Raw genomic sequence first — 144179 nt, 5'->3', positions numbered from 1 at the left:
CAAGTTTGACACTCATCAAATATTTTTCTGTTTTCTACCGCAGGGACATGTTGTTGCACACTACTGCATGGTTACCGCCTGGGTAGCATGTGAATCCGTACCGCTATCAATGGTTGGCAGTAAGGGCTTAGGCTGTAAATAGGCACGCGTTAGTTTTAATTTTTGTGTATGCCCATTTCCTGGCCCATTAAAAAATGGCCTTTTTCCCAGCTGCAGTAAAAAGTGGCCCAGCACATGAGCAAAACACGCGCCCTCATTACTGCAGGTCACATTTTACGCGGCTTTGCAAAAGGTCCCCGAAATTTGCAGATGACACAAAACTATTCAAAGTTGTTTAAATGTATGCAGACTACGAAAAATTGCAGGAAGACCTTAGGAAATTAAAAGGTTCTTAGGGATCAGTGCTATAGAAGTTTGCTGACTCCTAGTGAAGGGTCTCTTGTTAGCACCATGGTATCTTTAGCATTGAAAGTAATTTTCTCGCATTGGAAATCCTTGCACCAAGCCACCTACCAGGAATGGTGGAACTTAGTGCTCCAAATCTACAAATACGAATCACACCTTGTAAAGACATCTTCTCACTTTGCTGCATATAGGGAGAAATGGCTACCACTTGAATCATATTTTGGCATTGTACAGCGATAAGCACTCAATTAGATGTATTGTATGGCCTATGCATGTTTTATACTTTGATCTGTACCCTCCAGCCCCCCCCCTTCCCTCCTTTTTCTCTTTTCTGCCTATCTCTTTTCTTAACTTTATTTTAACCCTAGATATGGTATTGCCTTACTTTGTAAAATGTTACTTGTTGTTATGTTGTGAGCTCTTGATTGTATTTGTCTCGAAAACCAATAAAAGAAATTAAATTGAGAAGACTGGGCATCTAAATGGCAGCTGAAATTTAATGTGGACAAATGCAAAGTGATGCACATTGGGAAAAATAATCCAAGTCATAGTTACCTGATGTAGGTTCCACCTTGGGAACAGTGTTGTACAGTCACTAAGTAAATGTCACTGGTTACTGTACTTAAGTAAAAGTTTTGTTACTTCTGCTTGTAATGCAATACAGGATAACGTGTTATTTTTACTGAAGTAATAATTTTGCCACTTTTTACTACTTTTACTCAGTTACATCTCAGGAACAGGAAAGAACCTGTTTGGAGAAAAGGTAGTAGTCCTGAGCGGTACACCTTCTGCAGGAGTACACACAGACAGGGAGGTCTGATCCAAAGTGAAGATCCACTTGCTGCAAAAGTGCTGTGGGTATGGACAGGAGGAACCATAAATATGTACATACTGTAGGATTCATAAATTGAATGAGAGAAGATACACCATATCCACGAGTTTAGCTCTGGACTTATAATTTGCATCTGATATCAAGTTGGATTACAAATTGATCTGATTTATGTCAAAAAAGGATTTGGATTACCTGTTGCAAAAGTTCAGTAAAGTTCCTGTCTGTTGCATATAAATCCTGGACTGGAGTTTTCTTTGAATGAGATTGAAACCTACATTGCTCCTGAATGAACTAAGAGAAGTGGGCGGTGTGAGTAAAGAGTAAAAACTCTGGTTCAAAACCTTATGGGCTTCTGGATCTTTATCTGGCCCTGGCCTGCGCCCAAGCTTGAGTGAGAATAATCAAGCTGACTGAGTGAGTTTTGTGACCTGAGTCGGGATGCCTGACCCCGAGAGATAGTCTGTGTCCCAGGATGCAGGGAGTGAGACACAGATTACAGAGGGACCAATTAAGATTGCTATCCTGAACACTGAGATCATCGCTATGTCACAAGGACCAACCACTTGCCCACCAAGCCAGCTGCCTATGTGGTTATATGCTTATCTTGCTAAAAGACTGGGAACATCTGGGGTTGAAGGAACTGACTTTGACAGCAGGGAGAGTATGTGTTAGTCATAGACCATCATGTATTATTGTATCTCTTGGAAGTGAAATGTATAAACTGGACTGTACAGTCTGTGTCCTGCCAATTTCACTGGAAAGTATGGGACCCCTGATGTAGGCATTTCTGCCAAAATATCTAGTTGAGTTGGGTCATATCTACAATAAAGACTACTTAACGACATCTTTTGTTTGTCTTCCTTCCTCCAGGCCAACTCTGCTAACCTTGTTTGCTGTGTGTATACTGCAGAGATTTCTTCCTGTTGTTCCTTGCTTGCTGCAGCCTTCCCATAATTTGAACCATGCCAGATAGGCAGATCCCATTGGAGTTCCATGGGATCTGACTGCACAATTTGTTCAAACTGCAAGAGAACTGAAGCTTGGTTATAACATGGGTGGTGGACTCTAATGTATCTTAGAGGGAACATTAAGCAGAGGCAGTCCAGAGAAGAGCTGCCACGTTTTATAGGATATGGTGAGGATGTCAGAAACTCAGAACCTTCAATGTAATTTCTCTACCCAACTCCAGATATTGGTCCTGTCACAAAGGCAACTGTACATCAGAAGAGGAAAACTGAGGGAAGGTAATATATCCAATGCAGCTCATAATGTGATACACTTTTCCAAGAGGAATTGGTCTTAACAGCCACATCGATGGTCTACATGATTCTCTAGAGATGCAGTGTTTTTAGAATAAGGTCTGACTAGTTTTGACAAATAACATTTTGGATAACATTTTTTTAAGTCCAAAAGCTTCAGTTTTTTTTTTCATCCTATTTAGTATTTGCTGAAACTGAAATGCAAACATCTGATTAGTAGCACTACTATCTTGTAATAACAGTAAAAAAAAACTTTTGCAGCATTTCAGTTGCCAACTGAATTCAGTGGCATTGCTGTGTTCATCAGTAGAGATTAAATGTTAATGGATTGTTATTTTGTTGTCTCTCAAATAAGTCAATTAACAGTAGCAAATTGGTATGGCTTAAATTAACAATAAATGCAGATTTTCCTGTTCAGTGTATATAACTTAAGTATTCATCATAGCATTCATCAATTGTGCACTAGTACCCCGAGTTATATATATATATGATAAATCCCAGTCTCCTTTCACCAATCCACATATAGAAATATAGAAATATGATGGCTGATAAAGGCCATATGACCCATCCAGTCAGCCCATCCTCTGTAGCCCCTAATTCTTCCTGTTCCTAAGCGAGTCCACATGCTTATCCCATGCCTTTTTAAATTTTGGAACAGTCCTTGACTCCACCACCTCCACCGGGCGGCAATTCCACGCCTCCACTACCCTTTCTGTGAAATAATACTTCCTTAGGCTACTCCTAAGCCTATTCCCTCTTAACTTTGTCGTATGCCCCTTCATTACAGAGCTCTCCTTCATTTGAAAAAGGCTCTCTTCTTGCACATAAATGCCCTTGAGATATTTAAATGTTTATATCATGTCTCCTCTCTCCCTCCTCTCATCCAGCGTATACATGTTGAGGTTCATAAGCCTGTCTCTATAATTTTTGCATTCAAGACCGCTTACTAATTTCGTAGCCGCCCTCTGGACCGACTCCATCCTGTTTATATCTTTCCGTAGGTGCGGTCTTCAGAACTGCACGTCTCTATCTTTATCCACAATCATATTCTCTGACAATTCTTCTTTATACATCAGGGAATACAATGTATCTCTAAAGAAATAGTGACCAATGTGGAGAATAATGAGGAAATAGCAAATGTACCAAACAAATACTTCTGTTCTGTGTTCATAGAAGAAAATCCATGAGAAGGACCATGATTACCTGGCAAAGGCACATATGAGCATGAAGTGGATACAGCACCATTCTCGGAAGAGAGTGTTTATGAACAACTTGAAAATGTGTAGGTGGACAATGCCATGGGACTGGACAGGATCCATCCCAGGGTATTGAGGGAGCTCACAGAGGTTCTGGCGGGTCCTCTTAAATATTTGTTTAATAAATCCTTGGAGATGGGAGAGGTTCCAAGGGATTGGAGAAGAGCAAATGTGGTCCTTCTTCACAAAAGTGGTGACAGAGAAGAAGCTGGAAACTACAGGCCGGTAAGCCTCACTTTGGTTATTAGAGAAAGAATTGAAGCGATGCTAGAAGAAAGGATAGTGAATTTCCTGGAATCCAATAGGTTACAAGATCTGAGACAGCATAGTTTTACCAAAGGTAAATCGTGCCAAATGAATCTGATTGAATTCTTTGACTGGGTGACCAGAGAATTGGCTTGAGGATGTGCGCTAGATGTAATCTACTTAGATTTCAGCAAAACCTTCGACACAGTTCCTCACAGGAGCCTCTTGAATAAACTTGACAGGCATTAGGACCCAAAGTGGTAAACTGAATTAGGAACTGGTTGACGGATAGATGCCAGAGGATGGTGGTTAATTGTATTCACTAGGAGGAAGATAAGGCGAGAAGCAGAGTGCCTCAAGGATCAGTGCTGGGGCTGATTCTGTTCAATATTTTTATGAGCGCCATTGCCAAAGGATTAGAAGGTGAGGTTTGCCTTTTTGCAGATGATACCATGATTTGTAAGAGTGGACACCCCGGAGAAAGTGAAAAATATAAAAAAGGATCTGCTAAAGTTAGAAGAATGGTCTCATGTTTGGCAATTAAAATTCAATGCAAAGAAGAGTAGAGTGGTGCATTTAGGGAGTAGAAATCCAAGGTAGCCATATGTGCTAGGAGGTGAGAGGCTGATAAGCACAGACATGGAGGGGGACCTTGGCATGATAGTATCTGAGGATTCGAATGAGATGAAACAGTGTGACAAGGAGATGGACGTAGCCAAAAGGATGCTAAGTTGTATAGAGAGAGGTGTCACCAGCAGAAGAAAGGAGGTGTTGACGTCCCTGTACAAATCATTGGTGAGGCCCCACTTGGAGTATTGTGTTCAGTTTTTGTGGCCATATCTCATTAATGGAATGGGCCAAAATACATATGAGAAGATACTGGAAGACCTGAATATATCTGAATATACCCTAGAGGAGAGGAGGGACAAGGGAGATATGTTAAGTAGTAGTAGTAGATATGATACAGATGTTTAAATGCTTGAAAGGTATTAATATAAAAACAAACATTTTCCAGAGAAGGGAAAACAATAAAACTAGAGAGCATGAATTGAGGGTGTGGGGTGGTAGACTTAGGAGTAATGTCAGGAAATTCTTTTTCACGGAGAGGTGGTTGATGCCTGGAATGCCCTTCTGAGGGAAGTGGTGGAGAAAAAAACCATGATGGAATTCAAAAATACATGGGATGAACACAGAGGATCTCTAATTAGAAAATGAATGGTATAAAAAAAAACCAAAACTGAAATGGTTACATGTGTATTTGCATGTCAAGTGGTGCTTAGATGGTGACTCTGTGTTATGACCCGGTAGTAGTGAGCCCCTGTGCCCCGACTGAGCACGGCTGAGATGGAGTGATGCCGCACTCAGTCAGGCAGCCAGACAACCCCTAGCTTCACCTGGAAAGTGACCACCGTTCACCAAAAGTTGAGCTCCCAGCTGCAGGTGGCCACCAGGACTTCTGGAACCGGTGGGGTTGCACAGCCGCTGACCAGGATGGCAGAGAACAGACACAGTCCAGAACCAGTACTCCGATAGGTAAGAATAGTCAAAAGCAGTCCAGGGTCAAGGCAGGCAGCAAACAAGCAAAATCCAAGAAAACTAACCAAGGTCCGGTACACAGGAAAACAGGAACAGAAGATATTCGGTGAGCAGCACTTGACAGCAACTCCTCAGAACAATTGAGGTCGAAGAAATGAAGGACTGAAGGCAGGGCTTTAAATAGTGTTGGAATCAATCTCAAACATGTGCAGCTGATTCAAGATGGCTGCCCCCATCAGCAGAGATGCCTACGTCCAAATATGGGCTTCCATCCTGAAGCTAATCAACACCAAGATGGCTTCCTAGGATAAGATCTATCCAAGATGGCTGACTCTTGAGCTATCCAAGATGGCTGTGGACATTGATCCAACCAAGATGATGGCTGCCAGAAATGGGAAACAGAAACGGACCCAGTGACTATATATGAGACTTCCCCCTCAAAAAAACAAAGAAAAAAGAAACAAAAAATAAAAAAACATAACAGTTGTTTACTCCAGATAATTCTATCTACCACAGAGGTGTGTATATGAGTAGCAGTAAGTAGAACAGAGTCGCACAACCTTTACAGTTGCGCTTATTCTAGAAATAAGCAGTGGATTTTCCACATGTCCATTTTAATAATGGTCTATGGACTTTTCCTTTAGGAAGCCATCTAGACCTTTTCTAAACCTCGCTGAGCTAACTGCTTTTGCCCTATTCTCTGGCAATGAATTCCAGAGTTTAATTACATGTTGAGTGAAAAAATATTTTCTCTGATTCATTTTAAATTTACTACTTTCTAGCTTCATGCGTGCTCCCTAGTCCAAGTATTTTTAGAAAGAGTAAACAAGCAATTTACATCTACCTGGTCCACTCCACTCATTTATTTTATAGACCTCTATCATATCTCCCCTCAACCGTCTTTTCTCTAAGCTGAAGAGCCCTAGCCGCTTTAGCCTTTCCTTATAGGGAAGTCGTTCCATCCCCTTTATCATTTTCGTCGCCCTTCTCTGTACCTTTTCTAATTCCACAATATCTTTTTTGAGATGCAGTGACCAGAATTGAACACACATTGTGTAATGTCTTTTGGAGAGGGTGTGGTTAGGGATACTCCTTGGGAGGGCCTTAGTGTATATGCAATATGGGGGTGGGGGGAAGTGAACACCTTCTTACCTGACTCTATTGGGATCGTAATACTGGAGTTAAACCTCCTGCTAAAAAATACTTTAGTAACTCTCTCTCTCTCTCTCTCTCTCTCTCTCTCTCTCTCTCGGTCTACATCTACTGATCCAAGTTCTGATGCTCTGAGGAATTCTCTTCTAATAATTTAAATCTACTTGTTTAGGACTGTAAAGCTAACACATTATTTTTCACAAACACATTATTTTTCACATTCTGAGTGGATGGCAAATATTCTTTGGAATCAGTCTCACTAATTGCATGGTAGAGTACTTCAACATTTTCATATAACACATAATCCCCTATAAGGAAAACTATCATACTTTTTATCAATGATTTTAATGATGGTTATTAACCCTTTGCATATTGAAGCTAAACCATGTTTTAATTAGAATTCAGCTACAAAGAGCATGAACGCTCGATCACAAAACAGTTAAAAATTTTAATGAAGAAATGATCAAAAACTGAAGGCAGAGGTCACAACATCTTCTGTTACCTTTCCGTTATAATCATTTCTACCTCATTAGCTGTCTCCTATCTCCCTGCAGACAATGTCAGAAGTGTCACAGCTGCTTATAGTCAAGAATCTAAAAAGACTGGAAAACATTTTGAGATGATTCAGGGGATTTTGACTATTCTCTCACATGGTGCCAACTCAGAGACCATAAATTTGCACAGGCAGGTCACAGTACTAGAAGTCAGATTGTATTAAAGGGGGGGGGGGGGGGGGGGGCTGAATTAGCTGAGGCTACAGTAGCCAGTATATGTGGTCAACAGATGTCTGGCTTCATTTTAACTCTACAATATTCATTTCTCACTCTTGTTTATGTACCTTGCCATACAATAAGTCATGTACCAAAATGTTGTTCTACTTCTTTTCATATGTATGTGTATTTGACTTGTTTAAAATATGTTATAAAAATAGAAAGCCTGGTATTCAAAAGATGTAGGTTCTTAACTTAGGGGGTCCTTTTAAAAAGCTGCAGTAAAATGTGGCCTTAGGCAAGTCTTTCCCATGTGCTAAGGTCATTATTCAGTGGCTGTAAACCCCCCTTAATTTTGCATTATTAATGGAAATGCGCTAATGTTGACATTAGCACATGGCCACTTTTTAAAATTATCATGGCAGCATTTACCACCATCTATTTTATAGGTGGTGAGGTCTTTTGTGTTTCCTTTGCTCTAACCAGTTAGTGAACAGTAATGTAGATGTGCAAACTGCTTAGTGCAGAACAGCTGCTGTCTGCCCCAACACACTTCCTCAATAAATACAAAAGAAAAAAAAATTAGTACATGGTTAGCGATCATGGGCATAGTTTGGGAGTCAAGGGGGCATTGCTCCCCAAATGAGCTGCTCCTACCTGGGCAGGGGTAAGGACACAGGCGCCCAGACACTGACTTCTTCCTGGGCCGCTACTGTGATGGTTTAAAGGAGCCATGAGCTGCCCTGTCTCTCACCTGCTCTCCTCCCTGCTGTCGCCACTGCAAAAAATGAAACCGTGTGCAGGGCTATAACCCTCCACGTGCCACTGCTGGCTTCTCTCCTCCTTCCTTCCCATAACAGGAAGTTACATCACGAGGGAAGGAGGAGGAGGGAAGCCAGCAGCGGTGTGCACAGTACTATGGCCCTGCGCATGGTTTCATTTGTTGCAGTGGCGGTGGTGGGGAGGAGAACGAGAGGCAGGGCATGAGTCCTCTTGGCTGCCACAGTAGAGGCCCAGGAAGAAGTCAATGTCTAGGCTGGCAGTGGCCCTCAAAGAGCTATGGCCCCATGTACGGTTTCATTTTATTTTGGCGGGCAGCAGGCGGCAGGGGGAGGGAGGAGAGTGAGCAAGAAGCAGGGCAGGGAAGCTTACCTCCAGGCAGCTGTGGACTCAGGAAGCAAGTGGCCTGGGGTGGTTTCAATGAGTCACCAGGAGGGAGCGGGGTGGAAAGAAAGGGAAAGGGAGAGAGATGGGTCAATGGTAGGGTGAGGGGAAGAGAGATGGGACTATGCTACATGATGGGGGAATGGAAAAAGAGGCAAGAGTATTGGGGAGAGACAGGCTATGCTGAATGAGGGAGGAAGGAGAGAGAGATGGTGCAATGCTAGATGCTGGGGGATGATAGACAGAAGGCAATGATAGATGGGGATGAAAGAGAGGTGATGGTGGGGTGCAAGAGAAACAGAGGGGTGATGTTGAATGGTGGGGGCATAAGAGGGAGAGACAGAGAAGATCCTGGATGCCCAGGCAAGCAGACAGGGAGGCAGGGAGATAGGAGATCCTGGATGTCTGTAGCAGGGAAGGGGTGAAAGGAGAGACACTGAATGGAAGGGGGGAGAGAGAGAGAGAGAGAGAGAGAGTGGATGGAAAAGGGAGACAATGGAAGAGGAGAGAGGGGGAGATGCTAGATGGAAGCCGAAGGGGGAAAGGAGAGGTACTGAATGGAAGAGGAGGGAGGGGAGACACTGGATGGAAGATGGTGAGAGAAGAGAAGATGCTGGATGGAAGGGGAAACACTGGATGGAAATGGAATGAGAGAGAGAGAGAGAGAGAGAGATGGGAGATGCTGGGTGAAAGGGGATGAGAGAGAGATAGGAGATGCAGGATGGGGGGGGGGGGGAAGAGCAGAGATGCTGCATTGAAGGGGAGAGAGAAGGAGGAGATGCTCAATGGAGAGAGAGTGGAAGGAAAGAGACATAGGATGGAACAGGGAGAGAGAGGATGGTAGGAGGAGAGGATAGAGTTAATGAAAGTCTGAAAAATATGAAAAGAGGGCTGGGTTTAGGGAAAGAAATGGAAACCTGTAGGTAGATGCAGTAAAAAGGGGGATATTGAAAACTGGTTAGTAATAATGAAACCTGGACAGAGAGTCAGAAAAAATAAATGGAAGAAACTAAAGGAAATGATCAATGCTGAATGTAAAGATAGAAGTGAAGAAGACAGAGAGGAAAATTACAAAAGGAAAAGGAAATCCTGACAAGAGAGTTAAGAGAAGAAAGAGGAAATGAGAAACCAGAGACTGAAATCAACATGAGTAGAAAAAATGAAATGATCAGACTACACAGATAGAAAACAAGAATTTTAATTTTTAATTTAGGTTAAAGTAGTATCATAGCTGTGTATTATACTCTAAAGATTAATATATAAAAATAAAACAAATATGTAGATAAAAATTAAACTGAACCCATAAGAAGCTTGGCATGCAATATAAATCACATAAAGAGAAACAATGTTGTCTGTCCCCTTGTACTGTGGAAATATAAAAATAAGTGTCAATTTAAAAAAACTGGCATATTATTCTTTTTTTTTGGGGGGGGGGGGGGTAGGTAGAGTTAATTGGGGCAGCTTTCATACTATCTGCCAATGCATATAAAGAAATGCCATGTGGTAAGTGCCTGTCCTGTGCATTAGATTCAGGGCAGATACTGGTCACACCCCCTACTTTCACCGCAAAGGCTTTGCACTTACCATGTGCTAGTCCTTTGTACCTAACATGCAGTAAGCAGTGCCGTAGCGAGGGCGGCTGACACCCTGGGCGGTTCGCCACTGCACACCCCCCCGGGTGCAGCACGGCGTACCCCCCCTCGGCGCACGCACGCAATCCCCCCCGGAGCACGCACCCTCCCCCCGAGCGTATTCTTACCAAAGGGGACAGGCGGGAGGGCCGCTCCGCCCCGAGTGCACGTCGCTGGGAGCTGCATCGGCTCCGCTGGTTCCCTGCTCTCTCTGCCCCGGATCAGGAAGTAACCTGTTGTGGGGCAGAGAAAGCAGTGAACCAGCAGAGCCGACACCCTCCCAGCGGCGTGCACCCGGGGCGGACCGCTCCACCGCCCCCCTTCCTACACCACTGGCAGTAAGTGCGAATATTTATCACATTTTAGTAAAAGATCCTGTTGGCGCCGGCCAAAATGGTAAAGACTATTATAAAGAACAAAATTACAGAGGATATTCAAAAGCATGGATTAATGAGACAAAGCCAACATGGATTTGGTGAAGGGAAATCTTGCCTCATCAATCTATTACATTTCTTTGAAGGGGTGAGCAAACATGTGGATAAAGGGGAGCCGGTTGATATTGTGTATCTGGATTTTCAGAAGGCGTTTGACAAAGTACCTCATGAAAGACTCCAGAGGAAATTGGAGAGTCATGGGGTAGGAGGTAGTGTTCTATTGTGGATTAAAGACTGGTTAAATGATAGAAAACAGAGAGTAGGGTTAAATGGTCGGTATTCTCAATGGAGAAGGGTAGTTAGTGGGGTTCCCCAGAGGTCTGTGCTGGGACCACTGCTTTTTAACATATTTATAAATTGATCTAGAGATGGGAGTAATTAGTGAGGTAATTAAATTTGCTGATGGCACAAAGTTAGTTTTTAAATTGCAAAAGAATTTTGAAATATTTTATAGCACTAAGCAGGTGTGAAGGGTAGCCTAGTGGCCCGTGCAGCAGACTATAAACTAGGGAAACCAGGTTCAAATCCCACTTCAACACTCACCTTTTTTTTAAAACCTTTAAATTGTGAGCCCTCCAGAAACAGATATACTACTGTACTTAAATATTAAAGACACCTGCAAGCATGAGGGCTATTGAGGTGGTGCATATTCAGGTAGAGTGAGTATTTCCCTGCCTCTGGAGGGCTTGCCATATAAAACAATAGAGTTGCAATGGAATATGAACTGTCCACCAGGCAGAGTGTTCCTCAGGAAAATAAGGATCAGTCTAAGTTGCTTAAGTTTAAGGAAAATTTCCTTGTTAGATTATTAATTTGAGGCTCAAAAGAAAACATGGAACCTAATATATTTCCCACAACCTTGCAAAGTTTTCTCAGCTTGCAACTGTTCATTATGACCCAATAAGATGGATAGATGTATGTCTGCAACAAAATTGCTAAACCATAATATTTTAATATTGTCTATATTTAATTTACGTCCACAGCTTGCAAGTAAATTTCAGTCTATGTTGTCAGGAGAGCCATGAGGAAAAGACTTCAGATACTCGGTGCTCACTGTTTTTTATTGAACAGTGGACTGCGCTGCTCAGCGTTTACTTTTGAAATTCAACTTTTTCTTTTGTAAACCAGCTGGCGAGCATCCTCATAAGTCAAAAACCTTGTTTAAACCTTGCTTTTTATGCTCATAGTTCAACATTCTTTTTATAATTTTTCTTTATAGAGTTTTATATTTTATAATGAAAATAAAACGGCACTTAGTTGCTGTTGCACTGGAACTAGTGGGTACATTTAATTTACGTGAGCATGCCCAGTTTTTTTTATATTATTTGATGCTACTAGCTATCTCACCATAAGTACTGATATCATTTAAAACTGGTTCAAGTACAAACATATCATCTGTATAGGGGAAAAGATGGCTTCCAATAGGTAATGATACATTTCCTAATGAACTCATGAGCAAGTTGAAAAGTAAAGGAGAACCTGACACATATTTCTTAAAATCTGGGAATCCCATTCCACCAGCCACTTTAGAGCATTTCAATTTAGATAGAGAAATTCTAGGAGGTGTTAGTCTTTCACAGAAGTACATAAGTATTGCCATACTGGGACAGACTGAAGATCCATCAAGCCCAGTATCCTGTTTCCAACAGTGGCCAATCCAGGTTACAAGAACCTGACAAGATCCCAAAACAGCACAATACATTTTATGCTGCTTATCCTAGAAATAAGCAGTGGATTTTTCCCAAGTCCATTTTAATAATGGCTTATGGACTTTTAGGAAGATATCCAAACTTTTTAAAAACCATGCTAAGCTAACTGCTTTTATTTCATTCTCTGGCAACGAATTCCAGAGTTTAATTAAATGTTGAGTGAAGAAATATTTTCTCTGATTCATTTTAAATTTACTACTTTGTAGCTTCATTGCATGCCCCCTAGTCCTAGTATTTTTGGAAAGAGTAAACAAGCGATTCACGTCTACCTGTTCCATCCCTACTCTTGCCCTAAATAAGCCCACAACATGTCCCCTTGCTATTTGGATGAATAGCAGTATAGGCAGGGCTTTTTTGAGGGGGTAATTGGGGGTACTGAGTACCAGCACCTTGTTCATTGTCTGCTAAAATTGACCCATGGTCCCCAAGTTGTAATGAAAGAGCTCAGGCTCTATACACCAATTCTGCTTTGTCATAGATTCTGTGCCTGGTTACAGGGGGCTTGGCTATTGTGGGGTGGGTCCCTCAGTGATCACCCCACCCATGAAGGGTGGCTTGGCATTTGAGTAGAAAAAACGCACTAAGTATAGAACATCCAAATTCTGCCTTTTGAAAATCATGATTTGGACATTTTTGGCAGTTGGACTTTTTCTTGGCCATTTTGAGACGTCCATCTGCTTTGAAAATGCATGCTTTACATTATTGTAATTCTGTTTATGTCAGTGTTTCAGAAAAGTTATTAAGCAGGCTCCAACTTCTTCAAAACACAGCTGCAAGACTGATTTTTAGATGCAAATAATATAAGTACATAAGTACATAAGTAATGCCATACTGGGAAAAGACCAAGGGTCCATCGAGCCCAGCATCCTGTCCACGACAGGGTCACTCCTCTTCTAATAAATCTTCACTGGCTCCAGTCAGAGCATAGATTGTTCATAAAAGTTCATGTTTTATTTTAAAGCTTTTTATGGTCAATCTTCTGATGTGTGATTGCCGTATTAAATAGACCAATCTCAGCTCACTCCTTACATTCTCAGTATTGGAAGTTACTTAGTTTTCCATCTGTTAAGGGAGTCTCTTGCACTTGCCTAGCTCTTTCCTTTTTCAATCTGCACACCTTTAGAATAGTCTTCTCCTGACCATTAGGCAGCAAAGATCTTATAACTCATTCAATAAGCTATTAAAGCTTTCCTTTTCATAAAGTTTTATAACCATTTATATTCATGTAGTTATCTTTAGCTTATATTTTCCCAATGATGTAATTGGCTTTTTCTTTTTTTTTTGGGGGGGGGGGGGGGGGTGGCTGTATACAGTTCAAAACCTTTGGGGTATAAGTGATATATAAAAGCCTGAGTGCTGTATTTTCTATTTTTGTTCTTCTTTGCTGTCTTTTGCAGGCCAATACCGGAAGATGACATCATCCACCTGTTCCTTCAAATCTCATCACTTACTACCTAAGGAGCGTGCACAAGGGGCAGGACATGCACACCTTGTTTGACTCCATCATTCTGTTCTCCTTACAGAATATAGATGTCATGTTCTGTTTGGATTATGTAGGTGTTTTGCTCCTTGCTGTTATTTACTTTACTTTGACTACATCCCCCCCCCCCCCCCCCCGGAACACTTAATTCCTGTTTGGTATCTCTTTCACAACTTATCTCCACTGTTAACCCTGCACAGAATTCTGATTTATATATTTAAGCTGGTCTTGTTAATATACATTCACTTCATGGCAAACAATTCCTCATTAAGGATCTCAGTTTCTCTCACTGTCTTGGTATACTATCGTTTAGTGGAGATGTGGCTTACAAATGCATACCTGGCCTACTTGGCTCAAGCTGCCACTGAGGGGTATTCTTTCCACTCCTCCAACTGTATCAGCAAGAGAGGTGGAAGACTGGCTGTCCTGTTCTCTGCCTATATCAGTGTTTGGTTCCAAGCACTCCCAATCACATATATTATTGAGAGTCTCCTATTCAAACTTTCAACCCCCAAGGAGACTAACCTTCTTCTTCTCTATCACCCGCCCCCTCCACCCTTCCTTCTAGCTCTGTCCAGGATCTTCAGACACTAACAGGGGAATTCTATATATGGCGTTGAATGTTAGGTGTTACTTCCATGCTGAAAAAGCATTCTAACAGATGCAAATGGAGCAGAAATGGCAGATCCATGCAAAAACATACTTACACATTTGTGAGGGGGTCTACAGAACATTGCCCCTCTCTCTTAAGGAAAGTTTCTCTGATAACCGGGGCCACTTTGAGAGCCATTACTTACCTGGGAATATAAAAGACAGGGCCAGGCTAATGATAAGGAGGCCCAGGGGAGGAAGAGAAGAAGCCCCAGCATATGCCCTGGCTGAATAAATCTAACTGCTGTGATATGGCTGAGGTAAGCCAACCTTTTTGTGTTTTCGTTAAGACACACAAGCTTGCTGAGGTCTGGCGGAAGCCAGACCTGAATTTTGACAAAGACTTGAGATATCTTGGTTGTGTTTGGGGCGTAGCAACCAAGGCCACCACAGGCTTGTTTACTAACTGAGTTTCTGAACCACACTGGTTTACCCACTCTATGATCTGGGCCCTGAGAAGTAACAGGCCCGAGAATCCAGTAAATAAATACTTATATTACATTCATACCTGTTGTCCGATTGTGTTATTCTACTGGCCCACTCCCTGCTCTGGTTTGGGGTCTTACAGTGCCCATCTATCTAAGGGTATATTAGTTAAAGGATTAACAGAGGCAAAATTAAATTCACAGGCATCCTTTCCCTTCACTGCCCTAAGCCCACCCCCTGGTCCTACCTCTTTCTCCCACAACTAAATGAATGCACCTTGTTTCACTGCTAGGGCTAAGTTACCAGCATTTACAGAAATACATCAGTTTATGCTGCACTGGCATCTTTTGTTTTTAACACTCCTAGAATACATGACAAAATTGTACTAGTAGCTGACATATTAAATCTAACATTCTTATTGATTCTTCTAACTTGCATAATTACCTGTATCTAGGCTCAAGCTGCAGATAAGTTATTACAAGAAAGCATAACTCTGCAATGGGGAATTTGCTCCAGTCAGAACAAGAGATGTGAGTTTACCTTGGGCATCTGTGATTGTTAAATAACTCTAAAATTACTGAGCTTGTGTTGAAAGATGTCATAATAATTCTAAGTAAAGGGACAAGCCATGATGAACTGTGCAGTATGTTTTGATTGTGTAATTTTTTTTTTCTAAAATATACACTGAAGAGCCTCTGATTCTGAAGACGGTGGCATGCATGAATCATAGAGCAATAAGCTTTTGGAGTGATCTATTTGAAGTGTTTTCCTCCTTTGGAAATGAAGATGGATTGCTAACATGTAGCAAAAATAAGATTTCTGCCACGATTCTGGAAAAAAGGACTAACAAATGTAGCTTCAGGTGCCTAAATGGGTACTAGATAAGTTTGAATGTATAGGCTTATGGTGGGATACGTTGGTGCATTCCCCCTCTCTCTGTGGACCCAAACAATTTGGCCTGGGGCATTCCACTGGGACACATATGTGTTTCACTAGGCTGCCAGCAGCTGTGTAGTTGAAGTGGGAAGCTATGGTGTATGTAAGTAGTATGGCATGGTGTGTATATTTTTATTTTGGGAAGCCTGTAGTATGTCTCCGTGGGATTGTATGGTATGAGAAAGTATGTAGACAATATCTAGGGGACTGGGTGTGTGGAGTTTTGGGGTGTTAGGAAGTGTGTAAGTGTGTGTGTTTTGTGAGGGGTGGAGGAGATGTGTGTGGGGGATGTTTTATTCTCCTTCCTTTCCATGTCTTCTCCCCCTTGTGAATCCTCTCCTACAAAGTTCTCTCCCCTTTAGACTCCCTCTACATTCTCCTTTTTCTCTTCCTTGCTTTTTATCCCTCACTTCTCTCTTGCCCTTTATCCTGCATTTACTCTTCTACCTCCCATATACCCATCACCCTTTCTCTCTCTCTCTCTTGCTTTAATTATTCCTTCCCTACTCCTATTACCCTAGAGCTGCTTATTACATTCTGCATGGCTCTACCAGGCCCTTAGCTCCACTTCTGTAATCTGGGCTACCTTCTCTTCTTTTTCATGTGGTGGGGACAGGACTGCTCGCCATCACACCACTTCTCCTGGCCCAGGCTGCCTCATCTTTATTTTCTACTGATGGAGCCTGAGCGTCTCACCATGATGCTGCTTCTTCTGCCATTTGGATTAACTGTTCCATATCTCCTAGTGGTGAGGCTTCAGTTTTCTACCATCATGCTACTTCTTCCAGGCCTGCTCCTGTACTTTTTTTTTTCAATTGATAACTGAATGTACAAATCAATTCACAAACCCAAGGAAAACAAAGAAACATACAAAATAGGAAAAAAAATTGCATATGAGAAGAAACAGCCTCTTATATAAAGAAAAAATATACCAATTCAACAAAAGAAAAAGCAAGGTAGCCCAAGTCCTACAATTTTCATATAGACTCTTATACTATCCTCATCCAACAGTCAGAGGAGAAAATTAGTAACAGCAGCTGCACCAGTAACATAATAACAGAAGTATAAACAGAAGCAGTAAGTAGAAAGATACAGCCGTATCTTGCTAAGGATGTAAAAAAAAATTGAAGCAGTGCAAAGAAAAGCTACAAAAATGGTATGGGATTTGCGTTACAAAACGTATGAGGAGAGACTTGCTGACCTGAACATGTATACCCTGGAGGAAAGGAGAAACAGGGATGATATGATACAGACGTTCAAATATTTGAAAGGTATTAATCCTCAAACGAACTTGTTCTGGAGACGGGAAGGCGCTAGAACTAGAGGACATGAAATGAGGTTGAAGGGGGGGGGGGGGCAGACTCAGGAAAAATGTCAGGAAGTATTTTTTCACGGAGAGAGTGTGGATGCTTGGAATTCCCTCCCGCGGAGGTGGTGGAGATGAAAATGGTAACAAATTCAAAAATATGTGGGATAAACATAAAGGAATCCTGTTCAGAAGGAATGGATCCTCAGAAGCTTAGCGGAGATTGGGTGGGCAACACCGGTGATTGGGAGGTGGGGCTAGTACTGGGCAACTTCTATGGTCTGTGCCCTGAAAATGGTAGATACAAATCAAGGCCAGGTATACATATAAAGTAGCGCATATGAGTTTATCTTGTTGGGCAGACTGGATGGAACGTACAGGTCTTTTTCTGCCGTCACCTACTATGTTATATGTTACAGCAGTAAGAAAAAGAGAGATTGTGGATGTCTTTCAAGGTGCTCTGCTCTGACACATGGTGATGAAGCCCCCAAGGAAAGCAGTAACACTGGATCTAATGCTTATAAATGGAGAAAATATGTCTAATGTTGAGGTGGGTGCCCATTTGGTCTGGTTGGTGTGGTTTGATTTGATATAAGAGCTAAAGCAGAGTGCAGACAGATAAAACTCAAGGCCAGGTATACATATAAAGTAGCGCATATGAGTTTATCTTGTTGGGCAGACTGGATGGAACGTACAGGTCTTTTTCTGCTCTGACACATGGTGATGAAGCCCCCAGGAAAGCAGTAACACTGGATCTAATGCTTATAAATGGAGAAAATATGTCTAATGTTGAGGTGGGTGCCCATTTGGTCTGGTTGGTGTGGTTTGATTTGATATAAGAGCTAAAGCAGAGTGCAGGACAGATAAAACTCAAAAACCTGGATTTCAAGCATGCTGAACTTAGTAAAATAGGGCAGTACCTGAAGAAAGAGCTATGGGTTGGGAGGACATAGGAGAAGTGGAAGACAGTGGTCCAAGCCAAAGGAGCTGTAAAAATGGCAGCAGACCTTTATGTAAGTAAAGTAAGTAAAGCAAGAGAAAAAGGAAACCGATATGGTGAGAAAAGATAAAGCAAAAGAAGTAGCATTCATGAAATACAGAACAAAGAATGTAAAATAGCCATACTGGGTCAGACCAATGGTTTATCTAGCCCCATACCCTGCTTCTAACAGTGGCCAATCCAAGTCACAAGTATCTGACAAAATCTGTCCCTTAGTCTTTGTACTTTTGAAATATTAAATCAATTTACATTTACCTATTCTACTCCACTCAGGGTTTTGTAAATCTCTTTCATATCCCTCTCAGCCATCTTTTCTGCAAGCTGAAGAGCCCTAGAGGCTCATTTTCAAAAGAGAAACATGCCCAAAAAGTGTTACAAAGCACTATCTGAACATTGTTCTTCTCAAAACATCCAAATTGTTATCTTCAAAACCTATTTTGCAGATGTTTATCATTGCAATTCATCTTCAGTGTGTCCAAATCACAAGGGGGCATGTTGGGGGCATTTGAAGATGGGACTTGGATGTTTTACAGTCATAATGGAACAAAACAAAAACATCCAGGACTAAAACTAAAATGTTTTGGTCTAGACCTGTTTTCAGAACAATTAAAGTACAAAAAAGTGCCCTAAATGACCAGATGACCACTGGATGGGTGACACCCCAGTACTCCTTAGTGGTCACTGACCCTCCTCCCACCCCCCAAAAATGTGAATAAAAATTGACTTACCAGACTCTATGACAGCCTCAGATGTTAAAGTCAGGTCTATTAGAGCAGCATGCAGGTCCCTGGAGATCCTATATACTTGTCCCAAGCTTTCTTGAATTCAGATACAGTTTTTGTCTCCATCACCCCCACCGGGACTCCGGAGGCCATTCCACAAATTCACCACCCTTTCCATGAAGAAGGATTTCCTCAGTTTACTTCTGAGTGTATCCTCTTTCACCTTCATCGTATGCCCCCTGATTCCAGAGTTTCCTTTCAATTGAAATGGACTCACCTCCTGTGCCATTATGCTGTGTAAGTGTTTAAATGTTTCCTCTCCCAACTTTCTTCCAAAGTTCAGGACTGCATGGGACAAGCACAAAAGATCTCTGAAGGAGAGGAAGAGAATGTAGAGCTTAGTGGCTGCTAGGGATGGGTAGCAGATAAGACATATGGGGGTCCTTTTACAATGGCACGCTGAAAAATGGCTTGCGGTAGTGTAGGCCCAGGTTTTTGCGTGCTTCGATCCAATTTTTTAGCGCACCTGTAAAAAAGGCCTTTTTTTGCAGAAAAATGGACATGTGGCAAAATCAAAATTGCTGCGTGTCCATTTTGGGTCTGAGACTTTACCGCCGGTCATTGACATAGCAGTAAAGAATCCAGGCGGTAATGACCTACACGCGTCAAATGCCACTTGGCCCGTGTCCATTACGCACGCATGAAAATAAAAAAAATATTTTCAGACGTGCATATCGGACGCATGCCAAAAATGAAATTACCACGAGCCAAATGGTAGTTGGGCAGTAACTCCATGTTGGCGAACGTTGGACACGTGTAGACGCTTATGCAGCTTAGTAAAAGGGCCCTTCGATCTTTATCTGCAGTCATTTTCTAGATTTCTGAATGATCTATTATTCCAGAAATGAGTTTTACAATAATAGGGAACATTTGACAGAAAAAACGCTACCGAGGTTACACAGCAATAATGCAAGGTCTTCCTGATTTCAGAACTTTCAACTTGATTGATAAATTATGGTCATTTGTATTAGGCTGATCACTGCAATTATCCTGAAAGGATTCCTAGAAGGTCAACAGCTCAAAGTCAACTTTTTTTTCCATTATTATCTCACAGCTGTGGAACAGTTTAATTTAAAATTTAATTTACTTCAAGATAATTTAAGCTGGGCATTTATATTCCACTTCACCTATTGGTTGTAGGCAGATTCCAATAATACAGATCATTAACAAACATTTCATCGTATATAAATTTTACAGAACCACTCTTAATCATCATCTACAGCAGGGGTTCTCAACGCAGTCCTCGGGACATATCCAGTCAGTCTGGTTTTCAGGATATCCACAATGAATAAGCATGAGAAATTTCCATGCACTGCCTCCTTTGTGGGTAACCTGAAAAGCTGACTGGCTGGGTGTGTCCCGATGTCTGAGTTAGGAAGCACTGTTGCAGATGATAATGAAAAATGATTTTGTCTACTTAAAGACAAATACATGTAAGAATCAGATCATAAGAAAGACAAGTCATTTCAGCAGTTATCTATATTACTACTAAAATGATAGATAAGAAACCAGTATTTGACTCAAAATAAGCTATCTTAGGGGTTCTTTCACTAAGCAGCCTAAAAGGTGGAGCATTCTAAAATATTCCACTTTAGTTTTGCCTTGTGTGTGAGTTAGTTGCATCCTAACTCGCTCTGGGGCCCTTTTACAGAGCGGCTGTAAGCTCAACGCTTGCATACCACATGCTAATCTGGAATTACTGCTGGCCCAATGCGAGCACCGGTAGCAGTTCCAGCCCCAGCGCATGCTAATTTGCCACACTACAGGAAATTGGCCACAATTTTCTAGCATGGCGGTAATCGGGCAGTGCCACTTGCTACCCGGTTACCGCCAGGTTGGTGCGGAAATCCTTACTGCCACCTCAATGGGTGGTGGTAAGTGCTTCCTTTCGCATGGCCACCCGATAAGAGCAATCTTACCACATGGCCATGGCTATTTTCATGCATCTTTACCTGCTGTGGTAAAAAGGACTGCAGCGTGCAGCCAAAACGACCCCGCTGCTAGCACAGGGCTCTTTTTACTGTAGCTTGGTAAAAGGACCCCTGTACTTGGGAATGTTGGCTGCTAGAGTTCAAGCATTGCAGGTTATACAAAATGCAGCAGCTTGGTTACTTACTGACGCATGGGGATCAGATCACATAACACCCATTTTAAAGAATTGTCATTGGTTATCTGTAAAATTTTGAGTATTGTTTAAGGGGTTGCACCCGATTCATCAGCATGTTTATTCTACAGTTCCAAAATATTTTCTGAATGCTTTATCTGTATATCACCCCAGGTGGGTGTTACGCTCAGAAACCACCAAGCAATTGTGTGTTCCTTTTAGTCGATTGGCCGGGACATGCAACCGGGCCTTTTCTATCACAGGGGCGAGTGTATGGAATCATTTACCTGGTTATTTCAGATTGTGTTCTAATAGACAACAATTTCAGAAACATTTGAAAGCATATTTTTTGTACAATTCTTTGGTGATGACCAATCTTTCAGATTTGTAATGGACTGTTCTCCTTGGATTGTATATGTTTTATGAAATATGTGGTTTTACATTGTATCTTGTTTGTTTTATTGATTTTATGTATGTTTTTATTGTAACCTGTTTGTGAATTAAAAGTGGGATATAAATACGAAAATAAATATATATTTTTGAAGGGATGTGTCAGGGGTGGAGAGTGGGTGTTCCTGCGATAACCAGTTCAGGTATATTAGGAGATGATCAACAGGATTTTAATAAGCTTATTTTAAACAGTATTACAAGCACCATCATAAAAATATTATATATAAAACACCATTACTGCATATCATGTTGAACAAAGGATTCATTAAATACTATCACCTCGATAGAAGGGTAATATGGGTTTTAAGAAAAGCACACTTCTCTCTACCCTCCAATTGTAATTTTATAGTTCAGCATTTTAGCTCAAACAAAATGCTCCTTTCCATTTTATACAGCTTTCCCAATAGTAGCTTAAAATATCAGAGTTTGTGGTTGAATGGAATCTTATATATTTTCAAACACAAGTGGCTATAACTGTATGCAAGAAGCAGTGCTTAAATTAAGCATTGCTTGAAAGTAGTTCATCTATTCTGGATAATTACACGCACCTTGTAGAATCTAATGAGCTGTTACTGTGCCCTAATGCAACATATAAAAGAGAGTTATTGTATTTTTTCACAGTTTATTGGACAGTGGAAGTTAATTGATTCATCAAGAAAACATTTAGGGTTTTTTTTTCAAATTTTTTTTAAGATGGAGGAAAAAGTGATAGAAACTCAAATGGTGCATTTAGCAGTTTAATGTTGGAGGCAAATTATTCTGTCCTATGTACTACCTTGATGTTTAATTTATGGCTATCCATTATTTTTCAGTTCATGATGTGGTTATTCTCATCCATCTAGAGATGCTAAGCTACTCAGACAATGGCGAATAATTGATTTTTCTAATAGGGACAACAAAAAGTGTTTCTGTCATCTGGAGTTAATTCTGTCCCTGCCGCTTCAGCTAAGGAGAGGTATTTTTCTCAAGGCCTGCACTGCCTTATGATGTTTGGTTATAAAAGTGTAGTATTGTAAAAATAAACCACAGTATTTTTTTGCTTTGTTTTGTTTCCGACTACAAGTCCTTCATAAGTACATAAGTAATGCCATACTGGGAAAAGACCAAAGGCCCATCAAGCCCAGCATCCTGTCCCCGACAGCGGCCAATCCAGGTCAAGGGCACCTGGCAAGCTACCTCTCCACAGTGGTTTACAATGCAGGTCTTTAAAATAACCTCAAACTATGGGCTTTTTTTATCAAGCTGCGCCAGTGGTTCCCGCTTGGCAATGCCGACGGAGCCCATTCAAAATGAATGTGCTTTGTCGGCACTGCCATATCAGGAACCACTAGCACGGCTTGGTAAAACAGACCCTATGCTGGCTATTGTGTATATTGTAGATTTAGGTGTGTTGCTGCAAGTTTTCAAACAGTGAAGGTGGCATTTTACATTGCTGCATTCTTTGAAAATGTAACCCAAGACATTTACCCGAGTTGGCTTCGGACCCAGGCCACAAGGAGATAATGCTCTTTTCCTAACTCTATCATAGTTCCCAAACTAATCCAGGGTTACAAAAACATATCTGTTTGATTATTATTTGCTGAGGGAATATTCTGTATTGAACTGCAAGACCTTTCAAAATTGTTAATGTACTTCTGGAATGATTTCCCGCTTCCTTTTGAATCTGTGATCCACCTTGAGCCAAAGAGTTTGGTTAAGCAGAATATAAATAACAACATTAGATTAGATTAAACTAGTCAGGCTTTTAGGACATCCAGAATGAATATGCATGAGAGAGATTTGCAAACCAAGGAGTATATTCATTGTAGATAGAAAACCTAACTGGCTGGTGTGTCCCAAGGATTGGGTTGAGAAGCTCTGATCTTAGGTATATACATTTTTGTGTCTATAGTTAGAAGAATCTGTTCACTTTCAAATATATTGGAATTCGTATGTGGAGGGGCATTTTCGATATGACATCTTATTCCAATTTTGGACATTTAATGAAAATGTACAAAACCCAGCAGTGAACATAGAGGGGCATAATCGAACCACGTTTCCTGAGGGCGTCCTCACAGGATGTCCCCGCAAAGGGGTGGGGAAACCCGTATTATCAAAACAAGATGGGCGTCCATCTTTCTTTTTAATAATACAGTTGGAGACGCCCAAATCTCAACATTTAGGTCGACCTTAGAGATGGTTGACCTAAATGTTGAGATGGTCGTCCTTAGAGATGATCGTCCCTGGTTTTCGGCCATAATGGAAACCGAGGACCCCCATCTCAAAATGGTCAAATCCAACTCATTTGGTTGTGGGAGGAGCCAGCATTCGTAGTGCACTGGTTCCCCTAACATGCCAGGACACCAACCGGGCACCCTAGGGGGCACTGCAGTGGACTAACTGATGCACTAACTGAACGGAAAAATCCCTTCCCTTACTGATCTCTTAGTGATTCAGAAAGGAACGGGCATGCATGAAGGAAATTGCATGCAAATGAGCTGCTCACTGTTATCTCATTTGCACATGATTTCCTTCCTAAGGAGGGGAAGCCAGTGCAGAGCAGCCAAGCATTATGTGTGGCTGCTCTGTGCATGCCAAAGACGGCTTCATACATGCAGACAAGCTGCGTGTATAATAGCCATCTACAACCTTAGAAAAATACAAGTCCAGGAGAAAACATCCCAGTGCTTGTCAGGGATGCCTTTTTTAGAGTATGGGTGATGTCTTTGCTATGCCTCCAGTTGAGGATGTCCAAGATGTGGATGTGTCTGTGAGAAGGACATCCATGCCTGGATGTTTCTGTGAGAAGGATGTCCATGCCTTTGCTATGCCTCTGATGCCCCCTTTATTTAATTGGATTTGGATCACAAGTAGTAGCAATGGGATTTGAACTGGCCACCTCTGGGTTGCAAGACCAGTGCTCTAACCACTAGGCAACTCCTCCACTCCACTCCCTTGAAATTTGGCTGTCCCTGTGAGGGGGAGCAATTCAGGACATCCAAAAGGTTTGCAAGAAGGACATCCATGCCTTCGCTATGCCTCTGCTGACACACACATACCTCCCCCTCCCTGCATACTGCTGAGATGAACCTGAGTATGACATTTCAGGCTGGCAAAAAAAGTTTATAATTTTTTTTTCGGGGTGGGAGGTGGTTAGTGACCACTGGGGGAGTAAGGGGAGGTCATCCCCAATTCCCTCCGGTGGTCAACTAGTCAGTTCGGGCACCTTTTGAGGGCTTGATCGTAAGAAAAAATGGACCAAGTAAAGTTGCCCAAGTGTTTGTCAGGACGCCCTTCTTTTTTCCATTATCGCTTGAGGATGCCCATCTGTTTGGCATGCCCCAGTCCCGCCTTTGCTACACCTCCAACACGCCCTCGGTAACTTTGGTCATCCCACGATGGAAAGCAGTTGGGGACACCCAAAATCGGCTTTTGATTATGCCGATTTGGGCGACCCTGAAGAAGAATGCCCATCTCCCAATTTGTGTCGAAAGATGGGTGCCCTTCTCTTTCAAAAATAAGCCTGATAGCTATGTTTCAACCATTTTCAAGCCATTTTCATTTCAAAAATGGCCATTTGCTAGACATTATTTGTGCTCAGCCTGTCTATCTTTTAGGCCCATTTTTGAGGAAAAAAAGGTCCAAGGGGAAAACACAAAAACAAGTCAATGGGATGTAGGGGGGGGGGGGGGCATTCTTAGTAGACTGGCCACACAGGTTCTAGGTACAATCTCTCTATTATCCTTTTATATTGTATGATGAGTTCTTCAAAACCCACCAAAAACTCTACTGTATCCAACTGTAAACCACTACATAAGTATATAAGTATTGCCATACTGGAAAGACCAAAGGTCCATCAAGCCCAGCATCCTGTTTCCAGCAGTGGCTAATCCAGGTCACAATACCTAGCAAGATCCCAAAAAGTGTAAAGCATTTTATGCTGCTTAACCCAGAAATAGTGGATTTCCCCTAAGTCTGCAGATGTCACCTATATGTAGGTACAGTATGATTTTGGTGAGTTTTGGAGAGCTCACACTTTCTACCACAAGTGTACCAGTTAGAATGGGATATGGGACTGGGTCCTCTTCTCTACAGTGCACTGCACTGACCACTAGGCTGCTCCAGGGACCTGCTTGATGTTCTAATAGGACTAGCCATAACATCTGAAGATGTCATAGGGGCTGGTATGTACTGTTTCTTTCACAGCTTTGGGGGTGGGTGGGAGGGAGTCAGTATTCAGTGGGGGACTAAGTGGATTTATATGCCTTAATCCCTCCCATGGTCTGGTGATTTAGGGCACCGTTTGGTCACTTAGTTGTGATTGAAACAGGTCTAACCAAAGCTGTCTTAATTTGGCCCTAGACATTTTAATTTTGTTCCATTATTGCCAAAAAACATCTATCTCATGGTTCAACCCATGTCCCACCCAAAACATGCCCTCTTGAAATTTGGACAAACTGTTATGTTATTTTATATTATTCGAGACTTATAACCGCCAAATCTCCAAATATATAATTCAAGGCGGGATGACATAAAAATAGTTATGCATTTCATCAGGAAATCAAACAAAAGATTGAGGCAGACTTGGAAAGGACATCAAAGTGTAAAAGTCTTTATTATAAAAGGCATGAAACTTTTTATGCCTTTTATAATAAAGACTTTTACACTTTGATGTCCTTTTCGAATCTGCCTCACTCTTTTGTTTTGCTGTTCACGTTTACGTGAGGCACATTTCCTCCTTATTTATTTATTACATTTGTACCCCCGCTTTCCCACACATGGCAGGCTCAATGTGGCTTACATAGTAATGATTTAAAGAATTACAAAGTCTTAAGAATAATGTACAATTTGTAGTGAACTCAATATTAATGGGGTTAACGATAAATAAATTTATTTATTTATTTATTGCATTTGTATCCCCACATTTTCCCACCTATTTGCGGGTTCAGTGTGGCTTACAATACATTGTGAATGGTGGAATACAGTTTGTTACAACTCGGTTATGGATTACATTGTGAGTGGTTATGCGAAAACAAGTAAATTGATCATGGAGGAATTGGATATAGAAGGAAAAGAATGTAGGGAGGTAGGCGTAGGAAAATGGAGAGGAATGGATATGGAATAGCAAAAAGGATGATGGGAAACATGGTCAGTGTGTAACAATCTACAAAGAATCATGTGGGCAGGCTTTGGTTAGGTTGAATCGTTAGTAGCGCTCTAGAAATGTTAAGTAGTAGTAGTAGTAGATGGGTCTTTAGTGCTTTTCTGAAGGGCAAGAGGCTGTTAATGGTAGGATGGGTCTTGGTAGAGCATTCCAAAGCTGGCTACCTGAAAAGGAAAAATTGGATGCATAGAAGGATTTGTATTTAATACCTTTGCAGTTGGGGAGGTGTAAATTAAGGTAAGTATGGGAAGATGTCAAACTATTCCTGGTTGGGAGGTCAATAAGGTGATTCATGTAGGTGGGGGCTTCTCCATGTAATATCTTGTAGATCATTGTGTGGACTTTAAAGCTAATTCTTTCTCTGATGGGGAGCCAGTGAAGCTTCTTCTGAAGAGGTGTTGCGCTATCAAATCTTGACTTGCCAAAAATAAGTCTGGCTGCTGTGTTTTGGGAAGTTTGGAGCTTTTAAATATTAGGATTTACAACCTAAAAAACACTATTGCAGTAGTCCTACATGTGTGAGTACAGTGGATTGTACTAGGTTCTGGAAGGTGTCCGAGGGGAGATAAGATTTCACTCATTTTAAGATCCACATTATGTTAAACATCTCTTTGTTGATGACTTTGGCATGGTTTTCAAATGATAAATGACTATCAATCGTTACTCTAAGAATTCTCAAGTTGTTTGATATGGGAAGGTTTAACCTCAGGTGTGCTAAGAGTAGTTAGGAGGAGTGGAGAGTGTTGAGAAGATAGGACTAAACACTATGTTTTCTCTTTGTTTAATTTCATCTTGAAAGCATCGGCCCAAGAGATTAAAGTGGTCATACCTGTGTTTAATTTTATCAGAGATTTCAGATAGGTCAGATTTCATCAGGATATAACATCAAATTTAGAAAAATAAAACTAATACAAATGAAAACTAATTAATTAGAAAACAGTGCATTTTTAAAACCTTTTTAAAAGCAAACAGATTTGATAGAGAATGCAAGTCAGAGGTAAATCATTTCACAGAAAAAATAAAAGATCTGGAAAATAGGGACTTTAACAAATGGAAAGCCAATATTAACCAGTTACATGATCTTGATGATATTATACTTTTTGATAGCTTAAAGATGTTTACAAGGTCAGCTGAATAAAAACCGTAGAGATATTTAAATACAAGACATAAAACCTTGAATTTACCTCTTTTCAAAACTGGAAGGCAGTGTAATCTAGCCAACAAAGGAGAAACGTTCATATTTTGAACATCTGAATATCAACCTAGCCAATGAATTTTGTATCTTCTGTAACCTATTTATTTGTTTAGCCATAAGTCCTACATACAAGGAATTGCCATAATAGAGTAAGGGAAGAATTGACAATTGCACTATAATCCGAAAGTGTATATATTAAAAATAAGAACATATTAAACAAAGTTGTTTAAGCTTATAATAAGCTTTGCGAATAGTATTCTTTACCTGAGATTCCATAGACAGTGAAGAGAAGTATAACGCCTAATACCCTAGATTCCCGATCTGCTCGAATTGACAGGTCATTAATAACTAATAATATATTGAGGAATAATCAAAGGGTCCAAACCAAACCAAAATACTTTGTTTTTTTCTTCATTCAGTTTTAATCTAACTGTTTGGATCATTCAATTATTTTTGACATATAAGTATTTATTTTAAGGCAACCCATGTCATTCACTTATCAACAGAAATCAGTAAAAAAATATCATCTGCATATGACCAAAGTTTTGTATCAGAACCTAAAGAAATATGAGCCAATGTGCTCATATATAAACTGTACAAAACAGGAGAGCGGGAAGAGCCCTGAGGGACTCCACAAGGAGAATGCCAAACGTTGATAACAAATTATATTTTAGTACTGAATAAGATCTTTGAGTAAGAAACGATTCAAACCATTTGAGAACAGCATTTGGTTAATCCAAAGAAGGAAAGTAAAATTAACAATAAAAACATGATTCATATGTTGAATGCAACCGAATGTCGAACTGCAACAGAATCATATTTCCTCTGGCACATAAAGATTGTTTAATTTCTGATGTTAAACATAATTAATAGCAATATTTCAGTGCTATGAAAAGTTCTAAACCCATACTTGGAATCATGAAAATGATCAAACTTTTCTATAAAAGTTGTATCTGAGAACTAACCACACATTCTGTTAATTTATGTTCAATTGAGATATTCTATTTGATACAAGGGACTAGTTCTGAACATGAAATAGGGTCAAATGAAGACCAGCTTCTATCTGCTGGAATATCATTACAATTCAATTTTAACAGGTTATGATGAGAGTATGTATCAAATGAATGATAAATTTTACTTAACTTAGATACAAAATAATAGCTAATTCTTTCTTAGTTGGTTGAGAAGTTACTGTAAACCGTGAAGGTGTCAAATTAGTATTAACCAGATTAAATACTTTCTTAAGATCAGGTTTATCTAGGCCTATTTTACTTCACTAATTATGGAGTTATAACATTTAAATTCATTCTCCATTCAGTCCTAATACCTTCATTTTTATTCTTTTTCCATTTGCATTCCAGGCATAGACATTGCCTTTTCAGGGTCAGTAATTTCTCAGTAAACATGGAGATTTTGATTTGCTAGTAAGCTTTACTTCTCTAGCTGGAGCTATAGAATCTAGTACAGATGTAGTCATAGCAATCCAGTTTGAAAGCATAGTTCAGGATTAGATTCATGGTCAATTAATAGTGAAGTAGCTGAAGACCAGAAGAGCATTTTATCAATTTTACCTTTGGTCTTTTGAGTTTTCACTGGAGAAATTTGAAACAATTTCGCTAAATTATAGTTTAACTTAAACTGCAAACATGAGGATCAGACCAAAATAACAGGTTCCCATAAAGGAGAGGACAATAAAGATGGACTGTTTGTACATATTAGATCCAACATATGTCCTTTTTCATGAGTTACAGTAGTTCCAGGTAATACAAATTGTAAGCCATGTAAAAAGTTAACAGATCTCTTGAAGTATCTGTACGAGAATCTAAATGTAAGTTAAAATCATCTAAAATTAGCAACTCTGGGAATTTAGTACTGTGTCTAAGATCAGCTCATTAGTTAGGAGCAATAATGGACCAGGGTCCTGGTGGTCTATATATCAATAGCAATCCCATAGTACTAGAAGAATTAGACATTGATAATTGACAAAATAACTGTGGAGCAAAACATCTAAAATAGGGGGTGTCAAAATTACAACTTGCAAACAAAAAAAGCAACACTGGGCCTTCAAGACTGGGACAATTGAAATTCTTTATTGATGACCCGACACGGGTGCAAACAACACCTACCTCAGGAATCGACAATAGAATGCAAGAATAAAAACAACCACATAAATATACATAAACATCAATAAATCATCTTAAACATATAGATTGCTAAATATAATAATAAGATGGTAAACAACAGAGGAGTCTCTAAATAATAAAACTAATTATTAAAGAAAAACAGTATAAGCCTCGTTGCCTGTTAAAAATAAACATAATAATCATAATGATAGTAAACTGACATATTACAACATGGATAGCATCCACAAATAAATAATTAGAATTAAAAAATGTGTCCACAAGGCAGTTACCCAGGATTCTATATTTTCCCCGCATATACGTATATGTATTCTGTGTGATTTAATGGATTTCGAGCCTATGTTGTTGATATACAGGCAAGTGCAATTATATTATGATTATTATGTTTATTTTAACAGGCAACGAGGCTTATACTATTTTTTCTTTAATAATTAGTTTTCTTATTTAGAGACTCCTCTGTTGTTTTACCATCTTCTTGTTATATTTTAGCAATCTATATGTTTAAGATGATTTATTGATGTTTATGTATATTTATATGGTTGTTTTTATTCTTGCATTCTGTTGTCAGACCCCTGAGGCAGCATTGGTTTGCACCAAAACACGGCCCGTGTCGGGTCATCAATAAAGAATTTCAATTGTCCCAGTCTTGAAGGCCCAGTGTTGCTTTTTTGTTTGTATACTTTCTGTGTATGCTGTATTACCCTCTCTATTTGTGCTAAAAAATTGCAACTTGGACATTTTTGTAAGAAAAATATCCTTCTGCCACCTTATGATGTTGCTGACCGTTTTTTGTTTTTTTTTTGAAAATGAGCCCTGTGTAGTCATTTATCTCAGGCAAAGAGGTTTTTGCAGATGAAATGCCATGAGTAAATTTCTGCCTAGAGATTCCATTTTACACAAACTGAAGCCAAATAAACGGAAAGTGCTTTGGGATGGCAGATTTGCTCCACAAAATCCCCATTATTAGAATCAATATTTTTCTCAGTTCTCGTAGTCTTGCAGTTGCTTTTTGATTCTTCCTGAAGATGAGCTTACAATTTAAAGCTGTTCTTGAAATTGTTGTATCTAACAGAGGAAGATTTGGCAATTAAGTCCTTTCTTGGAGAGAACAGACTTATTAACTGTGATTCATGCTCTAATAATCTCAAGATTGCACAGTTGTAATACACTGCATGCTGGTATTCTTCCAAGACAGTTAAGAAGCACCAATTAGTCCATAGTGCAGTAGCACATCTACTAACCGGTACTAGATTTCCATGATCACATTATCCTAAGCCTAAATGAGCTATTTTGGCTTATTTAAGGGCCTGTAAATCACTTTAAAGATTTTACATGCTTTGGGCCCAGTTCATTTAAGGGATTAAAAAAAAAAATCCTTTATACCCCTATAAGGGTTTACATTTCTGATGCGGAGGGTCTTTGGTAATCCTCCTCTATCCACCAATTATCCAGTAAAAGTAGAAGTTCATTTCCTTATATGACCTGGCCAAAGGAAGCAAAATTAACAAAGGATTCATTTTCAGATGCTTAGAGGGTAAAAGTACATGCATAAATCCTGTACGCATGACTTTAATGTACATTTGGGAGATCCATTTGGATGACCATAATCTAGACCAGGGTTGGACAACCCTGGTCTTCAAGGGCTACAACTCAGTTGGATTTTTAAAATTTGCACAGTGAAGATGCATGTGATCTATTTGCATACAATGGAAGCAGTACATGCAAATCAATCTAATGCATATTCATTATGGAAATCTTGAAAAACCCAACTGAGTTTTGTCCTGGGAAGACCATGGTTTCCCACCGCTGATCTAGACAGAAATGTAGCTGTTCACAAGTATGCATGTAAATTTTTATGGAAAAACTACATGCCACGAAGCGTAGGTGTAATTTTGCGTAGATAGGTTTATTGGGGCAAATGTCAAAGCCCGCATGCATACGTTTGATTGAATTTATCCAAATGTACCTAGGAACAGTGATATATGTCAGACTGTAAAGGAGACAAATGCATTCCTAGTGTTAAGATAGGAGTCCCCAAATTGCAACCCACAGCCTACATCTGACCCATGGGCATATTTCTACCAGCTGCCTAAGTCTGTTGCCCTTATGTTCACTTATTTAACTTAATTAATTGCCTGGTTTTGCAGAGGTAATCCAAAAAAAGTTATTCAATTACCCCTTAAGACTCATCATTCCAATTAAGCAACAAACAATAAACAGTATCTCCTTCCACGTTCTGAGCTCCTGTATATTTATGCCATAGAGATAGCTAAACGTCTTTACCATATCTCCCCTCTGCCACCTTTCTTCCAAAGTATATATTGAGATCTTTAAGTCTGTCTCCAAATGCTTTATGATGAAGTCCACTGGTCATTTTAGTAGCTGCCAATTTGAATGACTCCATCCTATTTATATCTTTTTGATACACATACAGTTAACATTGAGACAATACTCCTAATTTCCAATGCACAACACCACTGATTGAAGTGGTGTTAAATATTCCATATTATCAACAGTTAACATATGGCACTCTGTCGCACATTAAGATGCAGTTACAGCCCATTCCCTACCCCATTTCTCATTTATCAGTTAAGCAAGAATTTATACGTGCTAAGGGCTAGAATCTCAGTATGCCACCTGAAAATTCCGCGTAGAAAAAAAATTGCCTAGGTGAATTCTATAAAGCATGTCTAAATTTTATAGAATAGGCTTAAATTTCCACACAGTATATATTTATTTATTTGGATTTTTGTGCACACCTTTTTCAGTAATAGCTCAAGGTGAGTTACATTCAGATACTTCTCTGTCCCAGGAGGGCTCACAATCTAATTTTGTACTTGAGGCAATGGAGGGTTAAGTGACTTGCCCAAGATCACAAGAAGCTGCAGTGGGATTTGAACCAACCACCTCTGGATTGCAAGACTGGTGCTCTAACCACTAGGCCACTCCTCCTCCATGTAGAATATGCTGAGTGCCTCTCCATGTGACCAAATTTAGTAGCGACCATTCACACCATGTATTATTTGGCATAAATTCTGATGCCTAAATTAGGCGCAGAGTGGGTGTATTCTATAACAAAGCACATAGATTTTAGAAATGCTCATGCCCCGCCCATGGTCATGCCCCCTTTTCAATTCTGCAACTTAGAATTTAAACACACCACATTACAATCTGTTAGCATGAACATACAGTAATAGCACACAGTTATTCCCATGTTAACTATTTAACGCAGTTAAAGGGCCCCTACAAGATTTAATTTTGAGGGTATGGTTTAAAGCAGTGGTTCCCAAACCTGGTTTTGAAGGCACCCCAGCCTGTCAGGATTTCAGGAAACCCAAAATGAATATTCATGAGACAGATTTGCATACACTTCCTCTACTGCATGCAAATCTATCTCATGAATATTTATTTTGTGTTTCCTGAAATCCTGATGCTGGAGAATGCCTCAGTGCCATTTTTGTCTCCTGTTCCTGAAGTGAGTTCCTCCCGGGGCGAGCCTGTAGGATAAAGAGCTTCTAAACATGATGCATAAGTCAGTACCCCTGACGACGCAAAATCGCAAAACACAATTGTGTAGGGTGTGACAGAGGATACTACCCATACCTCTGAAGGGAGGTGGAGGGTAAGATTTAGCAGGCACCTCAAGAGGATTCAATTTTTGGGAAAAGAGATTGCAAGAACTGCATGAAACAACTACAGAAATTTGGAAGTATAAAAGACTGTGTTTCATGACACGCTTGGATATGACGGTACAGTGAAAAACAAGATCGAAGGGATAATAAGAGAGAGCCTCTTGAAAGACAGAAGCACCTGTGGGACAGTATTAATAGCGACCTCTACAGATTGGAATCAAACAACTCTAGGAATTAAACTAATAATAAAAAAATTGAAGTGCATTGAGTGTTAAAAAGCAGGAATTGAACTTTAAAAGAAATTGAAGAGCATTGAGAGTTAAAAAGAGGTTTAAGAAACTGTACGGTCTATACTTATAGCTTGCGAGTGAGTATGGGTATGCTTGAAAGTAAGGTTGAAAATGTAATAGTAACAAAGAATATAAGGTTGTACATTAGAGATATTAATAAAAATTTGGAACAAAATTATAGTGATTACAGTGAGTAAATAAATGAATATTTATTGTGGTTATCCTAAAATCTGACTGGCTGGGGTGCCTCCAGGACCAGGTTTGGGAACCACTGGTTTAAAGTATGTTACTATGGGGTCCTTTTACTAAGATGTGGTATGTGGGCAAATTGCAGCTTAAAATGGCATGCTGAGGTGTGCTGAGGCATTCTGCAGAAAGTTGCACATGTATGCACACTACCCACATGCTAAATATATTTTTTAAATATATTTTTATATTTTAGCTGAGGTAGTGTGTCTGGGGCAGAGAGTGCGCATGTCTGTGCTAATCAGTTAGCGTGTCAGCTAGGGGCGTAGCCAGACTTTGGCAGGAGGGGGGTCCAGAGCCCGAGGTGAGGGGGCACATTTTAGCCCCCCCCCCCCGGTGCCACCGACCCCCCCATTTTGACCCCCCCCCGATGCCGTCACCACCATCTTTGACCCCTCCCGGTGCCAACCCTTTTGACCCCCTCTTCCCGCCTCCGCCGCCAACCCTCCCCCGCTGTCGGGTACCTTTGCTGGCGGGGATCCCCAACCCCCGCCAGCTGAAGTCCTCCTCTCCGGCGCAGCCACATTGCGGATCTGGTCAAAGGGTTTGGCGGCAGGGAGGCCATGGCCAAATCTACGGGGGCCCATGCTCCCGTGGCACCACGTAGCTATGCCCCTGGTGTCAGCATTGCTGTGTGCTAACTGATCAGAACAGGAATAATACATGAGCCTTTACTGTCTATAAATTAGGTGGTGGTATGTGCTCACGTGCTAGCTCTTTTTAATGGCACAAATAACGTGTGGCCATTAATTTGGAAAATTGACCATTTTCCTGCTGTGGTAGAAATGGCTTTAGCACGTGAGAAAGACCCGGGTATGGGCGCGCTAAGGCCACTTTATACTGCAGCTTTTTAAAAAGAGCTCTATGTCTTTAAATCTTGTCATCTACACTGTGTTCTGTGTGGAGGAGATGAGACCTCTAGGGACGACTGTGAAAGTCTCAGCCAGGAGTCTGTGAGAAAGAGTGCTGGAAGACCTCATCTTTGAGTACTGCGTTCAATTCTGGTCGCTGTATCTCAAAAAAGATATAGCGGAATTAGAAAAGGTTCAAAGAAGAGCAACCAAAATGATAGAGGGGAGGGAATTCCTCTCATATGAGGATAGGTAAAGAGGTTAGGGCTCTTCAGCCTGGAAAAGAGACAGCTGAGGAGGGATATGATTGAGGTCTACAAAATCCTGAGTGGTGAAGAACAAGTAGAAGTGAATCGATTTTTTACTTGTTTCAAAAGTACAAAGACCAGGGGACATGAGGAAGTTACATGGAATACTTTTAAAACAAATAAGAGTAAATATTTTTTCACACAACGAATAGTTAAGCTGTGGAATTCTTTGCTGGAGGATGTGGTAACGGTGGTTAGCATACCTGGGTTTAAAAAAAGGTATGGACAAGTTCCTGGAGGAAAAGTTCATAGTATGTTATTGAGATGGACATGGGGGAAGCTACTGCTTGCCCTGGGACTAGTAGAATGGAATGTTGCTACTATTTGGGTTCTGCCATGTACTTAAGACCTGGGTTTGCCACTGTTGGAAACAGGATACTGGGCTAGATGAACCATTGGTCTGACCCACTATGGCTATTCTTATGTTCTTATGATTCTGGCTGCTAGTGAGAGCTGCTCAGCTGGTGAGGTGAGAGATATATTGTTTCACCTGATCTAACTTGTATAAATTACAGATGCTACATATAAATCTGAAAGCTCAAGAGGTCTCAAGGTGAACTGTTGTGTGTGTTTTTGTATCCTGCCATTACATGGCTTTTATATTGCTGGAACTATGTAGCTCATATTTGAGCTGAATGTTTCTGGCACACCAACCAGCATGGGAGTTCTGTATTTGAGAGAGCAGGCTGCCATGATGAGTATTACTCCCCAAGTTATGGAAGAAATAAAAATGTTAATTTCCGCACCTGTGAGTGATCACATGATGGCCCAGCAAAGCGAGCAAAGAACCAGGTGTTACAGGATCACATCCAAATCTACCTGTGCCATAGTGGCTTTATTAACTGAACTTAGAGTCATGTGCACATGTGACTCTCTCAAAAATACTCAGCTTCCCTCTATATTGAATTCCTTTGGTCCTCTTCATTTCTTTTTAGATATTTTATCCACTGTCCTGCCTCTTCTTCTCATTGCTGTCTCCTAGATTCTTTTTGCACTACTCATCCTTTGTTTTTCACCTTTCAGGGATTACCATTTACCTAACCATTTTTTCTTGTGGAAGAAAGCAGTTCACTTAGGGGCCCTTTTAAAAATGGTTGGCGCATGGCTACAGCAGGGGCGTAGCCAGACTTCGGCGGGACAGGGTCCAGAGCCTGAGGTGGGGGGGGGGGGCACATTTTAGCCCCCCAGGCACCGCCGACCCCCCCTGCCATTTTTGACCCGCCGCCGCCACTACCACCAACTTTGACCCCCCTCCCGCCACCAACCCTCCCCCACAGCTTAGTAAAAGGACCCCTTAACATATAATCATTCCATTGCTATATTTCACAGAGTGCAAAGGCCATTTTATGTTTTCAAACTTGCATGTCGTTCCTTTTATCTTATGCCTGAAACCATCTTCCCGAACCCATACGTCTAGCTCCATCTCTACCTGTTTTTAAATCTGTGCTGAAAGCTCACCTTTTCACTACTGCCGTTGGCTCCTAACCGCTACTCATTTGCCCTCTTCCTCCCCTGTTCCTCTTTACCCTGTAATTCCCTTGCCCGTAATGTCTTGTCTGTCTGTTTTACCTAGATTGTAAGCTCTTTGAGCAGGGACTGTCTCTCTATGTCAAATGTACAGCGCTGCGTGCATCTTATAGCGCTACATAAATGCTATTAGTAGTAGTAGTAGATGCGCATCCCTTTAATTCTCTAACGTATCTAAATTCAATAGAAAGCGCCTGTTCCTGACACATTACTGCCTCCCTATCCATGCTCATTCTTAATACTGAGGTGTTTTTTATATGGGATCTTAAGTTGTCTGGTGGTTGTGGTGGAGGGAAGGGATTTCCCTAAATTGACCACTTGCAGCTGTATTTTCACTGCAGTACAATACTTTTGTAATGCAAAATCAAGAAACAGAATGGGAGACTTCAAATACAATCTACCTCTCCCTCTCCATATGCTGACTAATCTCAACATGCACTGACAAGGATTTTTTTTTTATTATATGCAAATTACAAATTTCCAAACAGAATTTGTACATATGTATAATAGTTATGATATAATAAACAATGTTGTATAGCAATCTCTAACATTAATCACTAACTGAAAAAGGGGAAAAAAAAGCCCTTACCACACACTGTTTTGATGAAATGCCACTAACTGCTTCTAAATTACCACAATCAAATGTAATTTATATGCAATTAGTGGTATTACTCCAACTACTCTAGCAATTGAGAAAGTAAAAATAGCTGGTGGTTTAGTTATTCTGTGGAAAGCGTCTGTATATAAAGCATCCCAAAATTCCAGGAATCCTTCTGCTTTAAAACATACAGTTCTAATGGGGCAGCTGCAAAATGCTTGGCATTAGCACAGGGTACTGGCATTAAGGAGCCATGGTTGAGTGCCATAGTGGCAAAATTTGTTTCCCTTATCCTGAGCCTTATTTGTTTCTAGGGGGTTGTTGCATCTAGTACCTGTCTACCTGGCCAATGCTGTGGGCATTGGTGGAGAGGAAGGAGACTACTTGGAAATTAAGGGGGTACAGAGAGAAGAAAAGAAAGATCTGGGCTGAGTTGAGGTAGCAGCAAGATGGTTGTCAAAGGTAAGTCCCCTGCCCCTCACCATTCATCCTGTTACCTTTTATTTCACAAAACCACCTGAAGCCCAGAAATAACCCTAGATAGCAGTGATCTGTCAGTCACTAACTCCTAACTCCTGACAGATTACTGCTATCTAGGGTTATTTCTGGGCTTCTTTTGAGTCATAATCCCAGGTGGTTTTGTGAAATAAAAGGTAACAGGATGAATGGTGAGGGGCAGGGGACTTACCTTTGACAACCATCTTGCTGCTACCTCAACCCAGCCTAGATCTTTCTTTTCTTCTCTCTGTACCCCCTTAATTTCCAAGTAGTCTCCTTCCTCTCCACCAATGCCCACAGCATTGGCCAGGTAGACAAAGTGTCTTCTTTGTTGGAGCACCCCATCCCTGTATAGTAAGCATTTTTAAAAGACATAGGCTGGACACTGACATTTTTGGACTGTTTATCTTATTAGATCAGCAAGTGTGCTGTCTGGCATGCTTTATGAATTCTTGCAGTGCCATAAATATGTGGCACCTTTTATTTTTGTCTCCAGAGCTTTGAACTGCAGCAAATTCATGAAAACTACATTTGCTGCTTGACTGATTCACTCAGGGAATTACGCTAAGTAATGTGGTGGGAGAAAAATAATATTTGGGACTGACGAACTGGATGTGGATTTAGATGTGCGGTCCCCAGTAAACGATCTATATTCATTACTGCCTATATATTTGTGGCATACTGTTTTAATGCATTTTGTGATTGCTTGTTTTACTATACTAACACTGCATTAAGGGCTTAACACCTTTTAGTAAATGGGTCCTTAAGGGGTCCTTTTACTAAGCTGGGGTAAAGAGGGCCCTGTGCTTGTGGCAGCAGCCATTTTTTCTGCGCACTGAGGCCGTTTTTACCACAGTGGGTAAAAAGACCGAAAAAAGAAATGGCTATGTGGTAAGATTGCACTTACCGTGTGGCTATGCTGGAGAGGGGGGGGGGGCACTTACTGCCACCCATTGAGGTGCCAGTAAGGGCTCCCACTTTAACCTGACAGTGAACGACCAGAGCGTGGTGTTGCCTGATTACTGTTCGGTAACCCCCTGTGGAAATATTTGAAAAATATTTCTACTAGTGCTGGAAATGCTGTACGCTGGGGGCGGAACTAGCGCTGATGCTCACATTGAGCGGGCGGTAGTTGTGGATTGCCACGCAGTAAGCCCATGGTGGATTTACCACTGTTTTGTAAAAGGGCCCCTAAATCTTTTAATGTACACTAACAAGCCAGATGCACGCTAACAAATGTATATACCTAGTATCCCTACAACTTTTCCTTATGTATAGCATTTTAGCTTTTGGCTGATAGGACGTACACTCTTTCATTAAGTCAATATGGAGACCTGTGCAATAAAATTCACACTAAAATATTTAGCATGTGATTCAGTAAGCATTTAACATGGACAATAAAACACCATTTAATGAGTAATGCAATGAAATTTAATATGCACATAGTAAAATTATCACCCTATTATCATGCACCAGCACACAAAAATACATTGGCTAAACAGCATGACCAATTTCATTAGGAAACTAAATAATGTGATCACATTTAAACTGACCGTGCCCGAGTCTTTTTCTCATACTTCTTCCTGATAGCTTCCAAAGGGTATGCAAGTAAACTTGGTACATGGGGGCAGATTGAAGAAAGTGTGCCAAAAATCAGGTGTGAAAAATATGGGCGCTAATCACCAACTCTGGGATTCTATGTATCATGATTTCAATTTCCGAGGGGTAAAATTGTAGCATATTCCATAACAATGCACATAATCTAATTGGTTAACAAGCCAATCAGCGCTGCTAATTGGATGCTAACAAGCAATTGGCATTAGTTAGAATGTACATGCACTAATTGCTAAGTGTATTCTATAATGTGGTGTGTGTAAATTCTAGTCACATAGTTGAAAAGTGGGTTTGGTCATGGGTGTGGAACAGGCAGGTCATGAGCATTTCTAAAATCTTTGCGCTTTGTTATAGAATATACCCACACTGTGCGTAATTTAGGCATTGGGATTTACACCAGGTTTTATTTGGTGTAACTGGCTATGAGTAAATTTAGTCACTCATAGACTGCTGCTCAGCATATTCTATAAACTGTGTGGAAATTAAGCCTATTCTATAAAGTTTGCCTAAATTAAGGCTTACTTTATCGAATATGCCTACGCATATTTTTTGCCACATGGATTTTTCAGGCGCCCCATATATATAATCTAGTCCCAATTGTATAATGACAATTGCACACAAAATTGCCATTATAGAACAGAGTGTAAGTTGGCATGAATATCCCTAACTTTAGGAGTGAGCACTTATGCCATGTCAAAAGCTGGTGTAAATGGTTGCGTTGACAGTTGTGTGCATAAGTCATAGTATTCTACAGTACCAATTAATGCCACTTAAAGGCTATTATTGGTACTTAAAGGCAATTGGCATCTAATTTAACAATTAAGTTAGGGGTCCTTTTACTAAGGTGCGCCAAAAAATGGCCTGTGCTGTTGTAGGTGCGTGGTGTGTGTATTGGATGCACACAGGTCCATTTTTCAATGCACCTGCAAAAAAGACATTTTTGGGGCCAAAAATGGGTGGTGGTAAGGTCTCACGCATTAACCAGGCAGTAATCATTAGCACACGTACACTGCCGATTACCGCCCGGTTAGTGCCACACTTATCAGATGCAGAGGAATTACCGCCCGGGGCATGAGGTAGCTGGGTGGTAGTTTCAAATTGATGCACGTCAGACGTGTGTAGGCACCTACGCGCCTTAGTAAACGGGACCCTTAGGCATGCAATTTGCAAATCAGAAATGTGGGTGCCTAACTTTGTAGAATCTGGAGGATGGTGGGTATTTGTCAATGTTAAGGGAAGAATTGGTAGATTCTAAGAGAAAGTCTAAAAGGAGGATAGAGCTCCAAAAGAGCAAAAAAAAAAAAAAAACCTGACAGGAATGTATATTTAGAACCATCCATCTTCTGTGTCAGTAAACATCTTGGAAAAATAGTTTGAGGACATATGATTGGAAGGAGAAAGGAACATTCACAAACATGACCCAATAAGGAATTTGGCCAATTTTACTCAAAAGAGTACTAACCATTTATTGCCTCTATTACTATACGTGTCATAATGGCTGGACTACAGAGTCTTCTAGAAGCTCAGAGTAAATAGAAAGAAATAGGTACTTGAACCAAAACATCTGTGAATTCATGGAAGCTCAGACTGCAGTCTGGTCTCAAGCATCAGTGTGCTGTATCCTTTAGCCACACTAACAATATCAATGAGAGTAAAAACTTTTTATCTTTCTGTAAATACATTTTGTGTAAGTATATACATACACAGTGTGGGCAGAATTCAGTAAATGGTACCCAAACTTAGGAGCCAGGATGATTCTCACCACTTGGCATTTTTTTAAACACTGGCCGTGGTGGTTAAAAAAATCCAGATATTCAGTGCTGGTATTCACATATTACCTGGTGCTGAATATCCAGATAGAGTGATAATCAGTGGCACTATCTAGACAGAGATAATACACAGTCTGCTATCCAGATATTTAGCAAGATAGCTTAGGACAATCTTTTTGCTGACCTAAATTATCTTGCTAGCTTATCCAGATGTTTTGTTAAGTGCCATTGAATAGGTCAGTTCCTGGTGACCTTGTGGATAGTTTCCCTGAACTGGGTTCAGTCTCCAGTCAGGCAGCTAATTGTTGATAGAATGGCATCCAAAGCTATTGTTAATACATCACATTGCTGCTCTTCTTCTTTTGCATTGACTTTCAACATTGCCATCATGATGTCTTCCTCTAATGATCATTCCAAAGTATGAAGTGTATTTGAGCTTCCAAGGAAAGCTTAGGCTTTATCTTCTCCAGTACCAATTGATTTGTTTTTCGGGCAGTCTACATTATGCACAGTATCCTTCTCCAGCATCATAATTCAATGGCATTGATTTTCTTCCTGCCTTGCTTCTTCATTGTCCAATTTTTACATCCATATGACATTACTGAGAATACTGTGGCTTAGACAAATCAAATCTTTGTATGCAGAGACATATTTCTGCACTTGAGGATATTGTCTAGATCTTTCTTAGCCATTCTATCAAGAGTGATACATCATTGAATTTTTTAACTGTTTCTTTCATTATAGATTTTTGAGCCAAGCAGGTTGAATTTGTGTACTGCTTCCTCTATCAAGGATGTAATTGTTTATTTTTCCAGTTGTCAGAATCTTTGTCTTCTTCACATTAAGGTGCAGGCCCATTTTCAGACTATGTTCATTGATCTTGATAAACAGATCAAGGAATGTAGTCAGTGCTTAGCAAATCCAGGAAAGTAAGGACAATACTGGGTGAACTTCTATGGTCTCTGTCCAAAATATGGCAAAGCAGGGCAGACTTGTATGGTCTGTGATCCAGCACTGGAAACAGGAGAGGGGGAGCTGACATGGACCATTTGAAGGCAAAGCTGTTGTATTCGTCATCTATTGGATGCTGTGAATTCATTCTTTATATCCATTAACAATGACTTACTGGTAGGTGCTACGCAGACTTGCTCATGCTGAGAGTCCCTCTAGCCCATGGGTTCTCAAACCAATCTTTGGGACACACTGAACCAGTCAGGTTTCAAGATATCTACCACAAACATGAATGAGCTAAATTTGCATAAAATACCTCCATCGTATGTAAATTTATCTCATGGATATTCTGAAAACCTGATTGGCTGGGTGTGTCCCAAAGACTGGGTAGAAATCACTTGTGTGATGTAACGGATAGAGTATAATACAACCATCAATGTATCTTGGCTTAAGACTGATTTGTGAGTTACTAGGCTGCTGCATATATAGTTATAGCTATCCGCAGTGCCAGGTAGGACCTGGAAGCCACAGTATGGGCCACCCGCAGCACACACATGTTCTAGTAGGGATGAAGGACAGCCAGCTAAAAGAAAGAAATGGGTAGGGCAAGACAGGGAAGGGGGTGGGACTGGGGATTAATAATATAGTGTGAGGGAAGGAACCTAGATCACAGGGTATTCAAATTCTGGCCAATACCTTGGTTCCTCCCATTATCACCACTTGCTTTCACTGTTAGATGGTTTCCTAAAGAACAAGTCCATAAGCCACTACTAAATGGACTTGGGAAAAATCCACAATTCCAGGAATAACATGTATAGAATGTTTGTACATTTGGGAAGCTCACCAGGTGCCCTTGGCCTGGATTGGCCACTGTCGTGGACAGGAAGCTGGGCTCGATGGACCCTTGGTCTTTTCTCAGTGTGGCATTACTTATCTACTTATGTGTGTATATGTGTTAATATATCTATCTATCTATCTATCTATCTATCTGCACTGTACGGTCAGGACACAAATCTTCCGTTACACGATCTCCCAACGTGGTTGCACCACCTTTATCTAATTATTTAACCACAACATCACTTTGAGGGGCATAATCGAACGGGGTGCCCAAGTTGTCATCAGGGCGTCCTCGCAGGATGGCCCCGTAAAGGGGCGAGCCAACCCGTATGATCGAAACAAGATGGGTGTCCATCTTTCGTTTCGATAATACGGTCGGGGATGCCCAAATCATGAAATTTAGGTCGATCTTAGAGATGGTCGTCCCCGGTTTTCGGTGATAATGGAAACCGAGGCTGCCCATCTCAAAAATGACCAAATCCAAGCTATTTGGTCATGGGAGGAGACAAGTTCACTTGAGCATCTGGGTCTTTTGAGGTCTTTTCCTCCTTTTGTTTTTAAGAGCATCTACGAGCAACATTTAGTGTATTCTACAGTGTTTTCTTAATAGACTGGCCACACAGGGATCCCAGCAGAGCAGTGGAGCATGATAGATGACACTACAGTGGACTTCACATAAAATGTCCCAGATACGCATCTCAACGTTACCCCCTTATATGTATGGACCCAGCCCCCCCCCACTTGTTACACTTGTGGTGGTAAATGTGAGCCCTCCAAAACCCACCAGAAACCCACTGTACCCACATCTAGGTGCCCCCCTTCACCCATAAGGGCTATGGTAGTATTGTACAGTTGTGGGTAGTGGGGTTTTTTTTTGTGGGGGGGGGGGGGGTTGGGGGGCTCAGTACACAAGGTTATGGAGCTATGTACCTGGGAGCAATTTTTGAAGTCCACTGCAATGCCCGGTTGGTGTCCTGGCATGTCAGGGGGACCAGTGCACTACGAATGCTGACTTCTCCCACGACCAAAAGGCTTGCATTTGGTTGTTTCTGAGATGGGCGTCCTTGGTTTCCATTATCACCAAAAATCAGAAACGACCAAGTCTAGGGACGACCATCTCTAAGGACAACCTAAATGTCAAGATTTGGGCGTTCCCGACCTATTATCAAAACGAAAGATGGACGTCCATCTTGTTTCGATAATACGGGTTTCCCCGCCCCTCCACTGGGACGTTTTGCGAGGACGTCCTCAACAAAACTTGGGCGTCCCTTTCGATTATGCCCCTCCACATTTGAAACAAAGGAGACCTCAAATCTCCAGTGTACTTAAAAGACAGAACACCTATCCATAATAGGAGTAGGATACTATCGCTGGTCTCAAAAAGGTATATGAAAAAAAGAGCAGCAGCAAAAAACTCAAAGAGAAAAAACTGTTGCTCAAAAAAACAAACAAAACAATATATCTTAAAAAAAAGTCTCAAAAGGTTTAGTAAAGCCAGTTACAATGAGGAGCATAATTGAACGGGGCCGGCCATCTATTTTTTTTTGTTACATTTGTACCCCGCACTTTCCCACTCATGGCAGGCTCAATGTGGCTTACATGGGGCAATGGAGGGTTAAGTGACTTGCCCAGTCACAAGGAGCTGCCTGTGCCTGAAGTGGGAATTGAACTCAGTTCCCCAGGACCAAAGTCCACCACCCTAACCACTAGGCCACTCTATAAGGGGGCCATCTCTAATAACAGACCCGTCAAGCGGTGTACCCGACCGTATTATCGGAACAAGATGGCCGGCCATCTTTCGTTTCTATAATACGGCCGGGGCCGGCCAAATCTCAACATTTGGGCTGCCCTTAGAGATCGCCGGCGTTAGAAATGGCCGCTATTGTTTTTCGCCGATAATGGAAACTAATGAAGGTCATCTCAAACCCAGCCAAATCCAAGCCATTTGGTCATGGGAGGATCAAGCATTCATAGTGCACTGGTCCCACTCACATGCCAGGACACCAACCGGGCACTCTTGGGGGCACTGCAGTGGACTTCACAAATGATCCCAGGTGCATAGCTCCCTTTCCTTGTGTGCTGAGTCCCCCAAATCCCCCCCCAAAACCCACTACCCACAACTGTACACCACTACCATAGCCCTTAGGGATGAAGGGGGGCACCTACATGTGGGTACAGTGGGTTTTGATGGGATTTTGGAGGGCTCCCATTTACCACCACAAGTGTAACAGGTAGGGGGGATGGACTGGGTCCGCCTGCCTGAAGTGCACTGCACCCAGTAAAAACTGCTCCAGGGACCTGCATACTGCTGTCATGGAGCTGGGTATGACATTTGAGGCTGGCATAGAGGCTGGGAAAAATGTATTTACATTTTTTTTCTTGGGTGGGTGGGGGTTGGTGACCACTGGGGGAGTAAGAGGAGGTCATCCCTGATTCCCTCCGGTGGTCATCTGGTCAGTTTGGGCACCTTTTCGAGGCTTGGTTGTGAACAAAAAGGGACCAAGTAAAGTCAGCCAAATGCTCGTCAGGGCCGGCCTTCTTTTTTCCATTATCAGCCGAGGCCAGCCATCTCTTAACCACTCCCCCGTCCCGCCTTCGGTACACTGCCGACATGCCCCCTTGAACTTTGGCCGGCCCTGCGACAGAAAGCAGTTGAAGCCGGCCAAAATTGGCTTTCGATTATACCAATTTGGCTGGCATTATGAGAAGGCCGGCCATCTCCCAATTTGTGTTGGAAGATGGCCGCCCTTCTCCTTCAAAAATAAGCAGGAATGTCTCTCTGCATGGACCAACAAAACACTGTGCACAGATGGAAAAAAACCAAGAAAACCCCACTTAGCTTCAACTTGTAGGTGTTCAAAATTCACAGTTCAAGGATCAGCATCTAGTAATAAAAGTTCGCATCTCCAAAATTCAGTATATCTACACAGTAATCCAAAACCCTGACAGGGGCCATTTGTTTTGCATAAGAGCTGCATCAGGATGAAGGAACTCAAATCTTTCAATCCACTGACCGGCAACTTGATGGCGATGGGGCTTATTACGTATCCCAGGACCTATAAGTTAAGGCTCGGGATAGCTGATGTTTATTTTTCCAATGTGGGTTTGGACATCTTTACAAGCAACTTATAGATATTTTGAAGAATTTGCTACCATTCAAGTGCCCTGATATATGGGAGCCCTCAGCAAGTGAGGAATCACTGTTGTGGGCTGTCGCAAGGAATGGTGGTATATGGGGCACACAAAGAGGATTCTGTGTCAGTTGAGTAGTGATTATATCCTACAGTTTTATACCATATTGCTGAAGGAATTCTATGAGAACAAGAGTGACATTTTTACCAGAAGATCTGTTCCAATTAGTGGTACAATCACTGATCCTTAGTAAATTAGATTACTGTAATATTGTATATTTGGGTTTATCAAAATGGTTACTGAGAAAAATTCAAACCATTCAAACCATGGCTGTACATCTGATCTTTTCTCTTAAGAAATCGGATAGAATTACACCATATTTTGTTAAGCTGCACTGGTTTTCCATTGAAGCTAGGGCGCTGTTTAAATTGGGATGTTTGTTATTCAAGAATTTATTTGCTCTGATTCCTCAATATATGATTTCTCTTGTATGCTGACCAATATCAGGACAACACTATAATATTAAAAATGTACTCATTTTCTTTCGCCAGTCCTTGGGGGATTACTTTGAAGAAATGTGTTTATTTGCATATCAAGCAGCTGGTTTATGGAATTCCCTAGGCATATGTCTAGTTATGATATATTTAAGAAGGGATTAAAGACAATGCTGTCTTACAAATGTGTGATAAGGAAGTAGTGTGTCGTACCTGGGTAAAGGTGTGCTTTTGTAAGGCTAATGGTTACCATGATATTAACATCTGCGATAATTTTGTATTATTTTGTTACATCCTAAATTTAGTTTTGATCTAGTATTTTAGTTCTAATCTGCTATGAAATATGTTACTAGTATTAGCGGGCTATAAATAAATTAACTGTAACTGTGATCTTTCCCGTATAGCTTGGCTTCAATGGCTGGGCCAAAGACGGCATGCTACATGACTGAAATAATGCTATGAAATGATAGAATGATAATACACAAAATCCAAAAGATAAAACAGGGAAAATTAAATTCAGCCAGCAATACTCAAAAAAGGCACACAGATGGCAGCACCAGCTTGGAGCAGGCAACTTTTAACACGTTGTTTCTCATGGTTGCTTATAAACACTTCTTCTCTTGGGGCCAAAGGGTAAGGCCTTTTTGACTATTGCTGGGTAAGTTTAATTTTTCCTATTTTATCTTTTAGATTTGGTGTATTATCATTCAATTTGGCTGTCTAGTTTTAAATTGTGATGTGAGTTTTTTTTAAACTTATATTTCTATATGTTTTTTCAGTTGTTTAGGAGTGACTCTGGTTATTTATGTTCTTTTTTAGAACAGTTTTTTTTATGGGATTGACCAGATTATTGTGAGTACTTTATAGATGTTGATTTCAATTGATTTATACTTTTGAGTAACATTATTTTCTAATTTTAATATACATATCATTTAATGTGTGTATATAAATTTTTAGTTGCCCCTGCTGCATCCTATTGATAGGGTGAAATGTTATTCATATCAAGCTTTTTGTTACCTTGATTAAAGTTCTACACTAAAGACATATATTCTGCTCTCTATTGAACTGTTCAGAAGTAGTATCCCACAACTCAAGTATCTCTTAAAACACCCATAGGACTAGCTTAGCTAGAAGTAGCAGTCTTGCCCTGGCTACCCTACCCAGTAATTCTGGGTCAGGATTTTCCTTTGGAGCCATATGTGCCCAGATGATTGATAGCCCAAAGGAGGAGGCAGAGTGTCTTACTGATATATTTTCACTGGAGGAGCCTGACTTGTATACTGAGAGCCTGAAACTGCCTAAACCCAGCCATCGATGGCAGTTGGAGAAATTGCATTGCTCTCTGAATTTAAGAGCTGCAGTAGATGGAGATCTAGAGCCAAGGGAACACGGCGGTCAGGACACCCCAGATCCTTTAGATAGTCTACCTGACTGGAGTAGCAAAGGGACCACAGAGAACTTTTAAAAAGTCCAGTCACAGGATGAGTCCCTCAAAGCACCACCAGCCTGGGTTGTAACAGTAGATGAGGATTCCTTGGGCAACCAGGACCCATCTAAGGTAACATTCCCATAGTTCATAATAAGGAATGACTTGCATTGGGTGAACTGTTCATCATAAGTACATAAGCACTGCCATACTGGGAAAGACCAAGGGTCCATCAAACCCAGCATCCTGTCTCTGACAGCGGCCAATCCAGGCTTCAAAAACCCGGCCCCCCCCCCCAAAAAAAAAATTAATAATGTTCAATGGACTTTTCCCTCAGGAATCTGTCCAAACCCCCTTTAAATTCCGTAAGGCCAGCTGCTGTCACTACATTCTCCAGCAACGAGTTCCAGAGTCTAACTACACACAGAGTGAAGAAAAACTTTCTCCTATTTGTTTTAAATCTACCATATTCTAGCTTCATCTTGTGTCCCCTGGTTTTGTTATTGTTTGAAAGTGTAAACAATTGCTTCACATCTGTCTGCTCTACTCCGCTCATTATCTTGTAGACTTCTATCATATCACCCCTCAGCTGCCTTTTCTCCAAGCTGAAGAGCCCTAACCTTCTCAGCCCTTCCTCTTAGGGAAGTCGTTCCATTCCCTTTATCATTTTTGTCGCCCTTCTCTGCACCTTTTCTAATTCCTTTATATCTTTTTAGAGATGCGGGCGACCAGAATTGGACACAATACTCGAGGTGCGGTCCCTCATTCCTATCATAGGCAGGTCATGCAACTAGATCACAGTCATCTGTTAGGAGGTCATTTGGGGGAGGAAATAATCCTGGAATGGTTTGCCTGGTTTTTCTGGCCAGTCCTATTCAAGCAAGTAGTGCTCCTTTGTAGTCCTGCCCAATCTGCCAGCATGGGTTCTGTCTGCCTCTCTTGTACCCATACCAGTTGTCAACACCTAGTTTCAGAGAGTGGTTGTGGACTTCATAGACCACTTTAATGCACCACCCGTGGCAACAAGTATATCCTGGTTACTTTGGATTATGCCACCCAGAAGCCGTTGCCCTGTGTATTATAAAAATTACTACTGTAGCCATTACTCTGTGGGAATTCTTCTCCTGCATGGGGATTCCTACTGCAATACTGACTGACTAAGGCACCACTTTTATGTCTAGAGCAGCCATTCTCAACCCTGTCTGTGGAGCACACCTAGTATCAATGAGTGTTCAGGATATCCACAATGAATATGCATGAGATAGATTTGTATGCACTGCCTCAACTGCATGCAAATCTAACTCATGAATATTAATTTTGGATATCTGGAAAACCCGATGGGACTAGGTATGTCTCAAAGATTGAGTTGGGAATGGCTGGTCTAGAGTCTGCTGAAATGCTTTAATAAGAGTCTCAAGCAAATCCTGAGGAAGTTTGTGGTTGAAGACCAGAAGAACTGGGATACTCTACAGCCATATGTACTGTTTCCTGTCTGGGAGGTGCCTCAGAGTTTGACAGGATTCTCTCTTTGGATGTTATATGGTTGGAGACCTAGAGGAATCCTGGATATGGTTCGGGAAGCCTGGGAGGAGGAGCCTAATCTGGGAAGGAACTTGGCCAATACATGCTCACCATGCAGAAAGCAAGGGAAGCAGCCAAACTTTGCTTGGAGAAAACTCAGGTGGGTCAAGTCTATAACCAGAAGGCTGTGCAGAGAAACTTCCAGCTAGGGGACAAAGTCTTAATCCTCCTGCCCTCCTCAGAAAGCAAACTATTATGCAAGTGACAAGGGCCTTATGAAATGGTAGAGAAGACAGGATCTGTCAATTACAAAATGGTCCACTAGACAACAGGGATAAGGCAAAGATCTTCCACATCAACTTGTTAAAGAAGTGGATCCAAGTTACTGTAGTGCTGGTCCACATGGATGACTTTGGACTGGAGATTCTGACAGAGTCTGTGCCCCTGCAAGTCAGCGTTGGTGATCAGCTTTGTGCCTCACAGAAGTCTAACCTGGGTTTGCCTGAACCAGGATGTGTTTTCTGGAGTGCTGAGCTGGGCCCATTTTGAAGCTCATGATATTATCACCGAGTCTGGAGTGGTGGTCTAGAAATATCCTTACTGATCCCAGAAGCCTGGCAGGAGGCTGTGGAGTGGACCAGTAATTGGTTGTCCCCCATTGTGCTGGTGTCAAAGCTGGATGGGAGCATCTGGTTCAGGATGGATGTCCGGAAGGTGAACACCTCCAAACTGGAGGCTCACCCAATGCCAAGAGTTGAGGAACTCATTGAGATGCTGGGAGGAGCCCTGATCATCTTGACCCTAGACCTGACCAAAGGATATTGGCAGGTACTCCTCACTCCAGCTGACAAGGAGAAAACAGCCTTTTCAATGCCCCAAGGACTATTCCAGTTTACTGTATTGCCTTTTGGTCTTCATAAAGACCCCACTATCATTCAACAGCTTGCCGACTGCCTTCTCAAGCTGCATGGTGACTATGCGGCTGCCTACCTGAATGACAGTGTCAACTACAGTAAAGACTGAAGGACCCATCTTATTCAGGTAGAAGTGGTACTAGATAGTTTATAGACCACTGAATTGACAGTGAATCCTAAAAAATGCTTCCTGGGAGGACAAGAGGTCCAGTACCTGGGGTACTCTGTCAGCAAAAGAAGATAGAAGCAATAACCCAGTTGCTAGTACCCCAGACTATTGTACCCTCTAAGCTAGGTGGGAGTCCTCCACCTACAGTCCTACCAGTGGGGGCACTGTTTCACTATCACATTTTTAATAGCAAGGGGCAGGCAAGCTCTGTAGGACTCCAGGGAACCTACATATCTCCAGTAATTGAAAATACAATATTGAAGCACCACCCCCCCACCGGTATATAAGAACATAAGTGTTTCCATACTGGGACAGACCAAAGGTCCATCAAGCGTAGTATCCTGTTTCCAACAATGGTCAATCCAGGTCACAAGTACCTGGCAAGATCCCAGAACAATAAAATAAACTTTCTGCTGCTTATCCTTAAGCAGTGGATTATCCCAAGTCCATCTTCATAATAGCTTATGGACTTTTCTTTTAGGAAAGTATCCCAACCTTTTTTTACACCCTCCTAAGCTAACTGCTTTTACCACATTCTCTGGCAACAAATTCCAGAGTTTAATTACACATTGAAGAAATATTTTCTCATTTTAAATTTACTACTTAATAGCTTCATTGGGTGCCCACTAGTCCTGGTATTTTTGGAAAGCGTAAACGAGCAATTCATATCTACCTATTTCACTCCACTCAGTATTTTATTGACATCTATCATATCTCCCCTCCGTGTCTCTTCTCCAAACTGTAGAGCCCTAGGCACTTTAGCCATCCCTTATAGGGAAGTTGTCCCATCCCTTTATCAATTTTTTTGCCCTTCTTTGTACCTTTTCTAAGTCCATTATATATTTTTTGAGATGTGGTGACCAAATTTATTCACAGTATTCAAGGTTCAGCCACATCATGGAGCGATACAATGGTATTATAACATTTTAATTTTTTTCCATTTCTTTCCTAATAATGTCCAACATTCTATATGCTTTTCTAGCTGCCATTGCACACTGAGCAGAGAGTTTCAAGAATGACACATAGATCCTTTTCCTGGGCCAGAACTCCAAATATGGAACCTTGCATCACATAGCTATAGTTTGGGTTCCTCTTTCCAACATGCATCATTTTGCTCTTGCTCTCATTAAATGTCATCTGACATTTGGATGCCAAGTCTCCCAGTCTCGTAAAGTCCACTTCCAGTTTTTCACAATCCTCTTACGATTTAACAACTTTGAATAACTTTGTGTCATCAGCAAATGTAATTACCTCATTAGTTATTTCCATCTCTAGATCATTTATAAATATGTTAAAAAAAACAGCAGTCCCAGCACAGACCCCTGGGGAACCCCACTATGTACTCTTCTCCATTGAGAATATAGGCCATTTAATACTATGTGCTTTCTATCTTTTAATCAGTTTTTAATCCACAATAGGACATTACCTCCTATCCCATGACTTTCTAATATCCTCAGGAGTCTTTCATGAGATTCTTTGTCAAATGCCTTTGACAATCCAGATATACAATATTGACCGGCTCACCTTTATCCACATGTTTATTCCTACTCATTGAAAACACAATATTGAAGAACCATCCCCCATTTGCAACAATGAGATTGGAGGACTCATGTACAGCTTAGAGGGAACATTCCAGTGGGTGCATTATTTATCTCTCTATTTATTTTATTTATTTATTAGGATTTATTTATCGCCTTTTGAAAGAATTCACTCAAGGCGGTGTGCAGTAAGAATAAATCAAACATAAGCAATAAACAATTAAAGTGGTAAAATATTTAAATAACAATACAAAGTATGGCATGGAGGGGCATAATCAAAAGGGGCGCCCAAGTTTTCCTGAGAACGTCCTCGCAGGACGTCCTGGTGAAAGAGCGGGGAAACCTGTATTATCGAAACAAGATGGGCGTCCATCTTTTGTTTCGATAATATGGTCGGGGACGCCCAAAAATCGCGAAATTTAGGTCGACCTTAGAGATGGTCGTCCCCGATTTTTGGCGATAATGGAAACCAAGGACGCCCATCTCAGAAACGACCAAATCCAAGCCATTTGGTCATGGGAGGGGCCAGCATTCGTAGTGCACTGGTCCCCCTCACATGCCAAGACACCAACTGGGCACCCTAGGGGGCACTGCAGTGGCATTCAAAATTGCTCCCAGGTACATGGGTACAGTGGGCTTGTGGTGGGTTTTGAAGGGCTCCCATTTACCACCACAAGTGTAACAGGTAGGGGGGGATGGGCCTGGGTCCACCTGCCTGAAGTGCACTGCACCCACTAAAACTGCTCCAGGGACCTGCATACTGCTGTCATGGAGCTGGATATGATATTTGAGGATGGCATAGAGACTGGAAAAATATATTTTTTAAAATATTTTGAGGGTGGGAGGGGGTTAGTGATCACTGGGGGAGTAAGGGGAGGTCATCCCCGATTCCCTCGGTGGTCATCTGGTCATTTAGGGCACATTTTTGTGGCTTGGTTGTAAGAAAAAAAGGACCAGGTAAAGTCGTCCAAGTGTTCGTCAGGGACGCCCTTCTTTTTTCCATTATGGGTCGAGGACACCCATGTGTTAGGCATGCCCCAGTCCCGCCTTCGCTACACCTCCGACATGCCCCCGTGAACTTTGGTCGCCCCCGCGATGGAAAGCAGTTGAGGATGCCCAAAATCGGCTTTCGATTATGCCGATTTGGGCAACCCTACGAGAAGGACCCCCATCTTGCGATTTGTGTCGAAAGATGGGTGTCCTTCTCTTTCGAAAATAAGCCTGATAGTATACTACTTACAATGTCAACACAATATGTAATAGAACATTTTAATAGACAGCGTAGGGTATAGGTAAAAATGAAACACATAGATAGGTATGAGAGTAAAAGGAGTTAGAAAATAAGGTGACTAATTTAAAGAAAGTTGTACATGAGGTCAGAGAAATGATTAAATGTTATCTCAGCTAGTGCATTAAACTTAACATGGTTGTGTTAAGCTTAACAATCAAACAAAGGAGCAGCGATGGACCAAGCATCTTCCAAATATAAGAAACCCAGTGTGCCCGAGACTGTAGATAAAAAAAAAGCTTATTAAAAATTTTCAAGCAGGCCAAAGGGCCAATAATGAAATAACTTAAATATTCACCAGAAGGCAAAGAATTACAGGAACAAACAAATGGACTCCACACAGATCTGCGTTATGGTGAAAAATGCCTGCTTCAGGAGTCACAAAATCTAAATTACATTACATTACAATCTGTTCTTGTATTCTGCTAATACCCAATGAGTTTAAAGCAGATCACAAACAAAAGAAACTAGGTAAAACATCTAGAATCATTCACAAAATTAAAAATATTTTTGCAAATAAAACCTAGATTTCATCAGTTTAGAAGTGATATATATTCACAAAAAAAAGTAGTTTTTATACTTTTTCCTAAATAGCATAAAATCTGACTGACACAGAAATCTCTTCTGTGAAACTATACGCTTACTCAGTATGTGGAGGAGTGGCCTAGTGGTTAGGGTGGTGGAGTTTGGTCCTGAGGAACTGAGTTTGATTCTGGGCACAGGCAGCTCCTTGTGACTCTGGGCAAGTCACTTAACCCTCCATTGCCTGCCGCATTGAGCCTGCCATGAGTGGGAAAGCATGGGGTACAAATGTAACAAAAATAAAGAAGCAGAAAAATGCTTAACACAGGTGTTAATGAGCCTGATTTAGGCAGATTGGGTACAAAATGGCTACTGTTGATGAGTGTATTAAAGAGTGGCAGCCATATCATTGCAGAGGCTCTTTTTTCTATCTTTCTTCCTCCCTTTTTTCTATTTCTTTTCCACTTTTTCATGGAAAAACCTAAATACAGACATCATCACACTCCAAATGCAAACATCCTTTCCTGTGTACCTGACAAAAATATCAAGCCTTCTTGACTAGCAAAATCAGCTCACAGTTCTTTAAGACAATATCTTTCCCATTCTCATTTACCTATCAATTACAGATGATTATTTTACATTTAGAGGAACTGAGACATCAATAATAATTAACCTGAATTAAAGATCTGAGGCTAAGGTCAGGAGCTTTACCAATAAAAAGATGTCTCAGATGTACTGACTAGGTTAAATCGAGTGGCTGCTACATCAATCTTCACTCTTGTAAGAACACAATGTTCTGGACAGCTTATGTTCCACGACGCCAGCCATTTTCAACCCAGCCCTCGGGATACACCAGGTCCCATTGGATTTTCATGATATCCACAATGAATATGCATGAGTTAGATTTGCATACAATGGAGGCAGTGCATACAGATCGATCTCATACATATTCATTGTGGAAATCTCGAATCGATGGAGCTAGGTGTGCCATGAGGCCTGGGTTTGGAATGGCTGTACTATCCTATTATATAACTAGGAGGGTGCAAAATGCTTTAAAATCCAGAAAATTTTATAGAGAATTTTAAAATGAAACTGGGTGTAGTGCGATCCATAAGGGGGAAGCACTATCAAACGTTTTCATCAAAATTACAATTCTTCCACCCATTTTGGATAAGCTGAAGCCACAATGATAATATTATAGTTATAGTGTTTGCTAACCTCCAAATTCTATATTTGGTGCCTTAAGTTTTGGCGTACTAATTTGGCCATGTGGTTAAGTTGCACGCACAACTAAATTGATTAACAAGCTAATCAGTGCCAATAACTGATACTTAATAACCAAATGGTGGCACTAAGCTTTAATTAGAAGTTTCATGCACAACTTTCTAGGCGTATTCTATAACGCGTTGATGATACGTTGAAACCTTCTGCTCAGTGTGCTGCAGCGCCTAAGAAAGCAAATAGAATGTTAGGTATTATTAGGAATAGAATGGAAAACAAAAATGAGGACATTATAATGCCTTTGTATCGCTCCATGGTGTGACCGCACCTCAAATATTGTGTTCAATTCTGGTCGCCGCTTCTCAAAAAAGATATAGTGGAATTAAAAAAGGTGCAGAGAAGGGCGACGAAAATGATAAAGGGGATGGGATGACTTTCCTATGAGGAAAGGCTAAAGTGGCTGGGGCTCTTCAGCTTGGAGAAAAGACAGCTGAGGGGAGATATGATAGAGGTCTATAAAATAATGAGTGGAGTTGAACGGGTAGACGTGAATCGTCTGTTTACGCTTTCCAAAATTACTAGGACTAGGGGGCATGAGTTGAAGCTATGAAGTAGTAAATTTAAAAGAATTGGAGAAAATTTTTCTTCACTCAACGTGTAATTCAACTCTGGAACTCGCTGTCAGAAAATGTGGTAAAGGCGGTTAGCTTAGCAGAGTTTTAAAAAGGTTTGGATGGCTTCCTAAAGGAAAAGTCCAAAGACCATTATTAAATTGGACTTGGGGAAAATATTTCTGGGATAAGCAGCATAAAATGTTTTGTACTTTTTTGGGGATCTTGCCAGGTATTTGTGACCTGGATTGGCCACTGTTGGAAACAGAATGCTGGGCTTGATGGACCTTTGGTCTGTCCCAGTATGGCAATACTTATGTACATCGCACATTGTGGAAAAGGGGGCATGACTATGGGCGTGGAATGGACGGGTTGTGGGCATTTCAAAAAACTATGTACATTATTATAGAAAACACCCAATCATAGCAACATAGTAACATAGTAGATGACGGCAGAAAAAGACCTGCACAGTCCATCCAGTCTGCCCAACAAGATAAACTCATTTGTACTACTTTTTGTGTATACCTTACCTTGATTTGTACCTGTCCTTTTCAGGGCACAGACCGTATAAGTCTGCCCAGCACTATCCCCGCCTCCCAACCACCAGTCCCGCCTCCCACCACCGGCTCTGGCACAGGCCGTATAAGTCTGCCCAGCACCATCCCTACCTCCCGCCACCGGCTCTGCCACCCAATCTCGGCTAAGCTCCTTAGGATCCATTTCATTTAGGCCTGGTTTTAGGTAGCCTAAATGGGTACGCCTAAATTTTAGGTGCAAGAATGGTGCGTGAGCGTATTCTATAAACTACACCTAACTTTAGGTGTAGTTTATAGAATCACGCTAACTGCACGGTTTTACAGTGCAAATTTTTAAGGCGCCATATATAGAATTTCCCCCTAAGTAAACAGCATTCCATTAATTGAGGAATACCAGAACCAATGCTTGCATTAGAATATATAAGTCTGTCTGGTGTGAAAAAGGCCACAGCTGACTAATTAGTAGAGCTGAAGCGTAATAGTTAGAGCAGCTGCTTGAGAACCAGGGAGCCCTCCAGTTCAAATCTCACTGCTGTGCCTCGGGATCTTGGGCAAGCCACTTAATCCTCCATTGCCTCAGGTATGTATACCACTTTGATAGCTTTGGGGCTTGCAGATGGTATATAAGAAATAAAAAAAACATATTAAAAAAACCCCTAACCAAATGTTTTGTAACATCAGAAACCTGAAAATCCATCTTTAATTCTGAATCCAAAATGTCCCCAAGGCTGTGATGTGTTGCACTAGGACAAATATCAACCACACACAATTTTGAACATAACAGATGGAAAAGCATGGAGACTCAAGCAACCTACAAATGCTCTATTGTTTTCTGTTTATATTTAAGCTATGGCCCTTCATCTAGGTATGTGATGATCTTAAGGAAGCCAAACAGGTAGAAAAGGCAATGGCCAAATCTAGAAGGATGCTTGGGACTAGAATGGCCAGTTAGAAAAAGGAGGTGATGATGCCTCTTTATAAGACTCTGGAGAACCCTCATTTAGACTACTGTGTAGAATTCTGAAGATCTAACCTTCAGAAAAATATAAGCAGGATGGAGTCAGTCCAGAGGGTGCCTACTAAAATGGTCAGTGGCTTTTGTCATAAAGCATATGGGGACAGACTTAAAGATCTCATTATAAGTACACAAGTTTTGCCATATTGGGACAGACCGAAGATCCATCAAGCTCAGCATCCTGTTTCCAACAGTGGCCAATCCAGGTCACAAGTACCTGGCAAGATCCTAAAACAGTAAAATACATTTTATGCTGCTTATCCTAGAAATAAACAGTGGATTTTCCCCCAAGTTCATTTTAATAATGCCATATAGACTTTTCTTTTAGGAAGCTATCCAAACCTTTTTAAAACTCTGCTAAGCTAACTGCTTTTACTACATTCTCTGGCAACGAATTCCAGAGTTTAATTACATGTTGAGTGAAGAAATATTTTTTCCAATTCATTCTACATTTGCCTCTGACACACCCATGCTCCTCCCATGGCCATGCCCCCTTGTGAGTTATGTTACGCATGATGAGATTTGGGTGCCATATGTTTTAGAAGAGTGCACAGCCAGATGCATATGCAAATCCTAATTCATGCCAATTAATGTCATAAGTACATAAGTACATAAGTAGTGCCATACTGGGAAAGACCAAAGGTCCATCTAGCCCAGCATCCTGTCACCGACAGTGGCCAATCCAGGTCAAGGGCACCTGGCACGCTCCCCAAACGTAAAAACATTCCAGACAAGTTGTACCTAAAAATGAGGAATTTTTCCAGTCCATTTAATAGCGGTCTATGGACTTGTCCTTTAGGAATCTATCTAACCCCTTTTTAAACTCCGTCAAGCTAACCGCCCGTACCACGTTCTCCGGCAATGAATTCCAGAGTCTAATTACACGTTGGGTGAAGAAAAATTTTCTCCGATTCGTTTTAAATTTACCACACTGTAGCTTCAACTCATGCCCTCTAGTCCTAGTATTTTTGGATAGCGTGAACAGTCGCTTCACATCCACCCGATCCATTCCACTCATTATTTTATACACTTCTATCATATCTCCCCTCAGCCGTCTCTTCTCCAAGCTGAAAAGCCCTAGCCTTCTCAGCCTCTCTTCATAGGAAAGTCGTCCCATCCCCACTATCATTTTCGTCGCCCTTCGCTGTACCTTTTCCAATTCTACTATATCTTTTTTGAGATACGGAGACCAGTACTGAACACAATACTCCAGGTGCGGTCGCACCATGGAGCGATACAACGGCATTATAACATCCGCACACCTGGACTCCATACCCTTCTTAATAACACCCAACATTCTATTCGCTTTCCTAGCCGCAGCAGCACACTGAGCAGAAGGTTTCAGCGTATCATCGACGACGACACCCAGATCCCTTTCTTGATCCGTAACTCCTAACGCGGAACCTTGCAAGACGTAGCTATAATTCGGGTTCCTCTTACCCACATGCATCACTTTGCACTTGTCAACATTGAACTTCATCTGCCACTTGCACGCCCATTCTCCCAGTCTCGCAAGGTCCTCCTGTAATCGTTCACATTCCTCCTGCGACTTGACGACCCTGAATAATTTTGTGTCATCGGCGAATTTAATTACCTCACTAGTTATTCCCATCTCTAGGTCATTTATAAATACATTAAAAAGCAACGGACCCAGCACAGACCCCTGCGGGACCCCACTAACTACCCTCCTCCACTGAGAATACTGGCCACGCAATCCTACTCTCTGCTTCCTATCTTTCAACCAGTTCTTAATCCATAATAATACCCTACCTCCGATTCCATGACTCTGCAATTTCTTCAGGAGTCTTTCGTGCGGCACTTTGTCAAACGCCTTCTGAAAATCCAGATATACAATATCAACCGGCTCCCCATTGTCCACATGTTTGCTTACCCCCTCAAAAAAATGCATTAGATTGGTGAGGCAAGACTTCCCTTCACTAAATCCGTGCTGACTTTGTCTCATCAGTCCATGTTTTTGTATATGCTCTGCAATTTTATTCTTAATAATAGCCTCCACCATCTTGCCCGGCACCGACGTCAGACTCACCGGTCTATAATTTCCCGGATCTCCTCTGGAACCTTTCTTAAAAATCGGAGTAACATTGGCTACCCTCCAGTCTTCCGGTATTACACTCGATTTTAGGGACAGATTGCATATTTCTAACAGTAGCTCCGCAAGTTCATTTTTTAGTTCTATTAATACTCTGGGATGAATACCATCAGGTCCCGGTGATTTACTACTCTTCAGCTTGCTGAACTGACCCATTACATCCTCCAAGGTTACAGAGAATTTGTTTAGTTTCTCCGACTCCCCCGCTTCAAATATTCTTTCCGGCACCGGTGTCCCCCCCAAATCCTCCTCGGTGAAGACCGAAGCAAAGAATTCATTTAATTTCTCCGCTACGGCTTTGTCCTCCTTGATCGCCCCTTTAACACCATTTTCGTCCAGCGGCCCAACCGACTCTTTGGCCGGTTTCCTGCTTTTAATGTATCTAAAAAAGTTTTTACTATGTATTTTTGCTTCCAACGCTAATTTCTTCTCAAAGTCCTTTTTTGCCCTCCTTATCTCCGCTTTGCATTTGGCTTGGCATTCCTTATGATCTATCCTGTTACTTTCAGTTGGTTCTCTTCTCCACTTTCTGAAGGATTGTTTTTTGGCTCTAATGATTTCCTTTATCTTACTGTTTAGCCACGCCGGCTGACGTTTAGTCTTTTTTCCCTTTTTTCTAATACGTCAATAATTGGATGTTTAGCATCCAGTTATTGTTTGTTAATAGCTCATTAGCCAATGAAATTGTGAATGCAAATTTAGATACCATATATAGAATCCAGAGGATTGGGGATAATTTATTTGGTAATAAATGTAAATTTGATCATTTCACTCCGGGATCCTTTTACTAAGGTGTGCCGAAAAGTGTCCTGTGTTAGTGTAGATGCGTGTATTGGATGTGCGCAGGTCTATTTTTCAGCACACCTGCAAAAAAAAGGCCTTTTTTTGGCTGAAAATTGGCTTGCGTCCATTTTGGGCCTGAGATCTTACCACCACTTAGCGGTCAGGTCTCAAGCGTTAACTGGGTGGTAATCGTCGGCACATGTACAATGCTGATTACCGCCCAGTTAGCACCGCGCACCGGAAAATAAAATATATTTTTCGGCACACGTAGTGGACATACATAAAAAATGAAATTACTGCCCGGGCCACATGGTAGCCGGGTGGTAGTTCCGAATTGGCACGTGTTGGGCACATGTAGGTGCCTATGTGGCTTAGTAAAAGGGCTTCTCCGTTATTTGTACATTTTCATTGGTTGCGTGGTTGATATAGGATTCGTTTTAAGGTATTAGTATGGTCTCACAAGGATTTTTATGACTTGCAACTGCCTTATTTGAGCACACTAGCAATACCTTATTCACCAGCTAGGACACTTTCCACCTTATAATTGAAAGAGAAAAACGCCTAGATTTCGACCCAAATCGGGAGATAGACGTTTATCTCACAAAAATGAATAAATCGGTATAATGGAAAGCCGATTTTGGACGTTTTCAACTGCACTCCATCGCGGAAGCGAACAAAGTTGACGGGGGCGTGTCGGAGGCGTGGCGAAGGTGGAACTGGGGCGTGGTTATCGGCCGAGGAGAGATGGGCGCCTTTCGCCGATAATGGAAAAAAAGTATGCGTTTGTAGCTAGAATTTAGGGCACTTTTCCTGGACCCTGTTTTTTCACGAATAAGGCCCCAAAAAGTGCCCTAAATGACCAGATTACCACCAGAGGGAATCGGGGATGACCTCCCCTGACTCCCCCAGTGGTCACTAACCCCCTCCCACCACAAAACATGATGTTTCACAACTTTTTATTTTCACCCTCAAATTTCATACCCACCTCCCTGGCAGCAGTATGCAGGTCCCTGGAGCAGTTGTTAGGGGGTGCAGTGGACTTCAGGCAGGTGGACCCAGGCCCATCCCCCCCCTGCCTGTTACAATTGTGCTGCTTAATGCTTAGTCGTTCAACCCCCCCAAACCCACTGTACCCACATGTAGGTGCCCCCCTTCACCCCTTAGGGCTATAGTAATGGTGTAGACTTGTGGGCAGTGGGTTTTGAGGGGGATTTGGGGGGGCTCAACACACAAGGGAAGGGTGCTATGCACCTGGGAGCTCTTTTTCCTTTTTTTTTGTTTTTGTAAAAGTGCCCCCTAGGGTGCCCGGTTGGTGTCCTGGCATGTGAGGGGGACCAGTGCACTACGAATCCTGGCCCCTCCCACGAACAAATGCCTTGGATTTATTCGTTTTTGAGCTGGGCGCTTTCATTTTCCATTATCACTGAAAAACAAAAACGCCCAGCTCACAAATTGTCGAATAAAACATGGACGTATATTTTTTTCGAAAATACGGTTCGGTCCGCCCCTTCACGGACCCGTTCTCGGAGATAAACGCCCATGGAGATAGACGTTTTCGTTCAATTATGCCCCTCTTTGTTCTCTTCAGGATTTTAGAATGGTCGTCCCTAGTGTTAATAAAATATGATGGGAAAGAACAAGAGAAAGAGCATTTTATTGTTTGGCCCCCTTTCTTTGGGGGCCAAAGAACTTTTAGCAAGTTTAATACCTTGCTAAAAATTTCTTTTGTCAAGTTTGTCTGATGATGGGATTGGGAAGATTTATTAAGGGGTCCTTTTGGTGAGGCACGCTGAAAAATGGCTTGCTGTAGTGTAGGCGCAGGTTTTGGGCGCGCACCGATCCATTTTTTAGTGTGTCTGTAAAAAAAGGTATTTTTTTTTCTTGCCAAAAATGGACGTGCAGCAAAATGAAAATTACCACGTGTCCATTTTGGGTCTGAGACCCTACTGCCAGCCATTGACCTAGCAGTAAAGACTCACATGGTAACTGGGTGGTAATGATCGATGCACGCCAAATGCCACTTGGCACGCGTTTAGATATGCGCATTGAATGTGCGCCAAAAAATAAATTACCGTAAGAGTTACGTGGTAGTCGGGCGGTAACTCCAAAAATGTTGGCGTGCCTCGGGTGCGCATAGATGCTTATGCGGCTTAGGAAAAGGGCCCGTAAGTTTGCTGCAGTTTAAGAAATAAGTGCTTACTTTTGAGTTTGCTTGAATGTATGGATTAGGCCTTTCCTATTGAAAAATGGCAGTCGTTTCTAATTTTATGTTATTGTATTTTAAATTGTTAATCACCTAGATCCGGCAAGGCTTGGCAGTATATAAAGTTTTAATAAAACATGAAATATAAAATTCAACCTGTGCTGATAAGTGGCTTGTAAGCCTCTCACAGCCACAGGCTGAACTAACGCTGGATATTGAATACTGCTGCATATGTGGCTCTTGGCACTGAATACCTAGGCACATGCTCTGACCTGGAAGTTAACTGGGCACCAGCCAATATTCAGACCAGTTCTCGGTTAACTTGGCATATAAAGTTAATACAGCCTTTTTCCTGTGAATATGAAGGTTATTTTTGGTTCCTCCTGTGGTGATATCTAGTTCCATTTTGTGGAATTTTATACCTAGGCTGATTTTTCAATCCTCTTGCTTTTTGCCGAAGAAAGGCCTCTGTAAAACTGATTTAACAGCAAATCATCCTGCAGGTTTGTTCTCCTTAGCCATAACATTTAGTATTTCTCTCTGTTTCATTCCATTGCATGCATCATCTGTGGTTTTCCTGGTCTTAGGAAATAGAATAAGGTCGTTGCAACAGCATTAGGCACTACGATTTTGACAATTAAACTCAACGGTTAAGCAGGGGTCTATTGAAGCTCTCCCCCTTCTGTATCTGTATTATTCAACAATGACAACTCATAACTTGGATCATATTGTTATTAATCAAATTAAATATCCTCTATGTTCTGTAATTAAAATTTTAGGGGTATACTTGGACCAGACACTCTCATGTTATCATGTCAATATTTTAGTTAAAGGTTGCTTTCTATGTATGAAGAGACTAAGGAGAATTAGAAAATTATTTAAAATAGAACAATTTAGATTATTAGTACAGGCCTTACTTTTCTCCAAACTATTGTAATATGATCTGTTTGGGTTCACTGAAGCAGTTAATTTAAAAAATGCAAAATATTCAGAACACCTTAGTTAGATTAATTTATTCTTTGAAAAACTTTGATAGAATCTCCAAAGTAGCATTGTTTGCCTATATAGGCTTGAATTTATTTTAAATTATGTTCCACATTATTTAAAATTCTTTCAGGAGCTTGTCCAGATGATTTTGTTTCTCTTATTTAATTTACGAGATTCAATAGGCTTCAGAGAACTTGTAATTTTTCTTACTTTCAGGCTCATTTTCGAAAGAGAAGGACGCCCATCTTTTGACACAAACCGGAAGATGGGCTTCCTTCTCACAGGGTTGCCCAAATTGGCATAATTGAAAGCCAATTTTGGGCGTCGCCAACTGCTTTCCATTGTGGGGACGACCAAAGTTCACAGGGGCGTGTCGGAGGCGTAGCGAAGGCAAGACTTGGGCGTGCCTAACACATGAGCATCCTCAACCCATAATGGAAAAAAAGGGCATCCCTGACAAGCACTTGGATGACTTTACCCAGTCCTGTTTTTCTTACGACCCAGCCACAAAAAGGTGCCCAAACTGAACAGATGATCACAGGAGAGAATTGGGGATCACTTCCCCTTACTCCCCCAGTGGTCACTAACCCCCTCCCACTCTCAAAAAACATCTTTAAAAATAATATGTGCCAGCCACTATGCCAGCCTCAAATGTCACACTCAGGTCCATCACAGCAGTATGCAGGTCCCTGGAGCAGTTTTAGTGGGTGCAGTGCACATCAGGCAGGCGGACCCAGGACCATCCCCCCTACTTGTTACACTTGTGGTGGTAAATGTGAGCCCTCCAAAACCCACCACAAACCCACTGTACCCACATCTAGGTGCCCCCTTCACCTGTAAGGGGCTATGGTAGTGGTGTACAATTGTGGGTAGTGGGTTTTGGGGGGCTCAGCATACAAGGTAAGGGAGCTAGGTACCTGGGAGCAATTTCTGAAGTCCACTGCAGTGCCCCCTAGGGTGCCCGGTTGGTGTCCTGGCATGTCAGGGGGACCAGTGCACTATGAATGCTGGCTCCTTCCACGACCAAAGGGCTTGCATTTGGTCATTTCTGAGATGGGCATCCTTGGTTTCCATTATTGCTGAAAATCAGAAACAACCTAAATTTAAAGATTTGGGCGTCCCTGACCGTATTATCAAAACGAAAGATGGACGTCCATCTTGTTTCGATAATACGGGTTTCCCCGCCCTTTCACCGGGATGTTTTGCGAGGACATCCTCAGCGAAACTTGGGCGTCCCTTTCGATTATGTCACCACGTTTTATCTTCCATTGAGGGTATTAGGAGAGTCTCTATTTACGATAAACGTTTTGCTGTACAATCTACTAACATTTGGAAATGGGTATCTCCATGTTTCAATCAGTTATCTAGCTATGTATTGTTTAGGAAAAATCTAAAACACGACTTTTTATTAATTAATTAATTTGTTTGTTGCATTTGTATCTGACATTTCCCCACCTATTTGCAGGCTCAATGTAGCTTACATAGTACCGGAGAAGATTTCTAGATCCTTTATTATGTCAATTTATTATTTCTGTATATTGTTTGGTTTATTTGCATGAATGTTTGTAATTTTCCCAAAGGTCTGCCTTGGATTTATTTTTCTTATTGTAAACTGCTCAGAATTCAATTGGTTAAGGGGCCCTTTTACAAAGCTGCGGTAAAAGGGGCCCTGTGCTAGCAGCGGTGGCCATTTTTGCCATGCGCCAGAGCCCCTTTTACTGCAGTGGGTCAAAATAACCATAAATTAAATGACCATGTCCAATGAGGTGGCGGAAAGGGCTTCTGTGCTAACCCGAGCGACGCTACCTGATTACCATTGGGTAACCCCTTGTGGAAATATTTTTTCAATATTTCTGCTAGCATCAGAAATGACACTCACTGGGGGTGAAACTATCGCCGACACCCACATTGGGCTGGTGGTAGTTCTGGGTTGCCGTGTGGCAAGCCCATTGCTGCACGGCAACCCTTTAGTAAAAGGGCCCTTAAGAGTGCTACATAAACCAGATGTAAAGTATCTGAAAATGAGCCACCCTTGGTTCAGTCAGACACTGTCCATATTTAAAAGATATTACATTTTAATTATACAACAGCAAATATCATCAATTTCCCCACTGTAATATCTTCAGTATCAATAGCACAGCAAAAGCACATTGTTCGATATTATGACCTAAAAAGAGAAGCTTAATTCCAAGCAATATTGATGGGTTAAAACCCAGGCCTTTAATGACCTGAAAATAATCCATTTCTATCACATCAAAGTTTGTAATTTCTTTGAAAAAAAATATGTAATGGAAGCTGCATTTTAAATACCTTTAATACCTGTCAGACTGTCAAAGTGATGCTTTGATGTTTCTCTTATATATACCGTATTTTTCGGACTATAAGACGCACTTTTTTCCCCCAAAATTTGGGAGAAAAATGGGGGGTGCGTCTTATAGTCCGAAGGTAGCGTTTTTGGACCTCCGTTGTGTACTTACAGGATTCCATGTTCCCTGGTGGTCTAGTGACGTCGGGGCAGGAAAGAGCCCCCTCTTTCCTGCCCATCGCGCTGCTCTCCGTGCTTCTCAATGCTTTCTGACGGTCTCGGCGAGATTCAAAATGGCCGCCGAGATTCTCGGCGGCCATTTTGAATATCGCCGAGACCATCAGAAAGCATTGAGAAGCACGGAGAGCAGCGCGATGGGCAGGAAAGAGGGGGCTCTTTCCTGCCCCGACGTCACTAGACCACCAGGGAACATGGAATCCTGTAAGTACACAACGGAGGTCCAAAACCCGGACAAGACGCACCGGAGCACCTAGGTTTTAGAGGAGGGAAAGAGGAAATTTTTTTTTTCCTATTTCCCTCCTCTAAAACCTAGGTGCGTCTTATGGTCCGGTGCGTCTTATAGTCCGAAAAATACGGTACTATCTGCCAACACATTTGCTTATTTCCGATCTGAGGAAGAAGGGCAATCTTCAAAAGCTAATCAAGAAATGTATTAAGATGTCCAATAAAAAAGGTATCATCTTATTTTCTTTTCCATGTTTTATTTTGTTTGATTTCTATTGCACCTGGTAGAAACAGCAGAAACTCTCTTTTGCATATTTTGCTCATTTTTACACACTGTTGTATACAATGCAGTAATACATGTCCAAATCTTTAAGGAAGGGCTGCAAGTACCTGGATCCAGCTACATGTCTTCCCAGACAGGCTTCATACACCTGGATCCATCTCAGTATCTTACCCCATTGGCTGTATACACTTAGATCCAGCAGTAATGTATTTCTCATCAAAAGGGTTGCATATACCAGGATCCAGCAACATTTCATATGTGAAGGGTTGAAAACACCAGGATCCTGCAACATTTCACATGTGAGGGTTGAATACACCAGGATCCTGCATCATTTCATAAGTGAAAGGTTCATTCAATACACCAGGATCCTGTTATAATTTCTGATTCTACCAGTTACAATAATTTTGGAAGCTTTTTTAGTGATATGCAATTATGTATTTTCTCCTCCACCTTGTAAGGCCTGCCTATCCAACTGAAACTGCTTTAGACTTGTTACAGTTGGACTAACAATAAAGAACGACAACGTGGATCCAGCAACTCATTGGTTAATCTCTGCACAATACTAACTGTATCTGATATCCTGGAATGACAATGTTAATAAAACTATGTAAGCCACATTGAACCTGCAAATAGGTGGGAAAATGTGGGATATAAAACGCAATAAATAAAATAAAATGAAATAAAAAATAAACAAATAAATAAATTTGAGTGTATGGCAATGACAGCGCAGGGGAGTGGAAACAGAGATTAACCAAATGGCTTACAGTGGACTAGATAGGCTCACTTCCCCTCCAGTCTATTAAACTCATTCATAGTGTTGACAAAGGGACAAGGAGAACCCGGAAAGAGAGGAATAGAGAAACGCAGCGCTGGGTTATGACTGGTGATCGCTGCATACAATAAGAATGAGGCGGCCATCAAAACAAAGAAGCACTCCAGTCTTAAGGTTAATAGTTAATAGATCCAGAAGATCCTGAGGATCCCGCAGATCTGGCTTTTACACAGTCCCCCTGTTGCCTGTTAGGTCTGAGGTTTCTCTGCAGAGACATTGCCCTGCACTGGGGACAGGGGAAGTTTGTGTCTCTCCCCTCCCAGCTCTGAGTGATACAGGAGCAACAGAAGTTGTGTCCACAGTCCGTAGTTACTGGATCTGTGAAATAATCCATTCCAGACAGATAGAACAAGAAGCTTCATCTCGCAGACTCTCAGCTGGGGTTGTAGCAGCCATGATTCTTACAGGAACTGAGAGTAAAAATTCAGTTTCTATTTCACATTATAACTTGTAGTAAGTTTGAAAATAAGGAGTGGCTCTGTGGAACAGGATCTTTGTCAGGGACTTTGTGTAATTTGAAGACACCAAGGCTGTCTACCCTCCTTCCTGTCTCTTAGTTCCTCCCTTTTTTTCCCAGCTACAGAGACCCAGGGGTCTGGGAGCTGCAGGGAGAACAGCAGTGACCTCTTCCCATGATGCCTTGCTTAGGCTGGTTTTGTTAGCCAATTACTTTGCATGAAAGGTGCAGGTTGCCTGCTTCAAAGTATCACCTTACTTGATTGCTGATTCTGCACCTTTTGAGCAGTGGCATAGCCACAGGTGGGCCTGGGTGGACCGGGGCCCACCCACTTAGGGCTCAGGCCCACCCAACAGTAGCATACATTTAGAGGTAGCTGGTGGGGAGCCCAAGTTCCGCCAGCTGAAGACTTCCCCCTGATGGTAACAAAAACGCTATTCTCCGTGATACCGGCACCTCCACATGCTAAGTTTTCAGTGCATGCCTGCTGCAGACTGCCAAGGTGGAAAGAAGCATTTTCCCGCCAGCTGAGATATTTTTTGGTGGTGGGGAGGGGGGGAGAACGCTTGGGGCCCACCCAAAATCTGTTTTCTGGCTACGCCTCTGGTTTCCTATTAAGAACATGTACTGCACATGCTAGTGCACGCAAATAGGCAAACTACCAGAAAACACACTAACATTTTTTTTCGGTAAGCCTTTTCTCGCGTGTTAACCCACATTAGGGTTTAGCACACTTTAGTAAAAGGGTCCCTGAGCTAGGTAAATATAATAATGTAGGCAACTCATGTAGCTGAGTCTTTCTGGCAGGCTACACAAAGGGCCTAGGAGACCAGATGCTTGTACACTGACCAGGCTAATATTGCTGGCTGTTTAGATTACAGAAGTTTGTGGTTAAACACTAGAAAGGTGGGATTTGGGAGGGAAATAAAAGAAGATCTTGGATGCTTGTCCGCCCAAAATAGTTGTGTAGGACAAAAAAAGGTTAACCTGGATAAGGAAAAAATATCTTGCAGCTAGGATGTATTCTTACTGTGGACAAAATAACTGGGTCTCTTTGCCATCGTCTACTGTTTCTATATTACCTGTTAAAAAGGCACTTTTGTATTCTTGATTCTCTTTTCTTATCCCCATCTATATATCAATAATATACAAAGTTTCGATTCCAACTGCAGCTAATTGTGACTCTGGGCAAGTCACTTAACTCTCCATTGCCCCAGACACAATACTAAGCCCACTAGGGACAGAGAAAGTACCTGCATATAATGTAAATCGATTTGAATATACCACAGAAAAGCGGTATATCAAAAATCCCATTACCCTTACTCTTAGGTATATCACCTTCCTATCCTCCAGTGATGGTTCTCACCCTTCCCGGCTCACTATTGGTTGGGGATGAGGAGAGCTTCCTCTATTCCCACAGCGCTGTAAATAGTCGGGATTATTGGAAAATTAAATACAGAATGGGAGACTGAAAGAGTTAAATAGGAACAACATGAAATGGCAGAGGAGTGATAGAACTAGAGAAGAAGGAGGTTCTGGAAGGCAGATAATGTGAACATGAAAGGGGGAGTAAGGGAAGAGGAAGCTGGACAAGAGAAGGCATTGTGAGGGAGAAGGAAGGGTGATAGACGGCTGAAGAGATGGAAAGAACAATTAGAGAGATAACCGAGAGAAGAAAAGATGTTACGGAAGTGGCCTCCCCCTTCCCCTGAATTTCTGCTAAAAATGGGCTGATCGATCAGGTGTTCTTCCCAAATGCCTTCCTTTGCTCTTGTTCAACACCACACTGGCAACAAACATTGTTGGTTTAATTTTAACGTATGCCTCAACTGGATTTACTTCATTTATCAGCTTGAACCATAAATTTATTTTAACATTTTGCTCTTCCCATTCCATTTTTCTCAGTGGTTCTGCAACACTATATTGTAGAGCAAGTCTCGATGTTAAGGTTCATCATAACAGTGCACTTTTCCCTTACTGACGCAGAATGCTCCTGAATTTAACCGTCTCCTAGAAAGTAGGGCACACACAAGCCCAGAGGAGAAGACGAAGGTAAAGACCAATAGAAACAGAGCTTGTCAAGAGTGGTTGCATTTACCATAAACTACACTACACACAATGCCTAGCTCACATGACCTAGCAGTGAAATAATAACAAACATTAACCCATTCCAGGGTTCCACTGTAACTTAGGCAAGGCTGTCAAAAGACAGAACAGCCAGTAGGAAAAAGGAGATAAAGATGCCCCTGTATAAGACTCTGGTGAGACCTCATTTAGAATATTGTATGCAAGTCTGGAGACTGCACCTTCAAAAAGATATAAACAGGATGGAGCTGGTCCAGTGGTCTTCGTCGTAAAGCATATGGGACAGACTTAAAGATCTCAGTATGTGGAAGAAAGGCAGGAGAGGGGAGATATGATCGAGACATTGAAATACCCATGTGGCATAAATGCACAGGAGGTGAGTCTCTGTCAATTGAAAAGAAGCTCTGGAAAGAGAGGGCATAGGATGAAGGTGAAAGGGGATAGACTCAGAAGTAACCTGAGGAAATACTTCTTCATGGAAAGGGTGGTAAATTTGTGGAACAGCCTCCCAGAGAAACTGGTGGAGAGGAACACAGTATCTGAATTCAAGAGAGCTTGGAAAAGTACATAGAATGTCTAAGGAAGTAATAGGGAAATAGATGGCATGGATGGGCAGACTGGATATGCCATATGGTCTTTATCGGCATACACTTTTCTCTGTTTCTATTGTGATGCTGTTAGCCTTCAGTGTGGGGCAGGTAACTTCCATGGCTCTGTCCTCTTGGGCCTGAGCTTCTCTCTTTCACACATAAGCCTTTCAGCTGTCCAAAAAAGAAAAATATAACTACAGTCCATTTTAGAGTCTCCTTGAGAAGGAAAAGGCTTTCAGACCTTTTCTTTATCAACACAGTTCAAGTCTCTTTAAGCACAGTCTATCACAAGAAAAATCAAGCAAGAAAAAGAGAAAAAAAAAACCAGAATCACCTGCTCTCTGAATACTGTCTTTCTCAGAGTACTGCAGGCTAGGCAGCTCACCTCCCTCTTCACAGCAACTTCTCTCTGTGTCCGCCCGCTGCCTCTCCTTTATACTTGCAAACTTCAGACATTTGTATTCTCATAGTCCATAGATACTTGCTCCTCCAAACTGTTCTCCACTACAGGTAAATCAGGTCCCTCTTCAATGCCTTCCATCCAATCAGGAGCGTCTCCAACCTTCTCACCCAATTCCTCCCTCTCATCAGCTGGCCTGTACCATCTCTCTCCTTCTTCCCAGGTGGGTGGAATCTTATATTGATTTTTTAACCATGGAAATGGAGTTTTAGCATTGCTGCTCCCCCTACTGGCCACCCTCTAGTATAACTGTTTTTTCCCGGTGTCTTTCCCTTCCTTCCTAGGGAAGGATTCCATGTCGGAGTCTCTAGGTTGCCTTCCCTTCCTTCTCCCTCCTGGCATTGTGGGTAGGATAGTTCTATATCCCCTAGATCCAACTTTGGTACCAATACAACAGGACTGGACCATGGACTATTCGATTCTTCTATGATCCCTAACTCTACCATCTCCTGCACCTGCCACACAATCTCTTTTCTCCTCATTTTGGGCACTCTATATGGCCTCTGCCTCACAATCTTACCCTGCTCGGTGAGGATATCATGGGAGACTAAATGGGTCTCCCCTGGTAGGGAATTAATGACATCTCAAAACTCCTGAATTAGACCTTCCACCTGTTCTCTCTGTCCTGGGGTTAGGGCCAGGCCTATTGTGGGTTTCCCCCTTCTCGCACCTCACTGAGCTGAGGCTCCAAATCCTTCTCAATGGTAGTGACAAGGCCCTCCCGCTCAACCCACGGTTTCAATAAGTTGATATGGTAGGTTTGAATTCGTCCCTTCTCACGTTATACCCGGTACGTCCACGGTCCTGCAGATGTGCGTTATCATCTGCACTCATGTAGCTCCCTTCCAGATGTGCACACAATAGCAAGCAGGCAAAATTCCAATCAATTGATATTATTTGACAGTGAACTAATGGTCCTTGGACTTTTATTCACATGCTGCATTGGCCCTCATTCGTTTCCTTCAATTTACGTTTCTCTTCAAACCAAAAATGAAGTTGAGATACTTAATTGATACAGAGAAAATAGAAAGTATTTCAATAAGAGGCATAGCTAGGAAAGTAAGAAAGGTTCTTTCCTGCAAGAAGGATAGCTAAGCCTTACCCCTGGCCTGCTTGCTAATGCGCAAAGGTACTCAACTCACTGCTGTGCTTGTAAAGGGGCAGTAGGCCCTGGGTAAGACCCCTTACACCCAAAAGCATTTCTCCTACAGTTAGGAAATGGTCTTGTGGTCCCCTCTCCATGATATAGCCCCTCCATCATAATACAGTTAAGCCTTGTGCAGGAGTTCAGCCTTACTGAGTGTTACTAATGAGGCCCATTGTCTCTGAATTACTGATGCACTGAACTTTTTTTGAAATTTGTTTATTCACAAGCAGCAAATAGCCAACAATGCTCAAAAGGCACCAGAACAAGATAATGCAGAAGTTGAAACAAAACGCAAGCCCTGTCACAAAATAGTACATCATACGATACATGTCAAACTGTACTACTAAGCTAAAGACAAAATGCGTCAGTAGAAAAGAAAGCAATGAAAACAACAATCTTAGCAAATCACCTCTTACCAACACAGCAAGAAGTGAGACTAAACAAGAAACTAAACAGAAGATAAAAATTCCACTGAAATGTACATGGAAAGCGATGACCACAAATGCTCGCAGTCTAAGCAATAAAGTTCATGACCTTCAAGCCCTGATGTTGGAGGCAGACTTAGACGTTGTTGCAATCACGGAGACGTGGCTCAATGGTTCCCATGAATGGAATGTAAACATACCAGGCTATAATCTATTTAGGAAGGATAGAGATGGTCATAAAGGTGGAGGAGTAGCTCTGTATATGAGAAATGATATCGCAGTGACCGAAATGACAGGGACCTGGGGAAAGGAAGAAGCGATATGGATCACCTTAAAAAGAGATGATAGAATCTCTGTTCACGTGGGTGTTGTCTACAAACCTCCGACACAATTGGATGAACTAGATAAAGATCTGATCGCGGATATTCAAAAGTTGGGAAAGAAGAGAGAGGTGCTGTTGCTGGGAGCAGGGGCGTAGCTACGGGTGGGCCTGGATGGGCCCAGGCCCACCCAGTTTAGCCTCAGGCCCGCCCAGAAGCAGATCCAGTTGCCGTGACCGTCTCCCACCCCTGCCACAGCGCTTCATTTAATGTTGTCGGCGCTGCTGTTAGTTTCCCACCCCCGCGGCGGCGCTTTACACTTTACCTGACGGCAACGCTACAGATGCAGCGCTGACGTCCGACGTCCTGCTCCGGGCCTTCCACGCTGATGTAACTTCCTGTTACGGAGGCGGGACGCGGAAGGCCCCGGAGCAGGACGTCGGACGTCAGCGCTGCATCTGTAGCGTTGCCGTCAGGTAAAGTGTAAAGCGCCGCCGCGGGGGTGGGAAACTAACAGCAGCGCCGACAACAACATTAAATGAAGCGCTGCGGCAGGGGTGGGAGAGGGTGAGGAAGTCAGTGGGGTGCTGCGTGCTGGCCCAGTAAGGGGAGGCAGGGAGGGGAGGGAACAGAAGGGTGCTGGACTTCCCAGGGGCAGAGGGTTGGAGGGAAGGGAGAGAGGTTTTGGATTTGCAGAGGGGAGGTTGGAAGGAAGGGAGAGAAGTTTTGGGATTTGCAGAGGGGAGGTTGGAAGGAAGGAAAGAGGTTTTGGGATTTGCAGAGGGGAGGTTGGAGGGAAGGGGAGAGGTTTTGGATTTGCAGAGGGGAGGTTGGAGGGAAGGGAGAGGTTTTGGATATATAGGGGGGTGGAAGGAAGGGGAGAGGTGCTGGATATGCAGGGGGGTGGAGGGAAAGGGGTGAAGTGCTGGATATGCAGAGGGTTGAAGTGAAGGGGAGAGGTGCTGGACATGTATGGGAGTTGGATGAAAGGGAAAGAGGTGCTGAACATGTAGGGGGGCTGGATGAAAGGGAGAGATGCTGGACGTGTGTGTGTGTGGGGGGGGGGGGGCTGAAGGAGAGGTGCTGGATATGCAGATGATGATATGCAGAGGGAAGGGAGAGAGATGCAGGGAGAAAGAGCCAGATGCATAAGGGGAAGGAAAGAGAGGAAGAGAAGCTGGTTGGGGGTGGGATCAGAGAGGAGAGGGACACATTGGTGTGGAGGAGGGAGAAAGGGGACCTAGGGAAGTATACAGATACAGAAGGGAGATGATGGGCATTAGGTGGGAGCATGGGGACAGGGACACAAATGTGAGATGCTGAATGGGGATGGCACATGGGCACAGAGGGGTAATGCCTGACCAAGGGGGGGGGGGGGGTATAGAATAGAGATAAAATGCTGGACACTGGAGAGGGGGGGGGGGGAGATACCAGACAAGGGAGAGAATAGGAATGCAGAAGGGATATGCTGGGCATGGGGTGCATAGGTGCACAGAGGAATGATGATGGATGAGGGGATATGAACACAGGGGAGATACTGAACAAGGAAATATAGGAAAACAGAGATGGGAGATGGATGATGGACATGAAGAAAGAAGAAATGTCAAATAGGAGACCCTGGCAAGTGAGTTAAGAGAAGACAGAGGGAAGCAGAAACCAGAGACTGGGACCAATATGATTTGAGAAAAAATGACCAGACAACAAAAAGGTATAAAAAATATTTTATTTTCAATGTTGTGAATATAATGTTGGATTTGGAATGTACATCTTGCCAAAGTTGATGGTAAACATGGCTGGGGTCCAGGACAGAAATCTAGAAAAGGACCCCAAAGTCCATTACTAGGCTTCTCCTTCAGCTTCCAGCATGCAGGCTTTCTCTGGCCAAGGAACCAAGCACAATTGCCCTAGTTCCATCCCCTAACACCATCCCTGGCATGTGCCATCTTTATATTTTGCACAGGAGCAAGTGCCTTTCTTGTTTCTCTGGTGTTGTACTACATGCAAGGTCTAGTTTCTTGGGGTTTCCGTTTAATTTATATTTCTAGAGTTTGTGGTCACTTATTCTGTATTTGGCATTTGTGTCTTGTGTGTGTGACTGAGGTATTCTGTTAGCATGAAGTTTCCATGTAGCATTCTGTAGTAATTTGGCTTGTTCAGCTTTCCTGATAAATGTATTTGTATTTTAGGGCCCTACTATAATATTTAAGGCACTTCTTTTTCATAGGTAGGATCTTTGTTTTTGGAAGTTAGTGTTGGCATGGTAGATTTGCTCTAGGTTCTGAGTGACTTTTGTTTTATAGATTTTTTAAAGTTAATTTATAATATGTCTGTAATTGAGATTACACTAGAAAACAAAATTTCTTTATATGATGAGTTTTATGGAGAATTGTCCTTGCTGTGCTCTGTATCCATTGTTGGTGGACGGCCAGGAGGTTCTCTGGATGCAGAATGTGTTTGGCTTCAATACCATATATGTGTTGGAGGACCATGGCTCAGTGGGGCTGAATAGTGCAGTCTATTGTACTTCCCTTAGCTCTCAATTGGCCTGCAGCCACTGAAGCCTGCACTGCAATCCTCATTGAAGTTATGGGGAGTGGGGTAGGGACAGAGCATGGGTGCATCAGGTTTGCTGTTTTTTTCTTTTTCAAAAAAGTTGGCAACTCTAGTGTCCACCCATCCAACCTGTTGGCCCACCCAAAAATTGCCTTCTGGCTACGCCACTGGCTGGGAGATTTCAATCTGCCAGATGTAGATTGGAAGGTTCCATCTGCAGAATCGGAAAGAAGTAGAGAGATCGTGGATGCTTTTCAAAGTGCTCTGCTTAGTCAAATGGTGATAGAACCCACGAAGGAGGGAGCGACGCTGGATCTGGTGCTCACAAATGGGGATGGTGTGTCAAATGTCCGAGTGGGTGCCCACAGCAGTGACCATCAAACAGTCTGGTTTGATATGACAGCTGAAGTGGAGGGCGGCACTCAAAACTCAAAGTCCTGGATTTCAAGCATGCTGACTTTAATAAAATAGGGGAATACCTAAGGAAGGAGCTGATGGGCTGGGAGGACGTATGGGAAGTGGAAGGACAGTGGTCCAGGCTGAAAGAAGCTATAAATATGGCCACAAACCTTTATGTAAGGAGAGTAAATAAAAGCAAGAGAAAAAGGAAACCAATATGGTTCTCCAAACAAGTGGCTGAGAAAATAAAGGCTAAAGAGTTGGCGTTCATGAAATACAGAAAAACTCAAGAAGAGGAACAAGGAGAGGAATACCGGATGAAACTGAAAAAAGGCAAGAGAGAGATATGTCTGGTGAAAGCACAAGCGGAAGAACAAATGGCTAGAAATGTAAGGAGGGGTGACAAAAATTTCTTCAGGTATATTAGTGAAAGGAGGAAGACTAAAAAGTGAATTGTGAGACTGAAAAATGCTGTGAACCGCAATGTAGATAATGATGAAGACAAAGCAAATTTGCTAAATAGATACTTTTGTTCTGTTTTCACAGAAGAAAATCCTGGAGAAGGACCACGATTGACTAGCAAAAGCACATATGAGAATGGAGTGGATATAGCACCGTTCACGGAAGAGAGTGTGTATGAACAACTTGAAATTCTAAAGGTGGACAAAGCCCCAGGATATTGAGGAAGCTCAGAGAGGTTCTGGCGGGTCCTCTTAAAGATTTGTTTAATAAATCCTTGGAGACGGGAGAGGTTCCATGGGATTGGGAGAACAGCGGATGTGGTCCCTCTTCACAAAAGTGGTGATAGGGAAGAAGCTGGAAACTACAGGCCGGTAAAGCCTCACTTCGGTTATTGGAAAAGTAATGAAAGCGATACTGAAGGAAAGGTTAGTGAATTTCCTGGAAGCCAATAAGTTGCAAGATCCGAGACAACATGGTTTTACCAAAGGGAAATCGTGCCAGATGAATCTCATTGAATTCTTTGACTGAGTGACTGGAGAATTGAATCATGGACGTGCTATAGACGTAATCTACTTAGATTTCAGCAAAGCTTTTGACACGGTTCCCCACAGGAGGCTCTTAAATAAACTAGACAGACTGAAGACAGGACCCGACGTGGTGAACTGGATTAGGAACTGGTTGACGGACAGACGCCAGAGGGTGGTGGTAAATGGAATTCGATCGGATGAGGGAAAGGTGAGTAGTGGAGTGCCTCAGGGATCGGTGCTGGGGCCGATTCTGTTCAATATATTTGTGAGTGACATTGCCGAAGGGTTAGAAGGTAAAGTTTGCTTTTTTGTGGACGATACTAAGATTTGTAACAGAGTGGACACCCGGGTGGGAGTGGAAAACATGAAAAAGAATCTGCAGAAGCTAGAAGAATGGTCTAAGGTTTGGCAATTAAAATTCAATGCAAAGAAATGCAAAGTGATGCACTTAGGCAGTAGAAATCCACGGGAGACGTATGTGTTAAGTGGTGAGAGTCTGATATGTACGGACGGGGAGAGGGATCTTAGGGTGATAGTATCTGAGGATATGAAGGTGACGAAACAGTGTGACAAGGCGGTGGCCGTAGCGAGAAGGTTGATGGGCTGTATAGAGAGAGGTGTGACCAGCAGAAGAAAGGAGGTGTTGATGCCCCTGTATAAGTCGTTGGTGAGGCACCACCTGGAGTATTGTGATCAGTTTTGGAGGCCGTATCTTGCGAAGGATGTAAAAAAAATTGAAGCGGTGCAAAGGAAAGCAACAAAAATGGTATGGAATTTGCGTTACAAGATGTATGAGAGACTTGCTGACCTGAACATGTATACCCTGGAGGAAAGGAGAAACAGGGGTGATATGATACAGACGTTCAAATACTTGAAAGGTATTAATCCGCAAACAAATCTTTTCCGGAGATGGGAAGGCGTAGAACTAGAGGGCATGAAATGAGATTGAAGGGGGGCAGACTCAAGAAAAATGTCAAGAAGTATTTTTTCACGGAGAGAGTGGTGGATACTTGGAGAACTCTTTTATTAAAAAAGAAACGCAAAGCCATACAGAAACATATAACCCCAAACCAAATATATACAAACAAGTCCCCCACCTTAAATCCACCTATCTACCTATATACACTGTCAACCCCCACCCATCCTAAAATGAAATTAAATGAACATAAAATTCAAATAAAACTCGAAGCCAATTCAAAATAAACTGTCCAACCCCTCTATGGAGGTTTCAAGTGCACATGCCTCCACCAAACATTGGTTCTTGCTATCCCCTCCGCCACCCGTTCCCACTGGGCTACCCCCTGGACCGCCCGAACCACCTCCCAACTAACGCTGTCGGCTGATCGGTAGTCCTGGTGCAAGGAGACCCCACACCGAGCCATCCAGAGGCTAAACCGGAGTATCACCGAGATGAGGAACTCCGTCACCGGATCTAACCCCCCACCTCCCCCCTGCCGCCCGTAAACCCAATCTGCATATGAATATGAATTAAAACTCGGGATGTGTAATAATGCTGCTACCCTGCCACATACCATTCGTGTAAAGGGGCATTCCCGTAAAAAATGTTCCATCGTTTCCTCCCTCCCCACGCACTCCCCCCTTGGGCAATCCCGTTCCTGCACATTCCTGTAGTTAATATTCCCTCTGACATACAATTTCCCGTGAAAAGACAGCCAAGCAATGTCTCTGTATTTCGGCGGGATCCTCCGTGAGGCCACCAACCGCAAGCCCTGCCTCAGCACTGGACCAGGTGCATCCTTCAGTACCAGGGGCGATGAGAATGTTTGGGACCTCACCCGTTCCACCCATACCTCCCTCCTCCCTGTCTTTATTTCCTCTGCCAAAATTCCCCAAACTCGTACCAGCCGAACTAAGGGCCTATAGTACCCAACCTGGTCCGGAGCCCCCTTCCTTACCACCCCCACCCTCCTTCCCAACTTCCACGGGAGCCAGAATCTCTCCCACCAAGACAGAACGCTATCTGCCCATCCTGGCGGATCTCTGTCCAGTGCCCGTCCCAGGTTAAACTGAATAAACAGGGAGCTAAAGAAAAGTACAGGGTTTACCATCCCTACCCCCCCCTCTTCCCGGGCCAAGTATGTGATGTTACGCTTGACCGGGTTCAGCCGATTCCCCCACAACATCTGAAAAAAAACACTATATAGGGTGGTATAACAATGCACTGGCAACAAACAAATATAACTGATAAACAAAAACATAGGCACCAGGTGAGATTTAATCAGCTGAACCCGGTCAGTCATGGACATCCTCCACCCTTTCCATCTGTCAACCTTTTCCTTAGCTCCCTGTATGCACCGCTGCCAATTAAAGGTTGCATAATCCCCCTGTTCAAAATATACCCCTAATACCCGCAGTCTGCTAATGGCCTCCGGAAACTCCCATCCCAAATCAAAAGAGCCCCCTGGAGGACCCACCCACAGACTCTGACTTTTCTGGAAGTTTATCAAAGCCCCTGTAGCCTGTGAGTACCCAGAAATGACCCCTTTCAATTTCTCCCCCTCTGTTGTGTCCGCCACCCACACCGTGACATCATCAGCGTAAGCCACCACCCTTAATTGAGACCCTGTACACACCTCCACCCCCCGAAGTCCCTCCTTCCCTCCCTGCTCTAACCACCTAACAAAGGGATCAATTGCAAAAGCATAAAGTACCGGGCTTAAAGGACATCCCTGCCGCACCCCTGCTGTCACCCCGAACCTATTCCCTTTCCAACCGTTCACCAGGGGAAAACACTGTGCCCTCGTGTACAATAAACGTAATTGAGCCACCCAATCCCTAGGAAACCCATAGTGCTCTAAAACCTGCCAAAGAAACGCCCACTGTACCCTGTCAAAAGCCTTATCCTGATCTAATGCCACCATTAGTCTTCCTTCCCCCCGACTATGTTCCACACCTTCCCTTACCCAAGCCGCTGCCTCCAGAACCCCCCTCCCCTTAATCCCACAGGCCTGTGAACTTGCCAACACCCCCCCACCACCTCCTTCATCCTATTCAGAAGCATATGCGCGAATATCTTCCGATCACCATTGAGCAGGGCAATCGGACGCCAGTTGGCCAAGGACTCTGGATCTTTTCCCTTACTCAGAAGAATCAACGCCGCCTCGGTCAGGGATTGGGGTAAAACCCCCTGCTGACGTGCAGCCTCCCAGACTTGCAGCAGGATTGGGGCCAGAAGGTGCTTAAATGCCTGATAGTACTCTGTTGTGAGTCCATCTGGCCCTGGTGCTGTCTTCCTCCTTAAGGCCCCAATGGCCTCTTCTACCTCCCCCAGCGACCAGGGGCGCAACAGGGCCTGAAGAGATGGGCCCCCCCTTCCCACCCCCGGTGTCCCCGCAATATAGTGACCCATCACTTCCTTATCCACTTGCTTATCTGAAAAAAAACGTGCAAAGTGCTCTTCCACCACCTTTAAAATCCCCTCCTTCGACACCTGAACTACCCCTCCCATGTCCCTTAAACCCCCCACAATCCTATGCTCCCTCCGCTCCTTGCAACACATAAATGGGTCTGGGCTGACCAATTTCCCAAAGTCCTGTTCATAGACCAAGGAGGCATATCGATCATACTGGACCTTTTCAAGTTGCTCCTGCAAATCCAGAATATCCTCCTTTCTCCCTCCATTGGAGAGTAGATAGTCCCTTCGTTTCTTAATGGCAGTCCCCAGCCGAGTTCTCTCCCTTCCTTCTCTCCGAGCTTGACGGGTGAAAAAAAACCTCGTCCGCCTCTTCACTAACTCCCACCACTCTCCAATGGAGGGAAAAATACCCTGGATCGAAAGCTGGTCACCCAAAAAGGCCCGATATTCCTCCTTGACCTTCTCATCGGTAACCCATTTCAGGTTAAGCCGCCATAACCCCCTCCCCGGCCTATGCCCTGCCCAACCCCCCACCTCCACCAACACCAGTTTATGGTCCGAGAAGTCCACGTCCACCAACCTGGGCCCCTGAACGCATGCCCCTTCCCGGACCAAAAATCTGTCTATCCTGCTCCTACACTGTCCCCGTGCAAATGTGAAACCCTCCACCTCTGGTGAAAATTCAAGGTGCACATCTACCAACCCTGCCCCTTTCATTATCCCAGCTAGCCATATCCCATCATACCTCACCTGCGCTGCCCTTCCTCCACTATCCTGTTTCCTCAAAATGGTGTTAAAATCCCCCCCCCAAACCACCTGACGTGCCGTGTATAAATAAGGTTTAATTTTACCAAATAACCGTGAACGTTCCCTCTTACTTTGTGGCCCATAAACATTAATAATCCGGGAAGCCACCCCGTGCCACAAAACATCCACCACCAAACACCTCCCTACTCCTAATTCCATCACCCTTTGAATCTGTACCTTATGTGTTTTAAATAATATCCCTACCCCCCCATACCTGTCCCCTGCCAAGCCCCAAACCGAAGGCCCCCATCTCCAGGCCCTCCTCGCACGCCTGATCGCCTCCATAGTTTGCAAGCGTGTCTCCTGGATTAGGAAACAGTCTGCCTGGATCATGGAGAGGCCCTCAAAGGCCAAACATTGCGCCCTCTGGGAGGCCACACTCGCCACATTCAGAGTGGCAAATAATAATATAATACCTGCCATTATGTAGGTAAAGATGACTGTCTCCCAACCTCTTCCTGCTGAACTGCTTCCTTCACATCACCCCTACCTAGAGCCCAGACCCCTTCTTCAACCACTTCTTCCTCCGCCCAATCCCTAACCCCGGCTTCAAAACCTCCCTCCTTCCCCCCGCCCTTCTTCCTTCCCTTCTTCTTCTTAGACTCATCCAACCCCCCCTCCTCTTCAGACAAAGACAAACCCCCCCGCCCTCCTTCCTCTATTTGCCCCCCTCCCCCCTCTGATCCCCTCCCACCCCCTGAACCTTCCCCCTCTCACTCCCGTGATCCTTCCCCTGTAGAGCTCGAATTCTATCCGATCGCCTCATAAGCTTCTCCCCCTCTCCTGCCCCCCCTCTTCCCCCCTCCCCGTCCAACCCGCCCCCACCCTCCACACTAATTTCCATCCTCCTAACCTTCCCCCCCTTCTTCTTACGCTTACCCCCCTCTCCCTCCACCCCCTCTAATTTCCTCTTTCCTTCCTCCCCTCCCCCCACAACCCCACCGACCCCTTCTTCTTCCACCACCTCCTCTTCCTCTGCCAAAACCTGAAACCGGTTTCCTGTCTCCCTCTCTTGCCGAGCCCCCTCTCCTGACCCCCCTGAAATCCCTCTACCCTTCCCCTTCACCCCCTTCTGCTTCTTGGGGACCTGGGCCCATTCATCTACCCCTTCCAGCCCTTGCCCCTGTTTCCTCACCTGTGCTGCTGCCTCTGGAACCCCCACCTCCACAACCTCCCTCTGTGCTCCCCTTGCCCCCTGATCCCGACCCTGAACCCCCCCTCCCACCACCCCCTCCTCCTGCACCTCCTCTTCCCTCCCCTCATTATGCGACGCCCTAGGGCAGTCCCGGAAGGCATGCCCCAGACCATCACAAAGATTGCACCTGATCGAAGAACACTCTTCGGTGGGATGATCTTTCGATCCGCACTTAGCACATTGCTGTACTGGGCAGGACATGCTAAAATGGCGGAAAGACCCACACCGAAAACATTGTCTTGGCTGTCCCTTGTAAAAACACAGGATTCTGTCCCTTCCAATAAAAGCCGCTGAAGGAATGTGTTGTACTACCTGCCCTACCTGGTGAAGTTTAACCAAATCCCCCCACCCCCCCCCCCGCCCAGACTCTACTGGGATCCGGGAGCTTGGTCAATGGAGTCCTCAACTCGGCATACCTGTGCAGCCAAAAGGCCAAGTCTGCCCCTGAGATGGACTCGTTACGGACTAGCAGAGTCACCTGCACCAGATCTGGCCGACTGATGGGAACTACCCTATAATATTTCCAATCCCCCCTTCCTCTTACCCCCTCATACTTTTCCCAGAAGACCTCCATGCCTCTCTGGGTCAGAAAACTGACATCGTATTCTGGGAGATTAACTGGATGAATACAGGCATAGAGGTCTTCTGGGACAAACCCTAACCCCAAAACTAGTTTCAACACTGTATCACGTGAAGGCATACCCCCCTCCCCCACCCACTTGATTTGGACCACATTCCTTCTCTTGGGCGGTTGCCCATAACCCCTACCTCCCCTGAACCCAGCATCTGTGTCATTACTAAAGGAAAACTGCCCCTTCCCTCTTCCTCCTTCCCTATTAACCACATCTGCAAAGGAGGGCTGACCCTGCCTCCACTGACTTCCCCTCCTCCCTGAGCTTATCCCTTCCTTGCCTGAAGATCCCTTCCCCCCCACCTGCTGATCCTGCCCACCCCCTTTACCTTCCCTTACCATCTCCCCATCAACCCCCTCCCCCCTTCCACAAACTGGAACAGCAACCCGTTCACCAACCTTTTCACCAACAGAACAGTTCCCCAAACCCTCTGCCCCTTCCCCCTTACCCCCCTCCCTCACATCACAAATCAACATATCCTGAACATCATCCCCTCCCCCTCCCCCCTGCCCACAGTCAGTGCCCAGAGAACTGAGCCCCCTGGAATCTATAACCAGTTCTGAACAGTCCTTAGCTTTCACAATGCTTCCCTGGGAGTGAGCTCCCTCTGCCTGGGTTGCAGATCCCCCAGCAATATCTTCTGTCAGAGAGACTGCTGATACACTCTGAGGAGAGCTCTGTTCTCCCTGCACCAGCAGGTCCCGCGTGAGGCTGCTTACAGTTTTTACAGAGCCAGAGTTCATCTCATCTTCCCTTCTGTGCTGGGGATTCCCTGAGCCTGGTTGTACTGCTGAATCCACCACTTGTGGCTGTAAACCTGGTGCCTCAATCAGGGAGCTAACTAAGCTCACCTGTGTCTGCAGCCCTAAGACCTGCTGTTCATTAGTGTCCACACTCCCAATGTCAGTATGCTTTCCAGCTTGCTTTCCAGTGTTCACCTTCCCTGTCAAACTGTTGCCTGCATCAGTGTTGGGTAGTGCAGGCACTTTTTGTGAAATAACACAAAACCCCAAGTCACCGTCCTCAGTTTCAAAGACAGCAGAATGTGTAGGCTGACTGAGTTCCAACTCCATTGTGTTTTCAGCCATAGTCTCTGCAGCACCACCTGAGGTCTCTTCAACTCCTTCCCTCTCTTCCCTGGCAGCTGCCTCTAAGGTAAGGTTTGCAGGGTTCTGAGTTGCTAGATTCTTCATAAATTGTAAAGTGTCTTGACTGCTTGTCCCCACCACATTATCTACTGCAACCTGGTGTTTTGTAAAACAATCCTTAGATACCAACTCTCCTGTTTCCTCTGGCTGATTCTGGTTTGGCACTGTCCTGGGTTGAAATCTTTCCCTGGTAATATAGAGTTCCCTTAAAGGGTTATCAGAGCCCTTCTTCAGGGAGTCCAACACCTTTCTTTTCAGGCAAAGCTGCTTTCTCAAACGAGCTTCTTCCTTTCCATACAGACTCTTCTGTGCTGCTGGGGCCAACTTCTGCAGGGTTCTAGCCCTGTTTAGTTTTTTCCCCAGCACTTCCACCTCCTTCCCCAGGGCTTCAATCCTCCTCACCCTGTCCACGATACCTCTGGCTGAAGAATCAGGGCTGCTGCTTCCCAGCTGCCCTACCCCCTCCTCCTCCTCTTCCTCAGACCACTCATCCTCACTGTACAACGGGTCCAGCACCGGCTGAAGCTGCTGACCCTCTTCCATCCTCTGTTCTGCCACTTTCTGGGCCTGCGGGACTCTCACCCTCTGCCTCCCCCTCCCATGCTCTTCGTGCTCCTTACCCGGTAACCGCTGGGTCATGGGAGGGGTGCTGGGTCCACTGTCCCCCCTGGACCTCGAGGCTCCACGGTCCAGGGGACTCCGCTCTCTTCTCCCAGGGGCCAGGCTCGGCTGAGAGCTGCTTCTCCGTCTCTCCTGGTAGCTGGGCCCGGCCGTTTCCCGAGCCGGGCCCTGCCCTGAGGAGCACTCCCCAGAGCCCTGCCTCATGGCTGGGAAGGGAGCTAGGCCTTGCTCCCCTCCCTTCCTCCAACCACAGAGCCTCCTGTAGTATGTCCTTCTCCTTCAGTGTCTAGCTACACACTGACTTGGAATGCCCTCCTGTGGGAGGTGGTGGAGATGAAAACGGTAACGGAATTTAAAAATGCGTGGGATAAACATAAAGGAATCCTGTTCAGAAGCAATGGATCCACAGAAGCTTAGCAGAGATTGGATGACAGATCCGGGGGTGGGAGGCGGGGCTAGTGGTTGGAGGGCGGGGCTAGTGCTGGGCAGACTTCTACGGTCTTTGCCCTGAAAATGGCAGATACAAATCAAGGTCAGGTATACAATAAAGTAGCACATATGAGTTATCTTGTTGGGAAGACTGGATGGACCGTGCGGGTGTTTCTCTGTCGTCATCTACTATGTTACTATCCAGCTCATTTTCGAAAGAGATCGCCGGTCATCTTCCGACACAAATCGGGAGATGGCCGACGATCTCTCAAATCCAGCCAAATAACAAAACCGATTTTGGCCGGTTTCAACTGCACTTCGTAGCAGGGGATATGTCGGTGGTGTAGCGAAGGCGTGACATGGGCGGGCATGGGCGTAGCTTACAGATGGCCAGCTTCAGCGCATAATGGAAAAAAGAAAGCCGGCCCTAATGAACATTTCACCGGCGAGACTTGGTCCTTTTATTTTCACAACCAAGCATCAAAAAGGTGCTCCAACTGACCAGATGACCACTGGAGGTAATCGGGGATCACCTCCCCATACTCCCCCAATGGTTACCAACCCCCTCCCACACTAAAAATAAAAATTTAAAACATATTTTGCCAGCCTCTATGCCAGCCTCAAATGTCATACTCCGCTCCATGACAGTAATATGCAAGTCCCTGGAGCAGTTTTAGTGGGTGCAGTGCACTTCAGCCAGGCGGACCCAGGCCCATCCCCCCCTACCTGTTACACTTGTGGTGGTAAATGGGAGCTCTCCAAAACCCACCCAAAACCCACTGTACCCACATGTAGGTACCCCCTTTCACCCATAAGGGCTATGGTAGTGGTGTACAGTGGTGGGGAGTGGGTTTTGGGGGGGATTTGGGGGGCTCAGTACCCAAGGGAAAGGAGCTATGTACCTGGGAGCAATTATTGAAGTCCACTGCAGTGCCCCTAGAGGGCCCAGTTGGTGTCCTGGCATGTGAGGGGGGCCAGTGCACTACAAATGCTGGCTTCTCCCACGCCCAAATGCCTTACCTTTCGCCAGGTTTGAGATGGCCGGCCCTGGTTTCCATTATGGCTGAAAATCGGAGCCGGCCATCTCATGTAAGCCCGGCGATCCACCGGCGATCCTGCTCTAAATCCGACGAACAATTTGACCGGTGCCAAACGTATTTCAAAAATACGCTTGGCTCCACCCTCTCGCGGAGCCGGCCCCGAAGATGGCCGGCCATCAATTTAGCCGGCCCTGTTCAATTATGTCCCTCTATGTTACTATCCACCTTATAATCGAAAGAGAAAAATGGCCAAATTCCGACCCAAATCGGGAGATGGGCGTTCTTCTCCCGATTGCGGCCAAATCGGTATAATCGAAAGCCGATTTTGGGTATTTTCAACTGCTGTTCATCTTGGGGACGAACACATTGCAAGGGGGCGTGTCAGCAGAGTAGCAAAGGCGGGACAGGGCGTGGTTACGAGATGGGCGTCTTTAGCTGATAATGGAAAAAAGAAGGGCGCTTTTTATTTGGACCCTTTTTTTTCACAAACAAGTCCCAAAAAAGTGCCCCAACTGACCAGATGACCAGCGGAGGGAATTGGGGATGACTTCCCCTGGCTCCCCCAGTGGTCACTAACCCCCTCCCACCCAAAAAAAACCCCAGTTTAAAAACTTTTTTTCCAGCCTGTATGCCACCCTCAAATGTCATACCCAGCTCTATGACAGCATTATGCAGGTCCCTGGAGCAGTTTTGGTGGGTGCAATGCACTTCAGGCAGGCAGACCCAGGCCCATCCCCCCCTCACTGTTACACTTGTGGTGGAAAATGGGAGCCCTCCAAAATCCACCTGAAACCCACTGTACCCACATGTAGGTGCCCCCCTTCACCCATAAGGGCTATGGTAGTGGTGGATAGGTGTGGGGTGTGGGTTTGGGGGGGGGGGGGGGCTCAGCACCCAAGGGAAGGGAGCTATGTACCTGGGAACAATTTAAGAAGTCCACTGCAGTGCCCCCTAGGTGCCCGGTTGGTGTCCTGGCATGTCAGGGGGACCAGTGCACTAGAATGCTGGCTCCTCCCACGACCAAATCCAAGGCATTTGGGTCGTTTTGGAGATGGGCGTTCTCAGTTTCCATTATCGCTGAAAACCAAGTTGGTCCATCTGCATGATCGACCTACCTGTTCGGATTTGGCCAGCCCAAACCGTATTATTGAAACGAAGGAAGGACGCCCATCTTTTTCGAAAATACGGTTTGCACCGCCTCTTCCCTAAAATGTCCCCGAAGATGGACGCCTTAACAGATGGGCGTCCCTTTCGATTATGCCCCTCTATGTGAATGATTTTCCACACCACCTTGAGACAGATTCATAAAGTAGGTTCCACTCCCTCGTTGGCTGTCATTTCACAGTTAGTTGAGCATTTTACCACCAGGCTGGGTGGGAAGGATTAGGAGAGGACAACAACAATAATCACTTGTATTGCAAATTGAGTCAATAAGGCTTTAAAGTGAAGAAAAAGATCACTTTAAATTGGTGAATCAGCAAAAGTGTAATCTTTGGCTGACAGATCACAATACCTTGAAAAACTCTTTACACCGTTATACATTTTCCTGTCCAATAATACAATTCAAAATGTATTAAAAAGGATGAGTTTATTCCACTGATCTACACAAAATATACCCTTTCAATATGTAACAATTATTGAAATATCCAACTTGTACTGACATATTTCTGTTATATCGATGTCTTAATGTGCTGTTTTAATGTGTATGAGACTGATACTGCATTATTACTGTTACTACAAATCTAATTGGCTTATACCCAAGTTTACCTCACTGTTTCAATTGCACTTTATGCAGACATTTGGTCACTTTATTAGAATTATTGCTGTTACTACAGTGTAAGTTGCCTTTGTCCAGCTACATCTGCTGTACACTGCCTTGAGTCAATCTCTTCATAAAGACACTTAATAAGTCATAAGTAATTAAGAATCAGAAATCAACAAGTCATGGTTGCATAAGTTTTCACACTTTTTCTTATGGGAAACCCAAATTAGTTCCATTTCCGAAAACTGCCTTAAGAAAGCCCTAATAAATTAAGTAGAGGCCAGCTATATCCAATCACAGTAAGTGATTTGATTTAAATACTCCTGGATGAAAAATCAAGCTGTTTGTTTTGTAAAGTGAATTTGAAGTAAAGATCTAAACATGATGACTATGAAGCTGCCTAAACAACTCCCCAATAAAGTAATCCAAAGGTAGCGATTGGGAGAAAGCTATTACAAATGTCATTGTGTTAACAAATTCCTTGGTGCACTGTCAGGTCAATTATTTTAAAGTAGAAACACTTTGGAACTACCAACACATTGCCTCAGTTGGGCTGTCCCTCCAAAACCAGTACCTGTACATTAAGGAAACTACTGAAGAAGATCACTGTAAAACCTACAAATTACTTCAAAAGAACTACAGAGGACCCTGGCTAAGTGAGACTGAGGAATATATTGACTATGCAACAGTTTGAAGATTCTTTTACAACTGGCCTCAACAAATTTTGTTAAATCTAGGAGCCAGCAGAGGAAACCTCTCTGGCTTCTCCTCCACTCCTCCAAACCTGTCCACAGTGACATTTTTTTTTTGTAGGGGAGGAGAGAGGGAGGCAGGGAAGGAAGGAAGGAGGGGTGAGAATCCCATCCTAGATCAGCAGTAGTTCTTCTAGAAACTGATTTACTAAGGTTGTTTTCCTATTCTGTGTCATGGGCAAAGAATCTTTAGTAAATCAGTTCCTTAAGGTGCCTCTGAAAATTCTCTTTCCAAATCATGTTGTCAGCTGTGTGACATCAGTAACTTGATAGGTGAAACTAAGAGGCCTCTTTGTTCACATATCACCATTGCTTAGGTCCCCACCAGTCTCTCTCTCTCTCTCTCTCTCTCTCATGTACCCCCTCCTCCAGCCTTTTGTCTTGTCTCTCTTATGCAGTGATATTTTAATTCAGCATAATATTTTAGTTTTAGCTCTTATTCAGTTACAAAATATATAAATTTATTCTATTTTATTCTAGTTCTGACAATCTTAATTCCAGTTTCAATTGTCTTCTTCTGAAAATGTTACTTTTTATTCCGTTCACAAACTCATGACAAATAATTTCAGTTCTTGCAAAATAGACACATTAATTCTAGTTTTTATTCAGTCCTCTTCTGAAACTTTTAGTGCTTATTCAGTTCTTCAGTTCATGCATATATATGTGTGTTTGTGTGCGTGTGTAAAGTTTTCATTCCTTTTAAGCCATTTTCATTAAGAAAAATTATTATTTATAGTTTTAATTCTATTCAGGAAAGTATATTTTTTAATTCCTATTCAGCTTTTGTTTTGAAAAAAACATGGGGCTCCTTTTACAAAACACCCTCTCCCATGGCCGCACCCTGTTTTTGGAGCCACTCATAAATATGCATGTTTAAATTTAAATTAAGTGTGGTGTTTATCGATTTAAAATAAATGTAGTTAATTGCCTATGAAGTTATAGAGATTATTCCTCACCAGCAGGTTGATATAATAGTAGGTTTTTTTGGCCAGTGATGAAAGCAGGGTCCATGGACCCGTTATAGCTTCAACAGATCGATTCAGGACCTGGAAGCTCTTTGAGGCTTTTTTTTTCTGCTGGTCATAATACAGCTTGAGCTGTAGGCAGTTTTATGTCATTTGCTGACAGCAGATCCTTTTTTTGTGTATTTGTGTATTGTAGTCGATCTGCATCCGAACAATACTAGAGTGTAGTAAATTTAAATTAATCCCAATTAGCACTGACAATTGATTATTACGGTCCAATTATCATCACTACTTGGCTCATTATTCAATTTGCACATGCAATTCTGAGGGCCATATATAGAATTTGGGAGATTCTGTGCTACATAGTATTTGCAAAGGAACACTTAGAAGACACTGCATGCACGTGGGAGGTTTTGTGGTAAAGAATGGTAGTGGCAGCGTTATATTGTGAAGATATTTTGCAGCAGTGAGGACAGTGGGGCTTGTGAATTTTAAGGGAAAGAATGTTGCTAGAAAGAATAGGTAGATCCTGGAGGAAAAGCTGTTTCAGTCTGTCACAGACCTAGAAATGGGGATAAGATTCATTTTTCAGCAGAAGAATGATGGAAAGCACAAAGCAAAATCAACAATGGAGTTGATCGAGAAGAAGAAAGTGAATGTCCCTGAGTGGACCAGTCAAAACCCAGTCTTGAATTCAATAGAAAATCTCTGGCAAGACTGGAAGAGTGCAGTGTACAAATGATTCCCAGTGAATCTGAAAGAGCGTCAGTTATTCTGCTAAGAATGGCCAAAAATGCGCCATGTCACTGTGGCAATTCAAAAAAGGTTGCTCTAAGTGCCAATTCAATAATAGAAATTATATGTATAACAGAAAAAGTCGTCATTTTCACACCTAACTTTAGGCACAAGCACTTAATGTCAGCTGAATGGCTGGTGTAAATGCGCACGAATAGTGCATGTAAGTGATAGTATTATATAACATACGTATGCAACTGCAAGACATGCCCCTGACCTGCTCATATGCACACTCCCATTGCAATTGCGTGCTTTGGGGGTCGTTTACTAAAAGCTGAGATGGCCATTATATTCCTATGGGCATCTCTGTGTTTACTGCCAACTGATTTCTATCACGAGCTAATCAATAGAAATAAAACAAAATAAAACATGAAAAAGAAAATAAGGTGATACCTTTTTTATTGGACATAACTTAATACATTTCTTGATTAGCTTTTGAACGTTGTCCTTCATCAGATCGGAAATAAGCAAATCTTGGTAGATGACAGTATATACAAGTGAGACATCAAAGCATTACAGTGACAATCTGACAGGGTGGGGGTGGAGGTGGATAGGTGAGACAGAGGGATATGCATGGAGACAGGAGGGTGACAAACAAAGCAGTGCAATTTACAATTTTATGGCCTGTAATGGGCAAGAAAACCCAGATCTTTGTTAAGTCCTGTCTGGTGGGTGTCAGAATGCTTAATCATTCTGACTTCAAAGGTCTTACGTTCCTGTATTGTTTTCAATAGAAATCAAACAAAATAAAACATGGAAAAGAAAATAAGATGATACCTTTTTTATTGGACATAACTTCTTTGTCAGATCGGAAATAAGCAAATGTGGTAGCAGATAGTATATATAAGAGAAACATCAAAGCATTACTTTGACAGTCTGACAGAGTGGGAGGGTGGGGGCATGCATGGGGACATCAAAGCATTTCATTGATATTCTAACAGGATGGATGTGGGTAGGTGAGAGGAGGGTGATATACAGAGAAATAAACAGAGAAATACAACTTTATGGTTTACTAGTAAAACATGCCCGTTTCTTGCGGCAATGAAATGGGCGCTAGCACGGTTTCCGTCCGGTCCTCCCCCCTCCCTACTCACCCCATCAGCTTTCGTCCGCCATTGTTGTGGACCTCAGCACGCCACCGTCAATTTGCTGACATTGCTCCGCCCTTGACGTCATCTCGTTTGACGCGAGGGCGGGGCCCCAACACAGTGTTTTCGGTGGCTTCACCACCACGAAGGCTTCGAACCGGAAGGAAGTGCCCGGAGGACCTGACAATGACGTCAGTGTCCTCAGAACGTTGAGGGTGAGTTTTATTATATAGGATAATGGACTAGAAAACCCAGATTCTTATTAAGTCCTGTCTGTTGGGTGTCAAAATATTCAATCATTCTGACTGTATTGTTTTAAAATTACCCTTCAGGATTCTTACTATGAAATCGCTAGTACAGTGTTCAGGTTTAGTAAAGTGTTGCCCCACAGGTGTGGCATCCTGGCTGGCACTAGTATTTTTCATGTGATGTCTATGTAAGTTAGATCTTGTCTTTAGCATTTGGCTGGTTTCTCCAATATAGCATCCTTGGTCACATTTCTTACACTGGATGATGTATACCACATTGGAAGATGAGCATGTAAAGGATTCCTTTATGTTGAATATTTTTCCTTTGTGAATGACTGTGGGGTCCTGTGAGATGTGTGGGCATAGTTTGCAGCTGGATGTATTGCAAGGATGTGTGCCCTTCTCTTCTTTTTGAATCTGTGTTGGGAGCTTACTTCTAATTAGCTTATGTTTTAAGTTGGGTGGCTGTCTGAAAGCTAGCACTGGTGGGGATGGGAATATCTCTTTCAGTAATTCATCTTCCTGGAGTAGAGGCTGTAGCTCTTTTATGATTTTTCTCAATTTTTCCAGCTCTGGGTTGTATGTCACTAAAAGGAGGATTCTGTCTCTGCCTTTTTCTTCTTTGTACTTTAGCAGATTTTTTTGAGGGAGGAGGCAATATTCTTGGAGATTATTTTGGGGTTGTAGCCTTTCTGTTTGAAGGATGCAGTCAGGGTTTCAAGGTGTCTGTCTCTATCCTCTGGGTCCAAGCAGATACGGTGGTATCTTGTGGCTTGGCTGTAAATAATGGATCTTTTTGTATGTGAAGGGTGGAAGCTGGAGTTGTGGAAGTAGCTGCATCTGTCTGTGGGTTTTTTGTATATAGATGTTTGTATATTGCCATCGCTGATTGAGACTGTGGTGTCCAAGAAATTGCCTTTTCTGGGGAGTAGTCAATTTTGAATCTCATTGTAGGATGGTATGTATTGAAGGAATTTTAAAAAAGGCTCCAGTGGAGATCCGGGAAATTATAGACCGTTGAGTCTGACGTCAGTGCCGGGGAAAATGGTAGAGGCTATTATTAAAAACAAAATTACAGAGCACATCTGAGGACATGGATTACTGAGACCAAGTCAGCACGGCTTTTGTGTGGGGAAATCTTGCCTGACCAATTTACTTCAGTTCTTTGAAGAAGTAAACAAACATGTGGACAAAGGGGAGCCGGTTGATATTGTGTATCTGGATTTTCAAAAGGCGTTTGACAAGGTACCGCATGAAAGGCTACAGAGGAAATTGGAGGGTCATGGGATAGGAGGAAATGTCCTGTTGTGGATTAAAAACTGGTTGAAGGATAGGAAACAGAGAGTGGGGTTAAATGGGCAGTATTCACAATGGAGAAAGGTAGTTAGTGGGGTTCCTCAGGGGTCTGTGCTAGGACCGCTGCTTTTTAATATATTTATAAATGATTTAGAGATGGGAGTAACTAGCGAGGTCATTAAATTTGCTGATGACACAAAGTTATACAAAGTCGTTAAATCGTGAGAGGATTGTGAAAAATTACACGAGGACCTTACGAGACTGGGCGGCTAAATGGCAGATGACATTTAATGTGAGCAAGTGCAAGGTGATGCATGTGGGAAAAAAGAACCCGAATTATAGTTACGTCATGCAAGGTTCCACGTTAGGAGTTATGGACCAAGAAAGGGATCTGGGTGTCGTCATCGATAATACACTGAAACCTTCTGCTCAGTGTGCTGCTGCGGCTAGGAAAGCGAATAGAATGTTGGGTATTATTAGGAAAGGTATGGAAAACAGGTGCGAGGATGTTATAATGCCGTTATATCGCTCCATAGTGCGACTGCACCTTGAGTATTGTGTTCAATTCTGGTCGCCGCATCTCAAGAAAGATATAGCAGAATTGGAAAAGGTGCAGCGAAGGGAGACTAAAATGATAGCGGGGATGGGACGACTTTCCTATGAAGAAAGACTAAGGAGGCTAGGGCTTTTCAGCTTGGAGAAGAGACGGCTGAGGGGAGACATGATAGAGGTATATAAAATAATGAGTGGTGCGGAACAGGTGGATGTAAAGCGTCTGTTCACGCTTTCCAAACATATTAGGACTAGGGGGCATGTGATGAAACTACAGTGTAGTAAATTTAAAACAAATCGGAGAAAATGTTTCTTCACCCAACATGTAATTAAACTCTGGAATTCGTTGCCGGAGAAAGTGGTGAAAGCGGTTAGCTTAGCAGAGTTTAAAAAGGGGTTGGACGGTTTCCTAAAGGACAAGTCCATAAACCACTACTAAACGGACTTGGAAAAATCCACAATTCCAGGAATAACATGTATAGAATGTTTGTACATTTGGGAAGCTTGCCAGGTGCCCTTGGCCTGGATTGGCCGCTGTCGTGGACAGGATGCTGGGCTTGATGGACCCTTGGTCTTTTCCCAGTATGGCATTACTTATGTACTTATGTCTTCCCCCTCAGTCATCAATGTACCACAGTATGCGTTTTGAAAGGTGATTGAAGCCCAGCTCAGTAGCCCATCTGTGATGTAATAATAACTCATTCATTGACACGTGTATTATGAATGCACTGCTGGACCAATCAGATTACTTCACAGGGTATTTTCTGATGAACTTCATGAATCAGCTTCCATTCAGCTAGAGCTGTCCGGAGGAGACAGGTAAATATATTCCCTGTCCTTAGCTGTATCTGCCCATCTCTCTGGCCTGTCCAGGCTTAGGATCCCCTATACAGCAGCCTCCTTCCTTCTCTTTTGCCTATTGAAAATTCATGATTTCCCCTCTTCATGCAGACTTTTCTTTCTCCTCCCTCCCAAATATCTACTTCCCTCCTAATCTTCTCTCAATTTCCCAATACCTTCTACACTGTGCTGTTCTGCCTTTTCAGCAAGAAGTGAGCAGTACGTCATGCTGTCTGCCTCTGCCCACTGGCTTCAGTCTGCACTTTGAATGTATGGGGCCCCATATTCCTGCAGGACCTGCTGACACCAAGCATTCAAACTGCCAGAATGAAGCGAGCCAGAGGACGAGAAGATGTGGGAAATAAACTCTGTGTGTGTGTGGTGTGTGGAAGTAGGGGGGGGGGGGCAAGGAATCAGGGGAGAGAAGGAATCGTGAATTGGGGAAAGAAAATTGTACAGGTGTGCTGGGAATCAGAGGGGGAGAGGATTGTGGAAGCGGTGGGGGGGGGGGGGGGGGCAGTGGATGGCAGAGAGAGAGAGAGAGAGAGAGAAGATCATGTTGAGTGTGGAGGTGGGATAAGGATAGAGTGAAAATGAAATGTGCATTTGCTTCTAGCGAAGGATCTGGTTTCACTGTCTCCTTGAAGGGGAAGTTGGTGGTGCTTCCCTTAGATTTGCTGAGAGGTGTATGATATTAATTAATTAATGTATTTATTTATTAGGATTTATTTACCGCCTTTTTGAAAAATAATCACCCAACCTTCCCTCTCTTTACTGGTCTCTGAGCTGGGTTTGAAAGTTCTGATCATCAATATGACCTCATCAGGTTCCATTAGAAGAATGGATCATAGAATCTTCAGGGTTACTGTGGAAATAAAAATCACAAACAAATTTAAAAAAGATGTCAGGTATGTCATTATAGATTTTCTAACAGTTACCTCCAGTAACCTTTCTCTAAATTCATCTGATATTCTGACTGTATTCTTCGGTGAATTTTAAGGTTAGGTTTGAACTGATGTTTTTTGGATTCTGTGCTTGATTGTGTTTTAAGGGAGTAGGTGATCAGTGCTGAGGGTTGGCCTGAGGAACTCATCATTTTCAGGAGGGGTTTTGAGTTGTTCTTGAAGGGTTTATGGGTTTATTCTTTTAGGGTTTCTGTACTCTTTTGAAATGTTCTTGCTTTATTAATGGGGTTGTGGAGCTTCTATTGATAAAATCCTGTTTAATTTTCTGTTTCACAGATCAGTTTTTACATATAGTTTTGTTCCTGAACTCAGCTTATCTGCATTGAACTCAGTTTCTTCTGAAATCCTTGCTGGATTAAGCTTTCAGGGCCATAGATATCTGAAGATCTGAAAAGATGGCCTTTTCACGTGGCACATTTACAGACTCTGTGCAGGTGAATGAAATACTTCTACTACTACCCTGAGTCTGATGAATGGGGGACTCAGGCAAGCACCTGCAACAGTGCCACTAGAATGGCTCAAGAGTTTACAGAAAATGGACTGGTATCCCAGGAACATTCAGTGCTCCAGTCTAGAGATGCAGTTACTGACAGCCCAGTGGAGAATGTACACAATCAAAACCAGCAACCAGTGTTTACACCTTTGCTCCCTAATACATTTCCAGGTCCAGAATGTAACCGAAGAGGATGACTTCCATTGTCTAATATTGGAGCCATTTTTACCAAGAGACTCCACAGAGCATGAGATTGCTGTATCCAGTGTGTCTGATGTAGGCTGCACATGTGCTGAACCACTGAGATCATTGAAATCAGAGAATCTCTGGTTCAGGAGAGCATCCAGCCATGCAGTAAGAATTCTACTGAATCTGCTGGAACCTCTTATCAACTGTCCTCTCAGGAAGAAGGAGACACAAAAAGCAAAACCCTAAAAAGAAAAAAAGTCACAGATGCCTAGTGAGTACAGAACAGGAGGGGTAAAGTATCAAGAGGGCGGGTTTGGATGAATTTAACAAGTAGGATTTTTAGGTGTATGTTTGGTGAGAAGGTAGAGCTGTAACTAAGCATGTTAACCTCCAAGGCAGGCAAGAATATATATGTCCCACGTTTCTCACTCTGCTCTCATCTCCTTTTTCTTTAACTCCCTCCACTCTGATGCTCTGTCCTTTTTGTTCTGTCCTCTTCCCCACAACCTGAATGTTAGGAAGAGAACTGTATTCATCCTAGCTTTTCATCTGCTGCCTGTCTACACTAGCATTTCAGTTTGTTTCCCATCCTCAATGGGCTTTGCACCCTGGGTGGCTGCCCCTCTCTCTCATCCACCCCTAATTATGGCCCTGTGAAAAGAGGAAGCAATAGGGGAAGTCAGGTATAGAACACAGAAACTTGGAAGAAAGTTAGAAAGATAAAAATGTGTCTCAAGACCTTTTCCTTGAAAGAACCCATTATCCCATCAAGTTCAAACCTCTGCATTCTTTTTACTTTGTTTTTCAGAAATTATTGCACAAGTTTGTGTGATTTTTTAAATTCTGTACTCTGCACAACTAGAAACCAGATTTAACACTACAATTATGATGTGATACAATAATGGGGAAAACTGTACTAACAAATAAACTGAAATAAGGAATCTGTTTTACACTGTATCTCCCTTTCCAATTTGCCCATTTATAAAATTTCAACACAGCTTAAAGAATTTGACAGCGGCCATTCCAGTACAATGGATACTCCAAAGTTGAGATCGTAAGATGCTAGCAGGAAGTATGGGGGAGGGGGGGATGAGAATTGTATACATCAGAATGGAAATTTTTGCCAGTAAGTGTAGGACAACTAATATATTCCCATTGCTGTCAAGGCCTGACTCATAAATTGAGGCAGAGGGTGAGAAAGAAAGAGCAAAGCATGAAGTCAAACTAGGATCAGCTGCATGACTAAGAGGGCCTGTGGTTGTCCAGTCCGCATGGACTGCTTCTCCGGTGCTGCATCTGCCAGAGCTGGGTCACTCCCAGAGATGAATTTAAGGGGGGGGGGGGGGGGTTATCTGGTAGGTAGTTCTTTGGGAGCAGCAATAAGCTATGAGAGATTTAGTAGGATTTAGTGTTGTGATGTTGGAGTGTGGTTATAGCTGGTACAGTTGCTCAAATTTTGAGATAGTATTTTTTATTTATTGTGAGGGATTGGTATAGTCTTATGGTTAAGCACCCTCCTTTCTGCCTTAGTTAGAGGGAAAATGTTTGTTATATAATTCAAATTTAGTGAAAGTTTGATAGTTGCAAAAAGTTTTATTGTAAATATCTTTATGTATTTTATGCTTATTTTATTTATTTTGTTTTATGATATTAACTAATGCTGTAAGTAGTTTCTTTTGACATTATGGCCCTTATTTTAGAAGCTTTATTCTTGTTTTGGACATCTGAAAATTGGCATTTAGACATTCATATTGCATGGACATCCAAATCTCGTTTTTACAAAGCCTGGATATGGAAGTCTAAAATTGCAGTATGTGTTGTCATCCTATAATTTACATTTTATATTTTATGTAAGTGTTTACATGCATTTAGTTTAATGTATGTTTTCTGCATTCAAAGTTATGCCTCTCAACATGTTTCGGTTTATCATAATTTCATCATTATTTTATTATTTTTTGACATACCATTTATATTAGCATGGTAATTATCTTTGGTTATTGTCTTACAACATCTATTTTCTAGCGTTTTTATCATCATTTGACATATCATTTATATTAGTATTTATATCAACATGGTATAGTTTATGATATTCTATATTTTAAATGTCCTTTTTCATCGGACTTTATTTCAATGTACATCTTATTCATGTATTTATTTATTATTTTTTGTTTATAGACTCCTGATGTAGGCCATCTGGCCGAAACACAACGTTGTGTCGAGTCATTTTTAATGTGGGATTATTATTTTATTATTATTTGCTTGAAAATTAATAAATATTGTTTATTTTAAACTTGACTTTAGGTCCAGTTATTGGATAGCCTGGCTCACATTCCCACCTTTTTGTTTACATTTTACGTTTCATGGGATCTATTGAGTTCTCCACGCACGTGGATTCTCTTTAGACAAATCAAAACCATCCAGGACTAAAAACTAATGTGGTTTTGAGCTAGACCTGTTTTTATAACGAATAAAGCACAAAAAGGTGCCCTAAATGACCAGATGACCACTAGAGGGAATCAAGGATGACCTCCCTTTACTCCGCCAGTGGTCACTGACCCCCTTCCACCCCCAAAAATGTGATTACTTGCTAAGCCTCAGATGTTGTACTCGGGTTCATTAGAGCGGCCTATGCAGGCAGTGGTGTGCTGGAGCAGGCTCTCACGGGCTCGCAAGAGCCGTTTGTTAAGTTTTTAAGAATTTTGGGAGCCGGTTTTTAAAGTAGGCCTCCCCATGGCTACTTTAACAACTGACTCCCAAAATGTGGGCTTGGGCCCCCTCCTGAATTCATTTTTACTTTGCTGGCAGTAATGCTGGCCCCACCAGCCAAGTAAATAGACTGCTGCTGCTGCTCCCTGCTCCTTGTTTCTGACTCTGAGCATCAGGCTGAGACTTTCCATGCAAGTGCAAGAAGGTTCCATCATGTTGCTCAGAGCCAGAAACAAGCAGCAGAGAATGTTGGCAGTCCATTTATTGGCTGGTGGGGCTCGGCAAAGGTATGCCTAGCGTGCCCGCACAAGGGAGGGGAGAGAGAGGCATGTATTCCCCCACAAAAAAAGAATTTCAGGGCCGGCTATGCCCGGAGAGAGAGCCCATTGTTAAAAATTTACCAGCACATCCCTGCACTTAACCCTCCATTGTCCTAGGTACAAATAAGTACCTGTATATAATATGTAAACCGCTTTGAATGTAGTTGGAAAAACCACAAAAAGGCAGTATATAAGTCCCATTCCCTTCCCTTCCTGGGCATACTAGATAGACCATTCAAGTATTTATGTGCTGTCATTTACCATGTTACCTCAAACAGAAAGAATGGGAGGAGATCCAGCACAGTGGCGTAGCTAGGTGGGGCGCAGGGGGAGTGGTCGCTCCCCTAAATCAATTTTTCAAAAAGACGGCGCCTATGCGGTGCTTCCCGCCTATGCACATGTGCAACCAACTTCCTACTTGCACTTAGGAACAGGATCGTCGTCCGGTCATCATCGCCTGCTGCTGTGAGCCGTCCAGTCCGCACACTCCCTGTCTCCTGTCCCCACACTGTGCTGCCTGCAGAAGTACTTGAAGCCAGGAGAAGGAGAAAGTCCTGCTCAGCCGAAGCTGCAGCGCTGTTGCACAAGCTTCCCCCACAGAAGAAAGGCAGCCTGAGAGCCGGTACATGCATCCAGTGTGAGAGAAAGGAGAGATGTGGATAATGTAAGGAGGAGGGGGGGAGGAGCCGATATCACAAGCTGCCCACAGAAAAAGCATCCAGCGGTACATCCAGTGTAAGAAGCTGGCAATCAATCACGGGCTGCAGATTTGTGCTGAAAGGGCTGGTAGAGCGGGGGCCCCAGAGAAAACCAAACACACAGGAAGGAGCAGCCTCTGTGCTTCCAGCCTACCAGCGCACACACACACACACACACCTCCGCGGAAGCACAAAGCAGGCATCTTCCTTCAGTTCGTCAGAAAGCATGGTATGGTGAGTCCGGCCTCTGCTGCTCTGCATGGGGGGGGGGGGGGGGGGGGGGGAGGGGCAAAGAGGCAGCCAGCAATGGCTCCTGCAAGTGGTGGGCTTGGATGGATGAGCTGAAGTGCATCTGCTACCGTGCGCACCATGTCTGAAGCACTTCTCTTCCACAGCATGTGTGACAAGTTCATGCAGGGAACAGAGGGCACAAAGAAATCCTAGCCCTCAGTCAAAGTGAAACTTGGTGAGCAGAAAGGAAGCTGAGCTTTGCAAACAGCACATCTCGCCCACTCCTATAATTTCAATCCAAGCTGCAAAAGGTTCTTCCTGCTCCAGTGGCGTACCAAGGGGGGGGGGGGCGGTGGGGGCGGTGGGGGCGGTCCGCCCCGAGTGTCGGTGTGTGTGGGGGGGTGCTCCACCGTCTCCTGCCAGCACCCTGCGTTTTTTAAAAAATCTATTCAGCGAGGGACGCAGGCAGCGCCTCGTGTCTGCCCTGCTGTGTGCTTTGAAAAAAGAAAATCGCTTCGCTGGCGTCGGGCCGGCCTTCTCTCGCTATGTCCCACCCACTTTTGAGGTAACTTCCTATTTCCTCGAGGGCGGGACATAGCGAGAGAAGGCCGGCCCGACACCAGCGAAGCGATTTTCTTTTTTCAAAGCACACAGCAGGGCAGACACGAGGCGCTGCCTGCGTCCCTCGCTGAATAGATTTAAAAAAAAACGCAGGCTGCTGGCAGGAGACGGTGGAGCACCCCCCCACACACACCGACACTCGGGGCGGACCGCCCCCACTGCCCCCCCCCCCCCTTGGTACGCCACTGGAGCAGGAAGAACCTTTTGCAGCTTGGATTGAAATTATAGGAGTGGGCGAGATGTGCTGTTTGCAAAGCTCAGCTTCCTTTCTAAGAAACATATTCCACCAGGGATGGACTGACAGTGATCTGGGCATCCCGGCATTATGGGTCATGACTACAATGCACATGTGTGGGGAGCCATACTGTGCACAGAGAGCCAGAAACAAGGAATATGAGTTCATGGAATATTCCATAGAAAGACTTTTATCTGTGGCAGCTGAGCTGGGAGAACCAAGGCAAAAGCCAGATTTCCAGTGGGTCCTGAGGAGGCAGCAGGATGCAGGGGACGCATTAAAAAGTACAATTACAGAAATAGCAAAAGCACAGCATTTACAAATGGTGTGGAGCTATCAAGATCCACCCATAGCAGTTTTGAAGAAGTCAGTCTTCTATAATTGCTATTAATTCAAGGTGCTGGAGAAAATCTGCTTTCTACCCCTCAATGTAACCTAGACTTACAGTGATGTTTGCAGCTGGGGGGGGGGGGGGGGTACCCCTAAAAACACAGAGAGGGTACATTCCTGGCTGGAAGGGGCCCTTTGGAGGACATTTGCACAGGGGATGAGTTAGACTTTTTCAGAGCTGGCTCAACAACATTCTTCTCCTCCTGCTCCTGGCTTCAAGCAGTGCAGGTAGGCAGCAATGTGGGGGCGCGCGGGGCCCAGGCCAGGGTCCTCTTCAGCGCACGGTCCTGTGTGAGGCTGATGGATGTGAGCGCTGAGCTGTTCTTCTTTCTTCTTTAACGGCTGGCTTGAATGTTGTTGAGCCAGCTCTGAAAAAGTCTAACTCATCCCCTGTGCAAATGTCCTCCAAAGGGCCCCTTCCAGCCAGGAATGTACCTTCTTTTTGTTTTTAGGGGTACCCCCCCCCCAGCTGCAAACATCACTGTAAGTCTAGGTTACATTGAGGGGTGGAAAGCAGATCTTCTCCAGCACCTTGAATTAACAGCAATTATAGAAGACTGACTTCTTCAAAACTGCTATGGGTGGATCTTGACAGCTCCACACATTTGTAAATGCTGTGCTTTTGCTATTTCTGTAATTGTACTTTTTAATGCGTCCCCTGCATCCTGCTGCCTCCTCAGGACCCACTGGAAATCTGGCTTTTGCCTTGGTTCTCCCAGCTCAGCTGCCACAGATAAAAGTCTTTCTATGGAATATTCCATGAACTCATATTCCTTGTTTCTGGCTCTCTGTGCACAGTATGGCTCCCCACACATGTGCATTGTAGTCATGACCCATAATGCCGGGATGCCCAGATCACTGTCAGTCCATCCCTGGTGGAATATGTTTCTTAGTGTATGCCTTGAGTAAGCTTTCAGAGGTCACAAGCTGTGTGTCCTCTTGCTCAGGTGAACCACTAAACTCAGCAGCATAAATATCAGTATAGACTTGTCTGACAAGACCTGCCTCTAGTGAAACCATGCTGTTTTAGATCCTGTAATCCCCCTTGCCAGTAAAATACAGGAGAGGGTCTACAACTGAATCACCAGTAAGCAATCCAGGGTTTCTGGGAAAAAGTCTGGTACCCTGCTAATAATCATAGTGGCAAAGTTCTTTGAACTATGAAGAAGGTTCTGATTCCAGCTGTAAAATAGCAGGGATACTTCAGGTCAGGACTGAAAGTGCATTGGAAAAGCTCCGTGTGGTTCTCAGTACTTCAATTGCAGAGGGTCCTGTAGATCAGGCGTGAGGTGCATTAGGAGAACTTAGTGGGAAATCGTCACATGTAACTGCCTGCTTTAAGCCAATGCTGCTGCCAATCTATAACTTTCATAGAACAGTTAAACACAGTGCAGTTCATTTAGTCTCATTTAAGTGTGCTGCTCTGAGAATTTGGGTTTTTGCTGGTTTTTCTGTTTGTGATGTAAACCTTGCTTGCTTCAGTTTGTCAGAGCAGGACAGTGGCGTACCTAGGGTAGTTGACACCCGGGGCCGGTCATTTTTTAACACCCCCCCCCCCCCCAAATCCAGTACTAGGCATACCGAGAATACAAAACACTCAGGACCTATAGAGCAATTCTACCATACCATAAGCAGTAATTTCTACGAGTCACACAAGGAAAAGGAAAGCATCTTAAACACTACAGTGAGCACTAGAACATCAATTCACCTATTGTAAAACGAAAACAGACAGATTAGTACAGATCGTCGATCCTGCACAGTCAATGCCAACCGAAAGCCATGTCTTTTTCACAAACACAGATACACCCTAATCCACTATAGAATAAGTAATCATAAACTTTCTATTTAGACAAAAATTAAACTGAACCCCCGATGCCAGACTCTGCATACAATGCAACACCACAGAAACAGAAAATGTCCCCTAGTACTGTGCAAAATATAAAGACAGCAGATGTAAATTTGAAAAAACTAACAAATACCAATCACCACTTTACAAATTAACAAATAGAAATAAAACAAATACAGAAAATAAAATAATACCATTTTACTGCACTAATACATTTAGCTCCCAGAGGCCAAAATCTCCTTCCTCAGGTCAGTACAGTATAGTGCTGTTACAGTATCTTATCCTGACCTGAAGAAGGGGGTTTTGTTCTCTGAAAGTTAAGTCAAAATGTATTAAAATTAGTCCAATAAAAAGATTACCTTATTTACATGTTCTATTTATAAACAACACAGCTACAATACTATATCCTAAAGCAAAATAATAAAAATATATATTTACAGTTTGTTGTCTCTGGTTTCTGTTTTTCTCATGTTCTTTTCACTGTCTTCCTTCCATCCAGGATCTGTCTTTGCTCTCTCTCTGCCATCCAGTGTCTGCCCTCTCTAATGTCCCTTCCATCCACTGTCTGCCCTCTCTCTCTCTCTGCCCCTTCCATCCACTGTCTGCCCTCTCTCTCCCTTCCATCCACCATTTGCCCCAGTCTGCCCTCTTTCTCTCTCCCCCTTCCACCCACCATCTGCCCTTTCTCTCTGCCCCTTCAATCCGTCTGCCCTCCCTCTCCCATCCATCCAGAGTCTGCCTTCCCTCACGCTCCCCACTTCCATCCAGGGTCTGTTGTCCCCTCTCTCTGCCTCCCCCTATTCAGCCCCCAGTTCCACCTGCCCCTAGTTCCAGCCCACATCTCCCACCTGCCCCCCTTTTCAACCCCACTATCCCACCAGTCCCCAGCCCTTTTCTCCCATCAGTCCTGAGCTTCAGCCCCCAGCCACTTCTCCCTGTCTCCTTTTCAGCCCCTAGTTTCAACCCCAGCCCTTTTCTCTCACCAATCCTGAGCTTCAGCCCCAGCCAGTTCTCCCTGTGCCCTTTAAAGCCCCCTGTTTCAGCCCCTGCCCCGTTTCAGCCCACAGTTCCAGCACTAGCCCCCTTATCCCAAATACCCTCCTTTTCAGCCCCCAGTTCCAGCCCCCTTCATCCACCACATGCTTTGCATCCCCCCCTTTTCAGTCCCAGACCCATTCTCCCTCCTGCCCCCTTGTCAGACCCCAGTTCCAGCTTCAGACCCCTTCTCCCCTCTGAGCACCCCCACCCCTCCCCAATCCCCTTCTCCCCTCTGGGCACCCTTCTCAGCTCCCCACCCCTCCCCAGTTCCCTTCTCCCCTCTGAGAACCCCTCTCAGCTCCCCACCCCTCCCCAGTTCCCTTCTCCCTTCTGAGAACCCCTCTGAGCTCCCCCACCCCTCCCCAGTTCCCTTCTCCCCGCTGCGAACCCCTCTGAGCAACCCCACCCCTCCCCAAATTCCCTTCTCCCATCTACGAACCCCTCTGAGCTCCCCCACCCCTCCCCAAATTCCCTTCTCCCCTCTGCGAACCCCTCTGAGCTCCCCCACCCCTCCCCAAATACCCTTCTCCCCGCTGCGAACCCCTCTGAGCTCCCCCACCCCTCCCCAGTTCCCTTCTCCCCTCTGCAAACCCCTCTTGAGCTCCCCCACCCCTCCCCAAATTCCCTTCTCCCCTCTGCGAACCCCTCTGAGCTCCCCCACCCCTCCCCAAATTCCCTTCTCCCCGCTGCGAACCCCTCTGAGCTCCCCCACCCCTCCCCAAATTCCCTTCTCCCATCTACGAACCCCTCTGAGCTCCCCCACCCCTCCCCAAATTCCCTTCTCCCCTCTGCGAACCCCTCTGAGCTACCCCACCCTTCCCCAGTTCTCTTCTCCCCTCTGCGAACCCCTCTTGAGCTCCCCCACCCCTCCCCAAATTCCCTTCTCCCCTCTGCAAACACCTCTTGAGCTCCCCCACCCCTCCCCAAATTCCCTTCTCCCCTCTGCGACCCCCTCTGAGCTCCCCCACCCCTCCCCACCCCTCCCCAAATTCCCTTCTCCCCGCTGCGAACCCCTCTGAGCTCCCCCACCCCTCCCCAAATTCCCTTCTCCCATCTACGAACCCCTCTGAGCTCCCCCACCCCTCCCCAAATTCCCTTCTCCCCTCTGCGAACCCCTCTGAGCTACCCCACCCCTCCCCACCCCTCCCCAAATTCTCTTCTCCCCGCTGCGAACCCCTCTGAGCTCCCCCACCCCTCCCCAAATTCCCTTCTCCCCTCTGCAAACCCCTCTTGAGCTCCCCCACCCCTCCCCAAATTCCCTTCTCCCCTCTGCGAACCCCTCTGAGCTCCCCCACCCCTCCCCACCCCTCCCCAAATTCCCTTCTCCCCGCTGCGAACCCCTCTGAGCTCCCCCTCCCCTCCCCAAATTCCCTTCTCCCATCTACGAACCCCTCTGAGCTCCCCCACCCCTCCCCAAATTCCCTTCTCCCCTCTGCGAACCCCTCTGAGCTACCCCACCCTTCCCCAGTTCTCTTCTCCCCTCTGCGAACCCCTCTTGAGCTCCCCCACCCCTCCCCAAATTCCCTTCTCCCCTCTGCGAACCCCTCTGAGCTCCCCCACCCCTCCCCACCCCTCCCCAAATTCCCTTCTCCCCGCTGCGAACCCCTCTGAGCTCCCCCACCCCTCCCCAAATTCCCTTCTAAACTCTGCGAACCCCTCTGAGCTCCCCCACCCCTCCCCAATTCCCTTCTCCCCTCTGAGCTCCCCCACCCCTCCCCAGTTCCCTTCTCACTTCTGAGAACCCCTCTCAGCTCCCCCCACCTCTCCCCAATTCCCTTCTCCCCTCTGAGCTCCCCCACCTCCTTCTCCCATCTGAGCCCCCCCCCCCTACGTGGAGAGCGACAGAGCCCTCTTCTCCTGCCACCACCCTGCGTTTTTTTTTTTAATCCATACAGTGAGGGACGCAGGCAGCGCCTCGTGTTTGCCCTGCTGTGTGCTTTGAAAAAAGAAAATCGCTTCGCTGGCGTCGGGTCGGCCTTCTCTCGCTATGTCCCGCCCTCGAGGAAATAGGAAGTTACCTCAAAAGTGGGCGGGACATAGCGAGAGAAGGCCGGCCCGACGCCAGCGAAGCGATTTTCTTTTTTCAAAGCACACAGCAGGGCAGACACGAGGCGCTGCCTGCATCCCTCGCTGAATAGATTTTTTTTAAAAACGCAGGGTGGTGGCAGGAGATGGCGGAGCACCCCCCCCACCCGCTGACACCCGGGGCGGACCGCCCCCACCCCCACCCCCCCCTTGGTACTCCACTGGAGCAGGAAGAACCTTTTGCAGCATGGATTGAAATTATAGGAGTGGGCGAGATGTGCTGTTTGCAAAGCTCAGCTTCCTTTCTGCTCACCAAGTTTCACTTTGACTGAGGGCTAGGATTTCTTTGTGCCCTCTGTTCCCTGCATGAACTTGTCACACATGCTGTGGAAGAGAAGTGCTTCAGACATGGTGCGCATGGTAGCAGATGCACTTCAGCTCATCCATCCAAGCCCACCACTTGCAGGAGCCATTGCTGGCTGCCCCTTTGCCCCTCCCCCCCCCCATGCAGTACAGCAGAGGCCGGACTCACCATACCATGCTTTCTGACGAACTGAAGGAAGATGCCTGCTTTGTGCTTCCGCGGAGGTGTGTGTGTGTGTGTGTGCGCTGGTAGGCTGGAAGCACAGAGGCTGCTCCTTCCTGTGTGTTTGGTTTTCTCTGGGGCCCCCGCTCTACCAGCCCTTTCAGCACAAATCTGCAGCCCGTGATTGATTGCCAGCTTCTTACACTGGATGTACCGCTGGATGCTTTTTCTGTGGGCAGCTTGTGATATCGGCTCCTCCCCCCCTCCTCCTTACATTATCCACATCTCTCCTTTCTCTCACACTGGATGCATGTACCGGCTCTCAGGCTGCCTTTCTTCTGTGGGGGAAGCTTGTGCAACAGCGCTGCAGCTTCGGCTGAGCAGGACTTTCTCCTTCTCCTGGCTTCAAGTACTTCTGCAGGCAGCACAGTGTGGGGACAGGAGACGGGGAGTGTGCGGACTGGACGGCTCACAGCAGCAGGCGATGATGACCGGACGACGATCCTGTTCCTAAGTGCAAGCAGGAAGTTGGTTGCACATGTGCATAGGCGGGAAGCACCGCATAGGCGCCGTCTTTTTGAAAAATTGATTTAGGGGAGCGACCGCTCCCCCTGCACCCCACCTAGCTACGCCACTGTGCTGGATCTCCTCCCATTCTTTCTGTTTGAGGTAACATGGTAAATGACAGCACATAAATACTTGAATGGTCTATCTAGTATGCCCAGGAAGGGAAGGGAATGGGACTTATATACTGCCTTTTTGTGGTTTTTCCAACTACATTCAAAGCGGTTTACATATTATATACAGGTACTTATTTGTACCTAGGACAATGGAGGTTTAAGTGACTTGCCCAGAGTCACAAGGAGCTGCAGTGGGAACTGAACCCAGTTCCCCAGGATCAGAATCTGCTGCACTAACCACTAGGCTACTCCTCCGCTCTTCCCTTAGAAATGGTTAGAATTATACTTGTCACTCCTTGTAGGGCATTCTATCTGCCACTCCACACAGGTTACACACATCTCTATGCCTTTGTTTAGTGTTGTACCTGCTGCCCTGTGCGTTGTTAAAAGTGTAAAGGTCATTAGTTTTGCTTTGATTTCATTCTCTTTCTAGATACAGATGCTCTGTTATCCCACACTTTTGTGAATTCTGTCATTAGGTTTACTGGTCTGTTCAGGAGACTAAGCTTAAAATCAGTCTCCTGGAGTTATGGACAGTCTGGAACACATAAAAGCTTTCAGAGGTCAGCTATATGTTGGCGTGTACGCTGCCACCTTCTGGAGAACGTTTCGACAGATGTATATGTGCACAGCTTTGTCTTCGATAGTAATGATGCCTTTCCTCAAGAGGTGTTTTGCCCCTGACACAGCCCTTATGTGGGCAAACACGGCCTGTATTGGGCATTTTTTTGGTTTGTGTATCAACCAATAAAGATTCGTTTGTATCTCCTACTTTTTTTTTCAACAATTTTTATTGATGACACATCAAAATAAACAAAATCAACAAGGAATGAACACAGATTCTAAGATCCCAATATATCTCATAAAATGTAACAATACAGCCGGTCGTCAAGCTTTTAGTAATTTTGTCCCCCCACCCCCCCCCCCCCCCCCCCCACAACTCACCATTACTAAAACTGTACATTTAAATATTATTATTATTGATGAGGTCCTCAACCAACCCACCAACAAGAGTCAAAATTCACACCTGTTGTACATATGTAACAGAGGTCCCCTAAGCTATCCCTCATCCTGAGTTCCCCCCCCCTCCTTCTCCCCCTCAACTAGTCTAAAATCCATTCCTCAACAGTATCAATAAACCAAAATAAAATCCCACCCCTTTCCATAAGTCAACAAAATATCCATACAGGCCACATCCCCCGCCATCCCTCACGCCCCCCCTCTCACCTAAAAAAAATTCCCCAATCTAACTCCTAGAATCCTTCTCATCCCTTCCCCCTCCTATACTACAAATCCCCTATGAAATACCCCCCCATATCTGTGATCTGTAACAAATATCAAACCTACCCCCCCCCCCCTGAATCAAAGGGAATTAACAACCATACTTCTATCCCGAGTGTGCAACGATTGAATAAATGGGCCCCAAATGCCCAGAAATTCCTTCCTCCTTTTAGGAGAACCTCTTACCGCCCTTCGCTCAAAAACATCAACTCATGTAATCTATTTCTCCAGTGCCAGAAGTCCAGGAGAGAATTGCCCACCCAATGTATAAACTGGAAGGATAGGGGAGAGGAGAGCTGCCGGCAGTCCGGGAGTGGAGGCAGAGATGCCAGACTGGGATGCGGGCAGGGGAGGGTTAATCATTAATCACAATTAATTTTTATAATCTCAATTAATGATTAGCACATTCATCGCTGCGTTAATCACAATTAACAAAATTTAATAAAATTTTAAAATACAAAGAAACAAAAAAAAAAACGAACCCACCCTGCCGGGGATGGGTGGAATATTCTTGTAATCCGTTGGGTTGGTCATAAGCCCTTGAGCCCTGGCTGAGGCCAGCAGAGCACTGACCCAGGCCAAGGGGAGACCAACCCACCACTGCACACCCCAGCTATGCAATACCCCTAACCTACCCTCCCCCGCAGCACCTCAGGAAGAAAGGGAAATAGGCATACAGGCGGGCCTCGCAGCCGAACTGGAAACCAGGCACTCAGAGCCACTTGTGCGGGCCTCACGGCCGAACTGGAACCCAGACACACACAGGGAGGGGTGAAAGAGACCCAGGAGTCCCCCCGGGACCCCAAGGTGCCAACCACACGCTGAACACCAGCGACAAGGCAAAGGGAGTAACAAAGGAACCAGAGCGGAGCCACACCCTCCCAGGGGACCAGCGCAGTACAGGGGAACTAAATACAGGAAGCCCCTACAAGCCAGAGACAAGAGCAGCAAACAAAAGAAAAACCCTGGCCCCAGCCAAAAGCCATGGAAAAGACACAACAGAAGAGAAAGGAAATCTCTGACAGAACATCCAGAAGACAGAGGCAGAGCCACAGCACACAAAGGGTTAAACTTACTGAGCTAGCAGGCAGGCACACCAGGGAGATCCTGAAAAAAACAAACAAAAAGTTCCCGGGAGCACAGCCCCTGCTGTACAAACACACAGCCGGCTTCCCACTGAGAACTGCACACAGAGAGGGAGAGCCCAGTTGGAGGCAGTGAGCTGATTACAGCTCCAAACACACACGCTGCAACCAGCTAACACAAACAGGGGCAGGGAAAAGGAATCCCTGAACAAAAACACAGATCAAAGCACTATTCTTCTCCTGCTTTGACTTCACCCTGACCTACCGTCCGGCGGCGAAGAACACCAAGGCAGACGCCCTCTCCAGGTCCATGGAGGCTGACCTGGAGGAGGAACCTCTACAGTATGTAATTAAACCTGACGCCATTGTGCCCGCTATGACACTAGCAGTACCTGCAGGGATGACATTTGTGCCACCCTGGCTGAGAGAAAGGACGCTCCAATGGGGGCATGCCTCTCGAATGGCGGGACATCCCGGGATCCTGGGGACCAAGCGGTTTATCTCCCAGCAGTATTGGTGGCCGTCACTTGATTGGGATGTGCAGGAGTTTGTGGCCGCATGTCCGGAATGCGCTCAACATAAAGCCGACCGGCGGAGACCCCAGGGGTTGCTGATGCCTTTACCGGTACCTGAGAGACAGTGGACCCATATTGCCATGGACTTTGTTACGGATCTTCCTAATTCAGAAGGGCATACAGTGGTTTGGGTAGTGGTAGACCGGTTCTCTAAAATGGCCCACTTCGTACCCATGCCTAACCTGCCTTCGGCAGTGAAGCTGGCACAATATTTCTTCCACTCTATTTTCCGTCTCCATGGCCTGCTGGAATCCATTACCTCAGATTGTGGAGTACAATTTGTCTCTAAGTTCTGGCGAGCCCTGAATCGAGCCCTGGATGTGAAGTTGAACTTTTCGTCGGGATATCACCCATAGTCTAACGGCCAAACAGAACGCATTAATCAATGCCTGAAGCAGTTCCTGAGGATGTATGTCAATGAGCACCACAATGACTGGAGTCACCTGCTTCCTTGGGCCGAGTTCGCTCATAACTACCGGGTGAGCTCGGTCACTGGTGCTTCGCCCTTTTATATTGTGTATGGAAGACATCCTCAGATACCATCCCCTTTGAAAACCAACTCGGATGTCCCAGCAGCGGCCGAAGCGGTGACTTCTCTCCAAGTGAGTTGGTTGTCCGTGCAGAAGGCTCTTCAGGTGACCTACGCTCGTATGAAACACCAAGCGGATAAGTATTGAAGAGTGGAACCGCGCTTCCAGCCGGGCAACTTGGAGTGGCTGTCCACTCGTAATCTTCGTCTGAAGATACCATCCTCCCGCTTTGCACCTCGATTTGTGGGACCGTATTCCATTGTGAGACAAGTGAACTGTGTATGCTATCAGCTGAAGTTACCATCTACGTTACAGGTACATAACGCGTTTCATGTGTCCCTGCTCAAGCCAGTGGTTCTGAGAAGAGGTGCCTTGCCCGCTTTGCCTACTAGCCAAGCGGTATCTGTCTCCCAGGGGAAGTATGAGGTCCGGGACGTCTTGGATGCGTGGTGCTTCCGGGGACATCTTCAGTATCTCATTGCATGGAAGGGATATGGACCTGCAGACAACTCCTGGGAGGATGCTGCTCATGTACACGCTCCGGTCTTGACCAGAGGGTTCCATCGCCTCTTCCCTCATAAACCTAAACCTCGTGCCCGGGGTAGGGGGGGGCCCTTGAAGGGGGGGGGGGTGATGTTATGATTCTGCCGGTTTGGCAGGGGAAGGGGGGTGGACTTCACTCCTGATTGGCTGGCAGGGTCTGACTGATGTCAGTGGGGGGGGGGGGGGGGGTACTTTAGCCTGCTTCCTCCTGCCCTTCCTGCTTTGGCATTATATTTCCTTGTGACTAGTAGGAAGCCGTGCAGGTCTTAGTCAGAACGTGCTCTGGCGAGGATTCAGCCTTCTCGCTTCCCGTAAGTAGGTCAAATTGTTATGGTCTGTGGATACCGTGAAGGGCTCCTGTGCCCCTTCTAGCAGGTGACGCCATTCTTCCAAAGCCAATTTAATGGCCAACAGCTCCTGGTCCCCGATGGCATAATTCTTCTCAGTGGGGGTATACTTCTTAGAAAAGAAAGCACAAGGGAGAAGTTTCCCACTGGAGTGGGCCTGCGACAGCACTGCTCCTACGCCAACCGATGATGCGTCCACTTCCATGAAAAATTTACTTGCCAGGTTGGGATGGTGTAACACTGGTGCTCCGACGAAAGCCTGCTTAAGGTTTTCAAAAGCCCTACAGCCTCAGGAAACCAGTTGCGGGTGTCAGCATTCTTCTTGGTCAAGGCAGTAAGGGGAGCAGTCAGAGATGAGTAGTTCCAAATGAACTGCCTATAATAGTTTGCGAAACCTAAGAAGCACTGGAGAGCCTTGCGCCCGGTGGGCTGCTGCCAGTGCAGGATGGCAGTCAACTTATTGGGATCCATACGCAGCCCATGGTCCGAAATGATGTAGCCCAGGAAGAGTAGTTCGGAGCGATGGAACTCACATTTTTCCAGCTTCACATAGAGGTGGTTCTCCCTCAACCGTTGCAGTACCACCTTCACATGTTCCAGGTGCTCTTCCTCAGTTCTTGAAAAAATTAAGATGTCATCCAGGTAAACCATCACAAACTTATACAAGAGATCTCTGAAGATATCATTCATGAAGGCCTGGAAGACGGCTGGGGCATTGGCTAGGCCAAACGGCATTACTAGGTATTCGTAATGCCCATCGCGAGTGTTGAACGCCGTCTTCCACTCATCCCCCTCCTTGATCCGCACGATCAAGGAGGCCCCCCTGAGATTGAGCTTGGAGAAAATCTGGGCCCCCTGGAGGTGGTCAAACATCTCAGAAATCAAGGGTAGGGGGTGTCCTTCCGGGTGATAGCATTAAGTCCTCTCTAATCAATGCAGGGACACAACCCCCCATCTTTCTTTTCCACAAAGAAAAATCCAGCACCCGCTGGCGATTTAGATAGATGAATGAACCCCCGAGCTAGGTTCTCTCGGATATATTGAGACATGGCTTCTGTCTCCGGACGAGACAGGGGGTATACTCGGCCCCGAGGGGGTATGGCGCAATCATAGGAGCGGTGGGAAGGCAGAATCTCTGCTTGCTGCTTGGAAAAGACATCTCCAAAGGATTTATATGGCCCAGGTAACATCACATTGGCTTGATCCAGAGGAAGCGTCACAGAGGCTGATGCAACCTTGTCCAAACATGCTTTCTGGCAGCCCGGGCCCCATGCCGCCAATTCACCCCGGGCCCAATCAATGCAGGGGTTGTGCAGGCAAAGCCAGGGTAATCCCAGGATGATGGACTCAGTGGCCGACAGTAGGACGTAGAAGGAGATAACTTCCTTGTGTAAGACTCCTACTCGTATCGTTATAGGCACGGTCATGGAACGTAAGACTCCCCGGACCAGTCCCAAAGCCGCTGAAACAGTGATGGACTGGGGTAATGCCTCAGTGGAAATTTGATGAACCCGCACCAGGTCCGCACTAATAAAGTTGCCTCCTGCACCCGAATCAACTAATGCCTCAAAACAAGGGGTATCCTTAATCGCCAGCAAAACAGGCACCAAAACTTGCGTCCAAGGGGAGACGGACTTCGGCCCTGACCCTGTCTCCCTAGCAGGTATCAGGGCTGCTGGTTTCCCGATTTCTCTCTCTTCGGGCAATCATGGACAAAGTGCCCCTTCACTCCACAATGCAGGCACAGTCCCTTAGAGCGTCTCTGCTGTCTCTCTTGGGCCATTCGGTCCACTTGCATAGGTTTGGACCCATCTTGCCCACCCGGCGACTGGAAGGCCGGGTTCTTGGGCGAACTCTTCAAGCTAGCCCATCCAATCTGCTGACTGATGCGATGTTCACAGGCTCGTTCCCTGAAACGGATGTCCACCTGGGTACAGCGGCAGATGAGGTCATTCAGATCTGAGGGCAGCTCCCGACCTGTGAGTTCGTCATAATGTTGGCCGTTACCCCATGCCAGAATACCGCAGTAAGGCTTGGATAATCCCAAACTAGCTCTGCGGCAAGGGTCCGAAATTGGATGGCGTACTCGCTCAGAGAGAGTCGACCCTGATGTAGGTTCAACAGCTGAGTAGCCGCCGAGGAGGACTTCTCAGGTTCCTCGAAAATGAGCCGAAATTGCTTCAGAAACTCTGCCAAGTTGTCCAGGAGGGGATCCCTCTTCTCCCAGGCCACAGCGGGTCCCGCCAGTAGGGAGATAATATATGCCACCTTCGCCCGATCCGAAGAAAAATCCCGGGCCTGCAACTCGAAAACAATTTGGCACTGATTGAGGAAGCCCCGGCAGGTCTTACTATCGCCCTTGTATCGAGGAGGCTGAGCCACCCGAATGCCTCAGCCGCATGCGAGGGAACTCGGTGGGGTACGAGCCGACGGGCCTTCCGCAGCCCCAGTGACAGTCAGTGAGTCCACGCGCTGACTCAGTGAGTTCACGACTCCTGATACCTGTTGTAGCTGAGCATGCATTGCTGGAGCAGCTGCATAGGAGATGGATCGGTCGAGCTCATGGCTTTGAAGTTCTGTAATCCGTTGGGTTGGTCGTGAGCCCTTGAGCCCTGGCCGAGGCCAGCAGAGCACCGACCCAGGCCAAGGGGAGACCAACCCACCACTGCACACCCCAGCTACGCAATACCCCTAACCTACCCTCCCCCGCAGCACCTCAGGAAGAAAGGGAAATAGGCATACAGGCGGGCCTCGCAACCGAACTGGAACCCAGACACACACGGAGGGGTGAAAGAGACCCAGGAGTCCCCCTGGGACTCCAAGGTGCCAGCCACGCCCTGAACACCAGCCACAAGGCAAAGGGAGTAACAAAGGAACCAGAGCGGAGCCACACCCTCCCAGGGGACCAGCGCAGGACAGGGGAACTAAATACAGGAAGCCCCTACAAGCCAGAGACAGGAGCAGCAAACAAAAGAAAAACCCTGGCCCCAGCCAAAAGCCAGGGAAACACAACAGAAGAGAAAGGAAATCTCTGACAGAACACCCAGAAGACCGAGGCAGAGCCACAGCACACAAAGGGCTAAACTTACTGAGCTAGCAGGCAAGCACACAAGGGAGATCCTGAAAAAAAAACAGAAAGAAAGCTCCCGGGAGCACAGCCCCCGCTGAACAAACACACAGCCGGCTTCCCACTGAGAACGGCACACAGAGAGGGAGAGCCCAACTGGAGGCAGTGAGCTGATTACAGCTCCAAACACACACGCTGCAACCAGCTAACACAAACAGGGGCAGGGAAAAGGAATCCCTAAACAGAAACACAGATCAAAGCCAGAGCACAGAGCACGTTCTGACTAAGCCCTGCCTGGCTTCCTAGTCACAAGGAAATATAATGCCAAAGCAGGAAGGGCAGGAGGAAGCAAGCTAAAATACCCCCCCTGACGTCAGTCAGACCCTGCCAGCCAATCAGGGGTGAAGTCCACCCCCCTTCCCCTGCCAAACCGGCAGAATCATAACAATTCTTAAATGATGTGCAGGATGGGATATTGGGGTCTTCTTGATCTGCTCCTGTCCCTGGTCCAGCTCCCCATTCTGCTGGCCACAGCTGCACAGCATGGTCGATCCTAACAGTCGCTACCAGATTACAGTCTCGGGACCAAACCTAGTTGAGCTCAGAGCTTTGCTCCACAGCCCCCAGTCGCACTTAGTGCCACTTTGTGCGGCTTTGGCTCGGTCCTGCAGGGCCTTGCCTGAGGGGTGCAGGTCCCTATTCCCCCACTCCTCTTCTCTTGCCTGTTTAAACTGTTTGGGAATATTTCCCATAGGCTCCCCTGCAGCTCCCAGGCTTTCCAAAACTGCTCCTTTTGGCAGCACATACATCAAATAACAGAACTGCCAAGGGGGCCCCATCTTTGAAAGGGAGATTTAAGCCATGCCCCCAGATCCGCCCCACTCTTATTAACGCCATTTCCTTCTGCCAATGGAAGAGGATGCTTCTTAGCACAGTGGTGTATCTACAATACAGTGAACACCCCCCCCCCCCCCCAGGAGAAAAATTAAATTCCATTTTTCCCAAGATACTACGGATTGGGGGGGGACCCTTTCAGACCTCCAATAAACAACCCTGTCCAAAGCAAACATATTCCAGACCTGTACAGGAAATCTATCATAGCAATAGAAACTGAAATACAAAATATCAGATATGCACATTTCCCAAAGCTGACACCTTATAATTAATAAATTTAGAAAAAAATAATTTTTCTACCTTTGTTGTTGGTTCAAGTGTCTCTTTTCTGCTTTTCTATTTTTTTTTTAACTCTCTTCCAAGCTCTTGTCCTTTCCATCAACAGGCAGGGAGGCACTCGCTGTCTTCCTCTGGCAACAGAAGCGTGCCTTCTATTTCACTGGATGGAAAGGCATTTGCAGCAGTTTTCAGCCGCCTACCTAGTGGAAACTCAAAATGGAAAAGCGAGTTTCTGCAGCAGGACCTCCCTGGACCCAACAGAATGGGAGCTGGTGCTGGACACTTTCCACCTGGTAACTTGAAGGTGCAGCTCCCTAATAGATCTCATGGTGACACATCACATTGTCAGAGTTTCCAGGTTTTTCGGCAGAAAATGGAAAGTCGGTTCAGATAGTATAGCTGCTCTTCTTCAGCCTTGGCTGGAGTCAGCCCTGCTTTGTGTTCCTGCCGTCATTGTGGGTTGGTCATTGATTTGCTCCGGATTGGCCCAGGAGACCGGTGTATGTGGGCTTGATTCGTTGTCTAGTGGGAAACCGTTTGTCTTCCTCTGAGTCACGGACTCCTCCATTAGGATCCCATTCGGATGGAGGATCCCTCCTGCTTTGGTCCATAGCCTGGCTCTTGAGAAGCCAAAATGGAGAAGGAAAGGATATGCTAGCAATATCACTGCAACTTTACAAGTGTAAGGTAGGGGGAATTCCCCCTACCTTACACTTGTGGCTCTGGACAACTCTCTCCCCCCCAATCCTAGTCTGTCACTGTATTTCTATTATACCAGGAAAAAAATACAACCCTATTTTTAACTGCTCAGCTAAACTTGTGATCTCATAATCTGTGTTTCCTAACTAACTGCTTAGTGGCTATTTCTAATTGATATCTGTATTCTATGTAACTGATTTTAAAACTGCTTATTGGCTATTTGTATTTGATAGTTGATAATCTGAGAACTGGATTTAACAAGTGCTTTAAAATCGGTAGTAGTTTCTCTTGTGTTTTTATTTTTCCCTTCTGCGTCCATACTGTGTGGAATTCCTCCCCTCCCCCATCTGCTTTTGTTGTAAGGTAACTGCATAGCACAGGTGGAGCTTCTCTCTCCACGTGGTTTTTGTCTCTACACAGAACAGAAGCCGGACGGATTTGGGTGCTCTCAGATGAGATTATTTTCTGATTCCCCCTACCTTACACTTGTGGCTCTGGGCATTTCAATGCTGTTCTAGAGATAGGTTACAGCAAACACATTCCATAGGTCTTACGCTTAAGCCCACTCACCCTGCCCCACAACCCACCCACCCCAAGACTGACACTTCCTATATAGCTTTACCAAATATACTACATATCATAAATTAACCCCACCCTAATTACAACCCTATCATAGTACACCTGTTCATACCCATTTCAACAAATCAAGATGACTTTTATTCTCTGTAATAATTGTGGTGCTTTAGTTTCAAGACCAAGCTTCTGGAGACTTAAAACTTGTCCTATCTGTCTTCAGCTTGCTAGTTTAAAACAGGAGCTCAGCAAAGTAAAGCAGGAATTGAATGCACTTAAAGCAACTTCTAGGACTGCACAAAATCATACTGCACAGAATCATACCAAATTCTCACCACTGCCTCAAAGGATAATACCACCTAAGAATAGATGGTTCATAGTAGGCTCAGGCAGGCTTCGTTATGTGACACAGAAGCATCCGCCCTCACAAGTTTTGCCCCTACAGAATTCTTTTGCTCCACTACAGCACTGTGATGCTCCTGAAAATAAAACTGAGGCGGAAGAAAAAGAAAAAGCAAAGAAGGTGGAACAAAAAGATATGAAGGTACCCAAAGAGAAAAGACACCCCAAATCACCAAAACTGAAACACATACTTGGAAATGTAGATGGAAAGTGATGACCACAAATGCTCGCAGTCTAAGCAATAAAGTTCATGACCTTCATGCCCTAATCTTGGAGGCAGACTTGGACATAGTTGCAATCACAGAGACATGGCTCAATGGTTCCCATGAATGGGATGCAAACATACCAGGCTATAATCTTTTTAGGAAGGATAGAGAGGGGCGTAAAGGTGGAGGAGTAGCTCTGTATGTGAGAAATGATATCACAGCGACTGAAATGACAGGGAACTGGGGAAAAGAAGAAGCGATATGGATCACCTTAAAAAGAGAGGATAGAACCTCTGTCCATGTGGGTGTTGTCTACATACCCCCGACACAATTGGAGGACCTAGATAAAGATCTGATCGCTGATATTCAAAAGTTGGGGAAGAAAAGAGAGGTGCTGTTGTTGGGAGATTTCAATCTGCCGGATGTAGATTGGAAGGTTATGTCTGCGGAATCGGAAAGAAGTAGAGAGATCGTGGATGCTTTTCAAAGTGCTTTGCTCAGACAAATGGTGTCAGAACCCACAAGGGAGGGAGCGACGCTAGATCTGGTACTCACAAATGGGGATAATGTGTCAAATGTCCGAGTGGGTGCCCACCTGGGCAGCAGTGACCATCAAACGGTTTGGTTTGATATGACGGCTGAAGAGGAGGGTGGCCACTCAAAACTCAAAGTCCTGGATTTCAAACATGCTGACTTTAGTAAAATGGGGGAATACCTGAGGAAGGAGCTGATGGGATGGGAGGAAATACAAGAAGTGGAAGGACAGTGGTCCAGGCTGAAAGAAGCTATAAATAGGGCCACGAACCTTTATGTAAGGAAAGTAAATAAAAGCAAGAGAAAAAGGAAACCGATATGGTTCTCCAAGCAAGTGGCTGAGAAAATAAATGCTAAAGAGTTGGCGTTCCAGAAATACAAAAAAACTCAAGAAAAGGGACACGAGGAGGAATACCGGATGAAACTGAAAGAAGCCAAGAGAGAGATACGTCTGGCGAAAGCGCAAACGGAAGAACAAATGACTAGAAATGTAAGGAGGGGTGGCAAAATTTTCTTCAGGTATATTAGTGAAAGGAGAATGACTAAAAAGGGAATTGTGAGACTAAAAGATACTGCGAACCGCTATGTGGATAATGATGAAGAAAAAGCAAATTTGCTAAATAGATACTTCTGTTCTGTTTTCACAGAAGAAAATCCTGGAGAAGGACCGCGATGGACTGCAAAAAGTACAAATGAGATTGAAGTGGATAGAGCACCGTTCACGGAAGAGAGTGTGTATGAACAACTTGAAAAGCTAAAGTTGAACAAAGCCAAGGGACCGGATGGGATCCACCCTAGGATATTGAGGGAGCTCAGAAAGGTTCTGGCGGGTCCTCTTAAAGATTTGTTTAATAAATCCTTGGAGACGGGAGAGGTTCCGAGGGATTGGAGATCGGCGGTTGTGGTCCCTCTTCACAAAAGTGGTGATAGGGAAGAAGCTGGAAACTACAGGCCGGTAAGCCTACTTCGGTTATTGGAAAAGTAATGGAAGCGATGCTGAAGGAAAGGATAGTGAATTTCCTGGAAGCCAATAAGTTGCAAGATCCAAGACAACATGGATTTACCAAAGGGAAATTGTGCCAAACGAACCTCATTGAATTCTTTGATTGGGTGACAGGAGAATTGAATCAGGGACGAGCTATGGACGTAATCTACTTAGATTTCAGCAAAGCTTTTGACACGGTTCCCCACAGGAGGCTCTTAAATAAACTGGATGGGCTGAAGATAGGACCCGAAGTGGTGAACTGGATTAGGAACTGGTTGACGGACAGACACCAGAGGGTGGTGGTGAATGGAATTCGCTCGGAGGAGCGAAAGGTAAGTAGTGGAGTGCCTCAAGGATCGGTGCTGGGGCCGATTCTGTTCAATAAATTTGTGAGTGACATTGCCGAAGAGTTAGAAGGTAAAGTTTGCCTATTTGCGGATGATACTAAGATCTGTAACAGAGTGGACACCCCGGAGGGAGTGGAAAACATGAAAAAGTGTTGGAATGTATTGTATTTTTACATGCATTGCCTGTCACCTATTATTTCTCTGTGATTACTCTGTGACCTCTGATGTGAATTACTTAGAGAGGTCACACAGCTATGTAACTTCCTGTGGGGGTTAGATGCAGCAGATGCAGCACATGCAGCACATGGAGCACATGGAGCTCATGATCTCTCCTAACCTGAGAGGATCTATGGTGGTGTGAGCATCCATTACCATCTAAGCACATGGAAGGAGCTGATAATACAAATGTATAGTAATATGTATATATAAGCCTGTCTGATTATAATCTAACTACAAACTGTGAGTAAACAGATGTTTTGTTACTTCAACTTTAAAGTGACTCAGCAGTGAATTATTCTGGGGTGAATGAGAGAGAGATGAAGAAAGAAATTAACATTTCTAAAGCTGAAGCTGTGTGTACTAAAATCTGCTAATTATTTACTACAAATAATCCAACAAAAGGGTTATGGGCCCAGGGCTCAGGAATTGAAAAAGAAGAGAAATATTACCAGGCAGAAAAAAAGGCCACATTTTTCTCTTAAGTTTTAAAGGAAAGATTCAGTCTGTCTCTCTCTCCCCCCACACAGCAGACAGAAGGCTAAGAAAATGGCTGAGGGAGGAAATTCACCATTTTTCTATTCTCTCAAGGTGCCTAGATTAACTGAGTTTAATTATCAGAAGTGGGAACTAAGATTCATATGTCTCCTTCGAGCAAAAGGATTAAATATATGCTTAGACCAAGACAGAACAGCTGAAAATATGGCTGAATGGGACAATGCAAACTATTATGTGAAGTGCATGCTTTTGGAAGCTCTCTCAGAGAAACAAGCCATATTAGTGGAGGGAAAAGATACACCAAAGGACATTTTATATAAACTGAGAACTATGTATGCAACTACATATGCAAAGCAGCAACCAATTTGGCTGGCAGAGTTGAATGAAACCAAATTAAGGGATAAAAGTAAATGTAATGATCACATTATGCATCTTATGTCTTCATTTCAAAAGCTAGAACTTTCTGGAATTCCCATGTGTGATGCATTGAAAAGAGCATTTCTTTTTACCTCACTATCAAAGAAGTTTGATGTTTTTAGGTCTGTAAATGAGGCCATTGAAGGGCAATCTTTTGAACAGGCAACATCAAAACTAAGGCAGGAATGCATAATAAATGATTCTGAGGAGATGTGTTCTCAAAGTCAGTCAGAGAGAAATGAAACAAATTTCTTGGCAAAGAACAGAGGAAGGCGGAGCTATGGGAAAACTCCACCCAAGGGCAAGCTGATTTGCTACTCATGTGGAAAGGAGGGACATGTATCTAAATGGTGTAAGGAAACACAAAACACTCCCTCTAGCTCACCTAAGCCAATGGAACTAAAGAATTTTCAAACCAGGAAATGTATGAAGGACAAAGATAAACACAAGGGCTTTCTAATGGCAGAAAAATCTTTGACTATGGTAAATAATAATTCAAATGAAAGTACTTGGATTTTGGATTCGGGGAGCACATGCCATTTAACCAATTGTAAAGATTTCTTTCAGGAAATGTGTCCAGAGGAAGGTATTCTTAAAACTGCAAACGCAGGGACTGCTAAGATCCAAGCAAAAGGTATTGGATTCTTAAAATGCAAAGTGTCTAATGAAGTTAAAGAAATTCCTGTAAGTGATGTCTTGTATATTCCCCTGTTGGAATGTAATTGTATTTTTACATGCATTGCCTGTCACCTATTATTTCTCTGTGATTACTCTGTGACCTCTGATGTGAATTACTTAGAGAGGTCACACAGCTATGTAACTTCCTGTGGGGGTTAGATGCAGCACATGCAGCACATGGAGCACATGGAGCTCATGATCTCTCCTAACCTGAGAGGATCTATGGTGGTGTGAGCATCCATTACCATCTAAGCACATGGAAGGAGCTGATAATACAAATGTATAGTAATATGTATATATAAGCCTGTCTGATTATAATCTAACTACAAACTGTGAGTAAACAGATGTTTTGTTACTTCAACTTTAAAGTGACTCAGCAGTGAATTATTCAGGGGTGAATGAGAGAGAGATGAAGAAAGAAATTAACATTTCTAAAGCTAAAGCTGTGTGTACTAAAATCTGCTAATTATTTACTACAAATAATCCAACAAAAGGGTTATGGGCCCAGGCCCAAGAATTGAAAAAGAAGAGAAATATTACCAGGCAGAAAAAAAGGCCACATTTTTCTCTTAAGTTTTAAAGGAAAGATTCAGTCTGTCTCTCTCTCCCCCCACACAGCAGACAGAAGGCTAAGAAAATGGCTGAGGGAAGAAATTCACCATTGTTCTATTCTCTCAAGGTGCCTAAATTAACTGAGTTTAATTATCAGCAGTGGGAACTAAGATTCATATGTCTCCTTCGAGCAAAAAGATTAAATATATGCTTAGACCAAGACAGAACAGCTGAAAATATGGCTGAATGGGACAATGCAAACTATTATGTGAAGTGCATGCTTTTGGAAGCTCTCTCAGAGAAACAAGCCATATTAGTGGAGGGAAAAGATACACCAAAGGACATTTTATATAAACTGAGAACTATGTATGCAACTACATATGCAAAGCAGCAACCAATTTGGTTAGCAGAGTTGAATGAAACCAAATTAAGGGATAAAAGTAAATGTAATGATCACATTATGCATCTTATGTCTTCATTTCAAAAACTAGAACTTTCTGGAATTCCCATGTGTGATGCATTGAAAAGAGCATTTCTTTTTACCTCACTATCAAAGAAGTTTGATGTTTTTAGGTCTGTCAATGAGGCCATTGAAGGGCAATCTTTTGAACAGACAACATCAAAACTAAGGCAGGAATGCATAATAAATGATTCTGAGGAGATGTGTTCTCAAAGCAAGTCAGAGAGAAATGAAACAAATTTCTTGGCAAAGAACAGAGGAAGGCGGAGCTATGGGAAAACTCCACCCAAGGGCAAGCTGATTTGCTACTCATGTGGAAAGGAGGGACATGTATCTAAATGGTGTAAGGAAACACAAAACACTCCCTCTAGCTCACCTAAGCCAATGGAACTAAAGAATTTTCAAACCAGGAAATGTATGAAGGACAAAGATAAACACAAGGGCTTTCTAATGGCAGAAAAATCTTTGACTATGGTAAATAATAATTCAAATGAAAGTACTTGGATTTTGGATTCAGGGAGCACATGCCATTTAACCAATTGTAAGGATTTCTTTCAGGAAATGTGTCCAGAGGAAGGTATTCTTAAAACTGCAAACGCAGGGACTGCTAAGATCCAAGCAAAAGGTATTGGATTCTTAAAATGCAAAGTGTCTAATGAAGTTAAAGAAATTCCTGTAAGTGATGTCTTGTATATTCCCCAAGCAGTTTGTAATATGCTTAGTGTATCTACATTAGATAAGAAGGGATTTGTGATTCATTTTGAAAACAGTAAGTGCACAATCTCTAAAAATGATGAAGTGTATGCTGAAGCTTTTATGAATAATGATGTTTATAAACTGAGCATTTCAGGTGAAGCCTCACATATGGCGCAAGTAAGGAAGAATGATGGTAAATGTAGTCTGGAAATCTGGCACCGCCGCCTGGGACATCGTGATTCTAAGGTGATCCAGGATCTTTACAGTAAGCAACTGGCCACCGGCATTCAGATAAGTGCAGATGCTGGTAAAATGGAGAAATGCATAGACTGTGTTACTCAAAAAGGTGTGAGACCCTCATTTCCTGCATACACAGGAAATAGGAGTAATAAAGTGCTGGACTTAATACACAGTGACTTATGTGGACCGTTTAATATCCCATCATTGGGAAATAACAGATTTGTGCTAATATTCTTGGATGATTTCTCTAGATATTGTGTGGCCTATTTGCTGAAAGAAAAAAGTCAAGTCACAGACATGCTGAAGAAATACGTAGCCATGGTGAGCAATAAATTTGAAAGAAAACCAAAGGTTCTTCAGACCGACAATGGTGGTGAGTTCACTTCACAAAGCATGCGCACATTTCTAGAACAAGAAGGCATTCAACATATCACAACAGTAGCTTATACACCAGAGCAAAATTCTGTTGCAGAGAGAAAATTTAGGTCACTTGTGGAAATGACCAGATGTATGCTGTCAGATAGCAATCTCCCTAAAAGACTATGGGGGGAAGCCATTCTCACAGCAGTGTACCTACAAAACAGAATGCCAACTAAAGGCGCTGAGCGCACACCACATGAGACATGGCATGGTAGGAAGCCAAACCTGTCACACATAAGAACATTTGGAAGTACAGCATATGCTCATGTACCAAAGCAAAGAAGGCATAAGCTGGATTCCACAACAGAAAGGGGCATTTTAGTTGGCTATACTCCAGGACACAAAGGATATAGAATTTTGAATCTGAAAACTGGCATTGTTGGCATAAGACATGTTACATATTTTGATGAAAACAAAAGGGTTGATAAAGGCTGGATTATCCCAGATGAGCCTTATCATCCAGAATATGAAACTAGAACCATAATAGACATGCCAGTGTATATAAATGCCATACCAAGGCAGATGTCTGAAAGCAACTCATCTGTATCTAACGAGGAACAGGCAGAGGAAGCAGACACAGAAAGGATCATTGAAGAAGACAGTACAGTTGGAGAAGGGGAATCAATTGGAGAAGGACTCTCAGATTTAGAGGATGCAGAAAGGTCGGACCAACCTGTTGTCAGACGCTCATCCAGGGAAAACAAAGGTGTTCCACCCCCAAGACTGTCTTACCTAACAAAGTCAGCAGAAGCTCAAGAGCCCTTAACATGGGATGAGATTGAGAAAATGCCAGCAGAAGAAGCTGCTGAATGGCATAAAGCAGCACAAGAAGAAATTGATGCATTGGATAAAAATAATACTTGGATTCTTACAAAATTACCTCCTGGCAAGAAAGCTATAGGATGCAAATGGGTATTCAAGTTAAAAAGGAATGCACAAGGAAAAGTGGAAAGGTATAAAGCCAGATTAGTCGCAAAGGGATATCTTCAAAAATATGGAGAAGATTTTGATGAAGTGTTTGCACCTGTAGTGAAACACACGACAATAAGAACACTTCTGAGCATTGCAGTCTCAAAAGGCATGCAAGTCAAACACATTGATGTGAAAACAGCATTTCTTCACGGAGATATAACTGAAGACTTGTACATGGAACAGCCAACAGGTTTCATAAATACAAAACAAAGACAGCTAGTGTGTAAATTAAACAAAGGTCTTTATGGATTAAAGCAAAGTGCAAAATGTTGGAATGAAAAATTGCATGAAATATTGACAAGTTTAGGATTTAAGCAAGGTGAAGCAGATAAATGTTTGTACACTAGGTGCACAAATGGACAATATGCATACATTTTAGCTTTTGTTGATGATCTGCTCATTGCAAGCGAAAGTGAGCAAGAGTACAAGGACATTGTAAAGTGTTTAAACCTCAATGTTGAGATAAAAGAACTTGGTAATGTGTCATACTATCTTGGTATAGAAATTGAGAAACAAAATGATGGTTCTTATCTTCTAAGCCAGAAGCAGAAAATAAATGAGCTTATTGAAAGTTTAGGTATGCAAGATGCCCAAGTTGTAAGCACTCCCATGATCACTGATTTTCTGAAGGATGAAACAGTAAGAGAACCTTTACCAGATAACATCCAATATAGATCAGCCATAGGTAAGCTTTTATATCTAGCTACCACATACAGGGCTGATATAGCAAATGCAGTAGGAATTTTGAGCAGAAGGGTCAGCTCACCTACCAAATCAGATTGGACTGCAGTTAAAAGGATGGTAAGGTATTTAAAGGGTACCATTGATTGTAAATTAAAGATTTCAGCCAATAGTAATCCAAAACTAATATGTTACTGTGATTCAGATTGGGCAGGGGATCATTCTGATTATAAATCCACAAGTGGATATGTGTTTATGTATGGAAATGTACAAATTTCATGGGCCAGTCATAAACAAAGTATTGTGAGTTTGTCTTCTACAGAAGCTGAATATGTGGCCGTATCGGAAGCGTGCAGAGAACTGATGTGGATTGAAAAACTTTTGCTGGATTTCGGAATAGCTGAAAAGAGACCAATCCAGATAATGGAAGATAATCAGAGCTGCATCCGACTGTCACAGAATGACAAGGTTCAGTCACGCACCAAGCACATCGCAACGAAATACCACAACGTGCGAGAGTTGGCAAAAGAAGGGGTCATCAGTCTACACTATTGTCACACCAGTGAGATGACAGCTGACATCATGACCAAACCGTTACCCAGAGAACATTTTGTGAATCTGCGTATAAAGCTTGGACTTTGTATGAATAAATAATTGCATGACAGTTATGCATGAGAAGGGGTTTGTTGGAATGTAATTGTATTTTTACATGCATTGCCTGTCACCTATTATTTCTCTGTGATTACTCTGTGACCTCTGATGTGAATTACTTAGAGAGGTCACACAGCTATGTAACTTCCTGTGGGGGTTAGATGCAGCACATGCAGCACATGGAGCACATGGAGCTCATGATCTCTCCTAACCTGAGAGGATCTATGGTGGTGTGAGCATCCATTACCATCTAAGCACATGGAAGGAGCTGATAATACAAATGTATAGTAATATGTATATATAAGCCTGTCTGATTATAATCTAACTACAAACTGTGAGTAAACAGATGTTTTGTTACTTCAACTTTAAAGTGACTCAGCAGTGAATTATTCAGGGGTGAATGAGAGAGAGATGAAGAAAGAAATTAACATTTCTAAAGCTAAAGCTGTGTGTACTAAAATCTGCTAATTATTTACTACAAATAATCCAACATCCCCAAGCAGTTTGCAATATGCTTAGTGTATCTACATTAGATAAGAAGGGATTTGTGATTCATTTTGAAAACAGTAAGTGCACAATCTCTAAAAATGATGAAGTGTATGCTGAAGCTTTTATGCATAATGATGTTTATAAACTGAGCATTTCAGGTGAAGCCTCACATATGGCGCAAGTAAGGAAGAATGATGGAAAATGTAGTCTGGAAATCTGGCACCGCCGCCTGGGACATCGTGATTCTAAGGTGATCCAGGATCTTTACAGTAAGCAACTGGCCACCGGCATTCAGATAAGTGCAGATGCTGGTAATATGGAGAAATGCATAGACTGTGTTACTCAAAAAGGTGTGAGACCCTCATTTCCTGCATACACAGGAAATAGGAGTAATAAAGTACTGGACTTAATACACAGTGACTTATGTGGACCGTTTAATATCCCATCATTGGGAAATAACAGATTTGTGCTGATATTCTTGGATGATTTCTCTAGATATTGTGTGGCCTATTTGCTGAAAGAGAAAAGTCAAGTCACAGACATGCTGAAGAAATACGTAGCCATGGTGAGCAATAAATTTGAAAGAAAACCAAAGGTTCTTCAGACCGACAATGGTGGTGAGTTCACTTCACAAAGCATGCGCACATTTCTAGAACAAGAAGGCATTCAGCATATCACAACAGTAGCTTATACACCAGAGCAAAATTCTGTTGCAGAGAGAAAATTTAGGTCACTTGTGGAAATGACCAGATGTATGCTGTCAGATAGCAATCTCCCTAAAAGACTATGGGGGGAAGCCATTCTCACAGCAGTGTACCTACAAAATAGAATGCCAACTAAAGGCGCTAAGCGCACACCACATGAGACATGGCATGGTAGGAAGCCAAACCTGTCACACATAAGAACATTTGGAAGTACAGCATATGCTCATGTACCAAAGCAAAGAAGGCATAAGCTGGATTCCACAACAGAAAGGGGCATTTTAGTTGGCTATACTCCAGGACACAAAGGATATAGAATTTTGAATCTGAAAACTGGCATTGTTGGCATAAGACATGTTACATATTTTGATGAAAACAAGAGGGTTGATAAAGGCTGGATTATCCCAGATGAGCCTTATCATCCAGAATATGAAACTAGAACCATAATAGACATGCCAGTGTGTATAAATGCCATACCAAGGCAGATGTCTGAAAGCAACTCATCTGTATCTAACGAGGAACAGGCAGAGGAAACAGACACAGAAAGGATCATTGAAGAAGACAGTACAGTTGGAGAAGGGGAATCAATTGGAGAAGAACTCTCAGATTTAGAGGATGCGGAAAGGTCAGACCAACCTGTTGTCAGACGCTCATCCAGGGAAAACAAAGGTGTTCCACCCCCAAGACTGTCTTACCTAACAAAGTCAGCAGAAGCTCAAGAGCCCTTAACATGGGATGAGATTGAGAAAATGCCAGCAGAAGAAGCTGCTGAATGGCATAAAGCAGCACAAGAAGAAATTGATGCATTGGATAAAAATAATACTTGGATTCTTACAAAATTACCTCCTGGCAAGAAAGCTATAGGATGCAAATGGGTATTCAAGTTAAAAAGGAATGCACAAGGAAAAGTGGAAAGGTATAAAGCAAGATTAGTCGCAAAGGGATATCTTCAAAAATATGGAGAAGATTTTGATGAAGTGTTTGCACCTGTAGTGAAACACACGACAATAAGAACACTTCTGAGCATTGCAGTCTCAAAAGGCATGCAAGTCAACCACATTGATGTGAAAACAGCGTTTCTTCATGGAGAAATAACTGAAGACTTGTACATGGAACAACCAACAGGTTTCATAAATACAAAACAAAGACAGCTAGTGTGTAAATTAAACAAAGGTCTTTGTGGATTAAAGCAAAGTGCAGAATGTTGGAATGAAAAATTGCATGAAATATTGACAAATTTAGGATTTAAGCAAGGTGAAGCAGATAAATGCTTGTACACTAGGTGCACAAATGGACAATATGCATACATTTTAGCTTTTGTTGATGATCTGCTCATTGCAAGCAAAAGTGAGCAAGAGTACAAGGACATTGTAAAGTGTTTAAACCTGAATGTTGAGATAAAAGAACTTGGTAATGTGTCATACTATCTTGGTATAGAAATTGAGAAACAAAATGATGGTTCTTATCTTCTAAGCCAGAAGCAGAAAATAAATGAGCTTATTGAAAGTTTAGGTATGCAAGATGCCCAAGTTGTAAGCACTCCCATGATCACTGATTTTCTGAAGGATGAAACAGTAAGAGAACCTTTACCAGATAACATCCAATATAGATCAGCCATAGGTAAGCTTTTATATCTAGCTACCACATACAGGGCTGATATAGCAAATGCAGTAGGAATTTTGAGCAGAAGGGTCAGCTCACCTACCAAATCAGATTGGACTGCAGTTAAAAGGATGGTAAGGTATTTAAAGGGTACCATTGATTGTAAATTAAAGGTTTCAGCCAATAGTAATCCAAAACTAATATGTTACTGTGATTCAGATTGGGCAGGGGATCATTCTAATTATAAATCCACAAGTGGATATGTGTTTATGTATGGAAATGTACAAATTTCATGGGCCAGTCATAAACAAAGTATTGTGAGTTTGTCTTCTACAGAAGCTGAATACGTGGCCGTATCGGAAGCGTGCAGAGAACTGATGTGGATTGAAAAACTTTTGCTGGATTTTGGAATAGCTGAAAAGAGACCAATCCAGATAATGGAAGATAATCAGAGCTGCATCCGACTGTCACAGAATGACAAGGTTCAGTCACGCACCAAGCACATCGCAACGAAATACCACAACGTGCGAGAGTTGGCGAAAGAAGGGGTCATCAGTCTACACTATTGTCACACCAGTGAGATGACAGCTGACATCATGACCAAACCGTTACCCAGAGAACATTTTGTGAATCTGCGTATAAAGCTTGGACTTTGTATGAATAAATAATTGCATGACAGTTATGCATGAGAAGGGGTTTGTTGGAATGTATTGTATTTTTACATGCATTGCCTGTCACCTATTATTTCTCTGTGATTACTCTGTGACCTCTGATGTGAATTACTTAGAGAGGTCACACAGCTATGTAACTTCCTGTGGGGGTTAGATGCAGCAGATGCAGCACATGCAGCACATGGAGCACATGGAGCTCATGATCTCTCCTAACCTGAGAGGATCTATGGTGGTGTGAGCATCCATTACCATCTAAGCACATGGAAGGAGCTGATAATACAAATGTATAGTAATATGTATATATAAGCCTGTCTGATTATAATCTAACTACAAACTGTGAGTAAACAGATGTTTTGTTACTTCAACTTTAAAGTGACTCAGCAGTGAATTATTCTGGGGTGAATGAGAGAGAGATGAAGAAAGAAATTAACATTTCTAAAGCTGAAGCTGTGTGTACTAAAATCTGCTAATTATTTACTACAAATAATCCAACAAAAAGGACCTACGGAAGCTAGAAGAATGGTCTAAGGTTTGGCAATTAAAATTCAATGCGAAGAAATGCAAAGTGATGCATTTAGGGAGTAGAAATCCACGGGAGAGGTATGTGTTAGGCGGGGAGAGTCTGATAGGTACGGATGGGGAGAGGGATCTTGGGGTGATAGTATCTGAGGATTTGAAGGCGACGAAACAGTGTGACAAGGCGATGGCCCTAGCTAGAAGGTTGTTAGGCTGTATAGAGAGAGGTGTGACCAGCAGAAGAAAGGGGGTGTTGATACCCCTGTATAAGTCGTTGGTGAGGCCCCACCTGGAGTATTGTGTTCAATTCTGGAGGCCGTATCTTGTTAAGGATGTAAAAAGAATCGAAGCGGTGCAAAGAAAAGCTACGAGAATGGTATGGGATTTGCGTTACAAGACGTATGAGGAGAGACTTGCGGACCTGAACATGTTCACTCTGGAGGAAAGGAGAAACAGGGGTGATATGATACAGACGTTCAAATATTTGAAAGGTATTAATCTGCAAATGAACCTTTTCCGGAGATGTGAAGGCAGTAGAACGAGAGGACATGAAATGAGATTGAAGGGGGGCAGACTCAAGAAAAATGTCAGGAAGTATTTTTTCACGGAGAGAGTAGTGGATGCTTGCAATGCCCTCCCGTGGGAGGTGGTGGAAACGGTAACGGAATTCAAACATGCGTGGGATAAACATAAAGGAATTCTGCTCAGAAGGAATGGATCCTAAGGAGCTTAGACGAGATTGGGTGGCAAAGCCGGTGGCGGGAGACGGAGATGGTGCTGGGCAGACTTATACGGTCTGTGCCAGAGCCGATGGTGGGAGGCGGGACTGGTGGTTTGGAGGCGGGGATAGTGCTGGGCAGACTTATACGGTCTGTGCCCGGAAAAGGACAGGTACAAATCAAGGTAAGGTATACACAAAAAGTAGCACATGTGAGTTTATCTTGTTGGGCAGACTGGATGGACCATGCAGGTCTTTTTCTGCCATCATCTACTATGTTACTATGTTACTGCAACTTTACTTATGGGGCAAAAACATTCAACTTTAGCTGCATATGCTTGTGTCTGGTGAATTTTGAAGCATGATGCCCTGAATGGGTGTCCCTGTTTCGGGCCTCATTGCCACACATTTTTTTTTTTGTTACATTTGTACCATGTACTTTACCACTCATAGCAGGCTCAATGTGACTTACAGGTACTTATTTGTACTTGGGGCAATGGAGGGTCAAGTGACTTGCCCAGAGTTACAAGGAGCTGCCTGTGCCTGAAGTGGGAATTGAACTCAGTTCCCCAGGACCAAAATCCACCACCCTAACCACTAGGCCACTCCTTCTTGAAGGATGATCTTTGCAAGGTCTCGCTTATAACTCTTTAAGGTTTAGTTGGTGGCTCATTCCTGTTACTGGGATTATATTCTGGATTGCTCATTCTTTTCTCATAAAGATGGGGTTCATTTCTTGAAAGGGGCTCATTGTCTTAGGCCTTCTCTTCATTGTCCTTGTCCTGAGTGGAACCTTAGGATGGTCTTGTGGGCTCTTAAAAAAAGGCTCCCTTTGAAGCAGGTTACTTTGAAAGATCTTCCATTTAAATCTATCCATCTAGTAGTTGTTGCCTCAGTTCATAGAGTTTGAGCTACAGGCATGGTCAGACAGAGATCTGTTCCTTCCTTTTGTCGGTTTCAAGAGTGACTATTTGTACCTTTCCTTCTTGTCTTCCTATGGTGGTTTTGGCTTTTCATCTTAGCCAGCCTCTTTTTATGCTCTCTTTTAAGGAAAGAGATTCCTGGTTTTCTTCTTATCTCTCCCAGCGTACATTTAGTATATACTCTGGTGGATCCTCCTCTACTTCTATCCCACTGTCAGTTGGTGTACCTCAGGGATCTGTCTTGGGACCTCTTCTTTTCTCCATCTATATCTCATCCCATGGTTTTCAGTATCATCTTTACGCTGATGACTCCCAGATCTACCTCTCCACACCAGAAATCTCAGCCGAAATCCAGGCCAAAGTATCAGCCTGCCTGTCTGACATTGCTGCCTGGATGTCTCAGCGCCATCTGAAACTAAACATGACCAAGACTGAGCTTCTTATCTTTCCCTCTAAACCAACCTCTCCTCCTCCCCCACTCTCTATTTCTGTGGATAACACTCTCATCCTTCCTGTCTCATCAGCTTGTAAAGCTTGGGGTCATCTTCGACTCCTCCCTCTCCTTCACTGCACATATTCAGCACACTGCTAAAACCTGTTGTTTCTTTCTCTATAATATCACCACAATTCGCCCTTTCCTTTCTGAGCACACTACCAGATCCCTCATCCACACTCTTATCACCTCTCACTTAGGCTATTGCAACTTGCTTCTCACAGGTCTCCAACTTAGCCATCTCTCTCCTCTTCAATCTGTTCAAAATTCTGCACGACTAATATTCCGCCAATGTCGTTATGCTCATATTAGCCCTCTCCTCAAGTCACTTCACTGGCTTTCTATCTGTTTCCGCATACAGTTCAAACTCCTCTTATTGACCTATAAGTGCATTCACTCTGCAGCTCCTCAGTACCTCTCCACACTCATCTCTCCCTACATTCCTCCCCGGGAACTCCATTCACTGGGTAAATCTCTCTTATCTGCACCCTTCTCCTCCACTGCTAACTCCAGACTCCGTTCCTTTCATCTTGCTGCACCATATGCCTGGAATAGAGTTCAAGCTCCATCTCTGGCCGTCTTCAAATCTAAGCTAAAAGCCCAACAATTGATGCTGTTTTAACTCCTAACCCTTATTCACTTGTATTTTATCATCCTCACTTTAATATTCCCTTATCTCTTGTTTGTACTGTTTGTCTGTCCTAATTAGACTGTAAGCTCTATCGAGCAGGGACTGTCTCTTCAAGTTCAAGTGTATAGCGCTGCATACGTCTAGTAGCGCTATAGAAATGATAAGTAGTAGTAGTAGTATTGCAGGATGGATTTTCACTTGCTTTTTTGTCTTGATGTTCATCGATTGCTTCTCCAGTATTTGCAAGTTATCAATGTTTTCAGGTGATCTGATCATCTTTTTGTTCTATTTTTAGGCTCGAATCTGGGTCATGCAGCATCTAAGGTGCCTATTTCTTGCTAGATTAAGGCGGCGATTGCTTCTGCAAACCTTCTTTCCAGCAAGCAGCTGCCGGCTTCTCTTTGAGCATATTCTGCTAGGCCCTAGCGACCTTTTGATGGAATCATGATTTTTTCCCTTGAAGGGAGTGGAGGAGTGGCCTAGTGGTTAGGGTGGTGGACTTTGGTCCTGGGGAACTGAGGAACTGAGTTCAATTCCCACTTCAAGCACAGGCAGCTCCTTGTGACTCTGGGCAAGTCACTTAACTCTCCATTGCCCCAGGTACAAATAAGTACCTGTATACAATATGTAAGCCACATTGAGCCTGCCATGAGTGGGAAAGCACAGGGTACAAATGTAACAAACAAAAAATAAATAAATAAGGCATGTGTAAAGAAACTGCTTGGTCTTCACTGCCTCCTTTTTTCAAGCATTATCATCTGGATATTGTGGCTTGAGGAGACTCTTCTTTCCCCTGTTTGGTGCTCTCCACAGGAATTTTGAATTCCCACCCTACATAAAGACTGCTTTGCTACATCCCACAAGTCTCTGGATTCATTTGCTGCAGGTGCTAAGGAAAGAGAAATTATGTCATACCTGATCAGTAAATTAATCCAGAACCCCACTCTTCTTCAGTGTTATGTTCTCATGGTTTGTTCATTTCTCAGTTTAGGGTAATGGCTCATTTTGGAGCTGAAAGATTTAGCTGTTTTCTACTGTTCATGCTGCTTCTCTGTGAGAAAGAGGAACTATTACGACTCTTTATTCCTTCTGCTTTGTTATGAGAAATAGTGTCTAACCAAGGAGCATACATACCATCCTGTAATTCGTCGCCTGCTGGTAAATGGTCACAACCCACAAGTCTCTGGATTTATCTGCTGCAGTTAAAGGAAAGAAAATTATCAGGCAAGACATAATTTTTCCTTTTCTTTTTGTTAGAATTATTGCTTCTTGTTGGCCTTGCCTTTGCAAGTCCCTATTGACCGAAGTTACTCACCTGTACTGGATGTTCTCCAAGGAAAGCAGGACATATGTTCTCATATTCTCCCCCCCTCATACACACACCCCCATGACTTATATTCTCTATGCTTTTTATATAATTGTGGGTCCCGTGCAAGTTGAGCAGTCGAGAAGACATGTGCCTGCACAGTAGACCTGCAATAAGCTTCCAGAAAAGGAACACTGGGCAGCATCTGTGCTGGGGCTCCGCAGATGACATTACCCAGATGTGAGAACATATGTCCTGCTGTCTTCAGAGAACACCTGCATCAGGTGAGTATCTTCAAATTTCCTCTTAAAATGATTTCACTTGAATTCCCTCTTTTTTCATAAAAGCCTGACCTAATATGACAGAATAGGAAATTGGCAATTTATGGTTTTCTAAATCCATTTGATTATTATAAAATCACACAAAGATTTATATAATGTCCTGATAATATCTTTTTACTGTTTTCTCTTTTCCATTATTGATATTCTAGATTTTTGTATTTTTTTCTCAATGTTTCTGTCTCCTGTCTGGATTTTCTATTTTGACTACAATATGAATCCTTTCTTTTAGATTCTCTTTCCCTAATTCTCTTTCTTCTTCTTTTTCTTTTCATGCAGTATTAAAAACAAGCCATGAAAAAATACAGCAAGATCCACAATCCAGGGCCTGCGATATTCAGCAGACTCAAAGTACAGATGACATCAGAGCCTACTCTGTTCCAAAGATGACATATCCCTTCCATACAGAGGAAACAAAGTTATACACTACACAACCAGAGGAGGAACTGAAGTGTCTTTCAGAGTCAGAGAAATCATCATCTCCCACACAGCCACGGAAGACCCTAAAATATCCCACAAAGTTTGAAGAGAATTTATGCCCCACAAGCCTGAAGAGAAAGTATACATCTTCCACAAAGCTTGTGGATAATGTGAAACAACCTGAACAGAAAAGGGGAAATCTGAAATGTATAACAGAATTAACAAAAAATCTAAAATGTTCTTCAAACCTGAGAAATGCACTGACATGTGCTAAAAAGCCAGAAGAGAAGTTTTGTCCAAGTGAACCATGCTGCTCAAAAGATCAACTCATTTGATAACCCTTGCCTAGAGGAAAGGCTGATAAGCAATTCGGGGGGGGGGGGGGGGGGACAATAGCATTGAAACAGTACGCACTCTGACAGACATTTATCACCAAAAGTACCCCTTTATAGTTGCTAACAGTAGTAATCAACTACTCCTGAACTGTTGCTTCTTTATGCTGTATTGTGAAGAGAAAGCAAGTGCTGGATCCGCAGGAATCTGTGTAGCAAGGAAACAGCCAGCTATGCCGTGAGAGTGAAAACACAGCGGTGGTGAAGAACCTGGGTATGGGAACTGCAGGGACTTGGCCTATCAAGTAGATGTGTCACTTACTGGGTTGGATGAATTCCAGGAATGGTTTGAAGAATTGAAAGCAGATTTGGCAGCTGCCAGAGCTGATATCGTGACCTTGTGGACAGACCTGCGTACCGATATGTAGATCGAGCATGCGCACAGACCTCTTGGTGCCATGTCATTTACAGCTAATGAGATGAACCAAGCCATCTCATTACAGAAGCTTAGGAAACTGGAGATAATAGGAGATATTATTGCAGAGATATTATTGGCAAGTTGAGAAAGGAGCAGATATGATATCAAAGGACATTTCCTTTCAGGCTGAGCTTTGGAGTACAAGGAAAAAACTGTTGAGTGTCCACAAGGAAGTCTTGCAGACCCTGGGAAGCTGATCGTCGGAGGAAAACATGGAGGAGGCCCCAAAAATGAAAGAGATAACACCACAATGGCAAAGGGTCAACACCAGGAAAGTCCACCTCCTGCAGACAACCTAAACAACCCCTATGGGAGACGCGAGGGGTTAAATGAACTGCCAACAGGCATTCATTTACAGTTGATCATATGGCATATCATGTCCTTATATGCTCCTTCAGATCATATCCTATTAGAACACGTCGCAACAGGGGGTATTGATGTTTTTTTTTATACTAATTCATAGTGATCACATTTTGCATAATTTATGCTGATTAGTTTGAGCCTGTATTGTTTAGGGTGCCTGGTTATGATTTGGATTGAATGATATTACTAGGTGCCAGGGGGGAGAGGGGTGTGGAGTCCTTCCTCTTATTCCCATTCATCAAATTTAGCTGGGAGAGAACTGAGCTAGGGGGATGATTGGGGTGGGGGAATGGGAAGGGTTGAAGGAAGTGGGTTTTACGGAGGGAAAGAGGAGATGTGAGGGAGAGTAGGAGGATGTTTCTCGGGATGATGTACATGACGTTAATATGTACTTATTTCAAATGTTATTGCATCACAGTTTATGGTTCTGTTAGCTTTTTCCTTACTTAATAGGAGAAAGTAAGGTGATGACAATGAATGTAAAAGGTCTTAATTCCCCATATAAGAAACAATGTCTGTTTAAAGAGATTTCCAAGTTGTCCATTTCCATATGCTTAATGTTTGTGCAGCGCTGCATATGCCTTGTAGCGCTATAGAAATGCTAAATAGTAGTAGTAGTAGTAGTAGGTAACCCACTTTAGAAAGGATGAGAAAATGCTATATCTTAAGAACTATCCATAACTATCCATTTTGTTTTTTTGATTCTCTTCCTAAGAAAAAGCCCAAGGGGTGGTGATATTGATATTTAAGGATTTTCAAGGTTAGATTTTATGCAGTGTACCTGACCTACAGGGTCAGTACTTGGCTCTAAAATTGGATATTTAAGGGGAGGTTTATAACATGATCTTTGTGTATGCACATAATTATCATCAAAAAGATTTTTATTCTATGTTGGAGACTCAACTATTGGCATTGGGGGCAGGCAATTGGATAATAGGAGGCAGTTTTAATTTAACCCTTCTCCCAAAGTTGGAAAATACATCTAAAATCCATTATAGCAGGAAGGTAAGACTGAGCCGCAGCTTTATTAAATAAATTCTCACATAAATTATTTCAACACTTTAACTTCTCAAACTCTGTTCAGTCATTGATTTACAAAATGGTTAAATTTTTAACTACATGACTAAATGGTAACTTCCTAGTCCAATCGATTTAACTGACATTGGCCATATGAGACCCCTACAGTGACACCAGGGGCCCTTTTATGACTAGAGTTTCCTTATATTCAGACAACTATTTGTTAAAATCTTCCAAAGGGCAATTGTTCTTAAGGGCCTGAATATCTGCATCTAGTTCGTCCTTCAGTTTGTTGGATTTCACAAGGCTACTCTCAATAATGAGCAACATTAAATCACATGAGCACTTGTTCAAAATGTGGTTCCACTTGTCCATAAACTTACTGTCATCAGTGAATACCTGTGGTGCTTTGTTTATTCTCAATCCTCGTGGAATACGTTCCACCTTACAATACTCAACTAGTATTCCACTGTTCATTTCCATTTTAATGATGGCTTTATTCTTGGAAATCACATCATTCCAAATATTGCTGGTGACAACAGTCTCTAAGTTTGAAAATTCTGTAGGTAATTTAAGTAGATCACTGGCCTGTTCCATAGAGAAACTGTACACTGAGTGCCAAGAATTAGTAGACATACTGATTAGAATCAGATAACTAAGTCAATAGACAGTATGGACTGTTAATCCTGCTAAGGTAATCTAATACAAAAAACTGAAAAACAGCCAAACACAATCTCAAAGGGTCATATGAAAAGAGATTGCACAGCAATAGCTAACTAGTGGGAAATACCCTCAGAAACCAAGGTCTTTGCCAAGGTCTGAACACCAGGACACTGATATCTACATGAGATTTTTTGTGCCTGTGATCTTGTCTCATTCATAGGGTATAATATCCCACCTGTTTTCAAACAAAACTATTCACAACAAAACTAATGATTTGAAAAACATAATCAAAAATTATCTCATCTCACGGTTTCCAATATCATCTTTATGCCGATGACACCCAGCTTTATCTCTCCACACCAGACATCACTGCAGAAACCCAGGCCAAGGTATCGGCCTGCTTATCCGGCATTGCTGCCTGGATGTCCAACCGCCACCTGAAACTGAACATGGCCAAGACCGAACTTATTGTCTTCCCACCCAAACCCACTTCTCCTCTCCCTCCACTCTCTATCTCAGTTGATAACACCCTCATCCTCCCCGTCTCATCGGCCCGCAACCTCGGAGTCATCTTCGACTCCTCCCTCTCCTTCTCTGTGCATATCCAGCAGATAGCCAAGACCTGTCACTTCTTCCTCTATAACATTAGGAAAACTCGCTCTCTCATTACCTCTCACCTTGACTACTGCAACCCACTCCTCACTGGCCTCCCACTTTGCCATCTATCCCCCCTTCAGTCCATTCAGAACTCTGCTGCACGTCTTATCTTCCGCCTGGACCGAAATACTCATATCACCCCTCTCCATAAGTCACTGGCTTCCGATTAGGTACCGCATACAGTTCAAGCTTCTCCTACTAACCTACAAATGCACTCGATCTGCAGCCCCTCCCTACCTCTCTACCCGCATCTCCCCCTACGTTCCTACCCGTAACCTCCGCTCTCAAGACAAATCCCTCCTTTCAGTACCCTTCTCCACCACCGCCAACTCCAGGCTCCTCCCTTTCTGCCTCCCTCACCCCATGCTTGGAATAAACTCCCTGAGCCCATTCGCCAGGCCCCCTCCCTGCCAATCTTAAAATTCTTGATCAAAGCCCACATCCTCAATGTCGCCTTCAGCACCTAACCACCATACCTCTATTCAGGAAATCTACACTGCCCCAACTTGACATTTCGTCCTTTAGATTGTAAGCTCCACTGAGCAGGGACTGTCCTTCTTTGTTGAACTGTACAGCGCTGTGTATCCCTAGTAGCGCTCTAGAAATGTTAAGTAGTAGTAGAATTCCAACAAACATGAGTCAAATGAGAGCCAGGAAAGGGAATGACAAAGCCAAAAAGAAAACCTATCCCAAACTAACTGAGTGGATGTACAATCAGGATACACCTGCAAACATAAATGCCATGTAAACAACTTAATAAGTGAAGGTGACTTGATCAAACACTGAGCCCACCAGTGTGCCTCCACCCTTGCCAAATTGTCCACGACCTCTCTATCTGGAATGGAAACATCCGAAAGCCGGGTGTGAACCTCCACAGTGGCTACAACCATGTCAGTAATTCCATCCTGTTCAATCACAATGCCCTGCACTGAAATGGAAACAAAAATTGCCTCCTTCCCCACTCACTCTGGAGGGTAATGGAAAGGAAGAACTTGTTCCATGCAGTGATCTGGACATAGGACGTCCCAAGGAGAACTCAGAAATCGCTCACTGAGCCCCCACCCCCCAAATGCTCCAAAGGCAGATCCTGAATGAAAGGAGCCGACCTTCGAGGAGGTTATTTCCATGATCCATAGGTCAACATCACGAAAACCCCAATGCTCAGCCTGGTCCTTGGTCAAACTACACCGAAAATGCTCATCATAATTGATCAAAGACCATCCACCATTTGTACGACATGCATGCAAAATTAAATCAGAATACTTCAACAACTGAGGATAAAGCACGGGTCAAGCCTCCTCTAACACACACTGGCATAAATATGAAAAGCCAGCATCCAACTGAATATTGTTTTTGGGACCCTCGCTTTCCTTCCCTTACCCTCATCCTTAGAACTATCCCGCTTTTTATCAGACCCCTCCTGCTCCCTAGACAACAAGGAAAATATATCAACATATTTCACCCTCAAAATCTTACGACACAATTTTTGAGACAGCTGAAAATCCAAGGGTGCTATTGTACAGAGTGTATGACCCTGGCGTCATACTGGAGCCACTAGGAACAATGCCACGCTACACATGAGGCAAATCCTGAGAGGATGATTTTGCATAATTAACAAATATATTAATTTAAACTTTAAAAGATAAGTTACCAGAAAACACAAGTCCTAGAGATGCCTTTCTATTCTTTTCAAAAATGAAGCCAGTCGGTGCCGAATTACCCTCAGCAAGCACTTAGCCGTACCCTCATCCAATCCCAAAAGTCCGCAGTAATTCAGGACTTGGCAAAATAATCATGGCGATGACACACATGATGTAGCAAATCCATTATTTTCGTTCATTTCCACACTTTACAAAAGGCCTTCCCGTCAATTTAATCAACCTCCAAAATTTCGCCACAAGCGGTGACAGCCTAGTTTGTCACTGCTCTCCCCCCCACCCCCAATAAGCTGCAGCCTCTTCAGCCACCCAAACATGGCCTCCAAAATATCATGAATACTGCTAATAAAAATATCCTGCCCATTTTCAGACAATTGGATTCCATCTGACCGATCAGGACCATTAGCAGAAATCAATTTGTGGGTATGAACCAAACCCCCTAAACCCACAATAAGCGGTACCTCAGAAATCACATGATTTTGAAGGTGTTCAGTAGCTGCTTCTTTCCTCGCCTCCTTCCACACACCAAATGAGAGAGGATACAAGACCACACTAAACATGCAGAAGGAAAAGAACTTTTCACCACAGCCAAATCCTGGTTCATATAATGAATTAAATCAATCCCTTTCACCCGGCATAAGTCATTCCCCCTAAATGAACTAGGCATCAGCTGATCCCACAGCATCCCACGAATCCCCAGCCAGTGAATTTGAATGCCTTGTTCTGTGAAGCCAAAGTTCGCTCCCCACTGGGACTCAACTGCCCCCTTCTGGACCCAGAATACATTTGAATGTACCAAGAGCCAAACGCAGAAATCAGGAAGAAAAAAACTCTGAAAAAGAAACTCAGAAAATAAATTAACAAACATAGAATCAATAGAACATTGCATGTAACCCAAAAACTGGTGGGAATGACAGCACCTCAAATGGCGAATAACATAAGGGCAACCCTCCCCCCCCCCTCACTGTGCAGGAGATGAAGCCATCCCAATATGAAATGAGTAAGTCCCCAAATGGAAAGGCTCAAAACCCAAATAATGAAGATCCACCCGTAAAACAGCAGCAAACTGAAAATGAGTCAAAGGACTCCAGTTCTCATATACCAGCCAAAGTAAACCACCAGGCGGACGTATCTAGACATAAGACAGAGCACAACGTACTGTGCAAGCCACCAATCCAGCAGAAGTTCGCAGATGTACCCAGGTACCCCTAACCGCCTGGTCTGCCTTAGAACGTTGAAGCTTCAAACACAAACTCCTAGGCCAGTGATGGCGAACCTATTGCACGCATGCCAGAAAGGGAATGCAGAGTCCTCTCTGTTGGCATGCGCGCCCTCGCCTCAGCCAGAGTCGTACTGCCACTCATAGGCGCCGACTCCGTGGGTGCTGTGGGTGCTCGAGCACCCCCAGTATTTACGCAACGGAAGTTCGCTCCCTCCGTCCCTCCGAGTTCAGGGTTCGTCGTCCGTCCATCCCGCCCAGTTTCAGGGTCCTCCCTCCGAGTTCCAGCGTCGTCACCCCTCCCTTCCAGTTCCAGGCCCCCTCCCTTCGAATTTGAAAAATCATCTTGACTTATCTCATTGGGGTTACGGCGGCCGGCGGCAGCAGTAAGAGGCATGCAGACTCGGCCCTTCTCTCTCTCTCTCAGCTCTGGTCCTGCCCTTGCGGAAACAGGAAATGAGGGCGGGACTAGAGCTGAGAGAGAGAGAAGGGCCGAGCCTGCACGCCTCTTACCGCTGCTGCCGGCCGCCGTAACCCCTACGAGGTAAGTCAAGATGATTTTTTAAATTTGAAGGGAGGGGGCCTGGAACTGAAAGGGAGTGAGGGAGGAAGGGGGAGGGACGACGACCCTGGAAATTGGAGGGAGGGGGAGGGAAAGGATATAGAGAGGGAAGGGTGGGAGGGAGGGGGGCCTGGAACTCAAAGGGAGGGAGGGGGACCTGGAACTGGGAGGGACTGGAACTGCAAGGGAGGAAGGCCTGGAACTGGGAGGGAGGGAGGAAGGGAGGGACGACCACCCTGGAACTGGGAGAGAGGGCCCTGAAACTGGGAGAGAGAGAGGGACGGACGACGACCCTGGAACTCGGAGGGAGGGAGGCAGCTAACTTCCGGTGGGTGAATATTTGGGGTGCTCGAGCACCCACAGCACCCACGGAGTCGGCGCCTATGAGCGGCAGTACGACTCTGGCTGAGGCGACGGCGCGCGTGCCAACAGAGAGGGCTCTGCCTGCCCTCTCTGGCACGCATGCCACAGGTTCACCATCACTGGCCTAGTCTGAGGCGACGGCGCGTGTGCCAACAGCAAATCAGTGGATCCATCTGCACGCTTTGAAGGAGCTACCAACTCTCCGACATGAAAAGCGCCAAAGAAACAAACTGTAAATGCCAACTGAAAAAGAACCATCTCAAAATATGAATGACAAACCTACCTCTCTATCTGGAATGGAAACATCCGAAAGCCGGGTGTGAACCTCCACAGTGGCTACAACCATGACAGTAATTACATCCTGTTCAATCACAATGCCCTGCACTGAAATGGAAACAAAAATTGCCTCCTTCCCCACTCGCTCTGGAGGGTAATGGAAAGGAAGAACTTGTTCCATGCAGTGATCTGGACATAGGACGTCCCAAGGAGAACTCAGAAATCGCTCACTGAGCCCCCACCCCCCAAATGCTCCAAAGGCAGATCCTGAATGAAAGGAGCCGACCTTCGAGGAGGTTATTTCCATGATCCATAGGTCAACATCACGAAAACCCCAATGATCAGCCTGGTCCTTGGTCAAACTACACCGAAAATGCTCATCACAATTGATCAAAGACCATCCACCATTTGTACGACATGCATGCAAAATTAAATCAGAATACTTCAACAACTGAGGATAAAACACGGGTCAAGCCTCCTCTAACACACACTGGCATAAATATGAAAAGCCAGCATCCAACAGAATATTGTTTTTGGGACCCTCGCTTTCCTTCCCTTACCCTCATCCTTAGAACTATCCCGCTTTTTATCAGACCCCTCCTGCTCCCTAGACAACAAGGAAAATATATCAACATATTTCACCCTTAAAATCTTACGACACAATTTTTGAGACAGCTGAAAATCCAAGGGTGCTATTGTACAGAGTGTATGACCCTGGCGTCATACTGGAGCCACTAGGAACAATGCCACGCTACACATGAGGCAAATCCTGAGAGGATGATTTTGCATAATTAACAAATATATTAATTTAAACTTTAAAAGATAAGTTACCAGAAAACACAAGTCCTAGAGATGCCTTTCTATTCTTTTCAAAAATGAAGCCAGTCGGTGCCGAATTACCCTCAGCAAGCACTTAGCCGTACCCTCATCCAATCCCAAAAGTCCGCAGTAATTCAGGACTTGGCAAAATAATCATGGCGATGACACACATGATGTAGCAAATCCATTATTTTCGTTCATTTCCACACTTTACAAAAGGCCTTCCCGTCAATTTAATCAACCTCCAAAATTACGCCACAAGCGGTGACAGCCTAGTTTGTCACTGCTCTCCCCCCCACCCCCAATAAGCTGCAGCCTCTTCAGCCACCCAAACATGGCCTCCAAAATATCATGAATACTGCTAATAAAAATATCCTGCCCATTTTCAGACAATTGGATTCCATCTGACCGATCAGGACCATTAGCAGAAATCAATTTGTGGGTACGAACCAAACCCCCTAAACCCACAATAAGCGGTACCTCAGAAATCACATGATTTTGAAGGTGTTCAGTAGCTGCTACTTTCCTCGCCTCCTTCCACACACCAAATGAGGGAGGATACAAGACCACACTAAACATGCAGAAGGAAAAGAACTTTACACCACAGCCAAATCCTGGTTCATATAATGAATTAAATCAATCCCTTTCACCCGGCATAAGTCATTCCCCCTAAATGAACTAGGCATCAGCTGATCCCACAGCATCCCACGAATCCCCAGCCAGTGAATTTGAATGCCTTGTTCTGTGAAGCCAAAGTTCGCTCCCCACTGGGACTCAA

The sequence above is a fragment of the Microcaecilia unicolor genome, chromosome 1 (genome assembly GCF_901765095.1).
Source record: "Microcaecilia unicolor chromosome 1, aMicUni1.1, whole genome shotgun sequence".
Lineage (NCBI taxonomy): Eukaryota > Metazoa > Chordata > Amphibia > Gymnophiona > Siphonopidae > Microcaecilia > Microcaecilia unicolor.
Note: the sequence above shows the minus strand (reverse complement) of the source record.